The sequence below is a fragment of the Eptatretus burgeri genome, chromosome 16 (genome assembly GCF_056783735.1).
Source record: "Eptatretus burgeri isolate ZD-2024b chromosome 16, Ebu_testis_v1, whole genome shotgun sequence".
In the NCBI taxonomy this organism is placed as follows: domain Eukaryota; kingdom Metazoa; phylum Chordata; class Myxini; order Myxiniformes; family Myxinidae; genus Eptatretus; species Eptatretus burgeri.
The window spans coordinates 64631730-64741729 of record NC_140976.1 but is presented as its reverse complement, the minus strand read 5'-3'; the positions used below and the strand labels follow the sequence as shown (position 1 = coordinate 64741729).

The window sequence follows — 110000 nt, the reverse complement described above, 5'->3', positions numbered from 1 at the left end:
GTCACAATCATAACTTGGAAGTCAATCGGACTTGAAATGGCGTTTTTAATCGCAATTTGAAAGTTTTGACCCCCCCCCCCCGACATTCGATCCCCGACCGCTAAGAAGGGTGTTGGTGTGACACCCCAACGAGACATATGGTTGGATGCAGTATTGGAAGATGCACATTTTGGATTTGGTTTGAAGTCGATAAGATAAGACCATTTTAGCGGATGTTATTGCGAAAATAAGAATTTCGGTTTTTCGGTGACCTTGACCTTTGAGCTAGATTCACCAAAAACGGCAAGTGTCTAAGTTGGACAATGGCCGACGTCTGTACCCAGATTGGTCATGATCGCTGAAACGATATGGCTGCTACAGGGTAAACAAACACACAAACAAACAAACAGACAGAGAGACAGACACACAGAATGACGCACACAACCGAACAACATAATTGCCAAAATCCGAAGGATTCCGGCAATTAACAAAGACAAACAAACGGACCCAAATGCAGCACCCTCTCCTTAGGCGAGGGTAACTGAACAGTCAATCCATCATCATCATGTAAGACGTGCCCACGTGCTTCACAAAAACACCCCCCCCCCCACAACAAAAAGACCCAAAGGCTGTGTGTTTAAACACATTCTTGCAATGATTAACACAAGTAGTTTTTGGTGGGGAAAAAACCCTCAATCATGTAAACTACAATCTCTGTTTTACCCTGGGACATCATAACTTTAAATGGCTAAGAATAATTAGAACACAAATGTGCAACAAGATTCAACTGTCAAAAGCAGGCCAAATAGAGCCAAAGCACACGAGAAAGGTAAAAATAAAATAAAGCGGTCATTCATTCATTCCAAAACTTTTATAACATATAGTATATATTCATTCAATTATACATTGATAAATAAGGAGCTAAATAGTCAAACCAAATGATGATAAAAGAAAGCGTTCAAAACCAATGGTATGGTGGTGTGTAAAAATCAAAACAGAAACGTTAACTACCAGCAAAACCAAAAATAAAATAAAATCGGTCTCAAGAACCTTGGAATCAGAAAGCACAAAGAAACGTCTTCCACCCCAAACTACATTGAACCCTTCCCCCACCTCCTCACATCCCTCAATGTAACCTCAGCTTGGATGCCAATCTCACCAAAAGTCAGCGAAAGCTGTTTCCCACCAATGGGAAGAAGTGGTGATTAAAGCATTTGGAGCACATGCAAGTAACTTCCAGGTGGGACAGGTATAAGCACTTAGTGATCCTGAAACTTCATGGATTGACTGACCAATTACACCGCCCCCCCCCACCCCATCCCCCATCCCCCATCCCCAAAAGGATTTAAACTAAAGAAAAGTGCATCTTTCTAATCTGTAACTAAAGAGTCATCGACAACATTCAAAAAGTTAAACTTTTTCTTTAAGCATTCTATATCAACAAATCCATTCTAATTATTAAACATTAATCCGATGCTAGCATTATCAATTCAAACTCATCAGATGAGCTATCAGATCAGATAAACTTAAATGTTAGCAAATCGGTTTTAAGAAGAACAAAATTGCAGAAACCCAAAACTTGTAAATCAATCTATACAAATCATTGGCTCATTGTGAGATCACGCCAAAAGGTATGCTGAAAGTGGTGAAATTAAAACCTGCCACACCAACACGAAGTCCCCATTCACTTTACCATAGTTTTGCTTTGCCGCCAACGGAAAACATGCACGCCGAGTCAGAGACGTGGGTAACCGCCGAAAGCAGAATTACCGAGGGAGAGCGAAACCGATCTGTGCCGGGTAGGATCTGGGAGGGAGAGGGGGAGGCTGGGATGACGGCCAGAACTGAGGTTGTGGCATAGGTGGCCTGTTAGATCCACACTGCCCAGGAATGATGGGCATTGGCATAGAAGGATGCCCGTACGAGGGCTGTGGATAAGCAAACGGTATCATCGGTTGGTGAGGCAACGACTGGTTCAAAGCAACGTTGGGTGCAACCTGGACCTGGCAGGGGTGCGTGTAACGGGTCCCGGGCATCACAGGACACTGAGTTGCCATCGGACCAGGCACGTTTGGTTGGCCGGGGGGCATCGGCGCGGGTCGGGCGGGGTAGATCGGGGGAGTGCTGGATTGGCCCTGTTGAGAAAGAGGAGATGACATATGTGATTGTGACTGCCAATCGTGCTGTTTGCGCAGGATTTCTTGCAACTTTTCTATCTTGATCCGCCGGTTGTGTGCGAGCTGTCGCTTGTTCTGATAAGTCTCGAGGAACGTGTCCAATGAAGATTGACCTTCGAGAAGGTTTTCAGCCATTGCCTTCGGTGGATGAGAAAAAAATAATGACATAAAACACATTACGGGCATAAATGCTCTTCGTTTGGACTGTCCACAGAATCAGAAATTTGAACAAGTTTTTTTAACCTGTTGTGAAGATTTCTAAAGAACACGTGCAAACAAAACAAAAAAGTTGAACTGATCTGATCTGTTTGAAGCATACCAATCACAAGGCAGGAACAGACCAGAAAGTCCAAATGAGACAAGGAGGCCAATCCCAAATTCAGCACTTCACAACAATTTGCAATTTAGATGGACTACCTGCCTAGAAGGTTATTGTTTGGAAAGAATCACAAAAGGATCTTGCGACATTGACTAGTGCAAGTAAACAACAGCCAGCTTAACGTTGTAACCTGCAAGCTGATTTATCGGTTGGATGCAAGAGGACACTCCATTTTTGCAAGCGATGTGCATATGTTTGCCTTCATTGCTGACAAGTAGAAAAGCCAACACCACAAGATAAGATCATAGAGTTACTGATTCATAGGATCGAGTTTACCTTCGGGTGAAATAATGCAGTGTCTTAGTGGTAAAACAGATATACAATTAGTCCCCCCCCACAACTCAACAAGTCAAACAAACTGCCGAAAAGGTAATGGACAATAAAGGCAGCATTAATGTTGTGATTAAAAAACAAATAATCGTGGAAACCAATGACACGCTGTCACTGTGGTTGAGGATTGATTTGATGCAAGGCTGCAAATCTTCTTGATTTCAAGTTCAATCTTGAATTCAATATGAATTCATTTGTTGAATTGAATTCAATATGAATTCAATATGGTTACATTTCAATGAATGAAATATTCAAATCTTGAATATTTCATGGCTCCTGCTAGTTACCTTTCAAACGAGCAAGAATCATCACCGGATTGTAGACAAATGTAAAAACCCAAATCTATAATAATAATAATAATACGTGTGTGTGTGTGGTGTGTGTGGTGTGTGTGAACTCCAAAACCATGAAACCTAGTAACCTGAAACTTTACATACATACGAAGGGAATTCCAAGAGAGTGCATGAGTGAAAATTGGGTGTTTGAGTTAATTTAAACATCCCCTTTGAAGATATAATCAACAGCCTTATTTAATTATCCTTGAGCAAGGCATCATCCTTGGTCAGCCCTCTATCAGCTTGCTGGGATCCTAATTCACCATTTTGTTCGGCCAATTCAAACATGCCTCGATTTGGAAACACGATCTACTCTCACAGACTAATTAAAGTATAAAATCGAAATATTAGATCGGATTTGAGAATTGGATATTGTGAACTAAATAAGTGTCGGAATCTGATAATTTTAACAAATTAGCGATTTTTATTGCAGTGTATATTTAAGCAAAGCATTAAACTTAACCTTTTGTACTGTTCGGACAATTATATTGAGTGAAGAAAAGATTAAGGAATGTGCAGAAAGTAGAACTTCATTGAGCACAACACTGTGCTCTATAACCTGCTTTTGCAAGTCATAACAGTCCACCGGGGTCCTTGTTAAATTGGCAATTATGTAAGCACTTTGCTTTTTACCATTATGGGTGATCTGCTCTCATGACAAAATATTAATCTAAATATACTCAAAGTTGCTGCAATATATTAATAGTCAGCAGTTGCTGAAAACGAAGAGGTACGTAGACATCACGCACGGACATGACACAAATGGGTACAAATGAGTCTCCATGGGGTGTGCGTGCCTGCATGCGAGGAGGTTGGAGGAACGCATATCGGGGGGGGGGGAGGGCATGGATGCAGGTTGGCAGGCCTTTGCCAGGTAGATAGCATGGGTTTCAATTTTTAAATGCTCCTGCTGGATTTTATGGAGGACACTGGTTAAAAAGAAAACGTTGCTATTTGTGTGAGTTTTATCGGGCCAGTAATGCCCTGGTACATTGTCTACCATGCCCCCACCCTCACGCTTTCTTTCGTGAGCAAGACGTTGGTCAGACTCATGGTTGGGTCGTGAGAGACGGACCTCAGGACCTTGTGTATGTCACCGAAAGGGATGGCGCCATTCTGCAAAGAGCGTATCGGCAGGTGCGATAGATGAAGAAGCTGCACGACAGACGGTGAGCCTTGGTGTTGAATACCGCTCACGAATTGCCTGATGAACGTTCCTGCTCCGGGAGAGCGGCTTGGCACCATTTTGCACGAATCTATACGGGCAAATAGGAGTGCGACGATTCTACGTTCCATAAATACCATCTCTGGACCAGAATAAATTCTGGACTATGTGCCAGAATAAAAGGATTTTCTTTGATTTCATTTCCCCTTGTCTGTATTTAAGTATGTGTAGAGACGCCTCGATTTAGACTTTAGGGTAAATTTACCTCACGTATTATTATATTCTGATTATTATTCCATGTAAATATTTATATCGTCTTTAAATTCCCATGTTTATTTGAAGTTGCTGTGTCCGTGTATTTGTCGTAGGGTTCAAGTATAAACCCCAATGCATCCATCTATGCCTCCGTCACTCCACCATTGCGCCCAACCCCTCCTGCGCACGTTATAATCTCCAAGGATCAATGTGTCCGCCTCCTAATAAGGAAAAACCGTTCGGCTGTCCGGGCTGGCAGTGTTAACCGCCTGTCACCACAACTTGGGCTGGGGGGGGGGAGGTTAACCTTAACCACCAGGCCCACAACAATATTATAATCGCATCCTCTGCATGAAAACCTTAAAGAATCGAAAAGTACTTGGATAATTTACACACATTCTCCATATGTTGTGCACTCCTAAGTCCAAACCCACTGGAGAGAGCAAGTTGAAACATTGCGGCTGCACTCAAGGTGTGTATGGGAATGTTCCAAGTTGGGATAGTCACCTCCAATTTAAAGGCCTCCAAAAAGATCCCCCATTTCCCCACCTTACGGATGTTTCTTGACAGTATAAATTTAGATTAAAACAGTACTTGATTAAAATGTCAATTCGATTATTACATGTACTCGAACAACAGGAAGTACTTGGAGAATTAAAAAATTTTTTTTTTTTAAACTAATACCATAACATTTCCCAATTTATACCTGTAAATATCAAAGGTTTTAAACATGCATTTTGTTACCCAAAATGGCTGAGAATGCACGAGGGAGCATTAGATACCTTCAGAAGATGGGGGCCTCGGTGGCACCCATACTCCCGACCTTCAAGGTTTTCATACACCTACTTTTTATTCGGCATACACGCATTTCAAAAAGTGACAGAGCCCTGCACCAGTGTCCATTTTCATGCCTTCTTGAATGGGTAAGGCTAAGATTTTAAAACCACCATAAAATCCGACATGCAACTGCTGATATAACAATTTAGCATGCGCACACATGCATGTTGTAGAAAAGAAAGTCGAGTACATCGTGAAAACTCCATCAATCTTCACAAATGATTGAAGGAGATGATACCTGTTTGATGGTAATCAACAAGTGTTTTCCAAGCACATTATTTATAAAACAGGAGTTGTGTGGGTTGTGAGCTCAAAATTGGTACTTTGGTAAGAATTTTAAGTTTGAAGCTTTCAAATGACCTATGACCCGGACCATAATGATAATGTCACCTCGAAATCGCCTGACGACGTCACAGTGATCGTAATTTTTTTTTTTTTTACATCTCCGTAGCACTCTGCTAAAGTGAACCTATAGTCCGCCAAGCTGGTCCTATGTGTGTTATTTCCACATCCAAGATTTGGTACGATGCCTGCCTTACATTGTTTACTCCCGTTTTTTTGTTTGTTTGTTTTTAATGTTGAAGGCTCCAGTTAAGGACTAAATAGTCATTGAGGCCAGGCCTTAAATAAAAGAACTGCATTGATAGAAAAGTAAGGAAAGAGAGAATAGTCTACGAGTTTTTGAGACAGTAAAAAAAAAAAAATCTGCTTTTTCACGAGGGTTTGGGAAGACGTGAGAAGGTAAAGAGTTCCAGAGTTTGGCAGTAGAGGGGAAGAAACAAACATCGTAACGGCCCATCCTTGAATTGCCAATGGCCGCACAATAATCATGTGATGTAGTGGCTTGTCGAGTATTCCTTAATCTCACATATTGGAGATACACAAGCAGCAAGTTATTGCGAGCAGAAACCAAAGTAATATCTGCAGAAAAGAGAGAGAACTATGCGGCGTAATTTGAGCGGGTCGAGTTTGGAGGTCACAATGGTAGAGTTGACAAGTCGAATAACTTTGGATTCAATTCTGTCCAGTAAGTATGTGGAGCTGTAACCTCTCGAGATGTGAGAGTAGTACTCTATACAAGGACAAATCAATCCTTTATATAGTCGGAGCAACTATTCAGAGGAGAAGAATCTTTGACATCTGAATAGGACTCCTAATTTCTTCGAGGCAGACTTAACTACTTGCGTAATGTGTGGATTCCAGGATAAATTTGATGTCAGAGTGATACCTAGTAGGTTTATTGTGTCACATGATGTAATTGTACAGCTTTCAAAGGAGATTGGAGAGTTGAGAGGAGTTTTAGAGAGAAAGAGATGAGAAGAAATGTAGTTTTAGAAACATGAAACTTAACTTGTTTACCTTTGCCCCACTAGGCGATCTTATCTAAATCCAAATTTAAAGAGGTGGCTGTGATGAAACGAGATGTAGATCGAGTGAGGGACGATGGGAAAGACATAGATGAATGTAATGTTGAGTCATCAGCATACGAGTGCATTTGGTTATTTGTGGAAGAAAGAAGGTCATTGATAAAAATAAGGAAGAGTATTGGAGACAGAACGAAACCCTGAGGTACACCGCTGTTGATCGGGAAGGGGGGAGATGCTGAACCATCAACAATTATGGAGAGAGAGCGGTCGGAGAGAAAGCTCGATATGAGAGAGCAGAGTGAAGGAGGAAAGCCGAAAGAGGGAAGGTTGGATATCAGACCCTGATGCCAAACTCTGTCAAAGGCTTTTGAGATATCAAGGCCTACAACAAAGGATTCCCCAAAGTCTCTCATAGAAGAGGCCCAGACATTCGTAATGTAAGAAAGGATATCTCCTGTAGATCTCGCCTTGCGAAAGCCATATAGAAGACTGAGATTCAAGATGCTTGATAAAATAGGAGTTGAGAAGATGTTCAAAGCCTTTGGAAACAGTAGAAGTCAGAACAATAGGACGGTATTAGAAGAGTTTGAACGATCACCCTTTTTTTTGTATACCTTGTCAAGGCTCGTGTGAGAGCCAACACACAATGCACAGCAAGGGGGGCATGAGACAAGAGGGGCGGGAGTGGGAAGGACAAAACAGTGGGGAACAGAGACATTAGATCTGTGGAAGGGAGAGGGATGGGACGGGGAACATGGGGAATACAAGATGAACATTACAGGGACTTTCAGGAAGGAAAGCAGGGAATTTGAAGGAGGTGGGCTTGGGTGGATTATCAGGGGTAGAAAAGATCGAGGATTTGGATGGAGGATGATAAGAGGTGGTGGTGAACAGCTGTTTTGAAGGCCTGGAGGGAAGAATGGGAAAGAATAGAGTGAGGGAGTTTATTCCAAAGGTGGGAAAAAAGAGGAATGAAAGAGTGAAGGTGAGCATTGATTCATGATTTTGGTAGTTTTACCAGAAGGGAGTTGTTGGCGGACCTTGAGCACCCTGCGGAAATGTGGTGGGGACAAATCGCAGAGAGAGTAGGGGGGGCGAGGCTGGAGAGGAGACAGTGGAAGAAAGAAAGACCACCGACCAACCTGCGGTGATTGAGTGAGAGGCCCAAAGACAGCCTAATTGCGGGAGATGCAAATGATCCAGAATGCCTTGGTTTCCACAGCGTGAAGCCGAGAAAGGTGGGAGGCAGGAGCACCAGCTCAGAGGGGAGAGCAGTACTCCATCAGGCTGTGGACAAAAGCTTTGTAAGTGGTCAGGAGCTCAGGTGGGCCGAGGAAGGACTTTGCACGATGGAGGATTCCCAGTCGGCGACTGGCTTTGGAGGCGAGCTTTGAAATGTGGCTTTCCCAGGAAAGTTCATGGCAGATAGTGAGACCCAAAAGCTTGAAAGAAAGGACTTCTTCCAGAGGATTGTTGAGAAAGTGGATGGGGGGGGGGGATTCTAAACGGTCCTTTCGGAGAGACATAGTGAGAGTGTGAGATTTGTCCGGATTGAAAGACATGTTCCACGTGTTGGACCAGTTTGTGATTTTGTCCAGATCTGCAGTGAGCGAAGAAGCTGCTGCTTGCCGGTCTGAGGGATGACCAATGGTACGGCAGAGGGTGGAGTCATCAGCAAAGAGATAGAGGATTTTCCAGAGTTGGAGAGATCATTGATGAAAACCAGAAAAAGAACAGGACCCAGAACGCTACCTTGAGGAACTCCAGCCTGGACAGGAAAAGGGGCCACACGTTGACTGCGACAGGAGAGGAAGTCTGCGAGCCATGAGTGGAGATGGCCTTGGATACCATAGGAAGAGAGTTTGGTGAGCAGGGCAGGGTGCCAGACTGTGTCAAAGGCACGCGATAGGTCCAGGGATATGGCTCGGATTTCCTGTCTGGCATTGAGGACCTCCATCCATTGTTGGGAGAGCAGAAGCAGCATATCCAGGGTAGAGTGACCTGGTCTGAAACCAAATTGATGATCGGAAATCAAGCCATTGGAGAAGAGGAAGGATTTAACGTCTGAAGCGCTGATGGATTCCATAACCTTGTTGATGATTGGGAGAGAAGGGGATATAAGCCTCCGAGGCCAGGGGCCAGTGGGACCACCTTGCACCCCACCTGTGACAATTTTTCACTGATACCACAGTGTTCATATATATCCCAAGTATCAGAAAAAAAGATGTTCCCAGAAAAATAACTCATTTGCACTATGCTTTATTAAGCAGTTTCCATTTTTGCATGTAATTAAGCTATCCAAGCATTATTCTACATCTCTGACAACAAAGGAAATATGTCCACCTTATTCATTGACCCTCCAAACATATGTGTAGATTCCTCAATTACAAATTTCCATGTACCAGAAGTTGAGATATTTACGAAAATGAAAATTTCCATAATGGCGGATCCTAATTAGCATATCATGCATTTAAATTATTTCCACGACTTTCACTCAAACAGAAAATAGTTATGTTTCCCTTAAACACCAACAGACATCACAAGTCGCAGTTATGCATTATATCAGGCCCAGGTAATTAATTCTATTGATTAATCTGATTTCGCATGATTTTCAACAGATTCATTGTGCTTTGTATTTTATGCTAATTAGCCTAATTTTAAAAATTCAAAACTTTTAATATATTTTTAGCCAACCTGGCTTGTATCTGGCAACACTTAAGTCATGTTTTTTTGACAAAAAACTGACATGTGTGGTAATTACAAGGAAAGAAAATGGAAATTCTTGCATTTTTGTGGGAATTATTGTCCTCAAATCAAATTTAATTAACATGCAAATGAGCTAATTAGCATAAACAAAATATATTTTAATACGTAAATGTATAAGCTTTAATTTGACACCAATTTTGTGATTTTATGTTTATATTTGACAGATATAAACCCCCAGGATACTGACGGTCATCTCATTTTGACCGTTACATAGATATTGACATTTTGCCGATCTTTGTGAGATTCGTCTATTTTTGATTGGTTGCCATGGAAACAGCTTAATAAAGCATAGTGCAAATGAGTTATTTTTCTGGGAACATCTTTTTTCTGATACTTGGGATATATATGAACACTGTGGTATCAGTGAAAAATTGTCGCGGGGGGGGGGGGGGGTGCAAGGTAGGTCCCACAGGCCCCCGGCCTATCCATTCCTGCAATAAGAACCTCAGCTATACGTTCAGCAGAGATGGAGGCATTGCTCGAGGAGAGGCAGTAGTCCTTCCAGGGAAAGTCAGAATAGAAGTTTCGTTAACCAGTCCAGTCAGTATTATTGAAATGCCAATACTGGCGTTTCGTCGGAGCAGTCATATGAAAGGAAGTGGTGGTAAGTAAAGTGATGTTCACAAGATTGTGCTCAGAAGAACCAATTGGAGGTGAAATTGTGTAGTTGTAATGTAACTGATTGGAAGGGAGGAATAAATCCAAAGTATTGGAAGTGTGGTCATGACGATCTGGGATATGGGTAGTAGTGGGGGGGGGGAGGGGGCAAGTGGTCCTAGACCAGTGGTTCCCAACCTGTGGTAAAGCGAGGGCCTTCCAGGTGGTTCGCGAGCACTTTCGGGCTCAACTTAAAAAAAAAAAATGATGGGGGGGGGGAGTAAAGTATGTTTTCAACCTTTTGGATAATTTCTTCAAACATAATGAACTGGATTGGGGAAAGTTGGTCGGATGCACGAAAGATGGGGCTCCGTATATGCTCGGTCGAAAGTCAGGGTTTCAAGCCCATGTGAAAGCTGTGTCACCAAACGCCACCAGTGTCCATTGTTTCATACACAGATTCGCACTTAGTACTAAGGTACTCCCTCCAAATTTGTTATCATGCTTGAACCAATTAATCAAAATAGTTAATTTCGTCAAAACATCCGCCCTGAAGACTCGGCTGTTCAAACGGCTCTGTGAAGATCTCGGCTCCGACCACACCTGTCTCCTCAACCACACAGAGGTTCGCTGGCTCTCCCGGGGGAATATGACGAGGCGTCTCTTTGAACTGAGGGATGAACTCCTCGTATTCTTCATGGAGAAAGTACACGGTTTTCAAAAAGATCTGGAGGACGAGGAGTTTATCTCAAGGTTGGCCTACCTGTCAGACATTTTTGGGGTCTTCAACCACTTAAACCTGTCGTTCCAAGCGCCAAACTGCACTGTCTCAGACTTCATCTCGAAGCTGGGAGCGTTTGTCCGGAAGTTGGACCTCTGGATCAAGAACGTGTAGAGCAAATGCTACGGAATGTTCGAACTCCTGACTACCCTTGAGAGCGAGCCCAATGATGAATTTTCCCAAGAAATCGTCCATCACCTCTCACTACTCAAGACTGAGTTGATGCATTACTTCCCAGACATTACATGTTGTGCCTACATCACCAATCCATTTTCCGTTGAACCAGGCGACCTGCCTGTCGGGACCAGGGAACAAGAGGAGCTCATAGATATCCAGGCTGATGAGACAGCAAAGACGAAGCACAAGGAATGCTCTCCTATGAACTTCTGGGTCACCATGGCCTCCTCGTACCCGACATTAGCCTGTCACGCTGTTCCCCAGCTACTGATTTTCTCCTCTATGTGGGAGTGTGAGCAGGGGTTCTCAGCCGTGATGACCATCAAGTCAAAGAGCCAGAACCGTCTTGCTGCGCCCGGGCATGATTTCCGATGTGCTGTGAGCAAAGTTATGCCCCGCATCGACCAGCTGGTGGAGAAGAAACAGATGCAGCCCTCGCATTAAATTTTGTTCTTTGTTGAAAGTTAGTTAATTTGTGTGTTCTACTTGTGAATAAATTGATATCTTATCGAATTGAATTTTTCTGGAACCAGGTGGTATGCGGCGACGGTATGGGACCTCCAAGTGGTACTCTATCAGAAAAAGGTTGGGAACCACTGTCCGAGACAATGGGCCCGTAGGACTTTCATGATGAGAAGTTGCCACCTATTTAGATATGTTCTACATATGTCTAGGAACAGGAAAATTGATGTTGCCAATTTTGGAGCAGTGTCAAATAGTGGCCATTTTGAATTCCAAAATGGCTGCCATGATCATGCTTTTTTTTTCTTTCATGAATAATTATTGCTCATATTTTAAAAATAATATCAATTGTATCCCATAATATGAGTGAACATGAATAGGAGAGACATTATGATTTATTATATGCATATTTAAAATAATTATAAGGTCATTTTTGTGCTGTATCATGTGATTGGGTTTTCGTGTATCATGACTCGCCCGCTAGGGGTGGCGTTGATGTACATCCAGACGGGTAAGAAAGCGGAATTACTGCTACGCTCTCGCTCTCGCTCTCCATGTACCGCTGCGCCTCGGATACCACAACTGACTGACGAGGATGGTTGATCGACGAGTCACGGCGCACGGACAGGTGTTAGTTTTCGTTGAAGACGACTTCGAATTGTTTTCAGAACAGGTGGGGTGCTATTTCCACGCGAATGATGTGGTCGACGAGAGCAAACAGAAGTCGATGTTGCTCGCCTCGCTATCGGTGGAACATTATCGACTGCTGAGTGATTTGGTGGCGCCGGACAAGCACAGTGGGAACACGCTGTCGTTTCGGGACATTGCGCAGAAGATGAAAGCACACATGGTGCCGGAGAAGTCATTACAGCTGGCTCGATACCAGTTCGATCGCCTCGCAAAAGGTACAAAGGAGCGCGTTGCTGATTTCGTGGTGCGAGTGAAGCATTCTTCCGTGGCCTGCAAGTTCACGGCAGAGGAGCGTCCAGCTCGGCTCAGAGATAGTTTTATTTCTGGTTTGCGAGATGCGAAAATGGTTTCAGCGGTTCTACGGCTGAAGGGTGAAGCCAGTACATTTACCTCGGCGGTCGACACTGCTACAGCTGTCGAGCAGACTCTCGGAGATGTTCGGGCCATCGCCCGCCGCGGCATGCCGGATGGCACGGGGGCCCATACGGTGTCGCGAGCGCCCCAGGACGCACGCACAACCTTCGGTGCGGGTCGGGGCCAGACGTTGCTGTGCGGCCGCACGAGCGGCGAGGTGACCCCGCGGACGTGTTTGGGATGCGGAGGTCGACACCTGCGCCGTGTTTGCCCGTTTAAAAGCACCGTGTGTTTACGTTGTCACAAGGTGGGTCATCTGAAGCGTGTGTGCCGAGGGGCGTTGGCCACCGTTAAGGTCATGGACGGCGATGTGCGAGGCGACCTCGGCGACCCGGGGCGAAACCGGCAGCCGTTGATGGGCCTGTTTTCAATTGGTCCTGCGGTGGCGCGCCCGATTGACGGTGGAAGTTGAAGTGAACAACACGCCTATCACGTTCCAGGTTGATACAGGAGCGGCGGTGTCGATCATTGGCGAGCAGACCGCGCGTAGACTCAACGACCTGAAGCTTATCAGGTCCGACCTCACATTGTTCACGTACACCCGCGAGAAGACAGCGCCAGTCGGGATGGCAGACGCGTCTGTGCGGTACCAAGGCCAGGTCGCCGCGCTTCCGCTGTACGTCGTGTGGGGGAGGGGGGCCGTCTCTCCTGGGCCGAGACTTGCTGACCCGCATCAGGTTAGACTGGGCCGCTGTTCACCTTGTGCAACCCATGCCGAGCCGATGGGAGGATCAGTTGGAGAAGATTCTTTAAAGACATCAAGGTTTGTTTTGCGACGACCTTGGGAAACTCAAGGGCGTGGAGGCAAAGCTCTTCCTGAAGGAGGGGGTGGTTCCTCGTTTTTGTAAACCACGACCGGTGCCGTATGCTCTGCGGGACAAGGTCAAGGGTGAACTGGATAGGCTGGAGGCCTGTGGAGTGATCGAACGGGTGTCGTACTCAGATTGGGCCACCCCGGTCGTCACGGTGCTGAAACTGAATGGAGACGTCCGATTGTGCAGGGACTTCAAGTCCACGGTTAACCCGGGGCTCAGCGTGGAGCAATATCCACTGCCGTCAAATCGATGAGATATATGCACGATTGGCGGGGAGTCAATACTTCACACGAAGCTTGATCTGCGTGATGCATATTTTCACCTGCCGATGGATCGCGGGAGTAGCGACCTTTTGACAATCAACACGTGTCAAGGGCTCTATCGATATACCCGACTGTTTTGGGATTGCTTCGGCCCCCGCCTTGTGGCAGAAAGCCATGGATCAGGTTTGCATTGACCTGCCCGCTCAAACCTACCTGGACGATGTGCTCATTGCGGGGAAAACGGCGGACGAGCATCTTGCGAACATTGCCCAAGTGCTGACGAAGCTGGAAGCGTGCGGTCTGCGCTTGAACAGAGACAAGTGCGCGTTCTTCAATCAGCGCTCAGAATACCTCGGGCACATCATCACGCCGGAGGGGCTGTTGAAAGGCCCTCGGAAGGTGGAGGCGATTCAGCACATGCCACCGCCTCGCAACAAGAAGCAGCTGGGCTCGTTCATTGGTATGGCCCAGTATTACCAAAGGTTCGTGCACGGGCTCAGCTCACAGCTTGCACCGTTAACGCGGTTGCTCAGGAAGGACGAGCGCTGGGCCTGGGGGCCTGCAAACCAGGCGGCGTTCGACCGCGTCAAGCGGCTGCTCACAGAGGATACGATCCTCATGCACTACGAGCCTGCGCGTCTGCTCTTATTGGCATGCGGCAGCTCTGCATATGGCATCGGGGCAGTACTCTCCCACAGGATGGACGATGGTTCCGAGCGGCCTGTTTGTTTTGCATCCCGGACCCTGTCCGCAACAGAGCGGGAATATGCCCAGATTGAGCGAGAGGCTCTCAGCCTCGTCTGGGGGGTGCGAAAGTTTCATCAATACCTGCTGGGATGGCATTTCACCTTGCAGACGGAAAACAAACCGCTCCATTTCATCCTGAAACCCGAGCGCGGGGTAACCGTGGCAGCGGCCGCGCGGATACAGCGGTGGTGTCTGTTTCTTGCTGCTTACGATTACGATATTCAGTTCCGGAGCACGGAAAAGCATGCTAACTGTGACGGGCTCTCGCGCTTGCCTTGTGCGGAGGGTCCAGCTGCGTCTGAGTCGGCCGACCGGGTTGATGTGTTCGCGCTGGGCCAGGTCCAAAGCGGGCCGATTACGGCCAAACAGGTCGCGGTGGAATCGGCTCATGATCCAGTGCTCGCCCGTGTCGTCCAGGCGATTTCTACGGGGAATTGGAGCGAGCTACCTTCAACACCGGCATTTCAGCCTTTCGCATCACGGGCATCGGAGCTGTCGTTGGTCCAACGGTGCGTTATGTGGGGAATGAGAGCGGTGATTCCACCGAAGTTCAGGCAGCGGTGTTTGGAAGAACTGCACGTCAGTCACCTTGGCGTTGTGAAGACCAAGAGTCTTGCTCGTAGCCTGTTGTGGTGGCTGGGGTTGGACAAAGACATTGAGCAGTTGGTTAAACGTTGTACCACGTGCCAAACAGATGCTGATAACCCGCGTCAAGCTTCGGGACTATGGCCTACCCCAGGCAGGGCCTGGCAGAGGGTCCATGTGGATTTTGCGGGGCCAGTTAATGGCAAAATGTTTTTGATTGTGATCGATGCATTCTCTAAATGCCTGGAGGTTGTAGTAATGCAGCATGCATCAGCAAACATTACAGTAGAAAAACTGCGGACGATCTTTGCTAATAAAGGATTACCCGAGGTTCTGGTCTCTGATAATGGTCCGCAGTTCATCGCAGGTGTACATGATGAGTTTATGCGTCAAAATGGTATTCGACATCGAAGGTCCGCACCGTATCATCCTGCGACGAATGGGCAGGCGGAGTCGTTTGTTAAGATGTTGAAACAGGCTTTGCGCAGGGGGGGTGTTGCACCTGTGCAGACGGTGGTCGATGTCTTTTTGCTCCAATACAGGAACGCGATTCATCCTGTCACGGGCGATTCTCCTGCCATTCGTCTCAATGGACGGGCATTGCGGTCCAGACTGGATTTGCTGAGACCTGGAGGGTCGGTGAGTGGGGCGGTGTCGCGCCCGACGCTGCTGCGCGGTTTTGATGTGGGACAGCGGGTAATGGTGCGCGATTATTTCCACGGTTCCAAATGGGTGCCGGCTGTGGTCTCTGTGGTACTGGGGCCGGCGAATTGCATGGTGCGGACTGATGGTGGGGAGGTGTGGAAGCGGCACGTGGACCAAATGCATGATCGCTGTTCAGTGTCACCCCCCCGCCCCCGTGCCGAGCGATGTGGGACCCCCACCTTTGATCTCGCCGTGGCCAGACGTTGTATCGCCAGGGCTGGACGTGTCGATGCCCGCGGGGTGTTCACCTGATTCAGTCCTGCTCGAGGATGATGGGCAAGCTTGTCGGCCAGGGGCGGTTGTTGTTGCGGATGGGGCAAGTCCGGCGAGGGTGTCACCTCGACCTTGCCGGGAGGCGTCTGAGCCTGGGCCGTCTGGCGTCGCTGCCCGTCCGAGGCGGGTCAGGAGACGGCCGCGGTACTTGGAGGATTTTGAATGTTGATTGGTTTCGTTTGGTCATGTTACAATTGTCATTTCATCATTTGAATTGTCATTTTACGAGGGGAGGAGTGTGCTGTATCACGTGATTGGGTTTTCGTGTATCATGACTCGCCCTCTAGGGGTGGCGTTGATGTACATCCAAACGGGCAATAAAGCGGAGTTACTGCTACGCTCTCGCTCTCCATGTTCCGCTGCACCTCGGATACCACAATTTTGAATTTCAAAATGGCCATTTGAAATGAGCTGTTTATTTATTTAAATATTCTTCTAAATCCATTGAAATAGAGTATTTTTTTCTTATTTCTATACTAAGAAACTTTGGGGTGCTACTTCTAACAGGCAATAATATATTAAATAAATTGGCCCTTTTGAGTATCTGCAACAAATAATTAGCTACAGAGGGCAGCATCTGGGTTACAAGGCTGTGGCCTATCACATAACAGACTCAATATCAATTAACACCAGTATGCGGAATCTCCTTGCACATGTGAAGACAAAGGATGAGTCGACGGCTTATTTCGCAGAGAAGATTCTGCAGCACGCTGCTTTGAACAGAAAGCGTGTTGTCGTTGTATGGCGTGACAGAGCAGAAAGTTCACATAGGAGCGTTGACTTAAGTAGCTCCCAAGAAGAGGCAGATACCAAGCTCATGCTACATGCTGTTGATGCCACCAACAACGTGTTACCTCATTGAGAATCTATTCTCCCGATACGGATGTCTTGGTTCTGGCTATTAGGCGCTATCCTAATCTTGCAGCAGACACTATTATGGTAACTGGTGCAGGAAACAACCAGAGAGTAATCAAACTTGGACCAATATATAAAACTTTGGGGCCATCAAAAGCAGCAGCATGCTGGAAGGTTTTAGATCATTTGGATGACAACCATGACATCGTTGTAGCATTGTCCCAACTTGGTGCGACAGGCACTGTCTCAGAAGCAACAAGTGCTGCTCTAGAAGCTTATGTATGTCAGCTCTATCTTCCGAGAACAACAAAAATAACAAACATTGCAGATGCAAGATGGTGGCTCTTGAAGCGGAAACAAGCCCAAGCAGAGAATCTTCCCCCAACTCAAGCTGCACTCACACATGCCATTGCCAGAGCACATTATCAAGCCATGATATGGTACAATGACATTGTTGCATTCCCTGAAATACCATCCCCAGAGAACTATGGCTGGAACTTGGTAGATGGAATTTTCATACCAGTGATGACACATTTGCCTCCAGCTCCAGATGCCGTCACACAGTTGGTGAAATGCGGATGTGGTTGGACCCGGTGTTCCAGTCACCAATGTAAGTGTAAAAAGAATGGACTGTTTTGCACAGAATTTTGTACATGCTGTGAAGGGGAAGAACTTTGCGACAATGCTCCTTCTAACCCCGAAGTTGACTCTGACAATGAAGAGAACAGTGATGATTATGATGATGATGTTGTTTAATACGGCTATGAAAGTAGCAAACGTGCAACAAGTTCATGTAGTTCCATTCTACATGGTTAAAACTGCATTTGTTGGACATGCAGTTGCAAGGTGTGTATAGTATATGTGGGTGTGGCTATTGTGTCTAGGGTATGTGGGGTGTGTGCTGGTACTGCGAGCGCATGATACTGCACCTCATAAATTTGGTATCCTCTGAAATGGATATTTAAATATTGTAGCTTGTAGAGTTAAAGTCTACAAATTAAGTCCATAGAAGTGACTGTTTATCGTTTTATATACGAGCTAAGGTGTGTATCTGAGTAACAGTTGCTTAGGTGAGTGTCTAACTGTGCAAAAAAACTTTTGAGAAAAATACCGTTTGGTATCGTTTTTAGATAACACTTGTTACCACAATATTTAAAGGGGGATGGTCCGATTTCATCACATGCAGTTTTCACATTGATTTAAATAGCTTTGACCCTCTACCCCACCTGTGAAGTTTCATGCTGGTATTTCAATCATTTTGACAAGAGAGCTAAAAATGTGCATTTGCAAGCCCCATAGAATACTGTGGTTCAACTAATTGGTTGACCAATGGGAGTAAGCAAGTTTTGGTGTACAAAATCCAAACTAAACATCTTGCAGCCCTACAATTTCACAGGGTCAATGAGAAGAATAGCAGCTTTCTTCTCATATCAGAATTTATACCACACCCGGTTAAATCTGGGGGTCAATGTTAGGATGAAGCTGTTGATCGGACCATGGCCCTTAAATTTTAATGCAATTTGTAACTTTTTGGTGGCCATTTTGAATTTCAGGATGGGTGATATCGTATGTAATTTGAACAAAATATTACTTACATTGATTTTGAAGTGTTAACAGCAATGAAAACCTATCATTTTGCTTTCAAAATTGAGGTAAAATACTTTCATTGAAACTAACCAAGTGAAAAATTGTGGCAAAACATCGGCCATTTTTAAATCCAAGATGGCTGCCGTCTACCACACTTCCAAAAATGGCAACATGCATTTTCATGTACTTTGGTACCAAGATAATGACTTAAAATAGGTGGCACCTTCTCATCATGAAAATCCTACAGGTGTCCACTCGCCCTTCCCCCCCCCCTTATAGGGTGGGTGATAATTTGTTCCAAATCATTAAGAATGGAAAATGTAAGAGCTTCAACTCCCCCAACATCCATGTGGGAAGATTTCAGCCACTCCCTGTGGTGTACATTGAAATCTCCAAGATAGAGAAATTCTGCTTGAGGGTGTTCGGATGTCATGGCCTCATGGCAAGAATTAAGAGAGCAAAAGAAAGCCATAAAGTTTGTCGAATTGGGAGAACAGTAAGTGAAACAGACAAATAGTGATGGTCGAGAGACAAATCTTAAGCCAGATGACATCAAAGTTTGGAGATTCAAGGTCCACATGGCGTACATCATGAGTGTTGATGTTGGAGCAGACACAGACTCCTACTTTGAAGTGGAATCATGGGTGAAGGTTGTCGTTTTAAAATGTTAAAATATTTAACAAGAACATCATGTAACAATTGGGTCTCTGAGAGAAGCAAGATATTAGGAGAGTAGTTTGCTCGAGGATGTTCAACAGAGGAAAGATTCAAAGAAAGACCACGGATGTTGGTGAAATGAATTGAAAAAGAGTCACGTTGGTTCAAAAGGCAAGGGTCTTGGGAGGGACTGACACTACTACTGCTTGAGCCACCCCCCTCCCTTCCCGTCATTGGCAGCAAAGACAGGCAGGTCACCGGAGATTCTTCGCATCCCATAATGCCGGGAACGAGGGGCCATTAGCTTTTCGGACTTTATCACATTTAATTGGAGGCTGTCTGAGGGAAATGAGAGAAAAGAGAGAGAATGTAAAGTGAGGAATGAAAATGAGTAAGAAAAGTGTGAGATGAAAAGTGTGTGATATTTGTCTGCAAGAAAGATTAAATCGAGCCCGGTAGTTATAGTTTGAGTGAGACAGAAAGTAAGACCAGCATTCCTGACACGGAGAGTGCAAGATGGTTCCGGGCACCACTTTAACACTCCTAAGTATTTTTGTACCGTTGTACTATCCTGAGTGGTTGCTGTCTACAACCTAAAAAAATACGGTCTAACCGGATGGGTGTTTTTTCGGAGACACCATCTCCTTACTGGACGGCTGTTGGCTCCCGAAAGGAGCTCACCCCCCCTTTAGCAGTTATTGTTTTTAGTCCTGCAGCGTGTCACAGTCACCCTTCCCACTGGCGAGCCAGTGAGGGGAGTCAGTTTAATCGCCGACTACCCGACCATGCAGCAGGTGAAACTGGGTTACACGTTACCAGTGGCAGTATATGACTCAAATGAGAATAAGAACTGTGTTAAAGTGAATCTTCAATGGGGGGGACTGGCATATGTACCCACCATGCTTTCTTGACAAAACCTGCCACATCACCTGAGTCCATCTTCCCATGTGCATTAGATACACAATACATGTGGGTCAGGCTGCATGGATCAGTAAGTTGTTGACTGTGTAAATCAGCTCGAAAAAAAAAAACCAAAATAATAAAATAACTCGATTCTTCGAACCTTGAACAATTTTCTGTTTAGTAAAGGAGCACGATGGTATGTTGTTTTTGTTAAATTAAATTCTTGTCGCTGACAACGTGAAAAAACAACTTTGAAATGGCATTTTTTTGTCAACATCCACAAGCTAATGCTAGTAGATGCATTTTTGTATTTTTCCGAGAACCAGATGAACATTCGTTTATCGTTGACCAATTTCACCCAAATAGCGATGGATCGAATGATTGCAAAAATGAGGTCAAAGTTCACCTTTAAGTAGCAATGCCAAACAACATACTACACAGTGTGTATTCTGTGTTTATGTGACACCGATCTTCAACACCTGCAAAAACGAAACAAAGGAAATGTTGCAATGTCATGAACATACCTCGGTTTCCTCTTCAATCGTGGCACCTTCGGCCTGTAGTAAAGCTAGCACGGTGTCAGCAGACTGCTGCTGTGCATGACGATCTGTTGGGACACAGACCTTTCCATTGACCCCTGTTCAACCCACACAACTCCTTCAATAAACACTTTAAAATACGAGAAGGGCACTCGGAAGAGCGCCAACCTCCGCCACGTAATGCCTGATCCACGAGAACATGTCGGGCCCCAATACATTTTTGAGATATCGTGCTGTATATCGTTGTTGGCCTGATCTCTCAATGGTGAAGAATCACTTAAAAAATTCTAGTAGTCGGATCCGGATACGGATCTTCCCCAAAATCTAATCACTTCCTCCGCGTCACACACCCAACCTGTCCACAATTTCACCCGGATCCGTAAACAACTTTTTGAGATATCCTGCACACAGACAAACAGACAAACAAGAAGATGTTGTGCAGAGCACGATACTTGCAAAGTCCATAAAACAAATTTGACCTCAAAAATAATTGGTGCTTGAATTCAATGAGAAAATATGCAAATCTTCTTCAAATTTCGAAGTCAATGGGATGAAAATTGAGGATTTTAGAAATGCCACGGTAGTTGTTGGCCTTGGGACAATGTTGACCTTAAATATAATTGGCTGGTTGAATCCAGTGACCTGAAATATAGCTTCAAATTTCAAGTCAATCGGATGAAAATTGAGGATTCCAGAAATTTGACCTAAAGATGACCTTTGACCTCACCTTCAATAGGCTTCTTAGTTGAGACTACCTCTACAACTTGGTGAAGTTTCATGACGATTAGTTTGGAATTGTGACCTGTAGGTGATTGACAGACACAATAACAATACAAGTCGGTAGGCGGCGATGGGTCGCCAAGCATGGAAACTATAAGACATAGAGCAAAATGGATGTCATATAGCGGATAGGGAATCACCTTAAGATTATGCATATCAAATCTCATCCAGTTCCATCTACTGATAACTACTCGGTATCAATTTGAACGAAAAGTACCGAAAATGCGGATTGAAATCGGAAATCCCCAAAGTTCGAGGAGGTGCTGTGGGTGAACAAAGATCTAAATCGAAAATCCGGCTCGATAGTTTGTGCACAATGTATTCCAGACGATTAGTGTGAATTTTCATGACCATCCGACAATAACCCAAGGAGGAGTAGCATTTGGCGCGAAGGCACCTCCAGCTCTCGCATATTATCGATTTTTGCACTAATTGACCTTTGACCCCTGACCTAAGCGAAATCGGTCAATATGTCCTGAGGCAAAGTTGTAGTACTCATTGAGTACCATAAACCTGCAAAGTTTCATTCGTATCGATGCACTCACCTGGTTGCTAGGGGGTCTTCAATTTTCGCGCATACCCTAATTGTAGGGGGCACTGCGGGTAAAGTATTTCATACATCACAAAAACCAGAATATATTTGATAGAGCATCACCTGTAGATCATTCGTGCCAAATTTCATAACCCTACGTGGGATAATGGCTTTCGGAATCGATTTCGCGTGAAGGGTACAGATTTTGAAGGTTTTTCGGTTGCAGCTGGGGAACCAAAGCGTCCCGAGCAACCATCACAATTTCCAAAGCACTAGGTCACAAGATGTACCTACCACCCGAGTTTACTACCAATTATGCTGATGACAAACGAACAAACATCCAAAAAAAACAGACAGAACTGGAGGGGGAGCACTCGGTAGAGTGCAAAACCTCCGCCGCCAATACTGCTGGGTCACTTAAGTGAACGTGATATCCTATTCATTGTAGGTCAAAACGGATCAGACTCTACTGAACCACGATTGAATAAACTAAACTAGATTGACGTGCATGTAGAAATGCCAAAAAAATAAAATCGAATTTTTTTTTGAAAAAAATGTTGCAAAATTTTTTTTTTCTCTAAGAATTTTTTTGGGGGGTTGGAAATCACTTAAAACGTAGAAATGGAAAAAAAAATTCAAATATTTTTCAAATAAAATGAAATTTTTTTGAAAAAAAGTTGCAAAATAGTTTTTTTTTCTCTAACAATTTTTTTTTGGGGGTTGGAAATCACTTAAAACATGTAGAAATGCAAAAACAAAAATTCACATTTTTTTTCAAAATGGCCGCCATAGCGGCCATATTGGACTTTGGACCAAGTCCAAAATCTAATGGCATGATCCTTGGACCATACCGAATCCCCCCACCAAGTTTCGTCAAAATCCGTCCAGGACTTTTTCCGTAATGCTGTTCACAAACAGACATAAAAAACCAATGTCACCTGCAGGGTCACCTGTATCTTGCCAAAAGGTGACCACGTGTGACTTCTTTAAGGTCACACTGAGGTGAACAGAGCTGCTATCCACCAGGAGCGACTTCTTGAGGAATATCTGCCTACGAGAGATTCCGATGAGAATCGTTCTACAGAGTTACCATGAAAAATATGCGTTTGCCTCATAACGTCACCAAATGACGTCATAATGTCTCAAGCTTGACATATCTAGAAAGCACTCATCGAGGTGTTCAATTTGAGGTATGACACGATATGGTACCTAAGATTTCAAAATTTGACTTTGGGGTCAAAAACTTTCGACCTCCAGTGCTAACCATGAAGGTCAAGGCCGATCGGCACCAAAAATTAATCAGCTGAGCGCAAGACCATGAACTATATTCCCATGAAGTTTGAAGACGATCCGATCAAAATTACCCAAAAGACTCCCCTGATTTGCGACAAAGTGACCTTGACCTTTGACCTTGAAAATTTTATGCGCTGAAAGGGACCTCTATAGGACTCTGATATGCAAAGCTACAAAAATTTCCAATGATAACTGTGCTCTGCAGAGTGATCGATACGTGATTACAGACAAAAAAAAAACAATCAAACAAAAAAAAAACAATGTCACCCCCAGGGTGACCAGTATCTTGCCAAAATGTGAACATGAGTGACGTATTTATTCGATTAAAGTTACTCAAAAAATAAGGGTTTCATCGACCTTGACCTTTATATTTTCGTACGGTTAATGGTATCTCTCCAGAACTGTTGTACATGAAAAGACTCCCCTGATTTGCGACAAAGTGACCTTGACCTTTGACCTTGAAAATCTTATGCGCTGAAAGGGACCTCTATAGGACTCTGGTATGAGAAGTTACAAAAATTTCCAATGATAACTGTGCTCTGTAGAGTGATCGATACGTGATTACAGACAAAAAAAAAAATACAAGCTGACACATATTGTTGCGAATTCGCGCCCGCCGGCGTGCGATCGGCTGCTCGACTCAAATGGCGGCCACCTTGCCCACCGGAACGAAAAATTCTGTCGTGACCCTCTCGGAACAACGCCGGGAGCTAGTCACGGTGGGCCTTTCGACCTCACCACAATCGTGCCAATCGGCCACCCGCGTGGTTGTTCGCCAAACTCGACCAACCTAAGTACCCACGCGGATGGTTAACCGGGCGATCGTACCTCGCCACAGGTCGACTCCGGACACAAGCCGCTTGGGCGGCCCGTTCCGTACTATCGGGATAACCGAATGGTGCTATCGTCGACCTGGACGGTTCAGATTAATTACCGGGATGTTGAACCCATTACGAACCCCTTACGTGATGCAAGATGGAGGGTCAATAAAAAGGAAAAGAGACGAAGCAGAGCGGGAACAATTACACAAGCACGTTTAATTACACACACAGACAGCGTAGAAGGCACGTATTTACAGTCACAATAAAGCAAGTCAAGCACAGTTTTAACGATAAGCCAAAGAAATACCACGACTAAAACCGACACACGGCAACACTTAAACAATACTACTTTAAAGGAGACAGGCACCACCCACAGTCATTTACACAAACCCAAAGGAAAAGCAAAGTGGCGACTTCCCTGTTTGCCATCGAGTCCCTCTCGCACGTCTGTTGGTGTGGTCGCGCCTGGCCCCGACTCCTCTCGCGGTCGGCGAACCCTCTCCGGCACTCCTCGTTCGGACGCGCGGGTCCACCACACAACCGGCGCTGTCGTGTCTGCCGTCCGTGCCTCCGTGGTTATGTCACCCGCCAAACCGCGAGCGCAGGACCAACACGACAGGAACTCGAAGACGAGGGCCAAGACGAGAAGAGACTCAAGACTCTCGGACGACGAAAAGCTCTCGCGCCAAAAGACCACCACTGCAGACGAGAGTGGAGGAAGAGAGTGGAGGAAGAGAGTGGAGGAAGAGAGTGGAGGAAGAGAGTGGAGGAAGAGAGTGGAGGAAGAGAGTGGAGGAAGAGAGTGGAGGAAGAGAGTGGAGGAAGAGAGTGGAGGAAGAGAGTGGAGGAAGAGAGTGGAGGAAGAGAGTGGAGGAAGAGAGTGGGAGAGTGGGAGAGTGGGAGAGTGGGAGGGTGAGAGAGAGAGAGCGCGCCCCGCCCATGTCCGTCCTTAATAGCGTGGGTTCCGCCCTTCGCTCCGCCCCGTTTTCGGCTCCACCCTCCTTCGAGAAGGTTCTCGAAAAGGGGCGTTCCCTCACCCCGACCGCCTCACGCTGTTCATCCACCAATCCGCGGCGAGCTGCCCATCCCCCTTCCCTCACACCAAGCGCAGGGAAGAATGGCAGGAAAAGCCCACGAGCATCGTTAGTGGTTTTTATTTGTTTGAAATAAAAGATAGAACAGAAAAATGGCTAACTCAAGGCGTCGCAGCCCGGATGGATCACATAAATTACCTCTACACAACGGGTTTGGGCTAACTACACATGTACCTGCAGATATCTCACCTGAGGGCCCTTTATGGTGTAATGCGAATTTCCACAGCCGTAAAACTACCCCCTCCCCTTTTTACAGACTCGTCCCGAGTCGTCAAATTTTCGTGTGCCATCATGTGTAGTTCTCCCCAAGTAAGTTTTACCTTGGGATCCCCGAGTGCGACATTCATGGTATTCGTGTCCCCAAAATAAATAACCTGAAGGCTGAGTAACTAACTCACAAACACACTCATTCAGACGACTGAAATAAAATTGCTGGCGCGAACACATACATGCTGGGGGCGCACTCATATTTGCAGTACAACTTAACACCATACAAAATTTTACACTAACCATGGCCCAGGATCAATGGACTCTGCAGGGAGCAAAACAAAAGTCAACCGGTGCACGGGCTGCCACTGCAGGCCCGTGTTGTCGCTGCCAACACGACAGTTCTTGCAGCTTGCAAACTGTTGCTTCCACGATGATCCCGGCACGCATGGAAATGAACAGGGGAGGGGGGGCAAATGCAAAACAGAACGGGGCTGGTAAACGTGGGCAGTGGGCATGGCATGGCAAAGGCAGCAGGCAACAGCCTGCAGAACAAGGCCGTTGCAGGCAAACACAGCTGGCAGACGATCCGACCGGCACAGGCCTTGCAGAAAACAGCTGCAGACGATCCGGCTGGTACAGGCCTTGAAGCAAAAACAGCCAGCCGATGAAGTTGGCCAGCCTCTGCCTTGCAGTGGAGGTTGGTGGAGGGAGTGCGGAGGTGCTGGCCACTCGGAAGGCGGGCTCGGACCTACCCTACGGTCTCCCTCCCAACCTATCGCTTTTGCCTGTCTCTGTCCATACCCACTCCCTTAATTTGTACAAACCCAATTTAGCCCCAACTTATTTTTATCTTGCCAAAACGAAGTTTTTGCAAGATATGTTAGTCAGCTTGTATGTTTTTTTTTGTTGTGATTGTCTGTAATCACGTATAAAAAATTCTGCAGAGCACAGTTGTCATTGGAAATTTTTGTAACTTCGCATATCAGAGGCCTATAGCGGTCGCTTTCAGCGCACAAAATTTTGAAAGTCAAGGTCAAAGGTCAAGGTCACTTTGTCGCAAATCAGGGGAGTCGACAAAACCCTTATTTTTTGAGTAATTTTGATCGGATAGTCTTCAAACTTCATGGGAATATAGTTCATGGTCTGGCGCTCAGCTGATTAATTTTTGGTGGCGATTGGCCTTGACCTTCATGGTTAGCACCTGAGGTCAAACATATTTGACCCCAAGGTCAAATTTTCAAGTTTTAAGAACCATATTGTGTCGTACCTCAAATTGAACACCTCGATGAGTGCTGTCTGGATATGTCAAGCTTGAGACGTTATGACGTCATTTGGTGACGTTACGAGGCAAACACATATTTTTCATGGTCACTCTGTAGAACGATTGTCATCGGAATCTCTCGTAGGCAGATATTCCTCAAGGAGTCGCTCCTGGTGGATAGCAACTCTGTTCACCTCAGTGTGACCTTAAAGAAGTCACACGTGGTCACCTTTTGGTAAGATACGGGTCACCCTGCGGGTGACATTGGTTTATTTTGTTGTTTTTATTTTTTATTCTTACTTCCCCTCTATAAATCGTCTCCTAACCCCCTTTATCGTCTTTGTTCGGCTAACCTATCGTCTCCTAGCCTATTCCCAACCCCTATGTTCCCTTCCCGGAGGGGAATGATGGAGAGCTGGCGTCCTGTGTCGAGGCTCAATTCAAGCCTCAGGATGGCCTCCCCAGACTTCAGCGATCTTTAACCCAAAGTGGGTCTAGCGATCCACAACGAGAGCAAAGGGATGGATGGTGCGGAGGGGTACACTTCCTAATCTACCCTAACCATTAACTCTTAAACTACCCTGGGGCTTTCAACAAGCGCCTCTCGCTTAATCTATTGGTTCAATCAACCCAGATTCCCGTCACCTGTGTTGGTGTCCTTACAATTTCGGGCCTCGCCCCCACCCCACCCCCCCCAATTTTCTTTCCGTGCCCTCACACGGTCTCACGGCTGGGACGCGTGGCTCCCTTGGCAGGCACTACCCTCTGCCGATTCTCCTACGATGGCACCCCCGGGCACTGCACTGCACTGCCTCCGAGCCTACCAGCTCCCTAAACACCGGGGAGTGCCTCCATGGTGACTCCCCTGAAACGCTCAAGTGGCAGGCTGGCACCCCGGGCCCCTTTCCTGGGTGCCCGTGCCCAATGCACTGCCCATGCGGCCAACGGCGCCCCGGGCCCCCGCATCATGTGGGCGCACCCGTGCCCACTACGCTATCCTGGCCCCCCATGGGCTCTTGGCCTACCGCGGCCGACTCGCCCAGTGCCCAGGGTACCCACTCAGCGATACTCACCTTTCGCAGCCACGCTCCCAGCACGTCAACAAGGCTCCTGCACCCCTCCAAATGGGTATCGAGCCAACATTCCCACCAACAACAAAACGACCTCCATTTTGTCAATTTAACTAACCCAGCTAACTCACTCTACACTGACCCCGGGGTCCCTTGGGTGGGAGTCACTCCTCCCCCCCAATCACTCATCGCACCATGCATTCCACATTCGCTCCACTCACACAGACCCGCTGGCCTCACTCACTCACCAAGCACATGTCCCATTCCACACATCGCTGAACTCAGCCATCCTTCTGACTACTTCCCCTAACTAACTAGTGCTCCCACGTCGTCCCTTACAAAACAGCACATTACATTTAACACTACGTAGCTGAGCTACGTCCCCTCGACACACTCAAAGTCTGTCCATGTCCTCAAAATAATTCCCATAAATCATTTCCCCTCCTAAATCTCAACTACAATCCCTCTAACTCGTCCATTCCACAGGCCCCATGAGGACTTACCCCTGCCCCATGAAGCCGGTCTAACTAAGCTAACCCTTCCCCCGAGCTAGTTCCATCCTGTGCCCAGGCAAGGGAGTCTTCCACCCCTGCCCAGGGATCCTGTTCACCCGAAAACGAGGCTTGCTTTTTTTTTTTTTTTAAATGTGCAGCACCAGCGCGGCAACTCGCAACCTGCGCACCAGCGCGGTAATTCGCAGCCACGCTCCTTTGGCGTGACGTCATGGCAGCTGTTCGCGTCCCTCATCCCTCTTGGACAACACCATCCAGCAGGGATTCACCCTCCTGCTGGATTCCAACCCAACATGCAGCCATGACGTCACCGTGCGCATAAAAAACCAAGCCTCGCATCTCGAGTGGTTCCCCACACGAACACATATGCTCTGCCCGTTGGAGCTTAACACACACGCCCGCGTGGAGAACCCATCCGGTCCAAATCCGAAATCCTGCCAAAACTTTGTCCGTCACGGGATCGGCAACATCCACCGCGGGCGTTTCCGGACCGGGTTTTACTCCCGCGAGCGAGCACGTGGCAGCCTCGTACGTACTACAGCACGGACCTCGCACTGGCTGCCGTGCAAACCCGGCGCGGTCCCCAATACAGCTACGGCCGCGACTCGGCCCTCGTTCCTCTGTCGCTGTCGGAGTCACCATTCAACCCACGCGTACCTGCGTGTCACGACACTCACACATCTCGACATTCCACTCACCCCGGGAGACGCGGCTGCATGCTCACGCATGCCGACCGACATCTCCCTCACATACCGCGACCTCACACACGGTCTCCCTCACACTCAGCCGCTCACTCACACATGCCCTTTCTGGCATACACGTGGTTCCTTGCACTCGCAGTGCCCCTTTCACACACGGCGTGCTGGGAAGCACGCATCCTGACACTCGCCACCACACCACTCACGGGGTCGCTTCCACACACGGGGGCGCACTCACACCTTTCACCACACACACTGGGACAATCACACTGGGGATTAGTGCCACCACAAGGGGTTCCACCAGGGCCTCTATACCCCCCAAGCTTGGCGTGCACCCATTCGCAGCACTCATCCCCTCGACCTCGCAAAGCACGACCGAACCCACCTGGTCGTGATCAGCTTCAAGGGAGCAAAGCGTCTCCCTCCGTTCCCGAAGGAGGCCACCCAGCTGCTCGCACCGGGTCCCTACACGCTCTGCGAGCTCCCCCCCACCATTGTCCTCCATCTACCTCAATGTGTGTATGCCCGTCTTCAACCCCGTCCAATTCACCCTCTATCTCCCGTGTCTCTGCCAACTCAGTCACCTCTTCACCCATTACCTCCCTTGTCTCCACCATTATTTCTTTTATCTCCTGCATCTCCGTCACCACGTGTCTCATCTCACACGTCACAGTCATCCCACTTAGTTTTTCCCTCTGTGTCACCGTCACCTTTACTCTTCTCGCCCAACACGTCCCCTGAATTACTTGGCCCTCACCCTCCTTCATTGTGGGCCTGACAGCCGTTGCACTCCCTCTCAGCTCGTTCGCTCCCACATGTGGCGCTGCCATTTTGAGCTCAACTGCCCGCATTTCGCTCCCCGCAATTGCCATTATGCCTGCCTGCAGGCTTCGGCCCATGTTCTGCATCTCACCCTGCATTTTTTTTCATTTCGTTTGTCATATTCGCATTCATTTGTTGCGCATTCCCACCCATTTTTTTTCATGTCTTTTATTTCGTTTTTCATTTGTTGCGCATTCGTTTTCACTTCATTTATGGCTTGCAAAATCATGTCGAGTGCACTCGGCTGAGCCGATTCGGCACGGATCGGGGGGTTTTGGTGGAGAGGGGGAGGGGAGGTGTCATACGCCGAGGCCGCCGCCGCGCCCATTTCGGGCTCTGGGTTCAGTTGGGGGGTGGAAATTGTTCCTGCATCACAACGGGAATGTCCTGCATGGGGATTTCATCCTGGACCATGGATTCTACCAATTCTAAATCCATATCTACCCCCGGCTCCCGCCCGCCTTGAGACTCCATCTTGTTTCTCGCAACGGATTAATTTAGCGGGAATCGGGGGTCGTTCCTCCCACCCCTTAACCGATTCCTGTGAATGTAGTTGGAGACCGGGGTGGATTTGAATCCCACACTCCTGTACACCAGTGTTGCGAATTCGCGCCCGCCGGCGTGCGATCGGCCGCTCGACTCGAATGGTGGCCGCCTCGTCCACCGGAACGGACAATTCTGTCGTGACCCTCTCGGACCAACGCCGGGAGCTAGTCACGGGTGGGCCTTTCGACCTCACCACAATCGTGCCAATCGGCCACCCGCGTAGGGTAGGGTTGTTCGCCAAACTAGACCTACCTAAGTACCCACGCGGATGGTTAACCGGGCGATCACACCTCGCCACAGGTCGACTCCGGACACGAGCCGCTTGAGCGGCCCGTTCCGTACTATCGGGATAACCGAGCAGTGTTATCGTCGACCTGGAGGGTTCAGATTAATTACCGGGATGTTGAACCCACTACGAACCCTTTACGTGATGCAAGATGGAGGGTCAATAAAAAAGGAAAAGAGAAGGAAGCAGAGCGGGAACAATTACACAAGCACGTTTAATTGCACACACAGACAGCGTAGAAGGCACATATTTACAGTCACAATAAAGCAAGTCAAGCACAGTTGTAACAATAAGCCAAAGAAATACCACGGCTAAAACCGACACACGGCAACACTTAAACAATACTACTTTAATGGAGACAGGCGCCACCCACAGTCATTTACACAAACCCAAAGGAAAAGCAAAGTGGCGACTTCCCTGTGGGCCGTCGAGTCCCTCTCCCACGTCCGTCGGCGTGGTCGCGCCTGGCCCCGACTCCTCTCGCGGTCGGCGAACCCTCTCCGGGACTCCTCGTTCGGACGCGCGGGTCCACCACACAACCGGCACTGTCGCATCTGCCGTCCGTGCCTCCGTGGATAGGTCGCCCGTCAAACCGCGAGCGCAGGACCAACACGACAGGAACTCGAAGACGAGGGCCAAGATGAGAAGAGACTCAAGACTCTCGGACGACGAAAAGCTCTCGCGACAAAAGACACCACTGCAGACGAGCGAAGAGGAAGAGAGTGGAGGAAGAGAGTGGAGGAAGAGAGTGGAGGAAGAGAGTGGAGGAAGAGAGTGGAGGAAGAGAGTGGAGGAAGAGAGTGGAGGAAGAGAGTGGAGGAAGAGAGTGGAGGAAGAGAGTGGAGGAAGAGAGTGGAGGAAGAGAGTGGAGGAAGAGAGAGGAGGAAGAGAGTGGAGGAAGAGAGTGGAGGAAGAGAGTGGAGGAAGAGAGTGGGAGAAGAGAGAGAGAGAGAGAGAGAGAGAGAGAGAGAGAGAGAGAGAGAGAGAGAGAGAGAGAGAGAGAGAGAGAGCGAGCCCCGCCCATGTCCGTCCTTTATAGCGCGGGGCTCCGCCCTTCGCTCCGCCCCGTTTTCGGCTCCACCCTCTTCCGAAAAGGTTCTCGAAAAGGGGTGTTCCCTCACCTCGACTGCCTCACGCTGTTCATCCACCAATCTGCGGCGAGCTGCCCTTCCCCTTTCCCTCACACCAAGCGCGGGGAAGAATGGCGGGAAAAGCCCACGAGCATCGTTGGTGGTTTTTGTTTGTTTTAAATAAAACATAGAACAGAAAAATGGCTAACTCAAAGCGTCGCAGCCCGGATGGATCACATAAATTCCCTCTATACAACGGGTTTGGGCTAACTGCACATGTACCTACAGATATATCTCACCTGAGGGCCCTTTATGGTGTAATGCGAATTTCCACAGCCGTAACAATATCTTGCAAAAACTTCGTTTTGGCAAGATAAAAAAAAACATACAAGCTGACTAACATATCTTGCAAAAACTTCGTTTTGGCAAGATAACAAACAAACAAGCAAACAAACAGACAGACAGGGGTGAAAACAGTAACCTCCGTCCATCTTCGATGGCGGAGGTTAATTACTGACAATAAGGGTCACCTATTTCGGCGACCCAACAAAATCGACTGACAAATATACTTGAAAAAATCTTTGATTTTGCAAGTAACAAACAGAGTGTGTGAAAACATCACCTCCTTCACCTTCGATGGAGGAGGTAAGCAACACTGCGAACACTTATTTCCATGAACAAAGACAACCCAATCCACAACAAAAGGAAGTTACAAGGCAACCCCAAAGTGCTAAATTTATCTGCCAAAACAAATTTTCACAATTGGACCAAATTTTCCCTTTGAAGTTTCTCTGCAAGCTAAACATTAAAATCCTTCATCTCATGGGGATGCAGATGAAAGCAATCACACAGTTCAGTGGAATGATGATTCTGCCATTATCACAGAAATGCATACCTTCTTCTTCTTCCTCATTTCCTTAAATATGTGTTGTCCAGGAGGACCAAGCAAGCATACCTCCTCTTCTTAAAGACAATTATTCGCATTTTTTTGTGGGTTGGCCAGGAGGAGTTTGGCCCAGATCTTTCACAAACCAGTGAGCTTGCTAAAAAGTTTGACTCAGGTTAGGAACTTGCAAGTTGTTCAGGATGCCGGCGATAGCTTGCCTATTCTTCATGAAGGATACTGTGGGATCTTTAACATCCACCAACAAATGCTGGCAGATGGGACACCAGTTTAAAGTCCATCCGAGGGACACACATTGATTAATCATCTGCCTGTGAAACCCGAGGAAGAAATTTATAGTTGGGTCGGGATTTGAATTCAGCCTGGACAACTTGGAGGTGAGTGTGCATAGGCCATTGTTTTAGCCCAACCTGCAAGTAAAGGGGATGGGTTAGGTAGGGTCAATGGGGCAGATTGGTTCTGTGTGATTGGTTAATCAGATGAACCAGTTTAAAAGGTGTCTCACACAAAAAAAGTAAGAGGAGAACAATACTTTGTAGTTTTCTTTTTTTCTTCCTTCTTTTCAGGAGAGGGGGCATGGGCTTGGTTAAAAACACACATCAACCACACAACACCCCTTGACGAGACCCCCACCAACAGCACTCCATACACATGCACACAATCACCCATCAATGCTCAAACTACCTAAAAGTCCTGTCAACATCCCCATAACTTCCAGGTACCTATCTAATTCTAATTTAAAAACATATCCACTTTTTCTGCTGCCACGACCTTTCCAGGGAGACAAATTCAATGCATTAACTATTCTCTGAGTAAAAGTCCCCTAACTTGCTACCGTCTTAACTCTCCTCTTCTTTACTTTCAGGTTATAGACCCTGGCCCCATCACTGTCTAATGTGCTGAAGATGTCTTCTGCACTTATTTTATCTCTACCTTTCATTATCTTAAACATCTCTATCATATCTCCTCGTAACCACCTCCTTTCTAGTGAATAAAGCCCTGTCTCCTTCATCCACTCCTCAGAGCTGAGTCGAGCTTGGCCCGAAATCAATCTAGTAGCCCTGCGCTGAACCCTCTCTGTGGCATGTGTCCTTCCTGAACTGTGGTGACCAAAACTGCACACAATATTCTCGATGTGGCCCTCACTAAATTCCTGTACAATGTTAACACCACCTCTTGATTTATAAACGATCCCCCTCCGAATAGAACCGAAAACCCGATTTGCTTTACCTAGAGCTGCCTGGCATTGTGCTGTCTGCTTACCTCCCGTATCTATTACCATCCCCAGATCCTTCTCCTGTGTAACATGCTCCAAAGTTACCCCTTGCATCATATAATCTCTATTTTCATTGTTCTTTCCCATCCCCAACACCTTTCACTTGCTCAGGTTAAATTCCATCTGCCAATCTTTTGCCCAATCTATACAAGTATCAATACTCTCTTGTATCTGTTCACCACCCCCTCTGATATCCACCTCACCTCCAAGCCTTGTGTCACCTGCATATTTGGAAAGCCTTCTGTCCACCCCATTATTCAAATCGTTGATGTAAATATTGAATAGTCATGGTCCGAGTACCGATTCCTGAGGTACCCCACTACTTACATCCTCCCACTCACAGCTACTCTGTGCTTCCTATCACTAAGCCAGTTTGTAATCCAATTCGCTACCTGACCAGCCACTCCACAAGCCCTCACTTTGGCAAACAACCTCTGATGTGGTAACTCATCAAATGCCTTCTTAAAGTCTAGATCTACTATGTCCACTGCCTTTCCCTCATCCACCCAATCAGACACTGCTTCAAATAATTCTAAAGGATTTGTGAAACAGGAAATACCTTTGGTAAACCCATGCTGACTACCTTCAATTAGTTTGTATTTGTTTTAAAGATTCCTCATCTGGTCCTTAATTAATGTCTCCAACACTTTCCCCACAACTAAAGTCAAACTAACAGGTCTATAGTTTCCCAATTCTTCTCTGGAGCCTTTCTTAAATAATGGTGTTACATTTGCTACTCTCCAATCCAAGACTCTCCAATCCAATAATGGTGTTACTACCTGTCCTGACTCCAGTGAGCCATTGAAAATATCCGTTAATATCTCACTTACCTGCTCAGCCACCTCCAGCGATACTCTCGGATGCATATTATCTGGACCCGGAGCCTTATCTACTCTTAGATTTCATGCAAAGAGGTTAACTTAGAGGTGAGTGCGTACCTCTAGGCCATCCTGCCAGCCTAGTAACAAGCACACTCTTCTCTTCTTCTTCTTTCAGCTGGTCCCGTTCAGGGTCGCCACAGCGGATCATCCGTATGATCCGCATAGTGATTTGGCACATGTTTTACGCCGGATGTCCTTCCTGACGCAACCCTGGTCGCCTCTTACGGCACAGGGATATGGTACACCTATTTTCACCGGGGTATACACCGGCCCAGTACACTGGTACTCATTTCGCCGACCTCGGAAGGATGACAGGCTGAGTCAACCCCCTGGTGTATTCATTCAGTGGCCCAACGGGAATTGAACTCAGGAACTTTTGGATCCCAAGCCGCTGCCCTAACCACTGCGCCAACACCAGGCATTAGTAACAAGCACACTCTGGTTGACAAATCTCGGGAAAAAAACAAAACAAAAGACATCCTGCCGATGAGTCCTTGGTCCATACCAGAGTCACCTGCTTGGGGATTATCAGAAGTACTACACCTGTCTGACACAAACCACCAGCCTTGCATGGTGTTCCCAGTTTGCAAGAAGAAGAAAAAAACCCAAGGCTAAATAAAGTGATTGTGGGAACATCAATAAATTAGGCAATTTGTGCAGTGAATGTGTATCTTCCCACATCCAGTGAAACAAACATTAAATGGAGAAAACATCCTTAATGTAAACATTTTAAACGCAGTAACCATGTGATCCAAAGAGGTAAGGAATAGTATTGTAACTCTGCCCCACACTAGGTTAAATGAAAACGGCGAATAAAACACCTGCACCTACCAGTGACGAGTTAGGAAACTTATGAGGAATTAAAACTTGAGAGCTTAGCAAAATACATGCACTCCATCTACTGTACATCAAATCAAAAATATACTCATGAGAATGTTCCATTATTTCATGACGTTTTCTATAGGATGATGGAGCATCGAGGTGGGTGGAATTGCATTCATCTCTCCATTCTGAAGTATCAGTCCAACGAAGAGTGGTACACCCCAGTAAGGCAAATCGAGGATGAGTATACATCAGTCATTTTACATATAAAAAAAAGAAGCAAATTCTGCCATATGTATACAGGTGATGATAGTGGTCAATGTACTATGCTCTTTACAGAGAACCTGTTGTAAAGGGTTAGACTGGGTGGTTGCCGTTGCCTTCCCAGCAGTCAGTCGGGGCAGGAATTTTTAAGTTATTCAGGGCCCTGACGATAACTTGCTTAATCCTCGTGAAAGGCAGTTTGGATCTTTGAAATCCAATGATGGCAGCTATTTCCTTCGCGAGAACATCCATCCAAAGGATGGCACACACATCGATTAATCACCCCTGCACGTGAAATACCAGGGTGACGGCTCCGAGGTCAAGATTCAAACTCACACTTCAAAGGTGAGGGTGCACACCTCTCAGCTACCCTGCCAGTCCACTCACACGATACTGTCCTCATTAATTATTTCCAGAATTGTACAAAGTGTCCTCTTAACCAGCTGTGAGAAGGAAGAATTAAGAATGGGTTAAAGGGAACAGGTAGAGTAGAGAGAAACGGTTTTGCATCTCGTTTCAACAATGCTGCTCGCTGGTTTGTCCCAAATTTTTTTTTTTTTAATTTGGAGGAAAAACAACAGTTCATAGAATAATGAGAAACAAACAAACAAAAAAACATCAAACATCTTAGACAGCTATCATTATCCACATGGGCTGGCAGGATAGCAGAGGCCCGAGGGGTTGGTGTACCTTCCTCTGAGCCATCCAGCATGGGTTCACATCTCGACCCACGAGCTATAAATTGCCCCCCTGGTGCTTCACAGGCAGGATGATTCATCAATGTGTGTGTGTATGTGTTTCATCAATGTTTAACACACGCTAAACTGGGTGTTTCATTTCCAAGCAGAAGTTGGTGGATGTAAAGATCCCACCGTGACTTTCGAGAGGAGTCGGTGGGTTATTACCAGCACTCTGGAACAAGGATTGCGAGGATTACAAGGAAATTATGCACAGGAGGAGGCCATGCAGCCCATCATGCCTGCGCCACACCAATACCAGATTTTTTATAAATCCGTCAATACCCCTCCCTTCGTGTGCAGCCTTTTGGCTGCTCCACTGGAACTCATTTTGCCGACCTCGTAAGGATGACAGGCTAAGTCAACCCCTTGGTGTTAAATCAGCAGTCAACAGGGCTTGAACTCAAGACCCTCGTATCCCAAGCCACCACCCTAAGGCCTAAGTCACATTTGCCACGGCGGCCGTGGGGTCTCCAAAATCTACGGCCACTAGCAATTCTACGGTAGCCGCAGTATTTCCACGGTCACACAATGTAGCAGTCACATATGTTTTTATTTTTCGGGGAGCCGCACGGGACATTTATAAATTGTGGAGACCGAAAACGTGAGGTTGCCGTACGGTCTTTGATTTGACGTCGCACGGTGACCTTAAGGGGGCCCTGCGGCGGCCATAGAATTTTGAAGGCAGACACAAGGTAGCCTCAAGGAGACCGCAGGGGGGCCCTAAGGCGAACGTGCGCCAGACGGACGGTAACGAGTGGGTTCATTTTATTTTTTATTTTTTATTTTTCGGCTTGTCGAATTGTTACGGCGAACGTAGAAATGAAAAAAGTTATAACTCCGCGTTTTAATTCCACGGCGACCCCTACGGCCTGTAAAAAATAGCCAAACGGCGTAGGGCCACCCTGAGGCCACCGCAGAAACTCTGCGGCCGCCGCACATTTCTGTCAATTCAGAGGGCGTACAGCCGCCGTATCCTCGCCGTAGAGCAAATGTGACTTCGGCCTAACTGCTCAGCCAACACCAGGTTTTTTTTAGAACCAATTACAAATAATTTCTCGATCCTATAGGGTACAGCAAGAGAAACGCAGCCGCATTCCCAGCAATGATGACCCGGTGGCCTTGTGGTGTCGATGAATGAATGATTTAATGATAAGCCACAAAGGTGCAACTGTGTTACTTTTACCTGAATGAGAAAGCAAACTGCAACTTTAACGCTTCCACGAGTATGATCCAGAGAAAAAACAAGCTTTGTAGACGTGACAAAAATAACAATAAAAATAAACCAATGTCACCTGCAGGGTGACCCGTATCTTGCCAAAAGGTGACCACGTGTGACTTCTTTAAGGTCACACTGAGGTGAACAAAGCTGCTATCCACCAGGAGCGACTCCTTGAGGAATATCTCCCTACGAGAGATTCCGATGAGAATCTTTCTACAGAGTAACCATGAAAAATATGTGTTTGCCTCATAACTTCACCAAATGACATCATAATGTCTGAAGCTTGACATATCGAGAAAGCACTCATCGAGGTGTTCAATTTGAGGTACTACACCATATGGTTCCTAAAACTTGAAAATTTGACCTTGGGGTCAAATATGTTTGCCCTCAAGCGCTAACCACGAAGGTCAAGGCCAATCGCCACCAAAAACTAATCAGCTGAGCGCCAGACCATATACTACATTCCCATAAAGTCTGGAGACGATTCGATTAAAATTACTCAAAAAATAAGGGTTTCGTCGACTCCCCTGATTTGCGACAGTGACCTTGACCTTCAAAATTTTATGCGCTGAAAGGGACCTCTATAGGCCTCTGATATGCGAAGCTACAAAAATTTCCAATAATAACTGTGCTCTGCAGAGTGATTTATACGTGATTACAGACAAAAAAAATAAAAAAAATAAAAAAAATAAAAAAAACATGAAGGTCAAGGCCAATTGCCACCAAAACTTAATCAGCTGAGCGCCAGACCATGAACTATATTCCCATGAAGTTTGAAGACGATCCGCTCAAAAAATAAGGGTTTCGTCGACTCCCCTGATTTGCGACAAAGTGACCTTGACCTTCAAAATTTTGTGCGCTGAAAGGGACCTCTATAGGCCTCTGATATGCGAAGTTACAAAAATTTCCAATGATAACTGTGCTCTGCAGAATTTTTTATACGTGATTACAGACAAAAAAAAACAAAACAACAAAAAAAAACATACAAGCTGACCAACATATCTTGCAAAAACTTCGTTTTGGCAAGATAATAAAAGTACTATGGTGTATTCAACGTAAATTGCAAACCAAAACAGCACATTATGCAAGAAATGTGGCTAGCACAAGCCACATCTATGGGTGTGTATAAAGCATGGTGCAGCTTTTCCGCCATGATCGGTCATGAGTCACAAAGGACTTTTGTTGGACGAGAGACCGGACGAAGCCACAGCAAATGGTCCAACCAAGCCGGTCCTCTCCCTTCCCCACCCCCCTCCCATGTGTGATGGACTGTACCGAGCTGCGTCCTCTTGTCCACATAACGCTCATTGAGGTTGCCCAGTTGCTGGTACTTGTTGGCGAGGGTCACACGGCCACTCTCAAGCTGAGGCTGGTGCTGCAGATTGCCCTCGGCGAGGCTGCGGTTACTCGTCAGACACAACTCCTTGTCAACCTGGAGATTTTTAACCTGAAAGTCACACACGCACAACACTTCATTTCCTAGCTCGACACAAAACTCTTGTTCTTGATAGGAGTGAGGCTCATGGAATAGCAAGGTAGATCTATCTGACAGTGTAACACACAAAGGAATGAACGAACAGGAAAGAGGAAAGGGAGGAGGGGAGGTAACACCTAAACGAAAAGGTTTACGGGCGGGGGGGAGTGGGCGGAGCCATAAAGATCATGGATCAGGAATGGGGTTAGCAAGAATGGTGATGATGTGCTTGCTTGAAGCTCTGGAGGGAAGAGTGAGACAGAACAGTCTCTGAAAAGTGGATCCATAGATGGGAGAAGTAGGGAGTAAAAGAGTTAAAGGTCCCATGACACTAAAAACTTTCTGGTTATTTATATATTAACTTGACCTTCCCAGTGAAGAAATCACCCATGTTTCTTTTTTACAATCAAAAATGGGATAATTAGACAAATATTTCAAACATTTCTAGTGCTTTTCACAACTTGCTATGCCCTGCCCCTCAAAAAAGTTGACTTCAGCGAACCGCAGGTTACGTGACCATTCACGTCATCTCCAGAACGCGACTCGCACAGAGTGGATTGATTAGACGTCGCGCGCCGTATAAAGTACGTACAAATGCATTGTGCACATGTGTTTGCCATCTCACTGATCGTCTTAATTCCTGTGATTGTTTCGCAGAAAGGAAATTCTGCTTCTGAGCCGTGTATGCACAACAATCATGAGGCAATTATTTATCCCTTTACTACCTTGTCATAGTCGTGTACAAATCCAATACATGTATGCACAATAAAGGGCGATACCATGTCAACAAAATATTAAATGTGACTGTTGAACCTTTCCATTAAAAAAGAAACGTACAGGGACATACAAGTAAAATACTAAAGATTAATATTGCATCATTTCAAGGCGCAAGGAGGTAATTTTAAAATCAAACAATGTGAAAAACCTGCACCCACATTTTGCAGCTTATTGAATTGTTTGTTGAAACCAGCCTGCTGGGATAGGTACGATTCCACATACGTGCAAGCCAGGTATGGCTGCACTCGACATACATGGGTTTATTCTAAAGTGAAGGTACTGCTTCCATCGGCTTGCTATTCATTAACATTTAGCCAAAATGCTGTAATAAATGAACAGGGAAAAATATGTTGGCACAACTATGAAAGAAATTTATCTGTCCTATTACACGGCCTCAGAGCCTCGGGACTCATACATTGTGTGCATGCTAATACAAGTTACTTGTCAACTTTAGAGTCTAGACTAGTCCGATAAATCCGTTGTCTGTCCGACTAGTCCAATAAATCTGACGTGCTGTAGCTTTCTTTTATTATTCTCTTTTCTTCATTGTTTTCTACTGGCGATACATGACGACAGAAGGAATAAAATAAATAAAAATGCAACAGAACGCAAGATTTAATCGGACTACTCTAGACAATTGTGTTACAAGGTGTGTTCTGCACACAAGTTTTCATCGTATCCAGACAGCGAGATTGCTTCGTTTTATGCACGGAGAGATACTGCCGATGACATGGGCTGGCCTTGCTTGCGATTCATTCGCCGCGGTGCAACATGTCCGCTGTGCTGCACTGGTCACGTCACTTCACTAAAATATTTGTGATATCGAGCAGTATGCAAGTCGAATTTACATTATTGAATTACAAATAGGATTTAGTCCAACCAGTTGTTATTGCCAAGTCTTCCTTCGATGTCCTCCCGATCATCATGAATGCCGGGAATTTCATCACCAGTTTCCTCTGCTTGTCCTGCTTCGGGCTTGAACTGGTAAGGCCGTATTCCATTTCCAACTGCCTGAACTTCACCTCCCACGACTACGTTATCCGACAATTCTCCATCTGATTCAGACCAAAATCCTTTATTTCTCTCACACTCACTGTCGTTACCAGACAAATCAAAGTCCATGTCATCCATTATTCAAAACCAAATGTTTGATTTTTTTTTTAAAGCAGAAATGAACGAAGCGTTTGAATCGACCAATCAAATGTGAAAACACAGAGGAAGCCAATATAATCACGTAGACCACCAACCCGAGTAATTTACGTGCAGCCTTTGTTGTTCAGGAGATGACGTCATGTGGGTTACGCCCTTTCAGTAGATTTCGGCAGAATTTTTAGGGGCGTTCCCGAATAGGTTTGTTTTTTTAATTTTACATTTTACAGAACGAGTATTGTGAAAAAACAGAAAAACTCCTATAGGAGATACAGTGGGGAGAACAAGTATTTGATACACTGCTGATTTTGCAGGTTTTCCCACTTACAAAGCACGTAGAGGTCTGTAATTTTTATCATAGGTACACTTCAACTGTGAAAGACGGAATCTAAAACAAAAATCCTGAAAATCACATTGTATGACTTTGAAATAATTAATTTGCATTTTATTGCATGAAATAAGTATTTGATCACCTACCAACCAGTAAGAATTCCGGCTCTCACAGACCTGTTAGTTTTGTCTTTAAGAAGCCCTCCCATTCTCCACTCATTACCTGTATTAACTGCACCTGTTTGAACTCGTTATCTGCATAAAAGACAGCTGTCCACACTCAATCAATCAGTCCACACTCCAACCTCTCCACAATGGGAAAGACCAGAGAGCTGTCGAAGGACATCAGGGACAAAATTGTAGACTTGCACAAGGCTGGGATGGGCTACAGGACAATAGACAAGCAGCTTGGTGAGAAGGCAACAACTGTTGGCACAATTATTAGAAAATGGAAGAAGTTCAAGATAACAGTCAATCTCCCTCTGTCTGGGGCTCCATGCAAGATCTCACATTGTGGAGCCTTAATGATCATGAAAAAGGTGAGGGATCAGCCCAGAACTACACGGGAGGACCTGGTCAATGACCTGAAGAGAGCTGGGAGCACAGTATCAAAGAAAACCATAAGTAACACACTACGCCATCATGGATTAAAATCCTGCAGTGCACGCAAGGTCCCTCTGCTCAAGCCAGCGCATGTCCAGGCCCGTCTGAAGTTTGCCAATGACCATCTGGATGATCCAGAGGAGGAATGGGAAAAGGTCATGTGGTCTGACGAGACCAAAATAGAGCTTTTTGGTTTAAACTCCACTCGCCATATTTGGAGGAAGAAGAAGGATGAGTACAACCCCAAGAACACCATCCCAACCGTGAAGCATGGAGGTGGAAACATCATTCTTTGGGGATGCTTTTCTGCAAAGGGGACAGGACGACTGCACTGTATTGAGGGGAGGATGGATGGGGCCATGTATCATGACATCTTGGCCAACAACCTCCTTCCCTCAAGAAGAGCATTGAAGATGGGGTGTAGCTGGGTCTTCCAGCATGACAACGACCCGAAACACACAGCCAGGGCAACTAAGGAGTGGCTCCGTAAGAAGCATCTCAAGGTCCTGGAGTGGCCAAGCCAGTCTCCAAACCTAAACCCAACAGAAAATCTTTGGAGGGAGCTGAAAGTCTGTGTTGCCAGCGACAGCCCTGAAACCTGAAGGATCTGGAGAAGATCTTTATGGAGGAGTGGGCCAAAATCCCTGCTGCAGTCTGTGCAGACCTGGTTAAGAACTACAGGAAACGTCTGATCTCTGTAATTGCAAACAAAGGTTTCTGTACCAAACATTAAGTTCTGTTTTTCTAATGTATCAAATACTTATTTCATGCAATAAAATGCAAATTAATTATTCAAAAAATCATACAATGTGATTTTCAGGATTTTGGTTTTAGATTCCGTCTTTCACAGTTGAAGTGTACCTATGATAAAAATTTCAGACCTCTACGTGCTTTGTAAGTGGAAAAACCTGCAAAATCGGCAGTGTATAAAATACTTGTTCTCCCCACTGTATGTATGTGTATATATATATATATATATATATATATATATATATATATATATATATATATATATATATATATATATATATATATATATATATATATATATATATATATATATATATATATACATATACATACATACTGAAACGCAAAAGAAACTTACCACCTTTTAAACCTTCAAATATCAACAATAACAATACGTGTAGTAAATGTGTGAACTTATTTGTGGACAATAGTGTCCTCACTGTCAGAAAAACAGTCACAGATGGTCACTTCATAGCACAGCTGTTGAACAGCCGTTTTGACTGTCAGTGATTAGCCAAGGGGTATGGGATGATTTTAATGAGCTGCACGTGATGTCTTGATATTGGCTTTAAAAAGGCCAGTGCAAAATGGGCATTTCAATCAACATGCCACAATTGTCAAGGGATCAACGGCAGTGTGCCTTGGGCATACTGCAAGGCGGATTGAGCTACCGTGAGGTGGCACGTCGCCTTGGCTGTTCACACCAGATGGTATCGGCCCTGGTGGACAGAGACACCCTCCACAACTCTGCAGATGACAGACCTCGATCAGGGAGGCCAAGAGTCACCACTGCAAGGCAGGACAGGCAGACGGTCCTCAGTCAGATGGCTTCAGACATTGAGGACTGAGTGGGACAGAATCCAGCAGCAATCCATCCAAAGACTGGTAGGCAGTATGCGCCGACAATGCACTGCCTGTATCCAAAACAATGGTGGCCACACACGCTATTGAAAGGGGACAGACATTGTACCCTGTGCTGTTCTGTATTGTAGAACAAACTTATGAGATGGTGTATCTTGGTCAAAAACTTGACATGTCATCAATAAAATGCTAATGTTTCAATTAGCAATTGTTAGTTTGTTTTATTTTGAACCGTTACAATTTTATTACATTTCAAACAAGTGGTAAGTTTCTTTTGCATTTCAGTATATATGCAATTTCAGTACTTTTGGGAGTCATGGGACCTTTCAGGTATGCAGTCCCTTTAGATTCTGCAAGTTTAACCAGATGGTGGTTAACAGAATAACACGTTCCTCCTGGAGGAAGCAATATTGGAAAAGAGGTGGTTAAAAACAAAACAAAACAAAAAAAACAGACCACAGACCCACCTGCAATATGAAAGCAACAGACATTGTGTTTTGGCCTCACAACAGGAGATCCCAATAATTTTCAGAGATGACATTCCCCAGAATCCAATAGAGACAGATGTGATGCTGAGGCGCTACCCAGTAGCGGAAAGCAGTGGTGAGCTATGGACAAAGGTTTTTTAGATTGTGAGTAGTTATGATTTTCGAAGGAAAGATTTGGATTGACAGAGGATGCCCAGCTTGCTGTGCGGTCGGCCGAGGAAAGGTAATTGCTGATCGTGAGGCCGACAAGTTCAAGAGACTGTACCTATGAGAGTGGATGACCAAGGCAATATATTGGTGGGATGGTTTGATGATCATTCTGAAGTAATAGGGCAAGAGTGGTAATTTGCAGGATTGAAATACATGTTCCATTTATCAGATTAGTGTGTAATAATTTCCAGAGCAGCAGAGATAGACACAGTTGCTGCCTGCTTAGCAGAGGGATGGGATAATGTACAACAAAATGTGGTCATCATCTGCAAAAAAAAAAAGCATACAAGGAACTTTGGCACAGGAGGAGGCCTTTTCAGCCTGTTGGGCCTGCACAACACAAACAACAGATACAAGCTAAGCAAAAGTCCTGACAATGTGTATCGCTGTCCCACTTGATCACCAATACCGCACATCACGGTACCGATCCAATTCAAATTTAAACATAGTTAATGCTGCCACTACTTTTTCACCGAGTGAACGTCCCCAGCCTTAATACCATCCTTACTCTCCTCATTTACTCTCAAGCTATGGCCCCTGGCTTATCACTGTCTACTCTGTTGAATCATTCATCTGCACTTATTTTATCTATACCTTTCATTATCTTTAACATCTCTATCCTATATCCTCGTAACCACCTCCTTTATAGTGTATAAATCCCTGTCTCCTTCAGCCGCTGCTCATAGCTGAGTCTAGCTAGGCTCAGACTCAATCTAGTAGCCCTGTGCTGAACCCTCTCTTTGGCATCTATGTCCTTCCTGAGTTGTGGTGACCAAATCTATACACAATATTCTAAATGTGGCCCTCACGAAATTCCTGTGCAATGATAAGATCACTTCTTTTGATTTATAAATGATCCCCCTCCGAATACAACCAAAAACCCAATTTGCTTTCTAGTAGGGCAACTTAGTATAACAATTGTGCATTTTGTGAGGAACGCACCAAATTTGGCACACTCGTAGCCTATCATATTGTGACGTTCATGGGACTTGAACAGTCCCGCTAACGTAGAATGAGCCGAAACGATGGAGGCGGTTTATTTATTTATAACCCAAAGATGGCGGCTCTAATCGCTCTACCACAAACGGGACGAGGAAGGTGGCACGAGTCGCTTTTCACTGAGTTGATAACGTTTATTTCTCTAACCAGAAATAACAAGACTCGGCAAGAGGAGGGATCCGGGGCGATTCGACGGGACGGTGGTGTGGGTTCGGGCGTGGGGAAAACACAGACAATTCCAATGAATATACAAATCTCAAACCCTCTAAGGCGCCAGGTACAAACACACAAACACACACAAACACACACAAACACACACAAACACACACAAACACACACAAACACACACAAACACACACAAACACACACAAACACACACAAACACACACAAACACACACACACAACGTAGCTGGTCCTGGTGGTCAGGCCTGGCCCGTGGTGTGGACGCAACAGTCCCTGGATTGGCGCCGGACGAGCTGGCGTTGCGCTCGTCAGGGGCAGGAGACACCGTGGTACTGTCGACCTCCTGGTGTCGGTCCAAGTCCGCTCACAGCCGCCAGGGAACCAGTTCTGGCGCCAAGTTGCGAGCAGGAGAGGGAGGCAGGTCCGCCCGCCGTTCGACCCCGTACTCAGAGCCAGCAGAACCCCAGAGCCAACCAAGGTGAGGCACGAGGCACAGGAAGGCCTCGAGACACGATGAAACCAGGGCCGAATCAGCGCAACAACACAGCACGCTCCCAGCACAACAGCCTCCACCAGAACAGTTTTTATGTCCCGATCTTCTTCCTCTTCACCTTTTCTCTGAACAGAGCCTTTTTATCCTCCCATCCTTGTCACTTCCAATCGAGCCGTTTTAATGGCCCTGTGCCATCGCCTTCCGCCAATCGTGATCACGGGGCGGAGCCATCCGCAGCACTGTCCTGTGACGTCACGGCAAGCCTCCAGGGACTACTAAAAGGGGTTTACGCAGACACACTTACCCTATCCCATGTCCCTATCTAATTATGTGACAATTATCATTTCCCCCTTGAAGAAATGGACATTTACTAGACAACTTATCACCACTGAATTGCTACTTGTTACATCGAAATCCTGGTACACTCGAACAGCATGGCATACCTAATTAAACATCCTAATTACCCTTTGAATGCATACCCCCCCTCAAACGTAACAATATTATGAACAGATAAGGATATTGGGCCATCTCAAAATGTTTGATGGCAGTGGAAAATGGCTGCCACAGCCATCAGCGGCTGAATTTGAGATGGCCCAATATCCAAATCTGTTCATAATATGTTAGTCGACTCGTGTGCCAAATTTGGTGCTTTCCTCACAAAATGCACAATTGTTATGCTATATTTAGCTAAGTTGCCTCACTATTCCCTATAGCTGCCTGCTTACCTCCCATATCTATTACCACCCCCAGATCCTTCTCCTGTGTGACACGCTCCAAAATTACCCGTTACATCCTATAATCTCTATTTTCATTGTTCTTTCCCATCCCCAACACCTTACACTTGCTCAGGTTAAATTACATCTGCCAATATTTTACCCAATCTATACAAGTATCAATACTCTCTTTTATCTGATCACCACCCCCTCTGCTATCAACCTCACCTCCAAGCTTTGTATCATCTGCAAATTTGGAAAACTTACTCTTTACCCCATTCTCCAAATAGTTGATGTAAATAATGAAGACTAATGGTTCGAGAACCGATCCCAGAGGAACCCCACTACTTACATCCTCCCAGCAAGACATCCTCTCACTCACAGCTACTCATTACTTCCTATCACTGCAACCCAGGTAGTTGGTTACCTGATCAGCCACTCCACAAGCCCTCACCTTAGTGCACAACCTTACATGGGTGGCATGTTATTAAATGACCTCAGAACATTTTTATGAACTCCATCCACAGCACTTCGCTCGTCCAACCAATCAGAAAATGCTTCCTCGAACTCCAATTTGTTAACCCCGATCTTCCTTTAGTGGTTCCTCATCCGATCCCCCAATTAACATCTTCTCCACAACCGAAGTTATATCAACCGCTCCATAATTCTCAGACTCCTCTCCGGAACCTTTCAAATAACAGAGTTACAGTTGCCGCTCTCCAATCCTCTGGAACCTGTCAAGACTCAAACGAGGTGTTAAAGATAATCCACAATCACCATGCTCGTTTGCTGTGCCACTTCGTTTGATTCTCTTGGATGGAAGAGTTGTTTTTTTTTTCCCCAGAGAATCCGAGAGAGCATTTATAGAAACGAAGACCATGGCTGGGCCCAAAACACCGCCTTGACTTTGAGGAACTCCAACCTCCTCTACGAGAGGTGAGAAGAGGTAGACTTGCACGTTTTAATCCACGGCTGCACAGTCGAGCATGGCAGGTGTTTTCTGAGATACCATCACGAACTAACCTTGATATAATTCGTTTGAACCATCGAATCGAGCAAACTGTACACCGAAGCACAAGAGAGCGACGATGACGCCTCCTCAGGAGCCACGGCACACGTCGACGTCCTGCGAGCACCGGGCGGTCCAGGTCGTTATCCACCGTCACACTCGACTCGTACAGTGACCGGACAAACCCCCAATTCAATCGGGGTGTTGTTAACAAAATTAAAATCATTATCATTACACAACGGTGTTAACAATACAGAGTCCCCTTCACCAGAGGCCTTGCCGCAAGTCAAACAATTACAAGGTTGCTTTACCTCATCCGTTTCCAAGATCATCTGGTCCAGCTTAGACTCGTTTTCCAGTAACTCCTTTAGTTCTTGTATGCTCAAACCGCTCAACTTTCTTAATAACGCCTCAGGAAGCTGCCAGCACTGAACTAGCGAGGACGTCGCCATCGCTCCGCTCGAGCTGCCGTGACGCTTCCGGTTACGTCATGCCGTAGAGAACGCGCGCGCGGGAGAGGCCGTCAACGCTCGTCTCTTCAAGATTGATGACGCGTCTTCGTGAGGTAATTTAATTACGTCAATTGGGAAATTACATTCCAAACATAACGGGCCATTTGTTCTTCATTAGCGATGAAAGTGTGCACGAGACTCGGAAATATCAAGGGAAGCGATTGAAGGAGCGGCCTTCCCACACCTGGTGGTGTAATGGCGGGAACGTCCGCTCGGTGGATGGGAGGCGCTCGGAGCCATTGAATCCTCCGTCATGCCAAAGACTTTGAAAAACGGGATGGGCTGCTTCCCGATGTAAAATGAATGAGTCAGTGCAACTACTTGCCGCTTATCATTTAAAAGGACACATCACGGAAAAACAACCGTAGGTTAGTAATAACAGCGGCGCTTTGATGGGCCGAATGAGCCTCCTGTGTCAAAAGTTCCTTGCAACGGAACAAATGGTTACGATAAAACAATCGCTACTTCTTCATGCGTGTGCAGTGCAGTCGTTAAGTTGTAAACGTATAAAATGTTGAGGTACCAGAGCCCTGGAAACCGGCCGTGACGTCATCACGAGATCTCATCAACCGTCATGTCGTTTTAACATGACGTCAAACATTTTAATCCCTAAAATGAGGAGTGATAAATGAAAAACGCACATTCTACCGTGATAAAAAAATCACATTCTACCGTGATAAAAAAATCACATTCTACCGTGATAAAAAAATCACATTCTACCGTGATATAAAAATCGCATTCTACCGTGATAAAAAATCACATTCTACCGTGATAAAAAATCACATTCTACCGTGATATCACGTTCTACCGTGATATAAAAATCACATTCTACCGTGATAAAAAAATCACATTCTACCGTGATATCACATTCTACCGTGATATCACATTCTACCGTGATAAAAAATCACATTCTACCGTGTTAAAAAATCACATTCTACCGTGTTAAAAAATCACATTCTACCGTGATAAAAAAATCACATTCTACCGTGATATCACATTCTACCGTGATAAAAAATCACATTCTACCGTGTTAAAAATCACATTCTACCGTGATAAAAAAATCGCATTCTACCGTGATTAAAAAATCACATTCTACCGTGATATCACATTCTACCGTGATAAAAAAATCACATTCTACCGTGATAAAAAAATCACATTCTACCGTGATAAAAAATCACATTCTACCGTGATATAAAATCGCATTCTACCGTGATAAAAAAATCACATTCTACCGTGATAAAAAAATCGCATTCTACCGTGATAAAAAATCACATTCTACCGTGTTAAAAAATCACATTCTACCGTGATAAAAAATCGCATTCTACCGTGATAAAAAAATCACATTCTACCGTGATAAAAAATCGCATTCTACCGTGATAAAAAAATCACATTCTACCGTGATAAAAAAATCACATTCTACCGTGTTAAAAAATCACATTCTACCGTGATAAAAAATCGCATTCGACCGTGTTAAAAAAGCACATTCTTCCGTGATAAAAAAATCACATTCCACCTTGATAAAAAAATCACATTCCACCTTGATAAAAAAATCACATTCTACCGTGGTATAAAAATCATATTCCAACTTGATAAAAAAATCACATTCCACCTTGATAAAAAAATCACATTCTACCGTGGTATAAAAATCACATTCTACCGTGTTAAAAAAGCACATTCTACCGTGTTAAAAAAATCACATTCTGCCGTGATAAAAAAATCACATTCTTCCGTGATAAAAAAATCACATTCTACCGTGATAAAAAAATCACATTCTACCGTGATAAAAAAATCATTTGCCGTGATAAAAAAATCACATTCTACCGTGATAAAAAAATCACATTCTACCGTGATAAAAAAATCACATTTGCCGTGATAAAAAAATCACATTCTACCGTGATAAAAAAATCACATTCTACCGTGATAAAAAAATCACATTCTACCGTGTTAAAAAAAATCACATTTACCGTGTTAAAAAATCACATTCTGCCGTGATAAAAAAATCACATTCTACCGTGATAAAAAAATCACATTCTACCGTGATAAAAAAATCACATTCTTCCGTGATAAAAAAATCACATTCTACCGTGATAAAAAAATCACATTCTACCATGATATAAAAATCACATTCTACCGTGATAAAAAAATCACATTCTACCGTGATAAAAAATCACATTCGCGCAGCTCGGTTAAACTTGATGGTTTTACCATGCGCAGCTCGGATAAACTTGATAGTTTTACCGCGCGCAGTTCGGATAAACTTGATGGTTTTACCATGCGCAGCTCGTATAAACTTGATGGTTTTACCATGCGCAGCTCGGATAAACTTAATGGTTTTAGCACGCACAGCTCGGTTAAATTTGATGGTTTTACTACGTGCAGCTCGGATAAACTTCATGGTTTTACCACGCGCAGCTTGGACAAACTTGATGGTTTTACCACACGCAGCTCCGATTAACTTGATGGTTTTACCATGCGCAGCTCCGATTAACTTGATGGTTTTACCACGTGCAGCCCCGATTAACTTGATGGTTTTACCACGCGCAACCCCGATTAACTTGATGGTTTTACCACGCGCAGCTCCAATTAACTTGATGGTATTACCACACGCAGCTCCGATTAACTTGATGGTTTTACCATGCGCAGCTCAGATCAAGAAGCCAGAGCAATTGAAAGACTTTGTGTGACAATTTCAAGACAAGAGAAAATCCATGATCTGTGCAATAAAGCAGAACTGTCTGTTTGTCTGTCCATCCATCTCCGAACTACTCCCTCAGGTTTTGGGCTGGCCCCACCAAACTTGCTGTGGGACCTTTTCGGGTCCCGGCAGGTATCCCAATGTGGGTGGGAGGTTTCATAAATCTCTCAATACAGTACAATCATGATTTTGTTTCCACCCAAACAAATCTTTTGTCTTTCTCCCTCTTCCTCTCCCTCACCCTCTCCTCCTCCCCCCTCCCTCTCCCCCCTCTCCCTCTACCCTCCCCCTCTCCCTCTCTCCCCCTCCCCTCTCTCCCTCTCCCCTCTCCTTCTTCCTCTCCTCCACTCCCTATCCCACTCCCTCTCTCCCCTTCCCATCTCCCTCTCCCCCTCCCCTCTCCCTCTGCCTCTCTCGCCACATGTAAACTCATTCACGGATTCGGCATTAGCAGTTTCGCCATTGACCACATGCAGAAACATTACCCACCTTCTCGTGGGGTCAGCTCCAGTACGTTTTTTTTGCCCAAGTCATTCACGAAGCAGCTGTCCATGCCTGGCGTTCGACTGAAGGTGGCACAGGAATGTGGAATTTATTTGTTCATGGTTTGGCATGATCTGCAGTTGCAGTTGCTGTATTGTATGTATCAGTTTATAGACTTTTCCGTCAACATCACACCATGTTTACTTGAAACTTTTTGATATTTTTCTGTAAGAACCCATTTTCTTCATCATGGCACACAAGAGACAATCCCCGCTCCCCAGCCAACACCATCACCATCGTCCTTGTTATCCCCTTCATCATCATGAAAGGTGCACATTGATTTTACACAGTACTACTCCCACAGTTTTGGGGCCAACCCCACCAGATTTCCTGCGCAACTTTTAGGGTCCCTGCACGTGTCCTCAAGGGGGTGGGAGTTTTCATAAAATTTCTCAAAACTTTGTTTTTTTGAGATATTGGCTTCCCACCCATGTGTACCATGAATACCTCGCTTGTATGCTTGATGTTTTGGTGCATAAAGTTAGTAACTTTAAGCTTATCGAGTCATTTGGACATATAATTGATAACATTAGATAATGGGAGTTTTTTATTTGATGGAAAAGGGGAGGAAGGAATAGGTATTTATATCTTGCATCCATGTTCATTTGTGTATCAATGTGCGCACACGTGGGGTGATGCAACTGGCTTGATACTTATGGCGGAATAACCGATGACTGCACTTGCTATGGTCTGGTGACATCTTCCTACGAAGTATGTTCTTTCTGAAGAATTTGCAAATGGAAACAGACTCCGAGAAGGTCCAGAGCATAGTCCAGAGTGCAAGGATCAGGACCAGCGATATGCGGCGATCCCGGGAACTTGCTTCACAATCTCAAAGCCTTGCAAGCAAAGCAGGCCCGGCCACGATTTCCGCTCCTAAGAACGACTAAACAGTCTTCGAAGCGACTTTCTGTCCCAATGCCATTCAGGGAGAGGTGAAGATCCAGGGGAGGGAGAGAAGAAACCGGGGTGGTGGGTTGGGGGGATTGTGGGAGGGCTGACCCAGTGCCTTAGAATAATTGAGTTTGGCTAACTCGGTTTCACCAAAAATGATCATGATTGAAGGATATGTGATCACATGACCGCAATGCGCCATCCATCTTGTTATTCAGCTTTGCCTAGCAAATTAACACTGAATTGTGTGCATCTGTGTGGACTCCAAGTTATATTTACATCTCATCATATCGTATAATTCTTCATTCTGAAGTCTGTTTTGGGGTGTAAAAGATGTCATGCTGTTCAGCATGGAGCTGCCTCCCTAACCCTTACCCAACAAAAAAAATCTGCCTGACCCACTGCTCTGATAATTGTATGAATGTAATGTATTGTTATGGCCACTGGTACGAGTGTATTATGAGGGGGTTAATCCTCATTCCTCCTCTGAAGAACCGGACCTCCACTCACAATGAACTTCGTGGTACGGTGGGTTGCTTTACAACCACGAACGCCAATCAGTTAACCATTAGTTTTGGTGTCCACCGTCTAATTTTGCCATTTAACTAGAGGTCATGTGGCTTCCTGAACAGGGAGCGTGCCCTCGGCGATGCACCAATCTTATCTTGATTATATCTTAAGTAGGGCGACCGAGCATTTACCGCTGGTGCACGCCGACGATAACAGGTTAATTAGTTTGGGAACTACCCCCCAGTCTATTGAGGGTCGGACAATGCTGGATCAATGGAAGGAAAGGACAAGCACAGACAGGTTGAAATGTCAACAAGGAATTTATTAATAAGAAAAATAAATAAACTGAAGAACTTTATATTTATTTGTGGTGTTGAGATTAATTCAAATCAATCAAAATAATTTCAAACAAATAAAGAAATAAACAGACATTGATATAAAAATAGACAAAGAGCAGACACTTATCACTATGCCTTACTTAACAATTAAACACGAGACAATGGTACCCAGTAGATCATTCAGGGGGGAAAGAAATCAGGTGTCGGCTTCCTAAGGCAGAAGTCATCGTGCATCCACTAAAATGTCCCAAAATGTGTGAGCGTGCCTTGGTCCACTGCTAACGTCCTGCCTCGCCGTGCACCCACCTGTACTCATGCTCGAACACCAATCGACATCACGTCATCACCACCAGGGACGCCAAGAATCAGGTTCCGAACAGAACCAGCAGGAACGGTCCAACCGTCACCAACCGTCAGGAGCTATCAGGAGCCGTAACCAACGGGCAGCTGTAAGGAGCTGTCAGGAACCATAAGGAGCTGTCAGCAATGGCCAGGAACTGTCACCAATGATCAGGAACTGTCAACGACCGTTACCAACTGTCAGGAACCGTAAGGAGCTGTCAGCAATGGTCAGGAGCTATCAGCAAATGACAGGAAAGCGGTCCTCCCATCCATTTTTGTAGGCGACCAGTGTGGGTGGAGCCTCAAGCAGACTTCAGCCAAATCCACCTTGCCTATTGGCACATCGCTGCACGTGACCTCCAACCGTCAATTTGGTGATCATCCCTTCCTTGTTCAGCCCGATGCGAACAAGAGCCAGCCATCATCGATAGAGCTGAAACGGGGCGTCAAGCGTCGGTGAAAGAGGTGGATGTTGAACATCAATGAAACATAGGTGGGTGAGGTAAAAGAGATCCACAGCCGTATTTGACCGTCAGAATAACCATTCAAGAAAAGCCCGCAGTGTGTTTAATCAAATGTCCTGTAAGTCCAAAGTGTAAATATATCGTCCACCTCCAAGCCAATGTGTCCCGATGGAAAGGGGCAGATCGAGCCTCTGTTGGGCTAACAGCTATCTCTCGCGTACATGAACGTGTCGTAAAGAGGAAAAGGCCATCCCATAAGAAAGGGAATCTGTTGTATACCCTTCTCCAAAGCATGAAAGAGTTAGCATCCCACCAGACAAGGAGATGGGTCTATTCTGGACATTCATTGATAGAAATAACTGTCTGAGGACCTGAATGTTGTGTGCATGAGTCGTATCCGATTCTGAAATCCATAACAGTATCAATGTAAATGTAATTCAAATACACTGACGTGTGCTGACGTCAGATCCCGCTAGTTGAGTAAAGGTGTCCGAATGAGAAGCCGTTTGAGTGTTGAGCTTACCTGTTTCCTTTGTGTGCTTTGTCATCTTTAAAATAATACAGGTATTCGACAAAAGCCGTCAATGCTCTCCATTCTTTTTGCTGCTGTGACACAAGGATGAAAATATTTCTTTCTGGGCAACAAGGATGAAAATATTTCTTCAGTAATACTCGTTTGTTTTCGGTGTTCCGATAACCATCTATGGGAGAATTGAATAATTTTGCCATGTAACGCACGATTGGGTTCTGTACGCGTGGAGTGTCTGTGCCAACACTTTGAGGCAAATAATGTTCATGATAAGGATAAACGTCGAGCCATTCTGCTAAGTGTGGTTGGCGTGAAGGTTTACTCACTAATACGCAGTTTGGTGGCATCCTCCAAACGTTCAGGGAAGACGTTTGAGTACCCATTAAACTCTTAGTGCAGCATTACAACACTGAGCCATCACATATTGTGTAACGCTGTAAGTTCAACATGTGGATGTGAAAGTAAGGTCAATTGATCTCTGGTTTTATTCCTGAGCTTCGTGGACTCATTGACTACTGTGACTATGGCTCAACACTGTGGGAGATGCTGAGGGACCGTTTTCAACAAGACACTCAATATCTATAATGGTATGGAATCTGCGACACACAATGTCCAGGATCTAGAACACAGTGTGACCTTGAATACCAGCAAAGGAGCTACTATATCAGAGCAAATTTACAAGTTCTCCTCCCGGCACAAACCGATGTGTAAGATGAGCCACCATAAATTGCATTCCGGTCAGCAGCGCACCTCTTCAAACCAAGTGAAGAAATGGAAGCCTTCTTGCCTTTGCAGCAACCTGCTCGACTGCCGTACCTGTCTGTACAAAAATTCTGAGCGCTGTTCGTGTGGAAAGATGGGCCATTGGTCAAAGGTTTGCAAATCAAGCGGTGTTCAGTGTGCCCAGTACCAACCACAGCCAGTCAACATTGTCAGTAAGCCACGGCCTTCTCTCAATGTTGACCGCACAATTTATGATATGTTCATTGTGGGACCACGACGACCATCGTTCTGTTCTGTTCTTGCATATGGCAGCTTGGCTGCCAGGTAGCTCTCATTTCTTGGCAGTGCGGCTGTGCCGCTAATGCTGTGCTTCTCGACTAGTTCACTTGTACTCATTTCACCGACCTCGGAAGAATGACAGGCTGAGTCAACCCCACCTGGTGTTACTTCAGCAGCCAACTTGGCTCAAACTCAGGACCCTAAGATCCTAAGCCAGCCACCTTAATCACTGAGCCAATACCAGGCTATACAACCATCGTATAAGGTCGTGATGACAGTGGGCGGACATGACATTACATTTGAGGTTGATACTGTCGCGTTAGTCAGTTAGTGTCATGTCTGTGACAACCTTCCACAAGCTATTTCCAGTTTGAAAGATTGGAAAGGAACATGCGCAGCTGTACACTTACACTAGACATGCAATACCGGTATTTGGTTCACTCAATGCCAAAGTCCATTTCTGGGGACAAACCAGGGTCCTACCTTCGCTAGTTCTTGAGGGCAATGGCCCAAATTTACTCAGCAGAAATTGGCTGGAGAAAATTAAACTCACCTGGAATGAGAGGTCGCCATGTAATTCCCATTTCAAGTAAGAGACAGGACTGCAATTGTGTCATGCCGATGCGCTGAGCGGCAATCCGTCACGCCAATTGTATCTTTCAAATACCTCAATAAGACTGAGCAGCAATCCATGTCAGCCTGTATTCCCATTCCCATTCCAGCTGAAAACATGCATCTTATGGAATTCCTGTTCGATACTTGTGTAGATTCAAAAAGAGTCGCATCCCACACCAAAACAGACACAGTGCCGAATAAGGTGCTGATGTCTATGTTGTAGGGTGGCCTAATTATGTTGAGGAAGAATTATGTCCATTCTTCAAATGAAGAACTGAGTTACGCCGACAGCAAAGATGCTTACTTTGGGGAAATCCCCACAGCTTTAAGGTCCACCGGTCTTGACATGCTTTGTTATGCCCATCCAGGCATAGTCAAGATGAAGATGCTCGCTTGTAACGACCTTTTTTGGCCACTCTTAGGTCATAGCATTGAAAGCATGGTGTGGACATGTGAGGCATGTCGAGATGCTTGTCCAGCTCTTGTACCTACACCTCTCTATCCCTGGGAGTACCTCTGTCAGCCATGGCGTTGGATTCACATCGACTATGCTGGTACCTTGCATTGCAATAAAATGCTGTTTGTCATCATAGATGCATATTCAAAGTGGTTTGATGTACATATTTCCACCACCACCACCACTACTTTGACCAATAAGAAACTGATGTCTACCTTCGCCACCCATGGCTTAATGGACATTGTGGTCTCTGATAATGCTTCAAATTTCACGAGTGCTGTGTTTGAGAACTTCATGACATAAAATTGTATTAAACATATCAAAATTGCTCCTTATCATCCTGCCTCTAACGATTTAGCAGAAAAGGCAGTGAATATTGTCATGTCTGATCAAGATCAAGAGTGGTACTCTCGCAATGAAACTGGCTTGTGTGTTTGTTGAGTGTCAAACTAGTCCAGTCCAGAAAACTTACTCAGCAGGCATCAACTTAAAACACCACTTGATCAACTTCTCCTTGACATCACTGCTCGTATGGAGGGGCAACAGATGGACCAGAAACTGGAGCATGACATACGGACAATTCATTGTACATTGTCAACTGGCGATCTGGTCTTCGCACAAAAATACCATATAGGTGACCAATGATTACCTGGTGTTATCGTCTCACAAACAGGCCATTTTTCTTTTGTTGTGGAACTGAACCATGGTGGTTTCATGAGAAGACACCAGGACTAGCTGCACAAACGGTTTGTTAGAGATTCGGATGATAGGGAACACACAAGTCCATCAGTTGGTGACGCATCAACTTCACTGCCCTCTCCACAGGCATATCCTCCAGTTTTCATCACAGAATCAATGACCGAGACAAATGCAATATCCACTGCTTGTCCGGGTCCTACAGGTACTCCCCACCTGCTGACAAAAGTTAATAAGGATCATGAGCCTTGTGAAGCAAATTCTTAGGAAAATGTTGAGGGTACATCCAAGATGTCCAATTCTGACGACACTCCGCTAACTTTGCGTTGCTCGGCTCTGGTGCATAAACCGCCGCATCATCATGAACCTTTGAATTACTTCTCATTAGTTACACAGGCTCACACCATGTTAGAGGGCAGAATAATCCCTTGGTGATGCCGTTGGGACATCAGCAGTACCAAATCGAGATACCGCAAAATCGCCGAATTGTTCATCCACCCAATCTATACTACACGTGAGACTTTATGTGTCTGTGTCGCAATTTTTCTCAGAGATGGCCAAACGTATCTTCAAACTTTTAGAGGTTCATCAGTGAGTGCCAGGGAGTGTTTTAGGCAAAAAAATGTTGAAAAAAAATTGGAATGTTTTTTTCATCGCTCTATATTCCCTAAGCCTTTGTAGCTCTGTGAAAGGTAATATTAAATGATTCCCAATGTCATTTCTTTGAAGGTGCAGGGAGGTGTTTTAAGCCTCCACAAGAAAACAGAAAGAAAACAAAATTGGATTTCTTCAAAATGCCAATAGGATTAGAATAGCACTGAGCAATACCAAGTATCCCTGATAGTTGTTGATAAATGTCATCCAGCCAAGCATAATAATGGCTTAAGCAATTTTGACGATTCCAATAGAAGTAAGGGACATTGTCTTTTGGGTAATGCACCCATACCATAACAAAAACATTTTAAACTCAGATTTCAAAAATAATACAACCACAACGGAGCTCTGAAGCATGATGTCACAATGGCATAACAACGCATGGCCTAGTTTTGCACTCAATGAATATGGCCGCCATAGCTTTGTGAAGATGGTGCAGTGTTTCATTCCAGATTGTAATCACCAATCGCATCGTTCCTTCGCGCGCGCGCGTCGCCTCGGCGCGGCGGGCGCTCACACGGAGCGTGGGTGTACCATATCCCTGTGTGGCGTAAGAGGCGACCAGGGTTGGCGTCAGGAAGGGCATCCGGCCATAAAACATTGCCTCAAGAAAAAGCCAAACCCCTGCACAGCAGGGAAAAATGGCTGTAAAAACGGTCATTATATTATTTTATTTAATCGGAGAGTCATACCTGCAGCTTTTATCGTCTTCCTAAGGAACCAAGTGTTAAGCAATGGTGGATTGAACAAATAAGGCAATTTATCGCTTTTTGGTTCACAAATCAGTAAGTGACCACTATATTCGTTATTGGTGTGTGTGTGTGTGTGTGTGTGTGTGTGTGTGTGTGTGTGTGTGTGTGTGTGTCTGTCTGTCTGTCCCGAGCATAGCTCTGTGGGTTTTGATCCGATCCTGATAAAATTTTGGTGGGAGGTTTATATCATTATCTAGTTCTATTTTCCTGAGAATGGGCGTGCTGCGCCCATTATGGGTGGAACCACGCCGAAAAAACATGTTTTTAGGGGGTAGCCGGTTTCAAGTTACATCTTCTCCGAGGGGGTTTGTCGAATCTGGCAGGGGTTTCGGTATTTGGTTAGCCCAATGGCACCTGAGCTCCACGGAGCTCAATTTGGCATTTTCGTCCCAATGTCACAAACTTAGAAAATGTCAAAAAAATCAATAAATTGGGCATCGAGCTCCGAGGGTTTTAAACTGTTTCGAATGAAAGTTGGTATGCAAGTAGTGCTCTTCAAGTACTACAACTTTCATCATTTACATTTTTCCCAATTCCCACCAGTTTGCCGTCCCCTCGAAGGTCAAAAAATAAAAAAGGCGAATCGTGTACATTGCTCGTGAACCATCGCCGTCTCCAGACTTGTATTCTTTAAAATCATTGCGAAAAGTCGATGTTGCAGAAGTTCCGTACTCACTCTCTCATTACGTGTAGTATGTCAAGGTAATCCCTCTGGCCGCTCTACATTAATACATATATATATATATATATATATATATATATATATATATATATATATATATATTGTTAATTCTCACCCGTTCGGCATGCGGGTGACCGCCTTTAGCTAAATTGCGGCCGTGCGCGCCCACCGAACGAGCAATCCAGTCGCAGCTTTTCGGATCAACGCCGAAACCCAGCTACGGGTGTTGTTAACCACACCATAAATCAGCCAACTCTTCTGTCCACGTGCTACAGGGTTGATCGCCGAATTGTCAATGTACCTAATTATTCGCGCAGACAGAAATGCTGGGGATTTACACCTCAACGGAGCCTGCACGAAAACGAGCCGCTTTTAAGCATCTCGTTCCGTTTGCGATTGCCGAGCGGTTTTATATCTCCAAGCCCCGTCGGACCAGATGTACGTTTTATCGGCTATTAATCAGCCAGCTATTTATTCCGAATGCAATTATGGCAGTCAATGGTAAGAAAGGACGCAACGAGCAGGTGACATTTCAACAAAGGGGACATTTATTTCAAATACACATATGCAATGAATGGGGGGATAGGGGACAAGACGAGCAAAAAGACCTACAGCCGATATCTATTTATTATCTACATGCACTTAGTCAGTTCACTACTTAAGGACAAGGCGCCACAGACTTCCATGCAAAAACCCCAGAAAAGAAAGAAGAGAACTGGGCTCGTAAGCCTTTAATGTTCCTCGGAGCTGGGATGACCGAAGGAGCTCCGCGAGGCAGTGCAGGTTACCTTCGTCGCCCTTGAGGCAACTCGATGGTCTTTTTGTCGGCGACCCTTCGTATGTCCCTGTGGTCAAAGCGGCAGCTGTGGTAACGGTGGATTGGTTGGTCCCGGGCCTAGCAGCGCGGCCTGGTCGATCGGGCCTGGCCGACGACACTTCAGGGGAGCGAATGGGCCTTGCTCTTTTCGAGTTGATGCTCTTTAAGAGCCCGCTCACTCCTCAACGTCGCTCGACCGACTCGGGGCTCGATCGCCCGGACCGTTAAGTAGCTGGCTGGCGACTTCTCTCCGGCTGGCGACCTCTCTCCAGCTGCTGGCGACTTTGCTGCTGACTCCAACTTGACTGCCTCCACCGACCAACTCCGACCAAAGAGAGAGACTCTCGGCGTCGAAACGCGCCTTTTTATATACCCTAGGACATAGATGGCTTTCATCAGAATTTTGGGAAAGGATGGTTTGATCGGCCTACTTTATGTAAAAAAGGGTGCTGAATCCAAAAAAAGCAGTCTTATTGACCCCACTCAAGACAAAATGACCATTTTAACCCCTTTTTGACCAAATATGACCATATTTGGTCAAATTACGTTTGGTAGGTGGGTTTAATCAGAATTTTAGGTAAGGCTGATTTGACAAGCCTGCTTTATGTAAAAAAGGGTGCTGATTCCAAATAAAACCGTCTTATTGACCTCAATCAAGAAAAAATGACAATTTTAACCCTTTTTGGCCAAATATTCCCTTATTCCGTCAAATAGTGGGTTTAATCAGAACTTGAGGTAAAGATGATTTGACAAGCCTATTTTAGGTAAAAGAGAGTGCTGATTACCAAAAAAGCAGTCTTGTTGACCCTATGTAAGACAAAATAACTATTTTTTGCCAGTTTTTGGCCAAATATGAATAAGCCCCAGTGTTGAATATTGTTCTGGGAAATATCAATATTTCAAATATTGATATTTGCAAGCTTTCCATTTACCCTTTCAATTTACCACATTCAATTCGTCATTTCCATTATCATCATCATCATCACTATCTTCTTCATCCTCTGAATCATCATCAGTAATGCAATCATTGTCATCATCATCCTCATCTCCATCTGTGACATCTTCTGGTTCCATGGTTTTAGAAAGAATAGTTGGCATCTGACTGCTGGTAAACCAGAGTGGTACAAAATCTCCGTTGAGCTCTTTCCAGCCGTGATCTGTGGGTTGAATGTTCTCTAGTGGATCTCTTAGATGTGCGTGCTTCCAGAGATATGCCATGTAATTGCACCGTGCCAATTTTTGCATCAGAACATTTTTGCAGGGTGGGAGCATGCCTGCATCAAGTCCCTTTATTTTCTCCAATGGACTGTCTGTATCTGTCGGTTTGTATTTCTGTAGGAAGATTTTCAACCTGGCGTCATTCACGGATGATAATGCTCCCTGACCATAGAGTGAACAGAAATATCTTTCTACAAGGCTGTCGTCATCATCAAAGGCGGTTGTCTCTCCGAGCATGCTGATGCCTTCGAGATGGAGAGCACTCTTCTGAGCTTTCTTCAATGGGTTCACCTTTCCCTTCCTGAAGAAGGGCGACGTGTAGTCGCATCCTGTCAGAGCATGATAACCTGGTAGTGCCTTGCAAACAACTGGGCCGAGGTGGTTTGCTAGCGCAGTAATATGGACATACCTTCTAGTGTTATCACTCGAATGTCCAAGGTCCATCCACACATTGGCCTTGAGTTGTCTTGAATAATACAGGAGAATGACCATGATATCAGTATCTGTTGCACAGACAACAACATTCTGTCCTGGGATTGCTTTTGACAGCATGCTGAGATGGTATACTAGGCTGGTATCTGCCTCCACGTGTGAGCATTCGTACTCTGGTGCCTCATTGTGTTCCACATTTCCTGACAGAGATGTTTGATTGACATCAACCAATTTCCTTGAAATTTCTTTCAGAAATATTTCGGAGTCTATATATGAAATTATTCTTAAGAAAGCAGATTCTCGTCTCTGTGCGTACGTTGAACCTTTTTCTTTTATTTGAAGCTTGGTACTTTTAGCAATATACCTTGCTCTGCATGTGTTGTGGTCGTTGACTTCCTTGGCTATGAAGTCAATGTGCTCATATTCACGAAGGAAATCTTTGTCGTTCAGTTGCCTTGCTGCATTTAAAATGCTGTCCTGTGCTTGTATAGTTTCACATGGAGATAGTGTTTCAAAACCACTGGGGAAATGCTTACGGTCCGGACCATTGCGGAAAATACAATTTTTCTTCAGCACACCAGTAGTTGAGGTAGTTGCCACTGGGGGCTGTTCCACCATAGATCGTGTTTCATGTTCATCACCATAGAACATGTTCATCAGAAAATATTTTCTTTTCTTTTGACTGTGTCTGATAAGCCGTGAATTTGCTGTAACAGTCACTATGAAATCCATAATGAGGCAGTGGTTCAGCTTCAAAGTTAATGGATTCACATATAACGAGGTACTTTGATCTCTTCTGATATTGAATTCTGGATTGAGCGATGTCGCCTGCTGTTTCCCATGTCTGTTTAGTAAAAGGAGTCACTGCATCACCATCATGCTCTGTATCACCCACATGCAACACACACTGCAACGGCACCTCTCCGCCATCAGCCATGATGAGGATTAACTTCCAAGGTAGTTCCTCATGGAGCATGTCCCAAAAACATGAACTGTCTTGTCAGCTGCACAGTAAGATGTAGGCCTAAAGCACATGTTATATCATCTGCGCCACTCAAGGAGGTGCTGCCACCTGCAAACAGAAAATGAAAATAGAAATTAAAACAATTAGTCTTAACATCATTGTTGATTTTGCACACTGCTCAAAAAGACTATGCAAACATGAGATATGCCCCAACATGGAATTTCAAACTTTTGACCACTGGTGGCCAAAAACTGAACAAAGCGATTGGCCAATTGGTTACTTCTTCATTACATATTTATCATATATATATTTATATGTCATGATTATCATGAACAGAACATAATATTATGTGATACAATTCAAACGATGTGCACACCTTCAGAACATCCAAACGTGGACCAATAGAAATTGACCGAATATCGTCATAATTTGACTGGAAAGGGTTAAAATGGTCATTGTGTCTTGAGCGAGGTCAACAAGACTGCTTTTTTGGAATCGGCACACTCTTTTAGCTAAAATAGGCTTGTCAAATCATTCTTACCCAAAATTCTCATTAAACCCACCTTACCCAAAATAATTTGACCGAATATGGTCATATATGGGCAAAAAGGGTTAAAATTGTCATTTTGTCTTGAGTAGGGTCAATAAGGCTGCTTTTTTTGGATTCAGCACCCTTTTTTACATATGGTAGGCCTGTCAAACCATCCTTATCCAAAATTCTGATTAAAGCCGTCTATCTCTTGGAATAATAGCCCTGAGGGGAGGGGTCGCCCTGGGCTCCGTCTCCCAAAATCAGCGCCCTCCTTTCTTTCACCTTTGAACTTTCACCCCCGGCTGGCTCCGCCCCTTTCGTCGTTTTGATCCGTTTTGCAAGTCATGCGCGGCCTTGTTTAAAATCACCCTGCCGCTGCGGGGATGCCATCGTGTTCGCCTGTGGAGATGTTGGTTGTTGGGGATGTTGTTGTTCGTGAAAAGATGGTGGCGCCGTGGAGATGCTGGTGAGGAAATGTCGGCGGTTGTTGAGATGCTGTTGTGGTGGTGGAGGTGGCGTGGTTGTGGAGTTTGTTGGCGTTTTGGTGGAGGTGGTGAGGAGATGTTTCAAATAAAGATAGGAAAGAATAACACCACCTCAAAGGTTTACAGCCCGACACACGAATAAAACCCGTTATACATCGGTGGGGAAATCTAATCTGGACACACACTTATCGACATAACTGATCTTCGGGGAACCTGAATGGTGATCTGTGAATTTCCACAACCATAACTACATATATTGTGACGTCCACGGGACTTGAACAGTCCCGCCAACGTAGAATGAGCCGAAACGATGGAGGCGATTTATTTTTATATAACCCAAAGACGGCGGTTCTAATCGCCCTACCGCAAACGGGCCGAGGAAGGTGGCACGAGTCACTTTTCACTGAGTTGATGATGTTTATTCCTTTTTTATTTTTACCAGAAATAACAAGACTCGGCAAGAAGAGGGATCCGGGGCGATTCGACGGGATGGTGTGGGATCGGGCGTGGGGAAAAACACAGACAATTCCAATGAATAAAGTGATCTCAAACCTTCTAAGGCGCCAAGCAGACACACACACACACACACACACACACACACACACACACACACACACACACACACACACACACACACACACACACACACACACACACACACACACACACACACACACCGTAGCTATCTCTGGTGGTCAGGCTGGACCGTGGTGTGGACGCAACTGTCCCTGGATCGGCGCCGGACGAGCCGGCCTTGCTCTCGCCAGGGGGGGGGGGGGCAGGAGAAACCGCGGTGCTGTCGACCTCCTAGTCCTGGCCCAAGTCCGCCCACAGCCGCCAGGGAACCAGCTCCCGCGCCAAGCCGCGAGCAGGAGAGGGAGGCAGGTCCACCCGCCGCCCGACCCCGTATTCCGAGTCAGCAGAACCCTAGAGCCAACCAAAGCGAGGCTCGGCAAGGCTCCCAGGCATGATCAAGAGCACGGTCGACTCAGCACAGCCACCAGGACGCTCTCTGCCGCCACAGGTTCCACACCAAAAAAACACGAGCGTTCTGGTTGTAATCTTCTTCTTCTTCTTCCTCGAACAGAACCTTTTTATCCTTCTGCCCTCGTCACCTCCAATCGAGCCGTTTATTGGCCCACTGCCGTCGCCTTCTGCCAATCGTGATCACGGGGCGGAGCCATCCGCTGTACTGTCCTGTGACGTCACGGCCAGTCTTCAGAGAATACCAAAAGGGGTTTACGCAGACACACTTACCCTATCCCGTGTCCCTATCTAATTACGTGACAATTATCATCTCCCCCCTTGAAGAAATGAACATTTACTAGACAACTTATCACCACTGAATTACTACTTATTACATCGAGATCCTGGCAAACTCGAACAGCATGGCATACCGAATTAAACATCCTAATTACCCTTTGAATGCATACCCCCCCTCAAACATAACAATATATATATATATATATATATATATATATATATATATATATATATATATATATATATATATATCTTCTTCTTCTTCTTTCGGCTGCTCCCGTTAGGGGTCGCCACAGCAGATCATCCATATGATCCGCATAGTGATTTGGCACATGTTTTACACCGGATGCCCTTCCTGACGCAACCCTGGTCGCCTCTTGCGACACAGGGATCTGGTACACCTATTTTAACCGGGGTATACACCGGCCCAGTATACTGGTACTCATTTCGCTGACCTCGGAAGGATGACAGGCTGAGTCAACCCCCTGGTGTATTAATTCAGTGGCCCAACGGGGCTTGAACTCAGGACCTTTTGGATCCCAAGCAGCTGCCCGAACCACTGTGCCAACACCAGTTATATATATATATATATATATATATATATATATATATATATATATATATATATATATATATATATATATATATATATATATATATATATATATATATATATATATATATATATATATATATATATATATATATATATATATATATATATATATATATATATATATATATATATATATATATATATATATATATATATATATGTAATCTGAATTTAACCCCCTAACTTGATGAGGCAGCAGGTCCAGATTAAGTCCCATCTGAGCTCTTGCCCCACAACCTGTCAGCAACAAGTGTTGCCTGGATTTAAGAAAAATATGAAATAATGTTTTCTCTGGAACCGCTTAATCAATCGACGTGAAACTTCACATTTATGATCAAGTCGTGATGGGGAATACATGATTTAAATTTAAACTTGATAAGACTGGAATTGTTTAATTTTTTGATATGGGGTTTATTTTATTTTATTTTTTTTTTTTTAACAAGGCTTAGGCACATGCAACAGACATGTGACTGAGCACCTCCGCGGATGCGGGGGGCTCATGTGGCTAAGAGATGGTGACAGTAACCCCCATGTGTGGAGAGCAGTTTTTGAACAGCCCCTCACATTCCGGGGCCCAGGAGCACTAGCCCTAGGGGGATGGCATTGTTAGGCCCACATGGGAGTGACAGCGATGGTAGCCTCGATGTGGGTACCGAAGCAGCGACCATGAGGGAAGGCAAGGATAAATTTAGGGACCAAGAGCGACAATAGGGACTGTTTAGTTGGAGACATGAACGTGTTGTGGGGATGTAGCTTAGTGATAGAGTTAAATGGAACGTGCGTAGTATAAGGGATGACGAGGGTGCACGAGTTAGTGAGGGGAAATGAGTAAGGTGATGCTTTGTCGGTGAGTGGAAATGTGTTTGTGTGTGATAAATGAATTATGAGTTTGAGGGCAGGGCAATGGCCAGTATGAGTGTGAGTAATAGAATGCATGGTGTGAAGGATTGAATGGGGGGAGTGGATCCCACCCAATGAAACCCGGGATTAGTTTAAAGTTAGGGAGAGGGATTAGGTAAATTTACACATGGATGTTGTTATGTGGTTGGTGCTGATTGTGGAAAGTTAAAAAAAAAATAAACAAACATTTTTTTGTGTGTTGGGTGCAGGAGATAATGGACCGGCTGGGGGTGTGGCTTGTGAGTGTAGTGTTCGGATGAAGCAGGCACCCCGGGCGCTGGAGGCTCTTCGGCCAGGTGAGGCCGTAGATAGAACCAGGGGGCCATTAGTGTATTCATGGACGCAGGTACCCGAGGAGAGGGGCCTGGCGTGCCAGTGTAGTGTTCAATGGGACCAGGTGCCTGAGCAGCGGGACCCGGGGCGCCAAAATGCCAAGTGGGCATCGAGGGGGGAGTGTCAGTGAGGGCATCCACCATGTTAGGGTGAGGAGCAGGTAACTTCGGAGGCAGCTCCAGTGACCCAAGGGGTGCTCATGGTGAGTATGCAGGTGGGCAGACCTGCTAGTGGAACCACACTACCCAGCCACGAAATTGTGCGATGGCACAGAAAGAAAATTTGGTGGGCAAGGCCCAAAATTGTGAGAGCACCAACACGTAGGTGATGGGAATTTGGGTTTTTAGAACCCCATAGTTTAACAAAGGCCTCTTGGCAGGGTATAACCCCGGGGAAAGTTTAAAAGTGGAGCAATATTAGCGTAGTTAGGATTGATGAAGACCCCTTCGCACCATCCACTGTCGGGATGATCGCATGCTGCTGGACTTGCCCTCCTGTCGGACTCAAGAACGAGACTTGTCACGATGTAAGTGTAGGATTCCATGTAGTTCGGCTCTTCCTTTCCAAGGAATCTTGGGGGGATTGAATACGGATTTGGCAATGGGGATAGTGGGATATAGGAGACGAGACATAGCGACGAATTGTAAAAAGAGGGGGGCTAGGGTAGTGTATATGGGAAAGACGGATGGGTGCGGACTGCGGACGAGTAGGGCCAACCTCGAGCTCTCTCTCTCCCGGCACCACCGCCACTGCCCCAAGTATGTGCACACCAGGGACCGGCTGACCATGTTGGTCGGACCTGGTGTTTGGCATTACCTGGATTAATTTCTTTTCTTTTCTTTTTGTGCTGTTGCTGTTTGCTGTTTCGCTTTGTCTCACCACTGCCCCAGGACCATCGAAAGGCTGTTCTACATCAAGGCATCGCTCGCCTTGCTGGATCACCTGTTCTGCATCAAAGTGTCGCTCGCCTTGCTGGATCACCTGTTCTGTATCGGGGCATCCCTCACCTCATTTAACCGTTTGCTCCGTGGCCTGTGTTCCACCCACACCTGTTCTGTGGACTGCTACTTGCTGCAGCCTAATACCAGGTGACACCGTTCCAGTTATCATGGTAGTTTGGTTTTTTTTATTTTGTTGAACTGCATTTACTGTAGCAGCATGCCACCACACTTATGGACTGCCCCTTTGTTGCAGCCCCTTTCTACCAGCTTCATGCCAGCTCATTCCAGCTTTATACCAGCTCATTCCAGCTTTATGCCAGCTAATGCCGGTTTCATGCCAGCCACATGCCAGGCTCATGTCAGTTTGCTTCACTTGTTTTGCCACGTATCACTATGGCCATGAACCGCATGAACACAGCTCTGTGGAGGAAGTGGCTGTTCTTGTTATTGCTGCTTCTTGACCATTTTTGTTTTGAAGGCACAACGTTTATGGCCTGTATGCCGGTCACTGGCCTGCCGGTTTATTTTGTTCGGTGTGCTGGTGAAGAGCATGAAGGTGGCAATAATCGGCAGGTGTTCTCCCCCCCCCCCCCTTCCACAATTTTTCTTCTGCATTTCTACAGGTCCTAGGTCAGAAATTGTATATCGTTGTATAGTTGTGTCAATTATTAAAGCAATTATCAATTATTTAAATTGTTGCACACACTGAAGAGTAGAGTTAAAACATACTAGGTAGGGGGTAACTTCACCTGCATGTCACACGGTACTGCTAATTGCAATGTTGTGATTAAAAAAAAAATTTAAACCGATGTCGCCAGCTGTTGGACGACTCGGGACAAGTCTGGGATTGGGAAAGGGGTAGTGTTACGGATGTCAGAATCCGGTCTGATGAATGCATCCACACATCCAGGTCCTCAGACAGTTATTTCCTTAAATGCATGTTCAGATTAGCCCCAACCCCATGTCTAATGGGATCTTAAATGTGATGCATTGAGAAGGGTTAATGATAGATCCCCTCTCTCATGGGAAGCTTTTTTTCTTTACGATGGACACGTTCACACACATTTCTTTCATGAGCTCTGAAGCCCACCCTCATTTTTCCTCAGCAGCATTCTTTAGCGAGCTCCGATGCCTGCTTTTTTTGAGAGCGCATGGGTCGTCATGGTAACCATGCCCCGGTGGGGCGGGGTGAGCTTGGGACAGACAGCACCCCGTGGAGATGGCCCGGGGATATAAAAATGAGCGAAAGAGGGGTTCTGTGAGGAGAGGCGTTCTGGAGGAGAGGAGTTCTGTGGGGAGAGACGTTCTGTGAGGAGAAAGATGTTCTGAAGAGAAAAAGTGAGGAGAGAAAAAGTGAAAGGAGAGAGGAAAAAGCAAAGGGCGAGAGAAGCGACCAAGAAGCGGGTGTCTGACCAGCGCCGACATAACAATTCGCCCTTCCGAGTGCTTCGGCAAGCGAGCGTGTGGTGTGGGTGTGAGTGGTGCCGCCAACAAGTGAGGCACGGGTCGATCACCGGCGGCACCAGGGTCTAAACCCGCGACGGACTTTCTCGGTGCCCTCCAGACCTCGACTGGCGTTCAAGGCTGCCCCACGAGAAGGTGCACGGCAAAGCTGGGTGCTGGTGACGGATGTGACAAGCACGCACGCATTTCAGGACGTTTGCTCTTCACGGACGACTTTCTGGTGAGCGAGACGATTTTCTTCCCCTCCCCTCCCCCTGAATGATCTGCTGGGTACCCTTGTCTGTGTTTAGGTGTAAGTCAACCCCCCAATAAGCATCTGCTCTTTGTCTCTTTCCTGGCATTTTGATTGATTTTACTTTGAAATTCTTTATTTACCTCAGCAAGGAAAAGGTTCATTTTATTTATTTCTTTTATTATTAATAAATTATTTGTCGATTTCCAACCTGTCTATATTTGTCCTTTTCTTCCATTGGTCTAGCATTGTTCGAACCGAGGTAGACTGGGAGGTAATTACCACAGATTTGACCAAAAAAATCGTCGGCACGCACCGGCGGCTAAAACGCTCGGCCGCCCTAATTAACATCTAATCGGAGAATATTGGTGCTTTGCCGAGGGCGCGCTCCCCGCTCAGGTTAACCACATGACCTCGAGTTAAACGGAATAATTAGATGGCGGACACTGGAACTCGTGGTTGACTGGGTGGCGTTCTTGGTTTTAAAACAACCCACCGTACCACAACGTTAATTGTGAGCGGTGGCCCCAGGTCCGGCTCTACCAAGGACAACCGGGGATTAATCCCCCTGATTGAAAAGCTGGTGTCTCGGTAACCGTCACTGCAACAATACTATCTTGAGACCTATTGTTTGTTATAACCTATTGTTATAAACTCTTCCAATTTCATACTCTTCTCCAACAAATTACTCACATGACCCTACGCCCACCACCTAAACAAACCCTCCATATCCATATTCCCCCCAAATCCCCACCTCCCCTTTCTCCACAAACCATTCAAAACATAAACAAGAAAATTTGCAAAAGTATAAAGACAAACAAGGTTATATTTAAGAAATTTAAACTTGACGTTTGGTGGGAAAGTTGTAATCTTTGTGTGCGTGTGTCGATGATCCCATTCAACCTGTTGCATTTACATTTGCAGGTGAACTTTCGATCTCGTAGCCCAGGTGAGTTCAAAGTCGCTTGCATTGGGAGCAAAACCACCTGCTCCGAAAGCGGTGAACGTGTGTGAACAAGAGAGCAAACTTTATTTGTGACGTCATATACACATGCCGCATCACGTGATGAAAATCAGTGAATAGCAAGTTAGCTGAGCTTTAACTCGGACTGTCGGATACGACTGGTGGTGCGAAGTGCGAAGCGTACATGAGAAACCAACCGATGAGTGAACGGTTTCGAGTTTCCGGCATTTTGATGCACATGTTCGAGTGTTCGCCATAACTAATTATCGTCACTATTGAAGCACTTGGCCTTTTTCGCCATTAATCCCAGCTGGGAACGTGGCTCATGACGCAGTAGAATCGTAATTGCCCCGCGCTCACGAAGCGAAAAGTGAGGTTAAGCGATCGGTCGCGTGTACGTGGGCCGTACGTGTCTGCATTTAAAAAAAAATCATTTTCTCAGCAACATTGACACGAAATTCTCCAAATAGATACGCCTCCTCCTGCAGAAGTTTTTAGTTAAAATTATGACGTCATACGTCACGTGGTACAGGCGCCATCTTCGAAAAACCGAAAAATAATTTCACCTTTCTATCTCCGAAAGCACTCCATGGAAAAAATGTACACATGGTTCATTGTCATGTGTACATCATTGTCAAGTACTCCCCATGGGAAATACGATTTGTTAATGATTATGTCATCGCTGTCTTCATTATTACGTCATAATTTGATAAGTACAATGCTTGATTTGATAAGTAATGGAATTTTTTTTCTTTGCAACTGTTGGTCCAATTGACATGAAATTTTGACTATTGGTGCGCCTCATCCTGTAGAAATTTATAATGATAATTATGATGTCATAGGTCACGTGGTACAAGCGCCATCTTAGAAAAACGGAAAAATTTGCACCTCTATATTGTTACGGATTTGGAAGCCTCCTGCACACAAACAGACAGCAGCCCCCACAGTTCAGTTATTTCGATAAGTATGTGTTTATAGTCAGGGTCCCGTCCTTCTGTCTAATGGGTTAATTTCATGTGTGCGCTGCGGGTTTCTTTTATGGTCAGGTTTTTTACATCGCCAACAAATCTCCTTCGTTCTTCGCTCACCTCAGAGCTCCGACTCCGCCCAGGAAAAGAGGGGATTCCCCCCTGTCCAATCAGGAAGCTCATCACCTCAGGGCCGACTCCGCCTTAGTCAGATGGAGTGTTCGGCCCGACTAATGAGGGGAGGCCACTGATCGCCCGACAACCCCTCGTCCAATCAGGAGGCGACTGGCCGGAGAAGAGAAAGAGTAGAGTGGTTGTCAGGACCAGAGTACTGCAGTCATCGTGGCCAATTACTTTTGGTCTGTCGTGGTGGCTTGGTCTTGGTCGTGGTCTGCGGTCCTTTGTGGTGGCTCCTCGTGGCGGTGGTGGCTGAGCAGCCAGGGTAATGGGCCCGTGGATTTCGGGATGTGGGTTCGAGTCCCACCGTGGTGGGTTGGAGTGGTGATGATAATTAGTGTGACTGCACGAGGCGGGAAGGTACCCAGCCAGGCTCTGTTCCCCCAGCTCGCCTTCCCTCTCGAGCCAAAGGGTCCAATAAAGACCCAACGGGGTCCATTTCGTGTGTGTGTGTGTGTGTGTGTGTGTGTGTGTGTGTGTGTGTGTGTGTGTGTGTGTGTGTGTGTGTGTGTGTGTGTGTGTGTGTGTGGCGTCAGTCTGTTAAGTAGGATTGCTAAGTGTTTTCTTTTCGTTGTACATTGCCTGCCTGATATTCGGTTGTAACTCTGCTCTGTGTCCCCCTTCCCGATTATTGTCCCTATTATAAATAAACCCCCAATTGTTAAATGTTACAGTTCGTTGCCCGTGTTTTCTTCCATTGACCCAGCATGGTGCGGGCTTGAGAAATAGTGAGGCCGTCGGTGCCGTAAGTTGTCATTGGGTCCGACGGACTTTGGTAATTCCACTCGGTTACACCGGACCAAGGTCGCCAGAGCGACCCGGTTCGACAGAGTCCGTTGAGGGTTTGGTTTTCCCCGGTAGTTAGATGACAGTTAGATGACGTGGGTACTTAGGTATATTGAAATTAGGCAATTAACCCTACCCCACGCCGTTCAAAATATTGGCGACCACTGTCCGCTAAGGGACTCGTGACCTTTTGGACTTATCCGAGAGTCACGACCTAAATTCCGGGATGTTCGGTAGAGACGACCCTACTGCTCCCCCTTGTGGTGGTTTATCGCCACCGAACCCTGGCCCACAACAATATCTCCAAAACCTCTCCATGGAAAAGATTGAAACATGGCTCATTGTCAAGTACTCCCCATGTGAAATAAGATATGTTAATGATGATGTAATCGATGCCTTCATTATGACGTCATGTTTCGAGAAGTGCAACGCTTGATCCGCTCAATATGAAAAAAAACCTCTGCAATTGTTGGTCCAATTGATGCGGTCTTCCACATAGGTGCGCCTCCTCATGTATAATTTTTTTAGTCCTAATTATGACGTCTTAGGTCACGTGGTACAGGCGCCATCTCGGAAAAACCGAAAAGATTTGCACCTATATATCTCCAAAACCGCTGCATGGAAATTTTTTTACACATGTTCCATTGCCATGTACTCCCCATGGGAAATAAGATACGTTAATGATGATGTCATCGGTGCCTTCATTATGACGTCATAATTCAACAAGTGCAACACTTGATCCGGTCAGTATGAAAAAAAAATTCTCCACAATTGTTGATTCAATGTACACAATTTTCACCATTGCAGTGCCTCCTCCTGGATAATTTTTCAGTGATAATTATGACATCATATGTCACGTGGTACAGGCGCCATCTTGGAAAAACCAAAAAACTTTGCCCCTCTACATCTCCGAAACCACTCCATGGAAAAAAATTGAAACATGGCTCATTGTATTGTACTTCCCATGGGGAATAAGATATGTTAATGATGATGTCAATGGTGCCTTTATTATGACGTCATAATTCGACACATGCAACGCTTGATCTGGTCAGTATGAAAAATAAATTCTCAGCAATTGTTGGTCCGATTATCACAAAAATTACCTGCTAGCTAGTGGCCGTACGTGCAAAAAAAAAAAAAAAAACTTTCAAACCGAGTGCCAGAAACAACAACCACACAGGCCGTTCCTTCGCTCTCGCATGCCCGTACGTGTGTGCCCGTACGTGCAAAAAAAAAAAAAAAATTCGAACAACCACACAGGCCGTTCCTTCGCTCTCGTAAATGACGACTGGATTGGAGCATTGTGTTTATCTGTAAATGCGCATAAGAAATCGAGAAATTATTAGAATACAGTAAGTCATCACTATCCAGAAGTCCGTACGTTGTAACCCGTGATGGGGAATGTGGCTGAGGATCTCTTCCCCAACGGCCACGCCTACGCAGCAACGTGTCCTGTCATTGGTAACTAAATGGCGCCCTTTCCCCATCGGCCACGCCTATGCAGCAACGTGTCCTGTCATTGGTTTGGTAAATAAATGGCCATAACTTGGGAACCACTTGTCCGATTAATATTGTTACGGCTGTGGAAATTCGCAGAACATCATAAAGGGTCCTTAGTTCAGTTAGATCGATAAGTCTGTGTTCAGTTAGATTTCCCCAATGTTGTTTAATGGGAATTATTCATGTTCACCGGGCAGTAACCCTTTGAGGTAGGTTTTTCTTTCTCTATCGTTATTTTGAACCGACATATCTCGCCCACCATTACAACCACCACCATCTTCGCCACTACGCCAGCCTGCAAACGCCATCCTCCACAGACCACGCTATGACCCTTTCCGCGTCAAAAGCCGTCCGAGGGCGCCAAGTAAAGGGACCAAGGAAGGAACTGCGATGACGTGTGGGTTTTTTACCGCCTTTTTTCTCCGAGGCTGGTGTGACGAGAAGGGCGAGGCGGCTTGCTCGCGATTGGTGGATACGCGGAGTGAGGCGGTCGGAGTTGAGAAACGCCCCTTTTCGAGAAGCTTCTCGAAGGGAGGCGGAGCCGAAAACGGGGAGGGGTGAAGGGCGGAGCCCCAGGCTATATAAGGCAGACAGCCGCGAGCCTAGCTCTCTCTCCTCCTCTTCGTTGGCACTCTTTTCCTGGTCTGGTCTCCTCTCTTCGTTGGCGCCCTTCTCTTGGTCTGGTCTTGTCTTGGTCTCTGGGTCTGTGGAGCGACCCGTCCACCAGAGGTGTGGGTCGGTGGAGAGTCCGGGCGACGTACCGGAGACGCGAAGAGGAGGTGCAGCTCTGCCGGCTGTGGGACACGAACCTGCACGTCCGTGGAGGAGAGTGCCAGAGAGAGCTCGCCGACCATCGAGGCACCTCGAGGGTGCAGGTAACCTGCTTCGGTCTCCCAAGCCCCGTGCCATAAAGACCCAAGTGGTCCAGCCTGACCCCCTTGTCTGTGAGGGGGTCTTTTCTTGTGTTTCTTTTGGGTTTTTGAATGAATGTTGTCGTGGCGCCGTCTGTTAAGTAAAACTGTTAAGTGCATGTACATTCTCATTGTAGTCGGTTGTATTGCTTTCTATTTGCCTCGCTTGTAAATACATGCATGATTCCTTGCTTGTGTTGTGTGTAAGTAATAAATGTCCTTGTGTGAAATGTAACCCGTTCGTTGCGTCCTCTATTCCCCATTGAAAATGCCATCTTGCATCGCGGAATAATTAGTTGGGTTTTAAACACCCGGTAAGGAGAATCGGATCCGTCGAGGTCGGCGATAATACCTGCTCGGTTATCGCTGTAGAACGGAACGGACCGCTTAAGCGGTTCGTGTCCCAAGCCGACCTGCGGCGAGGTACGGCCCCTCGGTAGGTTACCCGCGCGAGTACTTAGGTATTTCGATATTCGGTGATTCACCCTATTTCGCGCAGGTAGAATGCGGACTGGGCTGTGGTGAGGTTAAACCCCCACCTGTGACTGGTTTCTGGCGATAGTTCCAGGAGGGTCACGACTGAATTGTCCGTCCAGTGGGTGATGCGGTCGCTATTCGTGGAAAGCGGCCAATCGCACGCCGGCGGGCGCAAATTCGTAACACTGGTATCAGCGAGCGGGAAACAAACTCTCAGGTCTCCAAACTAAATTTGCGCGAATCTGCCCAGGGGTGCCCCCCCCCATTCCCATCAAATTCGAGCCATTTAAAAAAAAATTCCACAAAATAAGATGGCTTTTCAAGGTGAACGGGTGCCGGAGGTATTGGAAAGAGATTTAGAAATGGTAGAATCCATGGCCCAGGACAGAATCCCCGAGCAGGACATTTCCGTGCAGGTTGAATTTCCCCCACAAACGGACCCAGAGTCCAAAATTGGCGCAGCGGCGGCGGCCGCGGGTTTTTACACCCCCCTCCCCTCCTCCGTCAAAATCCTTCCCCAGCCCCCAGCGGATCCGCGCCCGATAATGGCGAATCGACTACCACGGGGTTAGCTGACGTAAGAGGGATGTTGGAAGCATTGATGGGAGCAATGAACGGCATGAATAAGAAAATGGATGGAAATACGCAACAAATGAACGAAAATATGGATGGAAACGCACTCAAAATGGATGGAAAGACGCAACAAATGAGCGAAATAAAAACAAATGCGTGCAGGGTGAATAATAAAATGAATGCGGATATACCACAGGTGAAAAACGGAATGAAGGAGGAAATGAAAAAAATGCGGGGTGTGATGCAGCAAATAGGCCGAGGCCTGCAGGCAGGCATAATGGCAATTGCGGGGAGCGAAACGCGGGCAGTGGAGCTCAAAATGGCGACGCCACGTGTTGGAGCGAACGAGCTGAGGGGGAGTGCAACGGCTGTCAGGCCCGCAATGGAGGCGGGTGAAGACAGATTAATTTGGGGGACGTGTTGGGCGAGAAGCGTAAAGGTGACGGAGAAAGTGACTGTGACACAGAGGGAAAAAGTAAAGGGGGTGACTGAGACGTGTGAGACGAGACACGTGGTGACGGAGACGCAGGAGATAAAAGAAATAATGGTGGAGACAAGGGAGGTAATGGGTGATGAGGTGACTGAGTTGGCAGAGACACGGGAGATAGAGGGTGAATTGGATGGGGTTAAGGACGAGCACACACACACGGAGGTAGTGGAGGATAATGGGGGCGAGCTCGCGGAATGTCTCGAGACCCGGTGTGAGCAGCTGGATGGCCTCCTTATGGAACGAGGGGAGGGAGTATGCCCCCTTGAAGCGGATCACGACCAGGTGGGTCCGGTCGAGCTTTGCGAGGTTAAGGGGGCGAGTGCTGTTGACGGGTGCACGGAGAGCTTGGGGGGGTATAGAGGCCCCGGAAACCCTTGGGGTGGCACGAATCCCCAGTGTGGTTACGAGTGTGGTCCCGGTGTGTGTGGTGTCAAAATGTGTGAATACGAGCGTGGTGAAATGCGTGCTGCAACGCGCACATAGCGTGGGTGCAAGGGCGTGTGTGAGAGCGACCGCGTGTGTGACAGAGACCCCGTGTGCGGATGAGACCCCGAGTGGGAGTGAAACCCCCTGTGTGAGTGGAACCACGTGTGCGAATGAAATGGTCCGCGTGAGTGAAGAACAGCCGTGTGTGAGAGAGACAGCGTGTGTGAGGTCGCTGTGTGTAAGGGAGATGGCGGCTGGCATGCGGGAACATGCAACCGCATGTCCCGGTGTGAGTGCCATCTCAAGGTGTGTAAGCCTCGTGGCACGTGAGAGTTTATGCGCGAGAATGCGATGACGACGGAGCCTGACGGTGGACAAAGGCCGAGTAGCGGCCGTAGCTATTTTGGGGACCGTGCCGGGTTTGCACGGCGGCGAGCGCGAGGTTCGGGCCGTGCTTCGCACGAGACCGCCGCGTGCGCGGTTGCGGGAGTGAAACCCGGTCCGGAAACGCCCGCAGTGGATGTTGCCGATCCCGCGGCCGCACAAAAGGTAGGCTGGATGTGGATTTGGACCGGACGGGTTCTCCACGCGAGCGTGTTTGTGAAGCTTTGACGAGCAGAGCACATGTGTTCGCGTGGGGCCCCTCGAAACGCGAGGCTTGTTTTTTTTGAATGCACAGGGTGACGTCATGGCTGCACGTAGGGTTGGAATCCGGCAGGAGGGTGAATCCCTGCCGGATGGTACCGTCCGAGAAGGGACGAGGTGCACGAACAGCTGCCATGACGTCATGGGAGTAAAAGAGCGCAGGTTGCGAGTTGCCACGCTGGTGCACGCATTAAAAAAAAAAAACAAGCCTCGCTTCGGGTGAACAGGATTCCCGGACAAGGGGTGGAAGAGCCCCTTGGCCTGGGCACAGGATACACTAGCTAGTGGGAAGGGTTAGCATAGCTAGACTGGCTCCATGGGGCAGGGATAAGTCCTCATGGGGCCTGTGGAATGGATTAGTTAGAGGGGTTTTAGTTAGATTTAGGATGGGAAAAGTTTATTTTGAGAACAGTGACAGACTGTGAGTGTGTAGAGGGGACGTAGCTTAGCTACGTAAGTTAAAAGGAACGTGCAATAGTGTAAGGGACGACGAGGGAGCACGAGGTAGTTAGGGGAGGCAGTTCGAAGAATGGCAGAATCAGTGAAGTGTGAGTTGAGGAATGGAAAGTGTACTTGATGAGTGAGTGAGGCCATCGGGTCTGTGTGTATGGAGTGAATGGGGAATGCATGGTGCGATGAGTGATTGGGGGGAGGAGTGATTCCCACCCAAGGGACCCCGGGGTCAGGATAATGTGAGTTAGCGGGTTAGTCAAATTGACAGAATGGAGGTCGTTTTGCTGTTGGTGGGAATGCTGGCTCAATACCCATTTGGAGGGGTGCAGGAGCCCTGTTGATGGGCTTGGAGCGTGGCTGCGAACGGTGAGTATCGCTGAGTGGGTACCCCGGGCACCGGGCTAGTCGGCCGTGGTAGGCCAAGGGTCCAGTGGGGGCCGGGATAGCGTAGTGGGCACGGGTGCGCCCGCATGATGCGGGGGCCCGGGGCGCCATTGGCCACGTGGGCAGTGTCGTGGGCACGGGCACCCGGGGAAGGGGCCCGGGGAACCAGCCTGCCACGTGAGCGTCGAGGGGGAGTCGCCAGGGAGGGCACTCCCAGTTTATGGAGCTGGTAGGGCTGTGCTGTGGTGAGGTTAAACCCCCACCTGTGACTGGTTTCTGGCGATAGTTCCAGGAGGATCACGACTGAATTGTCCATCCGGTGGGTGACGCGGTCGCTATTAGTGGAAAGCGGCCGATCGCACGCTGGCGGGCGCGAATTCGTAACAATATCAAACCTTGAAAAGGCACGTACTCAGGTTCCCAGCAATATACCTGGCAAGTTTCAATTACATCGGAACAGTGGTTGTCGAGAAACAGCGGTCACACACACACACACACACACACACACACACACACACACACACACACACACACACACACACACACACACACACACACACACACACACACACACTGCTGGAATTATAGATAGATGAAGATTTAACGTCATCGGTCACATAGTCTGGCAGCCACATTGCATCAAAGGAAAAAACCCCTCAAAAAACAAGAGTTGGCTCACACCAAGTCCTCAACACTGTGCAGGATATATATTCTATGAATACTATCTGGTTAGTTGATTAATTAAAATCTCATTCAAAGTGTTCATTTTTGAATTGTCCATCAATGTCCTTGTAACTTGTGTAAACGTGCACTGATGTCTCCTCGTGTCCTTGCCCTGTACGTGATGTACGTACGAGCTCGTTCATGAACCTTAGATGAGTGTGAACAAAATTAATCAATTGTTCAATACTAAAGATTGGTGCATGTGGGGTTGAGCCAATGAGTAACCGTCACACAATCGCTTGCTCCTTTCTGAAGCTAGCAAGACATCTTAGACATCCACCGACGAAAATGGGTGGATATGGGACAGGCAGTTAGGCGAGCTGTACGTCCCTTGGTGCACCATGGAGGCCATGTCGACCTTACAGCACACCTCAAACCCCAGCTGGTGCTGGCAAACACCCTCAAGAAAGAAAGGGCGTTCATAAGTGATAACATTGACACAATCCCCATTCAACATACTAAATCAACTTATGGTTAAACTAGAACGGCACTCGGTAGAGTGCATACCTCCGCCAGGCTGAATAGGTCATGTTTTGTATCCCACTGATAGGCCGGATCTGCACCCGGACTTGAACTAAAATCGAATTGTCACCTATTGTCACCTACCCAACTCATCCACCTAGTTTTGTCCAAATCCGTCCACAACCTTTTGAGAGCGAATCTGTCCACAACCTTTTGGGATATCTTGTTCACAGACAGACAAACAGGGATGGAAACCGAACCCTCGTCCACCTTCAGGGATGGTGGTAACGAACACTTACATTGTTTATCTCCAGGAATAGCTCCAAGGAGAATAAATCTTCACTGAACAATGGAGCTGAATCTGCTCACAAAACTTACAAACACAACAACAACAACAAACACCTCCACTGTAACCATGGCAACGAAGAATCACCCAGTCCACAAGCAATTGTGACGCACTTCCTGTGCTCTCATGAAGAGTCACCCCATCTGTTGCTCCGGTTTGGGGTTTATTAATCCCCCCCCCCCCGACCCCTGAGTGTAAATAACTTGTGCGTTGTGCGATACAAGCCGTCGTGAAACCACAGTCTCAGAGCCACGTATCCGAACGGCGATAAAACGGGATAAAACCACCAAACAATCGAGGAAATCAGACATACAGCGGTTTAAAAGTTTTTACTTCAAGTCCCTCTCCCTCTGTTAAAATAATACATCCCCACGTGGTCACGTGACATTGTGATTGCTGAAGTGTTGTTTGTGCTCGGCACCTCTTCGATCGCCACTATACACCCCCTACCGCCCCCCCCACTCCATCTTCCTCCACCATTGTCCCCCTTCCCACTGCCCATTGAATGGTTGTCGAGGTGGATTGCGTTTGTGGTGTGGCCATGGGTGGGGTTGGCGTTGTGGTGAGAGTGCACGTGGATTGCGTGTGGGGGTGAAGGCGGGAGGGGGCAGATGTGACGACCGGGAGGTTTGTCACGACCGCGGGTCCACCTTCCTGATGGGCCGGCAGTGTTCGCGGTTCCAGAGTCACTGAATCAGCGGTTCCAGGAAGGTCTGTCTGAAGCCACATCCGCCCGATATTTTCCATGGACCAAGTCCAAATCCACGAAAGGGTGTCCAAGTCGGTTCGCTTCGCTTCGCCCTGGGTTGTTGCACAGTTGAGGCGCGTTACCTCACAGGGTACACACGAAAAGGAACGCTTTGAAATATTCCACGGATGTGTTTTTTGTCATTACATCCTTGTGGCCCCTCTTGTAACTTGACTGCTCGGGTCCCGCATTCGCACGACCGCGGGTCCACCTTCATTGGCACGACCGCGGGTCCACCCTCATTGGCACGACCGCGGGTCCACCCTCATTGGCACGACCGCGTGTCCACCCTCATTGGCACGACCGCGGGTCCACCCTCATTGGCAAGACCGCGGGTCCACCCTCATTGGCACGACCGCATGTCCACCCTCATTGGCACGACCGCAGATCCACCCGAATTGGCGCGACCGCGTGTCCACTTTCATTGGTGTGACCTCACGTCCACTGGGTTTGGCACGACCGCGGGTCCACTTTCATTGGCACGACCGCAGATCCACCCGAATTGGCCCGAATGGATTGAACTCTACAATTCACTTGGCTTTGTTCCGCCGATCGTTGGAGCACAGGACGTGATGTCACTCCATGTGGTTTCTTGGTAAGTTAACGGTTTCGATTCAGGAAGCGCGACGGCATTTCCTCGGGACACGTCGTCGGCACGGACCCGCACCCACACCCGCACGGTACGAGGCGAACCGAGCACAGCGAGAGATGTTCTGGTGAGTTCGTCAATATCATACAGTATTTAATTAATTACTATTCATAAACTCCATTTTAATCCCGTTATTAACTCCAGCGCGCGCTTCGTCCTGTTACACCTCATCAAACACACACGATGGCTTCATATTCCACGTCAACACACACATCGTTATGTCCTTATAAAACTTACACATGGCGCCAGGTTCCGGTAAAGTCCGTGTATTCCGAGCCGTGATCGTCGCCATCCATACATCTGGGTTGTACGTGTCCCACTGGACGACCGCACTGCACGGACTTTGAGTCTTTAACTTGCGGTTGACCAGGATAACGTGATGTTGAACATATTACACAAGGCGGTGCTCACGGAAGGGACGGCCGGCTTAATGACACTTCCACGCTCTCTGAATGGCGACGCCCTGCAGGCGAATCTCCGGCACGGCATGTCGTGTAGTAGGATGAGCACCACGAAGCTCTCACGTGTGTTTGTGTGTGTGTGTGTGTGTGTGTGTGTGTGTGTGTGTGTGTGTGTGTGTGTGTGTGTGTGTGTTCACAGATGTAACAGCAAGCGAGGATGGACGCTCACGCCAGGATGACGTTCGTGTTGCTGCTCGTCAGCGTGCGAACTTGCTCTGCGCTGGGAGGTGAGCTTGGCGGGAAACCCAATGGTACCCAGGGCATCGAGCACCCAGAGCCTCACGGCAACGACACTCGACTCGTCCGTGGTGACGACGGATTGCCGTGGAAGACGCAATACGCAGTCATCCTGGCGGTCGTCTCTGCGATCGCCGTCGTGTTCATGGTGTCCACCATCATCCTGGGCAGCTACGTAACTGTGGTTTCATTGAGAAGAGCCGTCACTGGCTCCCAAGACATTAATTTCTCCTCCGCACCGAACGACAAAGACGATTTGATGCCGTTTTCTTTCACCTTCTTGTCCGACTCTCCGACACACAAACGGTATTCTTCTCAACTCGTGTACGTTTAGTGCCGCCCCGCACGGCATGTGTACCCGTCGCTCACAATTCCTAATAGTCTTTTATAACATTCTTCATTCATATCGCTCCTTTTGCTTTTCGAGCCCTGTTTACATCCTTGTAACAAACAAACACCAATTGTTCTCGAGATCACGTGATGCGGTACATTGAGCGTATGAAGCTTTCACGAATGTCTGAGCTCGAGAGTTCGTCGACCACTCAACTTGTCTTTGGCTTCAGACCACCATTTCTAACGGAATGGCACCATTCCATTTACAGAGTACGCAAAGACATATTAAGCTGGCTGCTCCGTTTGCTAGCAATTGATCGTGGACACTGAAGACAACACTGTGATACCTGGCCACATTCAAAATGTCTGTCCCAATGTTAATGGGTGGAGGCGTTGGATCAGTCGCATGCACCCTGGTCATGATAGATGGAGCCTGCAGAGGGTGTGTCACGTGACACGGGGTTGACCTCCAAAATGACACGTCATATCTAGAGGTTTCCCGCCTCAGATGGAGCTTTCCTATTCTCCATTGGAGAATAACATCTTCTGATGCACCATACTGTGTTGCAGGGTGTCGGTGCTGCCGGAGCAATTTCTTGGTGAGGGTTATGCTGGGTGGTTTGCCATTGCCTTCCCAGCTGTCGTTAGGGCAGGAATTTGGTCAGAGTGCTGACGATAGCTCGCCTCCTCTTTGCGAAGGACACCGTGGGACCATCGACATCGACCATCTAGCCAAGAGAGTTCACAAGACCACCTGGCGGGGTCTGCGAGCGGCAAATTTGATTGGTCGAGATGATGTGAAGTGCCGTAATATTTGTCCATGTCCTGCTAAATGGGTTTTTTTAAAAAAGTGACAAAAGGTGATTTGTGTTCCACAGTGTTCAAGACGATAAGTCAATTGAAATGAAATAAAGATTTTAGTAAAAAAAAAATTTCGGAAGTTTACCGCCGTTGATGCAGCGTCTTTTACACCGCCTCGATTTAACACGTTACATTAATTATTCGTGCCTGTTGTTTGTGTCCTTTTGGACGTCTTTAAAACCAGTACGTTTCCTGTTTGGAAACTTTTTGTTTCACAGCCAGAAAGAGAAAAAAAAACACATGAATTCATCGCCAAAGTGCTGCTAATCTACAGGTTCGTTTTTAGATTCATGTTCAAAATATAACACTCAATTGAAATGAAGTTGTTCCTCCATCATAAACTGATGTTTGGAGACACAGACAGACAGACAGACAGATAGACAAAGCGAACCGATTGCTTAACCCTGCTCTTCGCTTCGCCCGCACGGGGTAACCAATGCCGGCAGACGGGACGCCCGGTTTAACGTCCATCCGACGGACGGACGGCAAACACACTGATGAATCACCCTGGCTGTGAAACCACTGGGATGACAGTTTATAGCTTTGTCTGGATTCAAACCCAGGCTGGATGGCTTAGATGTGCGTGTGCATATCTATCGGGCCTCGGCCATCCTGCCAGTCTATATAATAACATATTACAGTTATAAACTACAATGATGTCTTCTTATCTGTCATTTTGTTTCTCATGTCATCACCAAATTACTATCTCGAGACTCAGTTGACTGCAGAGCACACACAATAAAGACCATTTCACTGAGTGGCGGCTTCAAGCGTCGAAGCTTCGGTCACGTTCTTGGTCCTTTTGAAAGAAATCCATGAACTTGACGATGAAAAGAATGCACAGCTGGCATAAAGCGGATTGAAAAACATCCGGAATCATTTGGAAAGTTAAACTGGCTGGTCGACAGAAGCAAAGGATAGATTAGTCTTGGAGAGCCGTGATGTCATCACAAGGTTTGGAAGTAAAGATGCCAGTTTGAGTGATTTGGTGATTGTGAGTGCTGATGAAGAGCAGAAGTTGTGTGAAAAAGCTTACTGTGCCATTTGTGAATGAAAGACATAATATAATATGGTTTCATTCATTTTTCATGAACTTTGGCTTGGGCCTATTGTACTTCTCATGTGAACCCTTGGTTCATATTATGGCATAACCCAGGTTCAAATGTCATATCCCACATGTATTCATTTATTATATTCCAAATGTTCTTGTCATTCAGTAAAAGTACCATCGTTGCCCTCCTAACGTCTTTGTGTTGTTTGTGATTTATTGACAACTCTTCCATGATGGCTAAGATAAAATGTAATAAAATTGTTTTTCGGAGGTGGGTGTCAGAACATTCAGAACAAAGGTGAGAGGGACATGAGTCAAGCACCACAGGATCAAATAGTTCATTTTGTATCTTACTCTTAGCCAGTTGTTATGCGTTGGATGATAATATCTATTATCCATACTAATAAATGTCAGAGGGTGTCAATGTGTCTGTCAGTCAGTGTGTCTCCTCCATAACTCCAAAACCATGAAACCGAACAGCCTGAAACTTTGCGTGCAAACGAAGGGAACTCCAAGGAAGTGCAAGAGTGAAAATTGGGTGTTTGCGTTAATTAAAACACCCTTTTTGAAGATAATTAACGGCCTTATTTAATTATATCCTTCATCAGGTGATGCTCAGCCACCTCGCTCTCCCTCGCTGACATCTTAAGGGGCATCCTGGTTACCTCGGTCGGTGTCCATCGCTGGGGTCTTCACTCACCCTTTTGTTCGGCCTGCACACCAATGCCTCGAGTTGGAATAGGCAGCAAGTTTATTAACGATAAAGTTTTATTTTTCACTTTCCTTACTCATATCATCGAATGCCTTGTCATCATATTTACAAATCACTGGGTACATTGCAATGCTTATAAACGCCTGGAGAGGTCAGCATTCATGGCTTTATTTCATTTCTGCACGTGATAACCCCGAGAATCTCTTAAACTAAGCTGAATTACAAAATGTAAACTCCAGAATTGAACTTATCAGCAGTTCCGACTCCTAAAAAAAAGTGTTCATTTGACCAATTTGGACATATTTGACATTTTGGCATCTTTGGGATGAAATTAAGTTGTTTGCTTACCAAGCCAGCTGTTCCTTATCAACCGCTTCATTGGAGTGCTTCCTTGAGTGCTTCAGCCACTTGGTCACACTGCAAGCCACACTGTCCCTCTGCATGACCACCTGCTTGTGTTGTGCCCCACAGTGTCGTGTGGTGCCAAGCCTGTCGTTCCTTATTAAGGGTTGGATGGATGGAAGGAAGGAATGGATGAAGGGAGGGAAAGAATGGCTAAATGGAGGGAAGGAATAAATAAATGGAGGGATGGGATGGAAGGAATGGATGGAGGAAAGGGATAGATGGGATAGAAGGGATGGATGAAGGGTTGGATGGATGGATGAAGGGTTGGATGGATGGTTGAAGGGTTGGATGGATGGATGGACCAAACCGATTTTACCCACCCTTCCCCCATCCCCGTTTCATCACTCTCCACCCTTCACCCCTCTCTTCTCTCCCTCCCCTACCTCCCCCTCTCTCTTTCTCTCCTGTTTTTCTTTCTCTCTCCCTCTCTCTCTCCACCCCCTATGGATATCTCCCTACAGTCTCCTCATGCTGTATTAACATGCTGTTTTAACAATGGTGTTTTAACGTACCCCATTTAATTCAATCCAGTACCACACCCCCCGCCCCCCTTCTCCACAAGTCCCACCACCAAACGTAAGTCGAGAACCCCTCCCCTCACCTCCTCCCAAACCCCCTGCCCACTTCCCCATCCTCCTCGCTCCCAACCCCCCCCCCCAAGAGTGTATTGTAACATTTGGTAAAGTGTTGCTCTCCCCACCCCCTTTACTCGCTCTTTCCCTTCCTTGCCTCTCCTAGTTCCCCCTCCCCTCCTCTCTCTTCGCTCCTTCCTTGCTAATCACTCTCTCCTCTCTCCCTCCCCCTCCCCTCTGCCTCTTCCTTCTCCCTCCCTTCCCTTCTCTCTTCCTCCCTTCCCTCCTTTATCCCCCCTCATCCTCCTCTCTCCCTCCCCTCTCTTAGCGAAGCGACGGGTTTTATTTGCTCGTATACAGTACATACATATAATAACCATTAGTAGGAAGAGTATCCATCCCCAGTTACGGGAAAAGTTTAAGTCGATCAATTTAAATAATATTTGATAGACTTTCAAAAGGTCAATTGTGTTGCGCTCTTGGTTTCGCCCAGAACCAAAGCTCTGAGCTACTTATACCGTCCACCGCAAAATGGTGGTGGAACACAGTGTGTTGGAGGTTGGATTTGTCTAAAAGGAGTGCAAAATAAAATTTGGCATCAACATTACTCATGCCTGATCTCCCATCATTTCAAAAGTGGATGTTGAGCTTTTTTCAAACGAAGTGTGGGAAGCGGCCAACATAAACAGGAGACAGACAAACGCACGGACAGAAACCATGGTTCACAATATATAATAGATGACTTCCCTTCCAAGGAACTTCAATACAGAAAGAGATCATTTGGCCCATGAAGCCTGTACAATGGTTGCCAACCCATGACATTTTTTGTACACAGTCAAGGCTTGTGGAAAAGCTACAACACGAAACGGATTAGGACGCAACAGGACAAAAGGAGTAAGAGGGTGGGGGTTGGGGGGGGACACCAACAGTGGAGTTGAAGGACAAAATGGAGGGAGAATTGGATAAACAATGTGGTAATGAGGAATTAATGGGATGGACAGGATGGATACATAAGGAAACCTCTTGCCCCCCCTTACTCCTCCATATTCCCTCCTCCTCTCTCTCCTTCCCCTCTTTCTCCCCCCCTCCTTCTTCCCCTCTCCCTCTCTCCACCATTCCCCCTCTCCCCCTCCCCTTTCTCTCCCCTCTCCTATATATGTCCATGCTCTATCCTTTTTCAACGGTTTTAATTTCCATTCCACTTTTTTTTTTCACTTTCCCTATTCAGTTGTAACTTGTATTTGATAATTATTGATGTACCATATTCGTAACAGAGCATGTGCTGCCAAAGGAGCTTCCTGAGGAAAGGTTATACTGGTCAGGGGCGGACTGAGCAGTTGAGCTGTCGGGCAGTGGGACACTGACCGAGGCCTTTCGGACATCCATCCATCCATTGGGACCATACTCTGTGCAGAGCGTTTTTCTCCCCAAAATCTTCAGCTAAACGACACGGTCACACCGACAAATCATCACTTTGTCCGTGTGTGCGTTTTATTATTGTACATACTGTTTCAGGCCATTCACCAATGACTTTTCCCATATTATATACTGATTACGTACTTAAACATTCCATGACGTTTTGTCCTGTAATGTATGTACTCGTACTCTGCAACACGAGGTGCACCACTTTGTGGTTTGTAATTAACATGGATTTGTTTGAAATTCACCGTCTCGTTATTATTAGAACTATTTATGTGCAAATGTTTGTTTCAGAAAACATGTTTAATATCTAGGGGACCAAAGACCCCTTCCCCCCTCCCCCCAGGAGCCAGAATACCGTCATTCAGCTCCTGGTACTGGGTGGCTTGCCATTGCCTTCCCAGCAGGAGTTCAGGCAGGAATTTGGCCACGATGCCAGCGATAGCTCGCCCACATACCGTGGGGCTATAAGAAGTAGTTGTGGTTGTAGAGTCCTCAATCGCCCATTTCTCACTGGATTCACCTCCCTCTGTCGCACGGTCACCTCCCCATGCTCCAACTCAGCATTTGACATGATCCTTCATTTAATACGTCACCGTGACGTATTCAACCTTTTCTGATGATATATATATATATATATATATATATATATATATATATATATATATATATATATATATATATATATATATATATATATATATATATATATATATATATATATATCTCTGGAAAAAATTGAGACCACTGCAAAATTATCAGTTTTTCTGGTTTTACTATTTATAGGTATGTGTTTGAGTAAAATGAACATTTTTGTTTTATTCTATAAACTACTGACAACATTTCTCCCAAATTCCGAATAAAAATATTGTCATTTAGAACATTTATTTGCAGAAAATGACAACTGGTCAAAATAACAACAAAGATTCAGTGTTTTCAGACCTCAAATAATACAAACAAAACAAGTTCCTATTCATTTTTAAACAACACAATACCAATGTTTTAACTTAGGAGGAGTTCAGAAATCAATATTTTGTGCAATAACCCTGATTTTCAATCACAGCTTTCATGCGCCTTGGCATGCTCTCCACCAGTCTTTCACATTGCTGTTGGGTGACTTTATGCCACTCCTGGCGCAAAAATTCAAGCATCTCGGCTTTGTTTGATGGCTTGTGACCATCCATCTTCCTCTTGATCACATTCCAGAGGTTTTCAATGGGGTTCAGGTCTGGAGATTGGGCTGGCCATGACAGGGTCTTGATATGATGGTCCTCCATCCACACATTGATTGACCTGGATGTGTGGCATGGAGCATTGTCCTGCTGGAAAAACCAATCCTCAGAGTTGCGGAACATTGTCAGAGCAGAAGGAAGCAAGTGTTCTTCCAGCACAACCTTGTACTTGATTCATGAGTTAAGTCCTTCACAAAGACAAATCTGCCCGATTCCAGCCTTGCTGAAGCACCCCCAGATCATCACCGATCCTCCACCAAATTTCACAGTGGGTGCGAGACACTGTGGCTTGTAGGCCTCTCCAGGTCTCCGTCTAGCCATTAGATGACCAGGTGTTGGGCAAAGCTGAAAATTGGACTCATCAGAGAAGATGACCTTACTCCAGTCCTCTACGGTCCAAACCTTATGGTCTTTTGCAACCCTCAGCCTGGCTCTTCTTTGCTTCTCAGTGATGAAGGGCTTTTTCTAGCTTTGCACGACTTCAGCCCTGCCCCTATGAGCCTGTTTTGAACCGCCCTCGCCGTGCACTTCACCCCAGCTGCCGTTGCCATTATTTTTGTAGGTCACTTGATGTCATCCTACGGTTGTTGAGTGACATTCGAATGAGTTGGCAGTCATCCCGGTCAGTGGAAAGTCGTTTTCGCCCTCTGCCAGTCTGTAGCTTTGTTGTCCCAAATGTCTGCTGCTTGACCTTGTTCTTATGAACCGCCGTCTTTGAAATTTTAAGGATGGAAGCAACGTGACGCTAACTGTATCCCTCTGCCAGTAAAGCCACAATTGAACCCTTCTTTTCCTCACTCAAAACTTTTCTTTTCAACTCTTTTGGCATGGTCAATAGTTATTTTTTGATTCCAATTACTTTTGAGGTACTACTAGCATTGTTTTTGCCATCCAGCTGGTTCTATTGCAAGAGGATAGTGATGACCACAGCAGTGGTTTTTATACTTTTCCTTGTTTAATAAAATTCGGTTCAGGTGATCACCCAATAATCAGTACCTCACGTGTGCCTGTGTTGGAATTCAACCGACACTGGAATGGAATGGCTGTCATACATGTAGAGATGCAGATTTAAACAAAGAGGAAATCCCAAACTGTTCCACCATTGTGTGACCGAAAACACTCGAATGCACAATCAACCGATGAGAAACGAGAACGGCAACGTCTGAACGCAGTTCGTACTGGAACGGCAATGTACATGTACAGTTCGTGCTGGAACGGCAATGTACATGTACAGTACGTGTTGGAACGGCAATGTACATGTACAGTACGTGTTGGAACGGCAATGTACATGTACACTACGTGTTGGAACGGCAATGTACATGTACACTACGTGTTGGAACGGCAATGTACATGTACAGCACGTGTTGGAACGGCAATGTACATGTACAGCACGTGTTGGAACGGCAATGTACATGTACAGCACGTGATGGAACGGCAATGTACATGTACACTACGTGTTGGAACGGCAATGTACATGTACACTACGTGTTGGAACGGCAATGTACATGTACAGCACGTGTTGGAACGGCAATGTACATGTACAGCACGTGATGGAACGGCAATGTACATGTACAGCACGTGATGGAACGGCAATGTACATGTACAGTACGTGTTGGAACGGCAATGTACATGTACAGTACGTGTTGGAACGGCAATGTACATGTACAGTACGTGTTGGAATGGCAATGTACATGTACACTACGTGTTGGAATGGCAATGTACATGTACAGTACGTGCTGGAACGGCTCTGTGCGGCTCCAGTCGTGAATTGGAAGAGAAGGGGACCGGAGATGATGTGCCGGATGATGAAGCAGCCTCTAAGGTTACTACACCCTGGGCCTGGCTTATGGAACCAAACCTGTGGGAACACCGATTCGAACGGACTAACGATACCCTCCAGCAGCCACTGCAGAAGCATCACCACAACCCATGAAGCAGAAAGAACCGCCAAATCTCCCACCAGACAGCATGTCCCAAATCAGGAGGAAGCAACAGAACTTCTGTTCCGCTCAAGGCTCCCGGGCGGCTGCGGACAGCCGATACCTACCAAACCCGATGTTTGGGTGAGTTCGCCATTTATTTTTGAAAGACCCAATCGAACTTGCTTAAGAATTGAGGAGAATCTGCAGAAAATCCCACTCAGTTGACGGAGACCAACCCAATCCCTCAAAGCGCGTCGCTCCACGCATGCGTCATGACGCAAACGCGCACGGGGTGGGATTACCGGTGATGTCATCACGCCGTTTACACCGTGTCGAGCGCACGGAAGTGGTAATGCACTTACACTGAGAGTTATGGCCGCGGTTCAGCGCGGATATGGGTTCTTCCTGCGTACGGCGCTCAACCTCGCCCGTGCTTTGGCCTCGCAGAATCCTGCACCCCTGTACCAGGTCCGTGCGTTCCCTGAATGGGGGGTTTTGTGGGTCTTGTGATGGCGCGGCTGAAAACGGGCTCCGACGGACTGACTGACTGATTGACGCAGACACGGACTGACTGACGCAGACACTGACTGACTGACTGACGCAGACACTGACTGACTGATTGACGCAGACACGGACTGACTGACGCAGACACTGACTGACTGATTGACGCAGACACGGACTGACTGACGCAGACACTGACTGACTGATTGACGCAGACACGGACTGACTGACGCAGACACTGACTGATTGACCCAGATACGGACTGACTGACTGACACAGACACTTACTGATTGACGCAGACACGGACTGACTTATTGACCCAGACACGGACTGACTGACTCACGCAGACACTTACTGATTGACGCAGACACTTACTGATTGACGCAGACACGGAATGACTGATTTACCCAGACACTGACTGACTGACGCAGACACTTACTGAATGACGCAGACACTTACTGATTGACGCAGACACGGAATGACTGATTTACCCAGATACTGACTGACTGACGCAGACACTTACTGATTGACGCAGACACGGACTGACAATGACTGACGCAGACACTTGCTGACTGACGCAGACACGAACTGACTGACTGACTGATGGATGGGACAGCGATAGGCAGACACGGGTGTTCACATGGCATCACCGTGGACCACAACCGCTGGTAATGGGAACGTCTGTGTATTTGGAATGGGTTCGCAGTTCATCGACACCGGTCTTAGACAGAGCTGTTTCTGCCTTTGAAAAATGTATATTTCCTCCAACGACCCCAACTCCTCCAGGATGTTGTACACAAATCACATGCAGGACAAAGGCATGAGTATAGACATCAATGCGCTTTGTACATGAACCACACAGACATTTGTCTACATAGTGTACAAGGGATTTGAACCTGGGTCCCTTGCGATGGCAACATCAGACAGACCCAGCCCGTTGTCTTAGAGGACTCTTGTGAGCTTCTCGTTTGTAGACATTTTGATTGTCCCACGTGTCTAAGTAATTAAATGAATGAAAACATTTTTTTTTTATACTTGTTAATTTTTTTTTAAGGGACAGATTGAGGGACAGACAAACTGGAAGACCATTTGCTCTTGGTTCATAATCTTTTCCCCCACCCTACCCCCAACCCCTCTCCATCAAGGTTATTTGGACACAGACAGACACGGCAGAGTGAATAACAAAAATAACGAGAGTTACTTCCACCACCGAAGATGGATGGAGGTTATGTTTTCACGTCTGTTTGTTTGTTTGTTTGTTTGTACGTGAGCAGGATATCTCAAAAAGTTGTGGATGCATTCTGATGAAACTTAGCGGACAGGTCGGATGTGCGACGACGACGAATCGATTACATTTTGATGAAGATCCGAATATGGATATGAGAATTTTAAAAGTGATTCTTCACCATTGAGAGATGGGACCAAAAACGATCCTTGCCACCTGGGTGTAATCGATTAGGTGAGAGCTGATTGGCTATTCCCTCCATTCACAGGAGAGAGATGTGGATGGGTCTTTATTTATTTATATATTGACTGCTTTTGACGTTTGCATGTGGTACATGCCTGGGAGCCTCATTGGTATGCATTGCTGTCTGCACTATCACTGCTGATTCACCAATAAGTGATGAAACTGGTCTGGTAGCTGAGGGGGTGTATAGCATTGGTATTGTCGTGTGTGTACTATGTGTGAACGTCTTTATAGTTGTTGAGGAACTCTCGGAAGGGTTTGAAACAGCATAGCGATTACCTTGTGTACATCTTCTTGGGTTGCTTTATGCAGCTTCTTCGGCTATAGGAGTGTGGGAGGGGCAATCATATATATACATATACATATACATATATATATATATATATATATATATATATATATATATATATATATATATTGTTGCGGAAATGGGCCTTAGTGTGTTATTAAATATAGGATTAGCTCAGATCCCCCATTAAACGCATGTTTAGCCAGGTTGTTCGGTAAATGGACGTTACATGTGTGTCGGGAGCTGTAGGAGGCATGTTCATTGTTCGTACAGTGGTGGTGTACCGAGAGGTTCTTCTTCTTCGTTCTTCTCTCCGGACAATAGGCCCCGCCCAGCGCTCTGAGAGGGAGTGGCTGAGAGAAACGAGCGCCGGGAAGAGAAGGTGGGACTGAGAGCACCGAGTTGGGCGGTTGGCTGTACAGGGGACGGCTGTGTTGTTTTGCGATTGGCTTTCATGAGGAGGGAGCCAAAATGAAGGCAGTGAAGGGACTGCATGAGGTCTGTCTGCCATCTGCTGAGGGAGTAACTGAACCTGAGGGTCGAGTCGGCGATCTGCCGAGGGAGTAACTGAGCCTGAGTGTCAAGTGACGATTCTGCTGTATAGAAACGACTAGTGGGAGGCTGCAATCTGCGTCGAGAGGAACTGGCTGCTGTGTGAGTTGGTGATCGACTTTATGAGGAGGTCATCGACAGGTTCAACCTGCATCTAACCATGGAGCCTCTGTTCTTACTCACCTCACGGCTCGACACGTTTGTCGATCCACCTGCGGAGCCCAACACCTCGATTTGGCCTTATCTGGTGAACAGGCCAGACCTGGACTTGTATGCTGGACCTTGTGAAAAGCCAGCTAGAGCATACCATAGATCTTTCATCTTGGGCCGTCGACCTCGCGGGGTCTGTACGCGCCGAGGCTGCGTGCGGAAGCGGTGCCGGGAGAAGAAAAAGGACAATGCCGCCATCTTGCCACACGGCGTGCTTGAGCTGGGTGCTCAAATCTGTTGACATCGGCTTGTCACGAGCCGCATTCGTGCTTTTGACACTTTCCCTCTCGTCCATGAATCATCACCAAGTACTCTGTGTCTTGTCTGCATGCTGTCCCTGTCTTGTCTGGATGTTGTCTAAGGTTTATCTCGCTAGGGCTTCCTTCGAACCCGTAATCCGTAGCTCCCTAGTTAAGAACGGGTTATAGATTGATTATATCATTGTCGTGCATGCTTGCTTGTGTTGTGTTCTCCGATGTGTCCCCAATAAATCTGGCTGATTCGTATGAAGTTGCCGCTTTGGGTTTGTTCGTGCCGTGCTGAGAAACAATTCGCTCGATTGGTACATAGAACCAAAATGGTTACAGACTGGCAGAATTCGCTCGGTCTCTGACAAAACCAGTCTGTAACCGGGGTCTATTCCCCCAGCTGGCAAGGCACAGGTGTATTTTGGTATCGTGATCTGAGGCGCGTAACCCGAGAATTGTGCCGAACCAGCCGGCGTTATAACCCCCGGAGACGGCGGTGCTGTTAAGTGACGCCGAATCTTCAACATTTGGCTGTCAAGAGTCGAGTGTGATTGACATCACTCGTCCGAATCCTTAACACTGGGGTTAACAGTTGAGTGCGAATCCCGCCACCGCTGAATCTATAACAATATATATATATATATATATATATATATATATATATATATATATATGTATATATACGTATATATATATATATGTATATATATCTTTTTATATATGTATATGTGTATATATGTATATATATATATATATATATATATATATATATATATATATATATATATATATATATATATATATATATATATATATACATGAGTTGGTTAAATGACAAGACCAAGCCGATTAAATTTTGGTGAAAATCCGGATCCAGATCTGGCCTATCAGTGGGATACAAAACGTAAACTGTTCAACCTAGCTGAGGTGTGCGCTCTACCGAGTGCCGTTCTAGTTAATGATTTCCATTAAGGGAAGAAAAAATAATTATATCTATGTTTAGTGTTATTAATTGTGGCATTTGATATAAAATAAAACTTTCAAACACCTATGTCCTTGGCAGTGTCCTCTTGAAATATTGAGGTGAGTGGTATCTCTGCAGACATTGTGTGAGTGGTGTCTACGCATGAGACACGTCTTTCTTCTTGAACTACGTATGATGTAACACTGATGACCTGGTGAATATTAGTAGGTATCACAAGATCTTTCCCTCCCTCATTTAGGTGCAGAAGCTGCTCTGTATGTGTCCTGATACGCAGTCCAGAGTCCTCGAACTGGATCAGCGCAGACGGGATGCGGTTGTAGCTTTGGGCATCTTCCTGGTGGAGTCAAACCTGCAGGTTTCACATTCTCCATGTTGCTATAGCTGTGAAAATGGGTTCATATGTGTATGAGTGAAGCACCGTTGGTTCAGGATGGGATTCAGACAGGGAGCTAATGACCATGCAGCAGGAGTGGGGATTTCCTGTTTCCCTTGTAGTGAACACTTTGTTTTCGTGATTTGTAATTTTGAACAAACTTCCATGAAAACGGCACAGTGTTTGGCTGAGTCATACTATATTGGGCCCGACGGCTCATGGAGGGCTAAAATATGTTGTATTTTTTGTTCTATTTCAAAAATTTTTTATAATCATTACATTTATTTTTGTTTTAGTACAAGGATCAACTGGTCCCATACTTGCTTCAGCTTCTGGAAGCTCTTCCCAGGACTCAGTGGATTGAAGACTATGGAGAAAAGAAAGAGAAAGGTGACTCAAATTTTCAAAAAACGTTTTCTTGATTTTCATTCTCTTAATTTGTCCATTGACCTTCGGATAACCAACGGGGTACAGGTAAACGCAAGATCACGTTTACGCTTCGATACCTGTTGGCACCATGGTTGTCCAAATGTTAAGGCCCGGTCACACCTTGACGTTTTAGCCAACGTATGCCGATTTTTGATTTTTTTTTCTAAAACGCTGGCACACGTTGAATACGTTATGGGTAAGTTTTGATAACATTGAGAGCACGCTGAAAAACACTGCCATACGTCGTTGTACGCTGGCTTTAAACGTTGTACTTTTCGGTTGTCCTCAAATTTTTTCATGCTTGAAATTTCACGACGTATGCCGGCGTATGACTCACACGTTCCGCTACGCTGGCCACAAGTTGTAGGCACGGTCTGCGATCGTTGACAGACGTCAACATATGCTACTTGTAAGTTAATCATAAGTTGAGACACGCCGAGGTAATGTTTAGCGTACCCGAAACTTATTTCTAACCTATGATTAACGTGTTGTTGGCACGTTACGCGATCATTGCCACACATCGACAGACGTTACTTTTAAGTTACTCATAGGCTGAAAGACGTCGGTATAATGGATCGTCCTTGCGTCAGCGTCCACGGCCACGGCCAGGACACTTATTTGCAGCATTCTTCAAACTTTTCTTCGGCATGACGAGGATGTTCACACTTCGATGTCTAGCTTGGCTATGATTCCAATTGTCCATCGGCAGCGTCTATTTAAAATAGTCGAGTTTGAGCGTTTTAACACGTTCAGAAGAAACGCTTCAAATTTCCAAACCCCAGCGTCAAAAAACAAAGGCGAGTGACAGCAATTTAAATCGTTCATTGTAAACAATGAAAATAGCTGAGTGGTACCGTTTAAAAGTCGTTGAGTGTAAAAAAATCCAATTGTTGAGCGCAAGCGTCTACTTTCAATCGTGGAGATGCAGCCATTTAAATCGTTGAGTGGCAGCCTATGAACCTACCCGTGGACACGCGGACGCAAGGACGATCCATCATAACCCACACCCTCCCCCTCACACTCACCTACTACTGCCAACATGAACAAACTACTACTAATACTAATACTAATACTAATACTGATACTGTTACTGCTGACATGGACATCGACTCAAAAAGGACTCGAAAACACTGTTGGGTTCCCCTTTTATGAGCAGCATTTTTATATACCAATTCCCAAAACCGCTGGGAACACGTCTTTATATGGCAGTTGTAAGCTAGAAACACGTTCATTTTTTTTTTTTTTGTCGACCGGAAGACGTCATTGGAATACGTCTACATACGTCGATGTGTGTTGGGACTACGTAAAGAATTGGTTCAAAGCACGTCAAACATAAGTTAGAAATAAGTTTCGCGTAAAAAAGACATTACCGCGACGTGTTTCGACTTATGAGTAGCTTATAAGTAGCCTTTGTGGACGTGTGTAAGCGTCCACATATCGTGTGTAAAACTTATCCCCATCGCATACGGAACGTGTGTCATACGCCGAGTACGTCGTAAAATTTTGAACATGTTTAAAATTTCTTGACGTACTCTACTTACTACGACGTATGATAGCGTACTTTAGCGTTCTACTCACGAATACCAAACTTACTCGTACCGTATTTGACGTGCCCCAACGTTTTAGACACATTTTTCTTAGGTCGGCATACGCTGGCAAGATCGCCAAGGTGGGACCGCGATGTTGTCACTTCCATTTCTATGGCAGTTATAATTCGAATCGTTGTGCGTCAGCCTCTTAATAGGCTACGTCACGACATCGTCGGCGATGCGTGCAACGCGCTATGCCGAAGTTAGACTATCGTTGGGCATAGGTTGTGTAGGCCGACAACAGGTTCAGCATTCGTTGGTATAAGTTATCTATAACACAACGAAACGTTCTGTGTCCATTACTAATATGTTATGCATACGACCAACTCGTTATGAATACGTCCGAATCTTAAAAAAAAACATCAAAAGTTCAACGTCAGCCAGCGTTTTACATACATTTTAATACGTTGCCATCACTGGCTAAAACGTCAAGGTGTGACCGGGCCTTTAACGAGTTTAGTTTGTGCTTTTGAGGCAACACCTCCCCGTTCCTTAAATAATTTTCAGCTTATCGGTTGGTCACGCCTGACATCTCCTCCCAGACTAAGTATTTGACTTGATCGGCCTATTTAGTACACTGCAGGATGATGGCGCCCTCAATATGGTGCAGCCATGCCTTTATGGCTCTATGAGAATCGAGTGCCTGTTCCTCTCCCCTGGCCCATCAGCTTCTACGGGGTTCCTTCGCAGCCCAGGACTGTTCCCCCATACCCGGGACTGTTCCCAATTCCCTAAAATTGCTTTTTACCCCTCAGCCCGAATTGGGCTGAAAAAGGGATATTGTCGTCACAGGCGCTATCCGGGCGTCTGTCAACTTTTGTTTTCCGTCAATTTCGAGGAGAACGCCTTGTCCGATTTAAATCCATTTTTGCAGGATATGTTGGGGTTCAGTAGAGGAAGGCTCCTTTCGAAAATGGGCGCACTGCGATTTTCAATGTGGCCTCCATGGCAGCCATCTTGAAATTGGTTTCCGTCGATTTCGAGGAGAACGCCTTGTCCGATTAAATCCATTTTTGCAGGGTGTGTTGGGGCTGGGTAGAGGAAGGTTCCTTTCGAAAATGGGCGCGCTGAGATTTTCAGTGTGGCCTCCATGGCAGCCATCTTGAAATTGGTTTCTGTCGATTTCGAGGAGAACGCCTTGTCCGATTAAATCCATTTTTGCAGTTTGTGTGTTGGAGTTGAGTCGAGGAAGGTTCCTTTCGAAAATGGGCGCTCTGCGATTTTCACTAGCCGCCACGGTAGCCATCTTGAAGTCTGATTGATTTTCGATATGACGTCCAACGTGCTCTAACTGACTGCATCATCGTGATATCACTGCTTCCTTTTACAATGCATGGGCTGAGGTGTTACGCCCGCTTTGCGGAGCTATTTTTTTTTAAATGTCACAGCTATGGAGAGGTCACAGCAAAGCATCTCTATAGCGTCTGTCATAAAAAAAATTTATGCAGAGTTCACCCATCATATTATGTTATACTTAATTTATTACTCTCGCTAGACTGCGAGAGGGTATTCCATTTGGATTACTTGTGTTGTGTTTGTCTGTCTGTCTGTCTGCTTGTCCACACAGAATGTGCTGATGTAGGCCACAATCACCACATGGTGGTAGCCAGTATCACACGTTCTCCTTTTTCAACCTAGTACCTCTATAAAGTATGTACTATTACAATGCAAGTATGCCTGTTAGCGATGTACAATTAAGAATGTGAGCACATCTATAACGTATGTACTATTGGAACGTGACTACATCTATAAAATGCATACAATTACAACGTAAAACAATCTAATAAAACCAAAAAGGTCTGTTTGTCCGCTGTATGAACATGAACCTGCGTTTTCAATGCATCGTCCAAGCACAATCACCGTAAACACACCGCCAGCACAAACACACCACCTCAAACGCACAAGCACAAACACCGCCTCACTGAGATTATTGCAAGCAATGGTCCAGAGATACCATACAAATTTCGCTTGCGAATGAGACTCTTATGCCAAACTTCATCAAAAGCCTTCGAGATGTCAAGGGCTACAAGTCTGGCCTCGCCACGCCGGTCTAGGGCCGGGTTCACGTGTTCAGTTATGAGGGAAAGAACATCACCAGTAGACCGGAAACGGCGGAATCCATGCTGAGTGTCAGTTAGGAGATTGTGGTCTTCCAGGAAAGTCATAATCTGCTGGTTGATAACTCATTGAAATACTTTGCTCACAATGGGAAGAAGGTTGATTGTAATTTTGTTGGATGGATCAGATTTCTCCCCAGAGCCTTTAAATGCAGGTAGAACTGAAGCCAACTTCCAGCACGGTGAGAAAACCGACTTTGATAAGCATAGGTTGTACAATTTTGAGGGAATAGGGGACAATTCTGTGAAGCACATTTTCAGGACAATTGCAGGGAGACTATCTGGTTCAGTAGCTTTTGAAATGTCCAGCCCTCAGACAACTTTGTAACTTTCTGAGGAGGAATCATGACAGTGGATATATTGATGTCGACACGGGAAGAACAAGTGGTCAGCTTCCCTCTTCTTCTTTGAGTATGTCACGTGCAGACGTTAAACTTGCAATGTGATTCTCTCTTACAATGTAAACCTGAGCAAATTTATCTGTGTTATGTCTCACTTGGGGCTATCTATTTAATATATGTTCAAAAAAGAAATCATTTTAATCCTTCCCACCCTCTCCTCCTCCCCACCCCCTCTCCACTACTTCATCAACTACCCATATAATCTCCCCCCACCTTTTCTTCCTCCTCTCCATTTTCTCTACACTCATCACCTTCCATGCCTGATGTTGGCTTCATGGCTAGAGTAGTGGGCTTGGGATCATTGAGTCCTGAGTTCAAATCCTGCTTTCTGTTGAATTAATACCAGGTGGGGTTGACTCAGCCTGTCATCCTTCTGAGGTCGGCAAAATGAGTGCCAGCTTGCTGGTATCCTGCGTCGGAGTGGCGACCCGTCCACGATTGTGCCCAATCGCCAAGGAGACTGCTTAGGCAGCACCAACACTCTGCACAGAGTATGGTCCCGATGGATGGATGGAACACCTTCCCCTTCTGTTTTTGTCTGGCCACCTTTCCTCTGACTTCTCAATTTCTATTTTCTCCATTCTAACCACAGGTTATTAATTTTTTTTTAATCACCCCCTCCCTCGTTTGAATAAGTCGATGCATGGGCTTTTTTACTTGAAGCTATTGTATGTAATATAATCCTTTTGGAGAAATGTGATTTATTTTCTGTGACGAATGCTGATTCTTTTTCCTCATTTGCAGAGAGACTTCCTGTGGCCGAGAATTTCGCCTTCTGTTTGGTCACCTTGATGTTCGATGTTGCACAAAGGGAACCAACCCTTCGACAACAGGTACAGCTCACCAGGATCGGATAGTGTGGCCTTTGAACTGTTTCTGCCGCTCTAACCACCATATGATGATATTGTGAGGTATTGGACCAAGAGGAACATCCTCGAGTTTTGTAGCTCTTTTTTTTTCTTTTTTCTTTATTTCTATTCTTGAGGAAAGATTTACTTGGAAAAGTACTTGTCCTCACTGACAGCAAAAGTATCTTTCCCCAGTGAAGAGAAAGGTTTAAGTTAATCGATCAATTTTAAATTATTTCATGAACTTTGAAAAGTTTAATTGTCTTTCACTCTTGTTTTCACTCCGAGGGAAAGCTCTGAGATACTTATACCACCCACCGCTAAATAGTGGTGCAACATCAGGCGGCAGAGGTTGGATTTGTTGAAAAAGAGGGCAAAATGTCGCCACTTTAAATTGTTACTCCATGAAGATCTGTAAAGTCTGATTGATTACTCCATGTAAATCTACTTTAATCTAAATGGTTTTGACCAAAATTTGTATAAGTAGATATATTTTGATTAGATTTTGGTATCAAAGATCAAAGGTCAGAGGTCATGTCAGGCAAAAATGTGACACGTGAGAACAACTGAAGGGATTTAAATCTAATTTGGTACAAGTATTATAATAATGTGTGCGGAGGCATATCTGGCAATGTCGTGACGTCAGAGAGTGCCCTTCTAGTTATCTTCATACAAGGGTCTAGGAGAGAGGAGGAGATTGGGACCATACTCTGTACAGAGCATTGTTGCTGCTTAAGCAGTCTCCTTGGCTAATGGGCATAATCGTGGACGGGTCGCCACTCCGACACAGGATACCAGCATGCTGGCACTCATTTTGCCGACCTCCGAAGGATGACAGGCCGAGTTAACCCCACCTGTATTCAACAGCTGAGCGGGATTTGAACTCAGGACCCCAGGATCCAAAGCCCACCACCCTAACCATTCAGTCAACACCAGGCATATACACAAGGGTCTAGGCTCATGCTGAAGCTAAACAACAAAAGGCAACAGGTTTACAAATTACCAAAGGGTATGGGAGAAAATGGTTGGGGTGTGGGTGGGGGGAAGGACATACGTAAGAAGGAAAGGAGGAGTAACAAAATCGAACAACAATGGGCTGGAGAAGAACAGCATGGAAAAGAATCGGCGCATGTAGAGTTTGTTTATATGCATGGGTGAGCGCATGAGGTCGTGATGTGCAGCACATTTGAAAGACTGAAGTGAGGAGGATGAGATAATGGACAGAGATGATTACACAATCAGGAAAATAAGAGGACCAATGAATGCAGATGGTCAACCAATTTGTTCTTTGGGACTGTGAGCACTGAGCAGGTGAGGATTTATTGAGGTGTTTGTGTGACCTGTGCTGGCTTGGGGAGGGCAGAGCTATGAAAGAACAAGAGAGCAGCCTTGCTCCCCTGCCCTTTCCTCCTCTCCTGGAAACCTGTTGATTTCCTGCAAATCCACCTCCTCTCTGGAGATTCCAATGGTGCCTCCTATTGTCCTTGTCTTGTCCTTGTTTTTGTTTTGTTTGTTTTTCTTTTAAAACAGAAGTCCTTGTTTTGACTGCCTCAACAAGCCTGGTGTTGGCTTAACGGTTAAGGTGGCTGGTTTAAGATCTTAGGGTCTTGAGTTTGAGCCCCTTTCGGGCCATTGAAATCACATCAGGTGGGTTGACTCAGCCTGTCATCCTTATGCGGTTGGGAAAAATGAGTACTAGCTTACTGGTAACATGGGGCACTGCATCAGTGGCACAGCCATGATACCAGAAAATGATGCAACCAACAGCCACAGGCTACATACGAAACAACAACAACCTTCTCAATAAGAGCAATGTGGGAAGCAGGAGCATGAGCCCAGAGTGGAGAGCCATACTCCATGGAGCTCCATATGAAAGTCTTGTACAACAGAATGAGTTTGGTGCAGCTGAGGAATGCCTTAGCTCTCCAGAGAATGCCCAGAGGGTGACGTCTTTGACCCTAATTTTTGATAGGATTCTCCCACGAAAGGCAATAGAAGATTGTGAAGCCAAGCAGTTCAGGAACTGCACCTCTTCCAGTGGCTGTCCAGAGAAGTGGATTGCATATTTCGAATTTTGGAGGAGAGATGGTGGGAGAGTGGGACTTGCTGGCATTGATCGTCATGTTTCTAGTCGTTGATCAGTGATTTTATCCTGTCCCTGTCTGATGAAGGGGATTGAGAAGCAGCCAGCCTTTCACAAGAGTGATGTCTCATTTTAGACGGTGGAGTCATCGGCCAAATGGTAAAGTTGTTTTAAAAAATAATGTGGTAGACGCATGAAGATCAAGAGTGTCCGATGTGTCCGATGATGCTGCCTTGTAGAACCCCATCTTGAAAGGGAAGATCATTGAAAAGGTGGGTGACCATAAAGGGCTACCTGCTGTTTCACTTTAAAGATTTTCAGAAAGACTTAAAGCTAGAAGGGCACTCTTCGATGTCGCGACGTCGACAGATCTGACCGCTCCCATTATTACATCATTATACATACTTGTACCAAGTTTGATTTAAATCCCTGAACCCTAGACTCAAATTTTTAATAATTTTGGTTTCCAGGCCATATGTCCGATCCGGTTAAAATTCAAAACACATATTCCCCATGACTACTAGATCATAGTTGTGACGTTTCACGTTGATTAATGAAGCGGTTCAAGAGAGAAATTTTTTTAAGCTTTTTGTTCAATCCAGTATGGGTGCCATACCATGTGACATAATAATTATTTATGAACACCCTGGTATCCTCAATGCTTGGGGAACATGTGGGTAAAGTTCCCCTCGATTTGTTCAGTTGTTTTAGAGAAGATTTTTGAAGGTTTTTATGTTTAAAAAAAAAAGAAGTAAATGGCTGCTGAACCATGTGACCGATGACATCATCAAAAAATTTTTTCCCACATACAATTTAGCCTGAGATGGCCCTCAAAATTTTTTACACTGATCGGATAAAGCGGTTGAGGTATGTAATTATGACGTCATAACGAAGCCACTGATGACATTATCAAAAACAATCACACTTATTTGCCATGGGGAGTACTTCACATGTGCCAAGTTTCGATTTTTTCCATGGAGCGGTTTCGGAGATGCAGAGGTCTGAAGTTTTTCCTTTTTTTTTCCAACATAGCTGCCACACCACGTGACGTATGACATCATAATTATCATTAAAACATTCTACATGGGTAGTGACATGGATGGTGAAAATTTTGTGTCAATCAGATAAGTGGTTGCAGAGAAAAAATTAGCACGGACGGACGGACGGTCGTACAGTATGGACGGATGGACAACCCAAAACATGTCTGAACCTTATAGAATAAAAAAAAGGCTCGTTCCATCTCCATCAAATATTGCATACATCCTCAGGATACTCAGGGTCACGTCATGGGCACAAAATAACCTCGCCCCCCCTCCCTTAACCCCAGCTGTGCGGGGCGAGAACTTGAGATTTTCGTCTGTACATGTGGAATAGTGCAATTTGTGTCACCACTGACACCTGTTGGAGGGAGGGAGTACTGATACCATGATTCATTCCCAGGGGGGAGTCGGTATTACTTGTGGGATCAAATTTACGAGCTTAAAATATGAGCCTGGCAGCCATAATCTGAATAAGTTGAAAGCGCTTCAGACAGGAGGGTCAGTCTGTTAACAGCGAGTTTCAGTAATCCGAGCATGACGTTTGTGAAGGCATAATCCACGTGATTTACAGAGGCTTCTGATTTAAGTGGGAACAGGAAGATGTAATAGACGTAAATATTCCATCTTTGAGAAGTTGTGTCATGATCTTGTGCTTTGCATAATTTGTGTCACAAAAGCTTGTGCAATGGTTGACTTTCCTGCTTATCAAGAAGCATGGCATTTATCATTGCCCATTAACCAGGAGATTTCTCGAGCTGTTTTTCTTTGTTACTTTTTTCAGATTTTAGAGGAAATCCTTCATAGTTTGGAAGGCATTTGCGGAATATGCCAGTCACCCCTTAACCATGATAAAGGTGAGCATTCATTGGCGATTGGCCATGAGGGCTTTTCATATTTTGTGATGTCAGAGATGTGCTTAATTGGCATGTTAAGATTATTGTTTTTTTGTTTTTTTCAATTTTTGTTTTGTCGTTTAGCCATGCTTATCAGCTATTAGCAGCATGATTGCTGTTGTTAACAACTATAAACTGTCATCCCAGTGTTTCACAGGCAGGGTAATTCATCAAGTGCCATCCTTCTGATGGACGCATCAAACTGGGCATCTAGTTTGTCAACATTAATTGGTGGACTTTCAAATTCCCATGGTGTCCTTCATGACGATTAGCCGAGCTACAGCCGGCCTCATTACCAAATTACAAATTACTGCCTTAACCACCAAGTCGAGCGACAGACCTGGCCAGCCGGTTCGTGACAGACTTGGGCCAAAAACCTCCCCCAGCCAACTTTACAAGAACGTGGGAATAATTGTGGCCGTTAAAGAAGAAGATGTTATATCACTTTTGCTGCATAATATTTGATTTGACGTCTTCCCAGATTATGTGTGCTGTTATGTCGTACCCTGTTTGCTGGGTTTCTGTCGAGCATTTGGGCGCTGCTCCCCCTCCGATGATTCCTTCCTCTCATGCCTTTTCCCCAAAGATCTTACACAGGTAATTATACTTTTTATATTCGATTTAGAATCTATTCTAATTGCACGATATTCATATTTGGTGACTATTTTGATGGAAAAGTGCAGCTTTGGTGACTGTGCCATCATAAAAGTCAGGAATTTTCGTAAATCACCCTTTTCTGCTTTCAAAACCATCAGACCATAAATAAAGCCATGGAGCTGGAGGGAACCAGGAGGCGATCTTTTCACGATTTCCGTGCCATCATGCCGTCGTCCCTTCTGCAGACATGCTGCTCAAGTGACATGCTGCGTCGCAATGTCAACAGCGTAGCGCTCTCAGCACAGGTGGATGAACTGTTGTCCGGGTGCTTTGGGGGTTATGTACTCTATCAGTTCAACGGGATTATAAACTGCGATTATGAACATCAAACGATGTCAAATCGAAGGAATACTTTGTAGATTTGATTTGAACTGTACAAAATCATTTGTATATTTGAACTGCAATAAAGTAAAAGTGAATTTGAAGACATACCCAACAAATTTGTTAGTATTTGAAAATTTAATGTGTTTCTTGAATCATCTGTCATCTTTAATCCACCAAAAAGAGGTGTACCACCTTTAATCCACCACCAACTTTTGTCACCACTGATATTTTTTGGAAAGGATTTTAAAGGTATTTTTTTTACTTTCTGTAATGTTTCTCTTCTTCAAGACGAGTTAATGCTCTTCATTCTAATGCCTCTCAACAGAGCCCTGACAAAATTGGTCAGATGCCGAGTTCACCAGGATACGCAACTCTGCAGTATTGGGAAGGTTAGTTTGTCCGCCTGTTTGCCCGCACGTGGGATCCGTCTCATAGCTTTTGAGCTTTTGTCACCAAATTTTCAACAAACCTTTATTATGAGAATATGGAGAAAATAATTTTAAAATTTGTCAAAATGTGAAAGGGCAAAGTCGTAGTGACTATAAATAGCCTTCATTAGCCCCATCATAGCACGTCAAGCGCGAGATGCCCTGTTTTTTATAATCGCTTCTGTGTTTCTTTATTTATTACCTCCACCACCGAAGGTGAAGGAGGATATGTTTTCACCCCTTTCTGTCTGTTTGTTACTTGCAAAGTCGAAGGTTTTCCAAGTATATTGGTCAGTCAATTTTGTTATTCTGTCTGTCTGTCTGTCTGTCTGTCTGTCTGTCTGTCTGTCTGTCTGTCTGTGTTTGTCTGTCTGTTTATCACCTACATACAGGTCACAATTCTAAACTGAACATCATGAAACTTTACAAAGTTGTAGAGGTCATCTCAACTGAGAAGCCTATTAATTTTGAGGTCAAAGGTCATCTTGAGGTCAAATTTCTAAAATCGTCATTTTTCATCCAATTAACTGAAAATTTGAACAAGATTTGCATAGTGCATCATTGGATTGGGAAACCAACTATTTTTGAGGTAGAAAGGTCAAAGGTTAACTCGAGGTCAAACTTCTAAAATCATCAATTTTCATCTGATTGACTTGAAAATAAAGCAGTAATTTCACATTGCGTCACTGAATTGGGAAACCAACTATTTTTGAGATCAAAAAGTCAAAGGTCAACTCAAGGTCAAACTTCTGAAAACATCAATTTCAATCTGAAAAATAATCAATTTTCATCCGATTGACCTGAGCTTTGATTAAGATTGTCAATTTTAATCTTGATGAAATTGACAATTTGATGTATCCACGGTAACTTTTGGAGAGGCAGGTGGATTTTGCAAGTATGTGCTCGAGACAATGTCTTTTTACTTGACGAAATCTACGATTTTGTCAAGTATGTTGGTCGGTTCAGTTTGTGAGTTTGTTTGTTACTGATGAAATCTAAAGATTGCGTAAGTATATTGATCACTTCCGTTTCTGTTTGTTTGTTTGTGTGTTTGTTTGTGTGTTTGTTACTTACAAAATCTAAAGATTTCGTAAGTATATTGATCACTTCCGTTTTTGTTTGTTTGTTTGTGTGTTTGTGTGTTTGTTTGTTTGTTTGTAGGCACGATAACTCGAGAACGGAAGAAGCTACCAATGTCAAATTAGACCACGTGATTCAGGAGGGTGATGGCTAGTGCTGATTAGAGTTTGGTCAAAATCGGTCAAAGATCAAGGTCACAGTGAGGTTAAACATAATTCCCTAAATTCATGTGGAGAAATGGAGTATTTTTGCTTCGCGAGACGTTACGAGTTCGTTTTAACTTCGATTTTAATTTTGTCTTCGGTTTTTGCGATCGCTTAGGATGCTTAAAACTCGGTTGTCGAAATTCTGGTAAAATCGGATGTTTTGGAGACGTTTTAAGATTGTATAAAAAATATTTCACTCGACGCATCACGGGTCGTCACGTGATGCAGTGCGCTTGAGCAGACGCGTCGTTGAGTCACGTATGGTTTTGCGTGTGCGTGCTGATGGTGTTTTCGATAAAGATGGTGTTTAAAAGTCATTTTTTATCCCAATAAAGGTTATCGTCGCATGCCTGACTTGCTAAGCCCTCGGATTATGCAAAGATTGTTGGTGGATAGCCGAATATTACGGTTTTGTGACTTTGATAAAATAATATTCAATAATTGCGTGGAGAAATGGAGATTTTGCTTCGCTCGACATTACGAGTTCGTTTTAACTTCGATTTTAATTTTGTCTTCGGTTTTTGTGATTGCTTAGGATGCTTAAAACTCGGTTGTCGAAATTCTGGTAAAAATCGGATGTTTTGGAGTCGTTTTAAGATTGTACAAAAAATATTTCACTCGCGCGTCACGGGTCGTCACGTGGTGCAGTGCATTTGAGCAGAGGCGGAGTTGATCACGTAAAGGTTTTGCGTGTGCGCGCTGACGGTGTTTTCAATAAAGATGGTGTTTAAAAGTCATTTTTTATCCCAATAAAGGTTATCGTCCCATGCCTGACTTGCTAAGCCATCAGATTATGTAAAGATTGTTGGTGGATGGCCTAATATTACAGTTTTGTGACTTTGATAAAATAATATAAAATAATTGCGTGGAGAAATGGAGATTTTTGCTTCGGTCGACGTTACGATTTTTGATGGTTTGGTACAGAATCATCGTAGAAACTTCTGGTTTGCATCGCTACCTTCTCTCGAGACAGCTTTTATTAGACAAGGTCAGAGGTCAAGTTGACGATTTCGTAAGTACCAGTCTATGACTGCTTGTTACTTACGAAATCTAAAGATTTCGTAAGTATATTGATGACTTCCGTTTCTGTTTGTTAATTATGAAATCTAAAGATTTCGTAAGTATATTGATGACTTCCGTTTCTGTTTGTTTGTTTATTTGTTTGTGACTTACGAAACCTAAAGATTTCTTTGGTATATTGATGCCTTCCGTTTCTGTTTGTTTGTTTGTTTGAAGGCACGATAACTCGAGAATGGAAGAAGCTACCAATGTCAAATTACACAGGTGATTCAGGAGCATGATGGCTAGTGCTGATTAGATTTTGGTCAAAATCGGTCAAAGGTCAAGGTCACCCTGAGGTCAAACATAATTACGTAAATTCACGTTGAGAAATGGAGTATTTTTGCTTCGCTCGATGTTACGAGTTCGTTTTAACTTCGATTTTAATTTTGTCTTCGGTTTTTGCGATCACTTTGGACGCTTAAAACTCGGTTGTCGAAATTCTGGTAAAAATCGGATGTTTTGGAGAGGTTTTAAGATTGTATAAAAAGTATTTCAGTCGACGCATCACGGGTCGTCCCATGATGCAGTGCGCTCGAGCAGACGCGTCGTTGAGTTACGTTAAGGTATAATTGCGTGGAGAAATGGAGATTTTTGCTTCGGTCGACGTTACGATTTTTGATGGTTTGATACAGAATCATCGTAGAAACTTCTGGTTTGCGTCGCTACCTTCTCTCGAGAGACAGCTTTTATTAGACAAGGTCAGAGGTCAAGTTGACGATTTTGTAAGTACCAGTCTATGACTGCTTGTTTGTTTGTTTGTTTGTTTGTAGGCACGATAACTCGAGAACGGAAGAAGCTACCAATGTCAAATTACACCACGTGATTTAGGAGGGTGATGGCTAGTGCTGGTTAGATTTTGGTCAAAATCGGTCAAAGGTCAAGGTCACAGTGAGGTCAAAAATAATTCCGTAAATTCACGTGGAGAAATGGAGATTTTTGCTTCGCTCGACGTTACGAGTTCGTTTTAACTTCGATTTTAATTTTGTCTTCGGTTTTTGCGATCGCTTAGGACGCTTAAAACTCGGTTGTCGAAATTCTGGTAAAAATCGGATGTTTTGGAGACATTTTAAGATTGTATAAAAAATATTTCACTCGCGCGTCACGGGTCGTCACGTGGTGCAGTGCACTTGAGCAGAGGCGGCGTTGATCACGTTAAGGTTTTGCGTGTGCGCGCTGATGGCGTTTTCGATAAAGATGGTGTTTAAAAGTCATTTTTTATCCCAATAAAGGTTATCGTCGCATGCCTGACTTGCTAAGCCATCAAATTATGTAAAGATTGTTGGTGGATGGCCGAATATTACGGTTATGTGACTTTGATAAAATAATATAAAATAATTGCGTGGAGAAATGGAGATTTTTGCTTCAGTCGACGTTACGATTTTTGATGTAGAATCATCGTAGAAACTTCTGGTTTGCGTCGCTACCTTCTCTCGAGACAGCTTTTATTAGACAAGGTCAGAGGTCAAGTTGACGATTTCGTAAGTACCAGTCTATGACTGCTTGTTACTTACGAAATCTTTAGATTTCGTAAGTATATTGATGACTTCCGTTTCTGTTTGTTTGTTTGATTGTTTGTAGGCACGATAACTCGAGAACGGAAGAAGCTACCAATGTCAAATTACACCACGTGATTCAGGAGGGTGATGGCTAGTGCTGATTAGATTTTG

General features: G+C 45.6%; 4 protein-coding genes across 7 annotated transcripts in view; 2 read left to right on the top strand and 2 right to left on the bottom strand.

Annotated features, from left to right (window-relative positions):
• Positions 1-835: 835 nt before the first annotated feature.
• On the bottom strand, positions 836-48288 carry VPS37B (VPS37B subunit of ESCRT-I). Of its 2 annotated transcripts, XM_085859393.1 has the most exons (5): positions 48093-48242; positions 47796-47898; positions 39017-39188; positions 20626-20708; positions 836-2294 (listed from the first exon to the last, which is right to left on the bottom strand). In XM_085859393.1, exons 1-5 carry the CDS (start codon positions 48095-48097, stop codon positions 1746-1748), a joined length of 912 nt encoding a protein of 303 aa, XP_085715519.1. In that variant the 5' UTR covers positions 48098-48242; the 3' UTR covers positions 836-1745. The 2 variants fall into 2 exon arrangements, with proteins under 2 accessions (XP_085715519.1, XP_085715518.1); XM_085859392.1 differs by lacking the exon at positions 47796-47898 and having other exon boundaries at positions 48093-48288.
• LOC147011221 (uncharacterized) lies at positions 48217-84480 on the top strand. 3 transcript variants are annotated; one of them, XM_085859390.1, is made up of 4 exons: positions 48217-48346; positions 66903-66989; positions 67917-81412; positions 81946-84480. In XM_085859390.1, exon 3 carries the CDS (start codon positions 76033-76035, stop codon positions 76990-76992), a length of 960 nt encoding a protein of 319 aa, XP_085715516.1. In that variant the 5' UTR covers positions 48217-48346; positions 66903-66989; positions 67917-76032; the 3' UTR covers positions 76993-81412; positions 81946-84480. The 3 variants fall into 3 exon arrangements, with proteins under 3 accessions (XP_085715516.1, XP_085715515.1, XP_085715517.1); XM_085859389.1 differs by having other exon boundaries at positions 66903-81412; XM_085859391.1 differs by having other exon boundaries at positions 66903-81291; positions 81946-82211.
• LOC147011222 (uncharacterized) lies at positions 60001-81947 on the bottom strand. The gene is made up of 2 exons (XM_085859388.1): positions 81583-81947; positions 60001-63005 (listed from the first exon to the last, which is right to left on the bottom strand). The coding sequence occupies exon 2, from the start codon at positions 62663-62665 to the stop codon at positions 61220-61222; it is 1446 nt and encodes a 481-aa protein (XP_085715514.1). The 5' UTR covers positions 62666-63005; positions 81583-81947; the 3' UTR covers positions 60001-61219.
• A 6362-nt stretch (positions 84481-90842) lies between the features above and the next one.
• Positions 90843-110000, top strand: part of PI4KA (phosphatidylinositol 4-kinase alpha) — a 189916-nt gene continuing 170758 nt past the window's right edge. Inside the window, exons 1-8 of the mRNA XM_085859029.1 lie at positions 90843-91018; positions 95042-95158; positions 95473-95566; positions 100457-100545; positions 104465-104537; positions 105058-105173; positions 105332-105478; positions 105883-105946. Of these exons, the coding sequence (XP_085715155.1) occupies positions 90923-91018; positions 95042-95158; positions 95473-95566; positions 100457-100545; positions 104465-104537; positions 105058-105173; positions 105332-105478; positions 105883-105946 (796 nt within the window). The 5' untranslated portion in view covers positions 90843-90922. The remainder of the gene's footprint in view (positions 91019-95041; positions 95159-95472; positions 95567-100456; positions 100546-104464; positions 104538-105057; positions 105174-105331; positions 105479-105882; positions 105947-110000) is intronic.

Bases quoted from the DNA above. Each gene is read 5' to 3' on its own strand.
- VPS37B (XM_085859392.1), bottom strand. From the start codon at position 48,233: ATGGCGACGTCCTCGCTAGTTCAGTGCTGGCAGCTTCCTGAGGCGTTA. The intron at 39,189-48,092 runs GTAAAGCAACCT...TGTGACTTTCAG, and splicing joins TGATCTTGGAAACGGATGAG to GTTAAAAATCTCCAGGTTGA. The intron at 2,295-20,625 runs GTATGTTCATGA...CATCCACCGAAG, and splicing joins CGATTGAAGAGGAAACCGAG to GCAATGGCTGAAAACCTTCT.
- LOC147011222 (XM_085859388.1), bottom strand. From the start codon at position 62,665: ATGGATTTCATAGTGACTGTTACAGCAAATTCACGGCTTATCAGACAC.
- LOC147011221 (XM_085859390.1), top strand. From the start codon at position 76,033: ATGTTGGAAGCATTGATGGGAGCAATGAACGGCATGAATAAGAAAATG.